We start from the raw sequence: 144,179 nt of genomic DNA on the forward strand, positions 1-144,179 counted from the left end.
TCTCTCAGTCTCCCCTTGAGCACGGGCGCATCGCCAGCGGGCACCCAACTGCGCCAGGCTTAGGAAGAAAACCGTTTACGGGACCGTGAAACCTCCCCTTTCCAGCAGTCCCAAGCAGGGAGTGGGAAAACCAGTTCTGATGGAATGCAAATGAGGAAATTGATATAAACGAGACATTTTTCATCCCCAGGCGCGAGCCACGTCCTTAACTCATCCAAGCGCTGCTGTTCAGATCCGCTTCATTCGGGCCGTTTTACGAGGCTCTGCCGGGAATAAAGGTTTAGGGCCAATTAAGAAATCCCGATCCCATCACATTGCTGAATGCTGTCAGAGGGGCTGACGCATGTCGAGTGTGATGGAAACGGAAGGCGTGATTGCATTTTGGCAGGGCAGCCATTGTAAATTGAAATAAGAAAGCCTGCAAGATTTTGTTTTCTTTTCTGACATGCCAGGCACCAAACGGCACGATGTGCAGGGCCAACGGGAGATCTGCTGGTGCGAAAGGCCGCTGCAGGATGAATAAAGAGCTTCTTTCAAGGTGAGGAGAGTCAGTGGGAGGCAGAATTTTTCTTAACACTGGTCCTTCACAGAGTCTCCCTAACCCATGATACCTCGTCCAAATTTGCAACACTTGATGCAGGGATACATTAGGTTAACGCTGGCAGTCCCTGGGTGGCTATTAGCCCACTAAATCATCACTGCCCCGTGCCAATGTCCTGCCTTCATTCGCACAGAGCGGCTTCTGTTAGGGGTGCTAAAAGAGTTAGTTAAAGCACTATGACCTTAATATTGAAGGAGATTCTATGAACTCGGCAGGAGAAATGTACAAACCTACACATTTACAAAATCGACTACATTTCTTAGTTTTTAAGACTTTTAGCACATTAAAGCACAACATGCTGTCAGCATGCTAAAACTCTCTCAAAGAAGTTGGATCTCTTAATTTATCTTTTTTTAAAGCACCACAGTTAAAAAATATTACAGTACTCCACAATAAGTATGGCCCTCTCTTTAAGGGCAAGTGTGAGAGTGTGTCATGCTAGTTGATTATGTAAATGTATTTTTACGCTTTTATTTTTAATGCAATCTTAAGTGCTGGGTTTTCAGTGGCAGCTGGTTGTGACTTCTGATGATTTAAACTGGTTTGCTAGTTAAATAAGTTTAAAAATTACAAACCCATCAGTAATGTTTTGCTATGCATGCCATAATTTTCAAGTGTTTATGAATTTATTCCATTCCTTGAATATTTTCCAGTTATTCTTGCAAATGTACTATTTATGAAATCTTGATTTTGTTTTTGGGGTTTGCTAGAATATGTTGTCATGCTTTATTGTTAAAAAAAATGAATTATTTTACACATATTTTACATTATTACAGCACCTCTCTCCCCAGTCTGGCTCGAACACGGCAATTTTGTTGAAGACCCTCCTTCCGAAATACGAAATGTGCTGTGATTGGTTAGCTGGCCCAGTGTGTTGTGACTGGCACCGGTTAGCAAATGTTCGGGTCAAGTCCTGCCCCTCCACAACTGCGAGTTCTTCTGTAGTGTAAATATTAGGCATGGCGTCAATTTCAAAACAATTCGAGCCCGATTCAGACCCTGACAATGTTAACAAACAAGAGGATCCAGAACGGACGATCCTCTTAACGATCCTCTCCTCAGAACGGTTCTAATACATTATAGATACCATGTTATCTAACATTTAATCATGATATTTGTCGGAAAACTAAGGTAATACAAACAGTAATCGATCAAAAAACCATGGTTATTTTCCTAAGGAGTGGTGAACCGTCCTTCAAGAGCGGGAGCTTACAAAAGCAACACAAAACAAGCTGTTCTCCATAAAATGTGCAGCGCACAGATAAACGTTAGGGTTATAATGTTTAGGAACAGGGTTTAAAACCCTTAGGAAGGTCAAACAAATGAGTTTTGGAAATGGGGTGGAAAAAACAGCGCCACTGTCTTCTCTAATGAAGCTCAAGCAGGCCTCGTCCCCTTTTTTGCATATTCCGTGGGAGGAGATTATTTAAATGAGTAACATCATGACTTCATAAGATCCGTAAAAATCAAGGAGTCGCTCGTTGTAGTTATTGGATAGCGGATTCTGTAAAATAAAATATCTCCCATTGGAGTGGACTTTGAGCTTTGTAACCTTGCAGATCTTTTTTTTTATGCTCAAACAGCAACATTACACACTAACTAAAGTTGAAAAAATGAAAAAGCATAATAGGATCCCTTTAAGATAAAAATGTGCACTGAAATGTGAAAAATATACTAAAATACATATAGATACATTTTGAAATGTTATAAATGCAAATATAAAATTATAAATTTAAATTAATAAAATGTATACTGTTTTGGGGACAGTGACAATCTAGACAGGAAAAAAAATCTTACAGTTGAGCCCTCTATTAAATTAAATAATATAAAAATCATAAAGTAGTTGACCTCACAAATCAATTAGTCGGTTATCGGACAACTAGCTGAGCTGACCATCTTGTAGATAGTATAAACTCTAATGCAACAAATCTCCTGGTGAAGAATGAAGAATTATTGTTATGCAGAACAACATTAGATCAACATTTGTTCACTGGATTCGAACAGATAACAGGACAGCTGAGGACTATGTAAAAGGTTTCACAAAATTCCAAACAAAAGTCCTGTTTGTGAAGCTTAAGTTGTGTGTTCTGACATACCATTTGCTGCAACCCCAGCAGAACTTGCTGGAGAAAACTCCTCAGATATCCGAGGTGTCTGCATGTGTCCAGAAGGGCAGAACGTGACATAGCCGTGCCCCAGCTCACTGCTTTGGCCATCCAGAACAGCACATCTGTCTCAGAAACAGCAGCCATCCTCTGAAGTCTGCAGAAACACACACACAATAAATGCAACTATTCCTTGAAAGGCCAGCAGATCGACATATTTGGGCCATGCAAATTCAAGATGTGTCATGTGTGTTTCTCATTCCAGAAAAAGTAGGAGAGTTAAGTCCATAATAATGATGTCTTTTGTACAGAGTCTGAGATGACAGGGGTTGTAATCAGGAAATGGGGAGTTGAAAATGTGTTACCCAATTGAGGGCTCTTAATTTGTCATCAGCCTGTATTTCATGAGCCGGCCAGTTTGAAAAAGGGGGAAAAAAAGATAAAAGAGGACCTGGGTAGTGCAATAAAGTCTTCGTGGACTTTATTTTAAACTTCTAGAACGCTCTTAACTCAGCACTAAAGTATTTTTGACAAATAAACAAAACGGAACAAGGCTGAAGCCATCAAAGGAGACATATCCTCATCTGTGTCCTGCTGGGAGGCGAGGTTCTCACACCGTGACCACGGTGTAAAAGGGTATAAAAAGCGCTCAAACAGCTTGTGTGTGCAGGAGCAGGAGTTTGTGGGTAATTGTTGTTCTTAGTCTTAATGACAGGTCTGTGAAAGACACAACAAGGGAGTGTTTTTATGATCTGCTCGTAACGGCAGAGTTGTTTAATGTCTTGCCATCACCCCTGCTGGAAAAATCCCTTGGGTGAGACAATGTAAATATATAATTAGCCTTTCTTTCCTTTTTTTCATCAAACCAAACTATGAACAAACGCTCCTTGTTGACTTGTCATCCCCGCACAGCTTTCACCAGTCCTTCGGGGGGACATAGCCGCCTGGCCAATAAACTGCCACAGCCAAGATGGGTGTAATTTCCAACACAGAGTACTGGTAGAGCGTTAGCTGAATTTGTGCAAGTGTAAATAGTTTGGCCTATGTCATGCGCTGGAGAGTGTCAACATTGACGCGTACCAACACATACTAATATCCTGACTGTATGCCAAATACAAAAAAAGCTGTAGTAAAGAAGTGACTGCAAATGTATAATTAGGCTCTTGACAAGCAACAGTCAAGAGCAAATTAAAACAGGTTGGCCTTTTAATTGGTTGACTGGTTCAAACTAAATCTAGATAGAGTTTTTAAAAGACACTTAATATTCAACAATATAGTCAGTTTGACTGAACTGACACTATTGGATAAGAACCAAACTTGAACTAACTCGAGCTGAATAACAACACTACAGTCTTCTGCTTATACCAGGGGTCGGGAACCTTTTTACCAAGAAGAGCCAAAAAAAAAAAAATTTTAGAGAAATTTTTCAAAAGAGCCACAGCAAAATTTACACCTGTTTATTAGAAATATTTGCACATTTTTATGCATTTTAATGTAATAACAACAGCATTAACATACCACTTGCAATGTTAGTAGTTCTGGTAGTTGTATAGAACACCAGTAGGTGGCAAAAATGCAAACTAACGATTACACAATATATACAAAGCACTATATTTTGTTCACTGATATAGTGCTGATTTCTAACACAAAAAAAGAGAAACGGGCAGCATAAACACGCGATTAACAAGAAGTATTGTACCTTATACTTGCAATAATGAGATTTTTGTTGCTGCATCATTTTGCTGAGTGCTTTGAAGTTGGGGTCGGAATGAACGGTAATCGTCGTCTTTTTTTTCTTTTTGCCATCTTGCTCTCGTTGATGATTTTTAATTTAGATAGCTGCTTAACTTGATCTAGACATGATGCAGGCCTAACCAATTAAAATTCAGCTCTCTGAAAGGTAGGCTATACAGGCCAAACACCGCTGTCAATCATATTAAGCTGTAAGTGTCTTACCTAAATATTTTTGAACATATTTAGTAGGGATGCAACAATACAGTTAGTCCACGGTTCAATACATACCTCGGTTTTAAACCACGGTTTTCGGTTCGGTTCTGATGGCTTGTCACATCAGTTTTTTGCTATTCTATTCTTAAGCGACAGGAACAGCAAGAGGTTAAGGAGAAAAAAGACTATTTTTTAATTGCAATTCTCTTTCTTTATTTTACTTAAAATAATTGAAAAACCTTACTTAAACTTAAAACTTTACTTTAAAAAAACCCTTGTACACATTCCTAGTGTATGTATAATATAAAATATATATATGTAAAGATTTACACTGGCAGCTCAGAGATGTACAGCAGCATTTAAGTATGAAATTGAATGAATAAATGTAAAAATAAAACACTACATAGACTTCACTATAAAATATACATTGATTCTTATTAAAGCTACTGTATTAAAGTTTTTCAGTCAAGAGCAGTGAGTGATTTTCTCTTTGTATTTTGTTGTTGTATTAACATTAAATGGACAGTTCACTCAAAAATGAGAAATGAATACAGGTTTGGAACAATATTAGAGTGAGTAAATAATGACATAATTTTAGAGGTGAACTGTCCCTTTAAGGACCGCGTGTTCACTAGGCTGCGCTGCTTTCAATTTGCTTTAAAGACCTGTTTTCAGTCTGCGTGCATCTAATATACAGACACGCGCCGATTTTACTTTCACTGTAGACATAACCGACTGTGTTTATGTAAACATGGTGTGTATTTGACAGCATTAGCGCAGTAAGACGACTTAGTCCAGTAATCACGTGTTTGACAAGCGTTTAGTGCGCGCGTTCGGAAAAGCGCATGTTAAAACCGCGCACACGCCGGCAAGGCTTTAAAACGCATGCAAATAATGAACTTTCGTGATTGTGAATAACTATAGTGTCCCGTGAGTATAACTCTACCACTAATGTGTGATGTGAATGTATGACGCGTTGTTCAGTATATTGGGATGGAGGCAAATGATTGAATTTGTAGAAAAATACTTAATTAAATGCAAAACCGAGAAACCGCAATTCACAGGCGCGTATTGAACCATGAAGGCCGTCGAACGGTACAATATTATATTGAGAATTGTGGCATCCCTAATATTTAATTTAATTTTACATATTCATAATGTTAAATTCTACATTAATCAAGTATGCTAATAGTTTAAAAATAATTATCATCATCCAGGGTGTATTTTTCAGTCAACATTTGAAAACTGGAGAGCCATATAAAATCCGGAAAAGAGCCATATATGGCTCGCGAGCCATAGGTTCCCGACCCCTGGCTTATACTGTAGCTCAATTGAACTCTTTTCATAATTGATTAACTTTATATTTATTGAACTGAACTGAACTGAATCAAAACTTAACTGACTAGAGCTGAATAACGACGCTATTGTCTTCTGTAGAGCTGCTTTACAGGAGAATTTTATGAAGTTTGTGGTATTTTCCAGTTTATTACCGTGAGCCTGCTTTGAAACGATCTGTATTGTATAAAGGACTAAATATATGACTCATATTGGTGGCTTGACTTGACTGATCACTGATCACTGGTCACTGATCAGACAGTTGATCTCTGAGTGAAGCTGTTACTGAAAATGCATTTGTTGTGGTGCTAATGGCTCCGACATTCTCAGCAGGAGGGTGAACAACAGATTAATACACTCTCTACTCAACAATCTGTCATCATCTCAGAGTTTAAGTCATCTTGGAAATCTGAGAGTTCCCAATAATAAACTCTGTCCAGGGCCCGTATATATAAACTTCTCAGAAATGCTCTTAAAAATAGTCTTAAGCTTTGACTTAAGCCGGGTGCTCACTAGTGTTAGGCCGATATATCGGACCGATATTTGCGATTTTTACATGTATCGGCCGATACAAGGCTGCTGCGTTCGCCGATATTTCTTTCAAGAGATTAAGTTAATTGCACCTAAGCATTAAATGACTAGGTTGTAAATAGTTTTAAAAGTATAAAAGTTTTAAGTATAGTACAGTCAGTGTCCACTTTATTAGGATGCTTGCTTGTTGATACTGTGTGCAATAGTGTAATTATTTTATTTATGCTTAAATATTTATTTTCAGAATTTAGTTTCACCACTGAACTCTTTTTTTCTTGTTCTACCTCACCTGTTTTTACTATTTGTTAAATATAGTTTTTTTTAGTTCAATAAATGTTCCTTTTTTAAATTTTAAATTATCATCATGATCATTGTGTCATTTTTATTATGTAAATTGAGGGAGCAAAAGCAGTATCGGCTCCAAATATCGGCTCAAGAAAATCGGCAGCCCGTATCGGTCATCGGCTAAGGCTGATGAAAAAAAAAATCGGTATCGGCACTAAAAAATCCATATCGGTCGATCCCTAGTGCACACATCGTGATTTTGGCCACGATTTGGCTGTCTGAGACAAATTTAGCAAATCCTAAAAGATTCCTCTGATCCTAGGCTAAAATCTGATTCTGAAGTCTTTGATTGTTAGTTTGACATGTTCACCGGCAGCTGATTGATGAAATTCGGGCAGTGTCAGAAGATTTGGCGCACAATCCTGCAGTGTGACTTGTCCTACGACGACCGACAAATTATCTTTGTTTTTTCAAGACAAACTATGACCAAAATGAGCACTAGAGATTTCTTTGTTGCCACCATTTGAATTCCGCGTGTAATGCAGCTCACTGTCACCGAACGAGTCATTGATTGATGATATAAAACAAGTTTTCTTTCGTGCGTCCGTTTTTAGCGTGCCTTGACTATCGTACAATCTGACATTAATGACAACAGTGTGACATGGCTTGCAACGGGTATCATGTTCGTACAGTCAGACAAGGAACAAACGTAAACGTTAACGCAACCACTGACTACCATATTATGTTTTTCCCCTACTATGGGTAGTCAATGGTTGCTCTATCTGCTTGGTTTACAAACATTCTTCAAAATATCTTATTTTGTGTTCCGCAGTTCTTACAGGTTTGGAACAACTCGAGGGTGAGTAAATGATGACAGAATTTTCATTTTTGGGTGAACTATCCCTTTAAGTGTCAAAAAATTCTTAGTAAAAACAAGTAGGTCTAAGAGTAGGAGACTTTCATTAAGAAACTAAAAGCAACTTTCAGTAAAGTCGAAGACTGATTCATAAGTGCTGACTGAGGTGCCACCATAGACTGTAAAAAAATATGGACGTAGTGTCCGTGACGTCACCTATAGGATTCTGATTAACAGTTTTGAAGCGCAAAGTATGGACGAGCTGGCCGTTGCCATCTTGGCAGCACGTCATCGCGCGTCACTCCCGGATAACAGAAAATGGGCAAAAAGGCGGGATGTGGGCGGAGCTGAAGTGACGCGATGACTAACAGACAGCAGATAAATGGCTATTCACCTGTCACTCGAAGTGGCCATGCCCTTAATTATGCAGAACTGTAATGCTTTATATAATGTAAACGAATGAGTTATAAAAAAATTCACCCTCCTCACAGTTGTCATGAAGGGCAAAATTAGCCGTATAGACCAAAACCACAATTTGTACCAGGCTCTAAACATGTTTTAATCTGCTGTAAAGTTGGACATTTTAACATGGGGCTCAATGAGATTCTGCTCCCTTCTGGAGCCTGTCCCTAGCGGCCAGTCGATGAATTGCAATATATGTCACTTCCGTATTGGCTGGCTTCAAGAGAAACTGCGGGAGGTTGTCGCTTGGGTGCCACTTAAGTGTTGCAAACTAAGGACTACAGTGATGTCAATGTAAAATGGCCGCCCTCAGTGACTGAATCAGCCAATAGTGAGCCTGCAAGGGTGAAGTCATGGCAGCACGACGCCAATACCATTATTTAATTAACGCTGAAATTTTTATTTTTAAATGTATTGCATTGTGCAAAATTATCATGACTTAGTATGGATGCTGTGAGATCCTTTTCTATTGATATACATCTCCTCATTTACAGTTTGAGCTATGATGCAAACACAAGTTCCATCAATGGCTAACTCCAGGGAAGCCCGAAATCCTTATAAAAGTGGCTTGATTTTGCTTCATGTTAGTTGGGAAGTAAATTAACTGACATACAATAGTGGTCAAAAGTGATGCCCGGCCTAGGAAAATGTACATCTTCACCCTTTATTCAAATATTATTAAAAATGTGTTAAAGATAGCAAATTGCGTAGTTGTGGAGTCAAAAGTTTTATTTGTGATAGCACAATGAAACATGCCAAATTTGTACGGACATCATTTTCCAGGCTGTCATACAAAGAAATTATGAACATGCAAAAACAAGAGAGGAACAATTAAATATTAATAACTAATTATGCTGCTGCAGTCAACATTTCTAAAACATGCAGCTGTAGTTTGCCTTTTTTGCCAAACAATTTTGTCAGATAAGTACCTTCACTAAGTCTAGTGTTTTGTTGTTCCCTCATATTTTAAAATATACAAGTATAAAAATATTGTCCTCATATTTTGATGGTTCAAGCTAACTTGTAGGGTCATTTAAAAAAACCTCCAAACATCACTTTTGCCACCACTGTATGTTTGGTGTGGTCAGTGCCACAACAGTGCTACTTAAGACCCTGTAAACTGTGTGTTGTATACCGGTGCACTGCTACACTTTTCATGTTGCCAAAATATGTAATTATTACTTTTTTTTAGAGTATTGATTTGTAGAGTGGGAAAAGTTATAAAATTTCTTACTAGGTCAGTTACAAAAAGAATATATTGACCATCAAGCTTTAAATCATTTTATAAACTCCCTGACCCTGTCACCATTTAACTCCAATACATTATATTTTCATTGGAAAGTGTGTCTCCTCCACTCTGCTGCCATCTTGTTACTCCTAACTCGGTTTGGAAACCTCTCCAGCTCTCTTAAATAATTTAGGAGCTGAGACCTAGTCTTCTTAATACTTAGGAACCTTTATGATTCACACTTATTCTTAAGTCTAGGAATAAGAGTAAAATTCATAGAATTTTGACACACTTGAGACTAAAATTTTACTTATTTAATTTTAACATCCATGGAACCTTTCCACCGCACAAAAGGTTCTTTATAGTAGAAAAACATTCTTTAGTTTATTAAAATTAGTGTGTTCCTCACACTAAGAAAAAAGTGGTTCTTTTAAGAACTGTTAATGGAAATGTTCTTTGGGGAACACAAAATGGATCTTCTATGTCATCACTGTGAAAAAACACTTTTGGAAACTTTATTATAGGCTAAGCAGTGTAGGTGTCGAATCTGTCAACATATTTTATTTGACTAGTGAGTGAGTGAGTTACTTTCCAGCATCCAGTGCGTTGTAGTGGCTAAAGGCTTCAAAGAATTGTAAATACAGAGAGAATGCCGTGACCATGGGCGTCACTAGGCCCTTTTTAGTGGGGCTTCAAAAACCAATCAAATCAGAGTAGGCAGGCTTTATGTACGCACAGAATCTGCTGAGGCTGAGCGTGAATTTTAGCAGCGCGACTCGACGTCATGTGAGAGATATGCAAGTAGCTAAACTAAACATTTCATATTTGACAGCTGCTTCAAGTCAGAAATGTTAAACAAATGACAAAAATATTCAGGCATATTAATAAACTTGTGTCTAATTTCGCCATTTTGTTTTGAAATAGGCCTATATGTAATGTAATTTAATTAACAAACAAGAAATATCAACAAAGTAATATTAGTAATAAATGTGTGCATATTGTAAATTAAAAATTCCATGTGTAGCTCTCAGTAAATTAAAAAGCTCAGCTTTTTTCAGCCTGTATTGGGCATAAGATTAGTAAAGAATGTGCGCATATTGTGAATTAATTTAATAAATGGTTTTCAAGCTATTGTTATCAAATTTTTTGGTGTTCAGAACATCTTAAAATGCAAATGTAGATCACAGAAAAGAAATACATTTTCTTGAGGGGCCATGGCCCCCCCAAACCCCCCTAACCTCACATTTGGGATCTCAGTGATTATAAACCTGCCTACATATGATTAAGGGATGTACAATATGATCATGCAGAATAAGACATTAATATTTGATTTATAGGTATAAGTAATAATAAACAGCCAATAATCCTAATATGCATACTAATAAGCTACTAGTTAATAGTGAGAATTGGACCCTAAACTAAAGTGTTACCATTTTTTTTTTCATACCCTCTCTGGGGGCTGAGCCCCCCTAAAATGAAAATCCTAGAATCGCCCCTGGCCGTGACAGACAATCTGAAAAACCTCCGTGTTTGTAGTCAACAGGATGATCACGAACACAGTGTTTTAGGCCAAACGGAGGGGGGGAAATAAAAAAAACTGGCGTTCGGTCAGTTCCGCCCAACCCCCAGAAGGAAAATGCCGTTGCATACAGGTACAGAAGCTGTTGCCATACTGAACCATTTTAACCATAATGCCATTTAAAGAGTAGACAAAGTACAATACAATTTTTTGTGATAAACATACCCTTACAATAACTGTTCTGTTAATAACCCTCTGGCAATCCGACTGTCCATGGGATGGGCATACAAAAATTCGGAATTATCATCTGTAGTTTTCACCAGCTGACAAATATAAGTGAATTTTTCTGTCCAGGTAACACAGAGAACAAGTAAACACTGTCCCCTTATATATACACTATCGACAATATAACAATACAAAGCAGGTTGAAAATAGGCGAAATTACACTTTAAAGGTGTATTTTGGATGTGTTTTGTTCACTATTCTGAAACACAGTATGAAAAGCCAAACAGGACACAACACAATATACCTCAAAATTGACCTGTGCATGAAAAAACTATGCTTTTGCCTGTAGTGACTTAAGTCTTAATTTGCAGAAAATACTGAGTGTGGGTTTTAAAGTACACAACACCCACAATACACCATAACTGAATAAAAATATAAATATAAACCACAATACATACACTGGGTTTATATGATTGTGTCTGACATGTCAAACTTTCCAGAACTGATACTAATGATTTTGATGAGCTAAGATATCTAGGAAGTAGGCTATGTTTACTGAGCATACGATATTTTACAAGGTTAAGAAAGAGATGGGTAAGTTAGCATTTTTATTTACCTTGGTTTTTTATTGAACATAGTTTATATCATATTTGTCTGTACTCTCACTGACTCCAATATAAGCCGATCAGCGAAAGAACCATTTCACTTTAGTCTGAGTAACGTTACATACACCCCTCCAAACAAAAAAAGATTACAAAAAAGTCATGCATATTTATTAGGTCACGTAACTTAATTGATATTCATGAGCAAACCAAACAGCAAGGTCTGAATTCGCAAATTCGCATCCTGCTTCTGACAATCCTAGATAATCACACACAGTCAGACCAAATGCTTCATTTTAATGTATATAAAGAAATGAAACCCAGATGTTACCTTTAAAATCAGCAGGCTCAAGCGTGTCTATCAGTTGAGGTGACGGCGGATTGCAAATAACTTACTTCTGCTGTCGTGTTTGACAGCACGGTTGTGCAAGTTCTGCGCTCTCTCACAGCTTCCTTGTTTTGCTCAGGCTTTCTGTTAACATACATGTATTGTCATACTTTTCCAATAATCTAAGCTAACTGTATAGAAGATTATTAAATGCAATGTGACATTTTCGCGGAATAAGATGCTGTAAAAAATCTTTCTGAACTTCCCTCTCATACACCTAAACCGGATGTTGTCATCTGCTATTGGCTGCGCGCCTCTAAAAGGGGAGGGGCTACATAGCAGCATGGCCTGAAGCGCGCAAGCAGCAGACATTATTCAGGGAAGTACTGTTTTGTTAAATCACACAAAAATCACACTTTTACAATCTCATTATCTGAACCAACAAATGTGCCAAATGTTTCCACCACATGACTGTCTGATGATATGTGTGATGGAAATTATATTTAATACATTTTGAGACTGTGTTGTATTCATATTTATACATTAGAGACTGCTTTCCTGCTTTTTAGCTCTTCACCAACATAATAAACGTCACACAACTATTCAAATGGTTTATTTTTGTTTCGCACTTTGTATATTATCATACTTTTAAACAACTTTTATTTTACGAATTATCTATTACATTTTTATGATCATTTTCATTGTTTAAGGGTCTGAGATAATTCTTAGTAAAATAGCAATATGTAGTTGTTGTTGTTGCATGGTTAAAAATTTCCGAAACGTTTTAACAAGATAGACCTCTATTTAAAATAAAGGAAATGTTGTATCCTTCTTCAAATTCTCCTGCAGGACTAGTGCAGGACTGTTTTGCATTTGACCATTAGGTGGCAGTGTTTAAAATTGTTTCAACATCTAAAGTACCTCAGGGCTCTGTCCAAATTTAGTTAGATCTCCTGTAAAGTAGTTTAGATATCAGATTAATCCTATTGGCCTGTAAACCCTTATGTATTATTCACCAAATTCTCATATTACTCAGTTGTTTGGAAAATTTTACAAACAAGAACGCATTCCAGATTTGCAACGTAGGCTAATCCATAAAAAAAAAAACATGTTGTCAGGACTTCACAGTTCAGTAAAAGGGACAGATCATAAAAGAGATGTTCAGATACATGATCTGCTGCAGGCTGGACACCAAATGCATGTGTGCAGTCCTATTCAGCATTAAGGTGCATTGCAGGAAAAAATACCACAAGCGTAGTGATGGCAGGTTTATTTATCTATTTTAAGCCTTTAATGGAAACATCTTTTTCCCGCATGTCTTCGAAGGCATGATGGCTTATCAGGGTGCTGTTCTCAGTAATTTTACTGGAATAACACTCTGATTTAACGTCTCTGATGTTAGCAGTTCTGTCTTTAAAAAAATAACAAAGAAATAGGAGGAACTGATGAAGAAGAAATGGTGTCAAAGTAGCAACAATACTACAAAATGATAGTATAAATAGTTAGCTTATAACAAAACCATGAGAGAAATATTCAGGTCACACTAATATTCAGGTATTCATGTCTGTTTTTATGTTGTTGTTGTTGTTGTTGTTGTTGTTGTTGTTGTTTTAACCTTTGTTTGCATTATGATAATGGTAATTTGGGATTAATGTGCTTAATTGTCATGGTTCTAAAATGTTCTTGCCTGATCTATTTGCAGGCAGTTTTTAATGAAAACTCAAAATTACTCTTCTCAGGAAGTCAGGGGAAAAAACACGGGAAACAGAACAACACCTATTGTGTGGTATGTTTACACCACATTGTTTTCAACTGAAAACTGAAAACTTTTTATACATTTTGGCCGTTCATGTACATGACAACAGCGTTTAGGGGCCTGAAAATGCAAGCTTTTCAAAGTGCAAGGTTTTGAAAACAATGCCTTTACCGTCCCAATGTTAACAACAAAAACGTGAATTTGCAAAAAGGATTATGTCATGTGCAGTACGTGTTCCTGCATGCGTAATGCGGGCCCTATCATACACCAGGCACAATGCGACACCAGGCGCAACGTGTGTGCTTTTTGCTAGTTTCATCCCGACGCAGTTATCATTTTCATGCCCAGCACCACATTGTTTAAATAGCAAATGCACTCATGCCCATCTGTTTGCCCATGGGTGTGCTGGTCTGAAAACAATGTGTGTTCAGGTGAATTGTTGGCGAGTTGCTATTTTGAGGCAACTAAAAACACAGTATTTTTTGTGTTATTTAACGGTGTGTTAGTAATATGCGCCTATAGGCAAGTGCACAATTCATGTACACTCTGCTTATTACACACACAGGGACGTGTAGCAGCCAAGTGTGCCACACGAGTCCTGAAAAGTGAAGCCAAAGCATCTCGATCGCCCCTAAGTGACTGGATGCAGTATATAGGTCATAAACCCCGCCCTCTCCATGACAAACTAAACAATCAAGTGCTCATTCTTTAAATAAGTTTAGTTTTAGTTAGTTATTTGATGCTATAAAAACAGGGGTGTGACATCATGATTGACAGTTTCTCTGAGCGAAGTAGTCACCGAGGCAACACACATTTTTCGGGAACTTCGGGGGGAGTTGAGCTTTAACTTTAATTTTAATAACTTTAATTTTTTTTAAATTAATGTTTATTTCACAAAAAGTTGTCATGGGCAGGAGTGTGGGTGGGACCTTGATATCGCGGCTCCACTTTCGGCTCACACTCCAAGTTGCTACTGCGCAGACTCTGATCTTGAAGACCCAAGATGTCAGCACCATATTTGGAAACTGGCAGCTTCACTTACTTCAACGGAAGAGAGTGTATGTGTGTTGTCCATCTTTTTTTACAGTCTATGGTAGCAGCCAAAGACTGTGAAAAAATATGGACGTAGTGTCCGTGATGTCACCTATAGGATTCTGATGAGCAGTTTTGTATGGACGAGATGCCCGTTGCCATCTTGGCAGCGCGTCACACCCGGATAAGAGAAAATGGACAAAAAGGCGGGGTGGGGCGGAGAAGTGACGCGATGACTAACAGACAGCAGATAAATGGCTATCTGTCACTCGAAGTGGCCACGCCCTTAATTATGCAGAACTTTAATGCTTTACATAATGTAAACGAATGAGTTATAAAAAAATTCACCCCCCTCACACTCACAGTTGTCATGAAGGGCAAAATTAGCCGTATAGACAAAAACCACAATTTGTACCAGGCTGTAAACATGTTTTATTCTGCTGTAAAGCTGGGCATTTTAAGATGGGGCTCAATGAGATTCTGCTCCCTTCTGGAGCCCTAGGGGCCAGTTGATGAATTGCAGTATATGTCACTTCCGTATTGGGTCAAGAGAAACTGCGGGAGGTTGCCGCTTGGTAGCAGCACACACAATTTTTTACATATTAAAAATAAAAGCATTCCTCTCTGGAGAAGCGTTCATGTAAATAGCGAACCTGCCATGGTGCAAGCCCAACTGGCTTTTAAAGGGAATGGGAGGTGAGACTCTGATTGGTTTATTACACGTTACACCCAAAACACACCCATGACTCATTTAGAGACTAGGTACAACCCTTTGGGCCATACGCCTGGCGAGCCGACCATTTTTTTCATTGTTAAACTAGCAAAAGTATATTCGGACACGCCCCAAGTGTACCTGCGCTATGTGCTTAAGACCATGCACTCAGATCGTTAAAATAGGTCCCCATGTGTTCGCGAGGTGTTTCTTGACATAGTGACATCGCCAACTACTGGCCTGGCATGCATAAGTCATCTTTTTTATGGTATGTTTACACTACAACGATGTACTAATAACAGACAACAACATTGTCAAAATGTTCCCAGTCCACACCGATCTGAGATAAGGACTATAAAAGCTGTATTATTTCATTCATATATATATATATGTATATATATATATATATATATATATATAATTAATCTTATATTTAAATATACATATTTTATATATAAATATAACATATTTTTCTTAAATATATACATGCAAGTGTGTGTATTTACATACTAATTATACACAGTACACACATATATATTATGAAAACATAAACTTTTATTTTGGATGTAATTAATCGCGATTAATCGATTGCCTGAGACTAGTTTTTTTGTAATCATTCTATTTGACTGTTGAACATGTTTGTTACACAGAAGTCCACATATTTTAGTCCCCTAAAAATTGCCTCCATTGCAAAAGCCAGCAGACATTTGGGCAGTTAGATGATGTTAGGCACACATTTCATTTAGGAGGTGACTGGGCAATCACAATGAAGTACATACTCTGAACCTCATACAATGGGAAGACTGTTTAAGGTCAGCAGAGAGCAGGATCTGGAGGATCTGGAGTCTACCGCATACCAGCAGCGAAAACTCAGGGGTCTGTGAATGCGGCTGTCCCCCTGGAAGCAAAAACAAATGCACGGAGGTCCCAGGCGGTGTAGCTGGTTCTAGGGAACAGCGCTTCCTCAAGGCCACCCCAGCAGATGCAGAGCAGACGGATTACAACAGTTGTTTAAACAGAGGTAATGGTACCACATGTGTGTGTGTGTAGGTATGTTACATGTATGTTGTAATGTAATGTGGAGAAAGCGGGATAGAGAGAAAGACTGTGTGTTTTTGGGAAAGGTTGGTGTGAGGCTATAACTTGGGGAATGTGTTTAAAGTGGGCTAGTGGCTCCAGATTAGAGCTCACCACCCCTGTGGTTTTCTACACACAAACTTGCATGTGTGTGCGTGTGCATGTGTGTGTTTTTCTTAGAGTTGGGTGGTGCCTCTGGCTCACTCACCAAATGGAAAGGCTGCACAGAAAAACCTCTATGCACACTACCAAGTCAAACAAATATTTATTGCAATAATTCATTTTAATCATTCATGTGTGAATGCAATAACACAATTTCATTTTTCTTGGATTAATTATGTTTTTTGTTTTTTATCTTAATGCATCAGTTAATCTGGCCATTGATTCCCTGATAGTGATGCTCTAATTGCAAAGTAGTTGATTTAAAAATTAAATCACATTAATATACATGCTTTTTTGACTGGACACACACACACACAGTCACATATGTTTATTCTCCCGAAAGTAAATTTAGGTCAGTTCGGGCCAGATTCCTTTGGTCATTACATAAAAATACATCTGGTCTGAGCGGAACTTCTTTGGTCATTCAAATAGGAATAAAGAACACAGAAAAATGTGGTTTAATGCCTCGGCTAGAAACCATGTGTGTTTTTCCCTGAGCTCAAAATGGTCGATCATGAGGTGGAGGGATAAGAGAGTTGTTGAATGTGGGGAAAAAAGGAGCCAATGTGAGAAAATAGCAAGGGCGGAGGGGGCTGAAATGATGGAGGGGGTATTGGCAGAAGGCTGCCATGTCCAGCGCTGAGATCACTAAGTGGGTGGTAGGAGCAGAGCTTCCCCTTGGCCAAATCATGAGAAACACTCATATCTTCCAAGCAGTTTGACTGGAGTAGGATATCAACCGCTGAAGCCTGTCTGCGAGCCAGAGACCAAGAACTGCACAGATGGTAGTGCTGACAAATTAGTTCAGTTCAGATCCAGACCAGTTTCATTTCTGTACCTGGCAGTGGGTCTCTTAACCACTTCTTGCCCGACAGGGCTGGAATGATCGTTCTTTCCACTTTTTTTTCCGCTGAATGTTCTGTTTCCAAGCGAGGTCCCAAATCTGGGTTTGTAGTTTTACATGCGATGCGGTTAAATGTTGAATATATGACCGCCTGTACAAAACGGCAGAGTTCCCTCCAATCTCTTTATTTATATTGAATGAAAATGTGCTGGCTGCCTGCATTACTGCCGCCCACATGAACCAGAATCCAAGCCAGCTGGCTTTAGACTGGATCCTAACTCACAGAGAACAGAAGCACACAGACAAGGTGTGGCCAGACCAACCTGCTCTCCTTAGGTTACCGTGCTTTGGATAGAAATGGACATTCTCTGGCCACTAACCTTCTCATTTCCCTAATTTCGATCAAATGCACAGCATATAGCAACAATTGATTGCATCTAGATTGAGATGCATGGTGTGAAATGTGCAATGACTCTTCTCACGTGTTGCCGGGACTCTGAAAGCCCACACCAAGGAACGTGATTTGAACCTCTGGGAGAAAGATTTTTTGAACTATATCTTTATCGTTATCATTATAGTTAACTTCCTTGGTGTGAACATGCACTGTAAACCCTAACGCTCAAAATACTTAATTGGTTTGAGTAGGAAAACCTATTAGGTAAAATTAGTTCCCTTTCGTTCAGTCACTACGACGTAACGTTAGTGACTAACGAATGGGGGTTTCGCTTAGAAGCCTATCAACTTCGAGTTTAGAGAAAACGCCCAATGGCGTGCCAATGCCATGGGGCATGCGGAATTTGCATACGTAACTCCGCCTCACCGCGTGAGTATATAAGGAAGTACGTGACAATATCGCATTATGTTCTGCTTTCGGAGCCAAGAGAACCTACCTCTTCACTCCTACAGCCTTCTGAGACTCTGTCAGCTTCTTTGAGACGAGCAGCTTTCCAGTCGGTGTTGGTGTAACGGCGCGTTCCAGTGATCGCATACTTCCTGCCTGCTGATCTGCGCAGTGGTCCGTTTGACGGCTGGTGTGTGTTTCCCTGGGCGCTTCGGCATCGACTGCAAGGCTTTCCTCTCACAAAAAGAGCTTGCGCGTGGCACGTCTTTTTCAAGACGGCTCGCCCGTGCACTTCCGGGTGCGATCGATTTTCCGCTGCTGTCTATGGACGCATTCACTGCTCGAGCGTGTTTGGGCTTCAGCACGTTCGGGCAGTGTTTGCGGATGTGTCACGTTTCCATTGCGGGGGCGTGACCATTGCGATGTCGTGGTCGAGACTCAATGATCTCCGTGAGGAGAGAGAGTCCCCTCTGCCACACCCCAATCTACCGTCCCCGAGTGAGATGGTACTTTGGCTGGTGGCCAGGGTGACCTGAGGGCGGTGCTGTGGTATTAAGAACCCCGACGTTCATTCCTCGGGCCACGCCCCCCTCTTATACATCGCTCCCGCGAGTGTTGGATTGAATCTACGGCCCGTCTCTGACGCCCCGTTCGTTCAGTTCACGCTCCGGATAGCAGTGAGATGTCGATCGCCGCATCCCAAGGTGGGCTGGAGTCCTTTGGGGATGACGATTTAGGCTGTGCTCCGCCTCCGGGTGTGTCAGCACTGCCTGATCTGACCTAAAGTTGACAGCCATGTTATCTCGGGCAGCCGCGAGTCTCGCGCTGGTGTGGAACTCCGCCCAGTCGCGGGTGCTCGTGGTTGCGCGATTGGTTTTTGGGGGCGGCACCCGACAGCTGTTGGGCCCCGCCCCCAATGCCTTTCGCTCCCGGGGTGCATGAGATCACGCGGTCCCGGAAGTCCCCGTGCTTCCCGCGACCGTTTGGTGGCCTCCTCCGCCTTCTCTGCCCTTGATGGGGCCGCGGCCTAGGGTACACTGGGGCCCCCTCCCCCCCACTGTTGAACTCTCTGTTGCGCACTACGGTGTCCACAGAGGGCTTTGACGTGGCGTGGTGTGGCTGTCCTAAGCACCCTCCCAAAGCCTGTGGGCTCGTCTACTTCGGTGGCGTGGTCCCGCAGAGCTACGGGCAGGCCGCCGCCCCTTTGCACATGCACAAGGGTGGAGCCGACCCAGGGCTCTTCATTGAGCTGCGTGCCGCAACTGACCCCGCCCCCGGGCGGTGAAGGTGGCCACACGCTCCCTGGGTTGGGCGATGTCCACAGCTGTGGTCCGGGAGAACACCTGGCCTTACCTGGTGATGTGGAGGACGTTGAGCGGGCCCGCCTCCTCAACTCACCCATATCCCAGGCTGGCCTCTTCGGCGGCGCGGCTGAGAACTGCGCCCAACAGTTCACGGCCGCCCCAGAGCAGACTGAGGCTGCAACACGTACTGCCCCGGCGGCCAGCTGCTGCACCAGCCGCCGGCTCAGTCGCCTCAGTCTGCTCGCCGCTGAGGGCGCCCTCCCTCTTCCCGCCCAGCCCCAGCAGCAGCCTTCACCTGGGCCGCGCCGTGGAGGTGGTTGAGGATGTCGCCCAGTCCGCTCCCCAGACTGGTTAAACGCCAGGCTGGAGGTGGACAACTCAGAGATGGGTTCCAGTTCTTCCCAGGGGATGGTAGCAGGGCCTCTCCTTCCCCCGGTGGAGGGCCGGGGGAAAATCCGTCCGCTGCTGGCCCCCGGGCTAGCAGCGCTTGGGAAGAACTCATGTTCCTGTCTCTGAGGACCAGAGACCGGTGATGACAGTGCGCGCCACCCTCGGGTCTCGCCACTCGCATCCCTCTCTGTCGCCAGCCCCCTGGCAGAGCAGACCCCAGTGGAACGTGCGTCCTTCCCTGGTCTCCTCTGTCAGGACGCAGCCGTTAACCGTGCCCCGACCCCGGGACGCCCAACAGCCTCCCCTGTCCGGGCCGGTAACGCTGCCTCGCTGCCCCACCCTGGGTACGTCTGCCGTCCGTATGACCCCGTTGGTGCAGTCTCTGGAAGCATGGCTTCAGCTTCCGGGGCTGTCCCGCTGGGTTGCACGGACCATCAGGCTCGGCTACGCGATTCAGTTCGCGCAGGCTCCTCCCCGTTACAGGGGAGTCCGCTATACCTTGACCGGGGCCCATGCCCCCGTCATGCGTGCGGAGATTGCCACTCTACTGGCGAAGGGTGCGATCGAGCCTGTCCCTCCGGCCGAGATGAAGTCGGGGTTCTACAGCCCCTACTTCATTGTACTCAAGAAAACCGGTGGGTTACGACCAATCCTGGACCTTCGCATCTTGAACCGATCCCTTCACCGGCTTCCGTTCAAGATGTTGACTGCGAAACGCCTTTTCGAATGCGTTCGTCCTTACGATTGGTTTGCAGCGATCGACCTGAAGGACGCCTACTTCCATGTCTCCATCCTTCCTCGACACAGACCGTTCCTACGGTTGGCTTTCGAGGGGCGGGCATATCAGTACGCGGTTCTCCCATTCGGGCTATCTCTGTCCCCTCGCGTCTTTACGAAGATTGCCGAGGCAGCCCTTGCGCCCCTTCAGCAGCACGGGGTCCGCATCCTGAACTACCTCGACGACTGGCTCATACTGGGCCACTCTCGAGAGCAGTTGTGCGGACACAGAGATCTGATTCTCCACCACTTAGCCCGTCTGGGCCTTCGGGTCAACTGGGAAAAGAGCAAACTTTGCCCCGTGCAGAGGATCTCTTTTCTCGGTATGGAGATCGACTCGGTCGCCATGTGCGCGCAGCTTACGAGCGAGTGCGCGCAGTCTCTGCTGACTTGCCTCCGTCAAATCGAGAGCAAGAGTGCGGTTCCACTGAAACTATTTCAGAGGCTCCTGGGGCATATGGCATCTGCAGCCGCGGTAACGCCGCTCGGATTGCTTCATATGAGACCGCTTCAGCACTGGCTTCGCGATCGGACTGCTTACAGACGCTCACCCCGTGGTCGAATCTCAGTTTTCTACGGGCCGGTGTGCCCTTAGAACGAGTTTCCAGGCATGTTGTCGTATCGACGGATGCCTCTGCCACGGGCTGGGGTGCCATGTGCAATGGACAAGCAGCCGCGGGCTCCCGGACAGGACCCCAGCGCCTCCTGCATGTCAATTGCCTCGAGTTGCTGGCAGTACGGTTCGCCCTGCACCGCTTCCGAGCGCTGCTGAAGGGTCAACATGTGCTTGTCCGGTCAGACAACACGGCCGTAGTAGCGTACATCAACCACCAGGGCGGTCTACGCTCCCGCCGTATGTCTCAACTCGCCCGCCATCTCGTTTTATGGAGTCAGAAGCGCCTGAGGTCCCTTCGTGCTGTCCATATTCCGGGGGTCCTGAACCACGCAGCCGACGAGCTCTCGCGGTTTCAGCCTCTCCCGGGAGAATGGAGACTCCATCCCCAGTCGGTCCAGCTGATTTGGGAACAGTTCGGCGACGCACAGGTAGATCTGTTTGCCTCCCACGACTCTTCCCACTGCAGCCTGTTCTATTCCCTGACCGAGGGCACGCTCGGCACGGATGCACTGGCGCACAGCTGGCCGCGGGGCCTACCCAAATATGCGTTCCCCCCCAGTCAGCCTACTCGCACAGCTCCATGTGCAAGATCAGGGAGGACAAGGAGCAGGTCCTTTTGGTCGCCCCGTACGGGCACGGCCGGACCTGGTTCCCCGAACTCATTCTCCTTGCGACAGCCCCTCCCTGGCAAATTCCTCTGAGACCGGACCTCCTTACTCAGAGACGGGGCACCCTATGGCACCCGCGTCCCGACCTGTGGAACCTCCACGTGTGGCTCCTGGACGGGACGCGGCAGGTTTGAGTGGCCTGCCACCTACGGTGGTCGCCACCATCACTTCCGCTAGGGCAGAGTCCACTCGGCATGCCTATGCGTTGAAGTGGAACCTCTTCGTCACCTGGTGCTCTTCCCGCCAAGAAGACCCCTGGAAATGCCCGATCGGGTCCGTGCTTGAGTTCTCCGAGGGGGGCTGGAGCATGGGCTGTCTCCCTCCACCCTCAAAGTTTATGTGGCTGCTATATCTGCCCGCCACGATCTCTTGGAGAACAAAAAGGTAAGTCAGCACGACCTGATCATCAGGTTCCTGAGGGGAGCGAGGAGACCGAATCCTCCTCGCTCTCCTCTCGTACCCTCTTGGGACCTCTCAGTAGTTCTAAGTACTCTGCAGAGGCCTCCCTTGAGCCTTTGCGGTCGGTTGATATTAAGTTCCTGTCGATGAAGACGGCTCTGCTGACCGCATTGGTCTCTCTTAAGAGGGTCGGGGACCTGCAGGCTTTTTCGTTTGATGAAGCGTGCCTGGAATTCGGGCCGGCTAACTCTCACGTGATCCTGAGACCCCGGCCTGGATATGTGCCCAAGGTTCCTACCACTCTCTTCAGAGCAGGTAGTGAACCTGCAAGCGCTGCCTTTGGAGGAGGCAGACCCAGCCTTGGCATTGCTCTGTCCAGTACGCGCCCTCCGCGCCTACGTAGACATGACGCAGTGTTCAGGACCTCAGACCAGCTCTTTGTCTGTTATGGTGGAGAGCGGAAGGGAAGTGCTCTCTCAAAGCAAAGGTTGTCTCACTGGATAGTGGACACCGTTGTTTTGGCTTACCAGCAGCAAGGTCGACCATGTCCCCTAGGTGTGAGGGCACACTCCACTCGGAGTGTGGCCTCCTCTTGGGCTCTAGCGCATGGCGCCTCGCTGACAGAAATCTGCAGAGCTGCAGGCTGGGCGACACCCAACTCTTTCGGGTGTCTTCGCTTGCTCGCCACTCCACTCCACGGACTGGATACGTGCGATATTTCCTCAGGTGAGCTCCCCCGAGAGCCCTGAGCTCCTCCAGCACTGCTTACGCCGATACCTGTGTGTCTGCCCTCTAGCGAGCCCAGACCCTCGTCTCCGGCCAGGTGCCCCGTGTGCATGGTTCCCCTCCGGCGACCCCCACACGAGTATTTCACCGTAAGTCTCCGCAGAGAGCGGGTTTCTTCCCTTGGCGTGTCCCCCGCCAACCCTAGGGTTAAAAATCCACCTTCGGCTGGTACCCTAGAGATCTCCATATGCAGCCCCTAGCCGGCTCATATATGTCTCTTAAGTCCTCCCCACGGGTAGGCATTCTTGGCATTCCCTCACTGGGATATGCTTTCCAGTGTACCTTGGTAATCCTGTGATAACTGGGAGTCCTTCGTCCGTACTAGTCTTACGACAGGGTACTCACACTTACGCAGGGCACTGGAAGACAGCTGAGTGGCGGGATTATATTGGGACCCCCATTCGTTAGTCACTAACGTTACGTCGTAGTGACTGAACGAAAGGGAACGTCTCGGTTACGGATGTAACCCTCGTTCCCTGAGGAGGGAACGGAGACGTAACGTCCCCTTGCCACATCAGCTGTGCTACCTGGAACGCAGGAGTTCAGTCTTGGCTCCTCAAGCAGGTAACATAATGCGATATTGCCACGTACTTCCTTATATACTCACGCGGTGAGGCGGAGTTACGTATGCAAATTCCGCATGCCCCATGGCATTGGCACGCCATTGGGCGTTTTCTCTAAACTCGAAGTTGATAGGCTTCTAAGCGAAACCCCCATTCGTTAGTCACTAACGTTACGTCTCCGTTCCCTCCTCAGGGAACGAGGGTTACATCCGTAACCGAGACGTTCAGTTAAATGAACTGTTATGAGTATTTAGAACTTTCTTTTTCTTTTGAGTTCACAGCACTGACATATTTCAAGTAAACTGAACTGTTGCATTGTTTTGAGTTGTATGAACTAATTTCCTTTCACTAACTTAAGTTGGACTGAAACTGGGCTGGGATTTTTTATTTCCCAGCATGCTTTGCCCATGGCACTCGAAAGGGAGAGTAAATGCTAAAATTAAATGTTATATAATGTTTTTTGTGCAAGATTAATGGTATGGGAGATTTAATCGTGATTAATGTTTTAACATGTTTTAAGTTGGTGTACCAATTCAGTAAGTTCTATACCATGCTAGTGTAAACATGTTAGCAAATAGTTTGTTATAGCTAGCAAAATATCTCTTAACTTAAAAAAATGTAACTGATAACCTGACATTTTTTGAGTTAGCCCAACTTTTTCGAGTTTATAGTGTGCCTTTAGAATGATTATATAAACGTTATAGTTATGGTTATCAGTATAATTGTCCTTGGTGTGAATGAGCCTTAACTTCGATGTTAGAATTCTCTCATATTCCAGTGACCATCTCGTATTCCATTAATATTTAGAGAAAAGCATCCATCCAAACACTGATTTGATTAAAATTTGTCTCGACCAATGAAATCAGTTTGGGGTGGAACTATCTGTGTGCTGACTAATGGAAAACTTGGAGATGGTTAATGAAACCTGTTTGAAAACAGTCAATATTTTAGCATAAATTAAAGCCATAAAAAGCCAATTAAAGTGCCGTAAACAGATTCATACCTGTTGCGCGATCGTCTGTGACTTCTTTTATTTAAAAAAAGCATTTTTTCTCTATAAATAGATCAATCCAAAACTAATGTTTAAGAGCAAACATGTTGAAGATTAGCCGATGGGCTGTCGATTCATTAAATGATAAGCTATTTCCTCACAAAAGCCGTTTATTCAGCGTAGTGAAGCCTCTCCTCCATTAACATCCATAAAAAAAAAGAATCTGCCATTTGCCTCGTTCCCTGCGTACCACAGCCTTAGCAGGCATTACACTTTTTCCAGCTAAGGTTGCAGGCTTGCCTTCAAGTAGCTTTGAGGGAAGTCCACACCACAGCTATAATAACGTTTACATCACAGAATAATAATATATCTTTAGAATCCCTTTCAGAGCTATTTTTTTCTAGCTGAAGAACGATAAAACACTGACAAACAAAATACACAAAACTGAAGTGTGCGCTTTTAATAAACAGAATATTATTGTCCATTGCAATGGACACTAGCTAATATAGTTATATCGTTTTTATTCTTGGTGTGAATGGGCCTTTACACATGCAAACGGATGGTTTTCAACTTGTGTGAAGCAGAGCGGTATAATTGTTCTCATAAAGTGAGAAAATGGTGGCGCATTCATGCCGAATATAAAAATATGAGTGCATAATTAATCAACAAGTTTGTGGTTGGCGTAACTTCTATCAACTCTACATATTTATGACCAGTGTTGGGCAGTAACTAGTTAGGCTACTAGTAATGTGTTACAGTATACTATTACCCTGGTAACCAACTAAAATTTAAGTAATAATATTACAGTTACCATCCAAATAAAAGGCTATAGTTACTAGTCACTTTTTTATCACAATCGCTAATGATTTGAAATTCAAAAACTGAATCATCCCCATCAACAATCGTTGTGCGTCTACACACGTGACGTCATCAACGCAGCAAGCTAGCTTTGTCGGAAGATGGAGAAGCCCACATCAAGTTGTTATTTTAACTTTGTAGGGAGAAAGGACGAGACATCATCATCAATGAGACATCACCATCAAATATCAATGTCACATGTAAATTGTGTAGCGGTACTAAGACTTTGTATACTGCGATCTACTCAAGCTCAAATCTCCTTACCAATTTTTTGGGGATGTAATAGAAAAGTAATGTAACTAGTAGTGTAACTAATTACTGCTGGCTGTGAGTAGCCTAATAAGTAAAGTAAAAATATAAAATTTGAAAGGAGTAACTAGTAATGATTAATAGAAAAGGTTTTGAGTAACGAGCCCAACACTGTTTATGACACAAAGCCCCAAAAGTGTGCCATAGATCACAGCAATGTTTCCTGCAAGACTTCTCAGTTACAGCACAAGAAAACAACCATACAGCATGACCTGTGTAGTCCGCCTCACAAATGGCTCTTATGATTCGGTTCTTTAAAACGAGCTGTCACAAATGTAGGAGTTGCTGGTTTGAATTAGCCTGACGAATCCTCCACTGAATGAAATCACCTAATCTGTCAGAGCGGCTACTGAATCAACACATGACTCACTAACCCCATATTCTGTCGTAAGAGCGCGCAATGTGTAGGCTACTATGTTCATCTGATGACAAATTATCATTGGAAGTGAAACAAATGTTTAATGGCTTTAAACACAAAGTAATATCCAAGTTCAGCTTGAAGAGAGCAAAAGCAATTAGACAGTAAAAAATGGTATCAAGAGACTGGAACATCTTTAAGCAGGGAGATGAAAAAACAGATGTCCTGTCTTGCTCAGAATTCATAAATCTTGTGTGGAGGAATCTGCTGTCTGTTTCTGGGGGAGCAATCGACTGCACTCTCCTCATTACTCAATAGTGTATCACGTGGGAAAGGGCTTTGTGTTAAAATCCACGCTCAGTATCCCATGATGAATAAATGGTGCTGGGAGATTGAAGAATGAGAGTCTGCTGTTTTAGCATTCTATTCAGTTCCTGAGGTAGACAATCAAAATCCTGAACATATGTTAATTAATGTCTTAAATTACATATAGCACTGAACAAAATTATAAACGCAACACTTTTGTTTTTGCCCCCATTTTTCATGAGCTGAACTCAAAGATCTAAGACTTTTTCTATGTACACAAAAAGCCTATTTCTCTCAAATATTGTTCACAAATCTGTCTAAATCTGTGTTAGTGAGCACTTCTCCTTTGCTGAGATAATCCATCCACCTCAGGGGTGGCAACCGCACAGGTGTGCCTTAGGCTGGCCTCAATAAAAGGCCACTTTAAAATGTGCAGTTTTATCACACAGCACAATGCCACAGATGTCGCAAGTTTTGAGGAAGAGTGTAATTGGCATGCTGCATTTTGCCCGTGTATTGAATGTTCATTTCTCTACCATAAGCCGTCTCCAAAGGCGTTTCAGAGAATTTTCCAGTACATCCAACCGGCCTCACAACCGCAGACCACGTACAACCGCAGACCACGTGCAATCACATCAGCCCAGAACCTCCACATCCAGCATCCAAGATCGTCTGAGACCAGCCACCCGGGCAGCTGCTGCAACAATCGGTTTACATAACCAAAGAATTTGTGCACAAACTGTCAGAAACCGGCTCAGGGAAGCTCATCTGCATGCTCGTCGTCCTCATCGGGGTCTCGACCTGACTGCAGTTCGTCGTCGTAACCGACTTGAGTTGGCAAATGCTCACGTTCGATGGCGTCTGGCACTTTGGAGAGGTGTTCTCTTCATGGATGAATCACGGTTTTCACTGTACAGGGCAGATGGCAGACAGTGTGTATGGCGTTGTGTGGGTGATCAACGTTGTGGATCGAGTGGCCCATGGTGGTGTTGGGGTAACAGCTTAGGACCCAGGAGTGTAGTGAAAAATGAAGACCAAGAGTCAGGAGTTAGATTAATTAAAGAAAAATTTACTGAAGAATAGTTTGCAGTTTCATCAGCAGAAGCCAGCTTCAAGTCTCACAAGGAGTTCGTAGGCCACGCTCCCTCTAACAGTCTCCCCGCCTCCACCTATCGTACATACAATTTATGAACAGTTATACTGTTTTCAAGGTCTAACCACATCATTACTGCCATATGGAATGATTCTGATTGGCAGAGAAAATGCACAGTCACAGTAAATTTCCACACAAGGATAGATAGCAGAGCATATCACTAAACTAGGTAGGCTAGTTGTCGCCCCATCACTAGAATTAGATCATTGTTGACCTCGGAGGTTGCAGAAAGGCGTCTTCAAGTCTGGTGTCATGTGCAGAAAATGTCCATCTTCAATATTGGGCCTGCACAGATCATGCAACGCACACACACAAAAGCTCCCTAGCATTACAGCTCTCCCAAGGTTGGAGAGTCTTAACTACATATCAGCAAAGCACTTCACCAAAACATGCTGATAGCATGTGGTTTTCTCTCAGTGAGCGAGACAGACAATAGTACAGACCATATTCATCTTGATTCTTTAGGGTTTCAGTAAAAGGAAATATCAAATTAAATTAAAATAAAATAAAATGAAAGACAAATCCATATTTCATCTCTGGAAGCCGGGCTAAATGAGCAATCTCTGTTACTGCATTCCTGTCGAGTTGGAGGTGTGCGATGCCCCCAAAATCCAAACACACGACAACATGTTCTGAAATCAAGTGTTTTCTTGCGAAACATCACACCAGGACAGACCCTCAGTCACCACTCAGAGACCAAATACAAACTTTAGAAAATATAAAGGAAGAAACCTATTGATTAAACAAAATCATAACTGGAAAGAATCACTAAAATCATAATAATTATATAGGAGGATGAATATTGATTGAGGCTTTGATTTTGAATTTAATTAGGATTTATACAATTATATTGAAGCGGTAGTGGATTTCAGAATCCACCTTTCAGTGGTTACGGTATGGGCAGGCGTATGTTATGGACAACAAACACAGGTGCATTTTATTGATGGCATTTTGAATGCATGAGATACCGTGACGACATCCTGAGGCCCATTGTTGTGCCATTCATCCACGACCATCACCTCATGTTGCAGCATGATAATGCACGGCCCCATGTTGCAAGGATCTGTCCACAATTCCTGGAAGCTGAAAACATCCCAGTTCTTGCATGGCTAGCATACTCACCGGACATGTCACCCATTGAGCATGTTTGGGATGCTCTGGATCGGCGTATACGACAGCGTGTTCCAGTTCCGGCCAATATCCAGCAACTTCGAACAGCCATTGAAGAGGAGTGGATCAACATTCCACAAGCCACAATCAACAACCTGATCAACCCAATGTGAAGGAGATGTGGTGCACTGTGTGAGGCAAATGGTGGTCACACCAGATACTGACTGGTTTTCGGAACATTTTAGCATTGTGGTAAGTGGTTAAGAAAAGCTAGACTAATTAGCTAGTTTTCACGATAATGTGCTAAATTTATGATCCTTCACAAAGTGAAGTGCATATAAGATGGTCACTTAGAAAATTGTATGATCATGTGATTCTGGGTGGTGTGTCTTCCAAATACATTTGAACCAGGGGCGTCGTACGATCAGATTTGATCCTTAATTCAGTGTTAAAAAGTGAGGAACAACATGAATTTTCCTGCGGTTATCAAGGTAACATTCAAATTTAAAATTAGTATGCGGTGACATGGACAAACATCCACATAGCCTACTGTATGAGACAATAATATACTGTATACACTTCAGAATGCCCACTTCGAGTACATTGCTCTTTGGAGTGCTCAGGGCACAGGGATGCTCACTTTCAAATGAATTTCACCCTAGATCGGGTTCATGAGAGCTGTGATCTCTAAGCCATGTGTAAATGAGATGGTCTGTGTTCGCATGCTCATGTAATGCCATCATCTGAGCTGAAAATTAAAAAGATGTGGTTGTTGTCTTTGTTGTTAGCTATGGAGTTAATTGCGCTTACATGGCTCTTTGTCCTTCCTGAAAAGATTGTCATTCTCAATGATCAGAGGGGGATTGTAGATGAGGACTAATGGTTAGCACACCAAGATGAATAATGATCATCTGATTTTAATTTATAGCTGCACCAAGGTCTTTATTAGTCTCTAGATTGGGGTTAATATGCATCATATGAGGTTCTTCCTCTTTGCTTTTCTCATACTCTCTTCATTCTTTACATGGGTTACATGCATGCATTAATATAAAATTATTTATTGTATAAAATGCCTGTAAAATCAAACTTCCCCTAGTTTATATCAACTCTCTCTCTCTCTCTCTCTCTCTCTCTCTCTCTCTCTCTCTCTCTCTCTCTCTCTCTCTCTCTCTCTCTCTCATTCCACATGCACTAATATCATACAATTCAGGTTATGTCTTTCAGAAATTGTTTTTGACAGGCCGTCATCATCTTCACAATGACATATTGTCTTTTTTGGTCTTTTAGCTAACTCAGAGCTGTAAAAAAAGTGTGAAAAATCTGTGAAAAAAGCCTAATGTCCTCATATGTAGATCTTCAAACTTTAAAGAGGCAGTTTGGTAAGTCTCCGTGCTCTCTATGTGGTTGGCAGCCTACTAGTGAGAAAGCCTAAGTTTTCATGACTAGAGATGGTCACCTTCTGAACCGCTTTACTGCAATTCCAAACATTTTTCAGCATAGTCCTTTATTGCTTGGTGAGGAAGTAAGGGATTCATTGGGGAAGAAGGGAATGCTCTGTGACCAATCTGAAACAGAGAATGCTTATATACTTGTTTACAAACCAAATATGTTTCTTTATAACCGAGATTCCAAGTGTGACCTTTTCAGCAAAGTTTTAAGGGACAGCCACTCAATAAACACAATTATAATTTTACATTTGCAATGTTTGCCCATGCAAAGCGTACCATCACAACGCTAGTGGTTTTAAAGGCATTGCTACTGTATGTGGTTATTAGAATTTTCTGGGTGGTTAGATCTCGAATGTCATATTGTGGTCCCTAGATATATCGCAGGTCTCTCATGAAAAAACATGTTCTAAGTTCCCATTACGTTATGAAAACATTATTTTTGAATGTTCTCTGAACATATCAGTTTTTTTTTAATCTTTATGTGAACGTTTTTATACTTTATACGTTTAAATACTATGAGTGAATTATATGATAAAATGAATACATTAATATTAATTTTGAGATAAAATAGATAACATAATGTAAAATCAAACAAATAAATTACTATTTAAAAAAAAATCGTGAGCATTAGCAAATGTAATCTAAATGTTAAATGTGGAAATCAGCATGCACAGTTAAATGTGATAAATTATATATATATATATATATATATATATATTTATTTTTTATTTATTTTTTATTTTTTTAAATGCCACCTGTCTTATTGTCTTGCATGTTAAAAACCAATAGAAAAGTAAAAGCACACCTTTCTTCAACAAGCCACATGGTTTGAGTTGTGTTTAATTAATGGCAGAACCTGATTTCACCAAGTTCAACATGTTCCATCTTGGTTGATCCTGGAACAACATTCCAATCAACCAAACCGATTTGAGGGGCAAGTTTACAGTTTATGCCAAGTTTAGGCTTAAAACCAGGGTTAGGTGCTTCTACGTCAGTGTTATTCACTCAGTTATGGATATGGGTTAGGTTTAGGGGTAGGAATAGGATTAGGATTATATTTTTGGACAGGAATGTTACTCCAGGATCAACAAAATATGACGTGCATCATTAGTGACGTTAGAAATGGTCATGCTAAAGTTTAAAAGTTGGGTTAGGAGTTTGTTAACTGTCACGGTTCATAATAATGTCTGAATTGAACCAAATTGAAAGGAGTTGTTTTACACCATCTTGCACTGATCAGTCTTATTATGTCCTATACTTGGGCTAAACATGTCTTTGTGGCTGATTGTGTGTGTGTTGGATGAGGGTGGATTATGGGGGGGTGGAGGGGGGTTAATCAGTGAAGCAGGAGTGTACGCTCTTTGATTAAAGTAAACGTATTGGCCTAACACAAACAAGCATGCAGCGAGAGACTATGCCAAAACACAGATGGACTGACAGAGCAATCAGAGAGAAACGGCTTGCAGTGCAGCTCCTGATTCATGGCTGCACTCTCTCTCTTGAGCTGTGTTGCATGGCACAGTCACACTATATTAGCAAAATCTGAAACAAGTTTCCAAACACTTCAAACAAATAGTTTAACAGTTCAGTGACGAACAGTGCTGGAGAATATAGCCCATCTTGGCACAGAGAAATGTTCTCTTCTTTGAATAAGGCTGGATATAAATGAAATAACTTGTGCTTGTACTTCACTGATGTAATTTATAACTGGGGCTAAGAGATCTAGCAAATATTCTTTATATATTCACAGTGAATTTCCTGGTGATTTAAATCATTTGGCAGTGAATATTGCGATGGTTCAATGCACATTCAATTTGGCCATTACATTTCCGGAGTTTTGCGATCCCCTCCCTGTATTGAGCAAGGAGCTGGTCTCGAGACTTGCATGTAAATGTTAAAGTTTTTACACAAAAATTAAAATTCTTGCATCATTTAATCACTCTCATGTTGTTCGAAACTTGAATGACTTTCTTTCTTCTGTAGAACATAAAAGAAGATATTCTGAGAAATCAGTGTTTTATGTGTATACAGCAAGCGAAATGTTTTTTTGCAAGCAAGCTCTTTATTTTAATATATTCTAGTATGTATTTATTCCTGTGATGGGAAAGCTGAATTTTCAGCACCATTACTCCAGTCTTCAGAGTCACATGATCCTTTAGAAATCAGTCTATTATGCTGATTTGGTGCTCAAGAAACTTAGAATTTTTGAACTTTGATCTTTTTCAGGATACTTTGAATGGAAAGTTCAACAGTAATTATCAGTGTTGGAGAAAGTTACTTTTAAAAGTAAGGCATTACAATATTGCGTTATTTCTTTTAAAAAAAAGTAACTTATTGAGTTACTTAATTACTTTTTATGAAAAGTAATATGTTACTTTTCCTCACCTGGGCTGGGCTTTCTTGTTTTTTAATAAACAAACAATTCTATTTTTTGGCAAATGTAAAAACCCTTAAAGAGAAATGAATAAGCCTCAGGCTGCAGGAAATGCACATTCACACCTGTACAGTAGAGGGAGCAGCTCAAACAAACCTTTCAGCTGTGCTGCCATTCTGGATGGCAGTAGAATAGGACACAGGAGACGAAAGTTCAACACTCTGGCTGCATTCGAAATCGCATACTTCCCTACTATAGTAGGCGGAAAACAGTATGTGAATTCACAGTACTCATAATGTAGGCAAAAAGTAGCTAGATTACCTAATTATATCGGCAAGATTCTGAAGTGTGCATACGATGGACTGTCCCATGAGGCCACGGGAGAGGATTTTTGAATGACAGCGAAGAGACATAACTGATCACAGTTACAGTCACATGTAAGCTAAGGTCACATATAGCCTAGAAATCTAGACACACCCTAGCGTCAGCAAATATAATTTGCAGCCAGGGCATCTAGCAACTCTCCGTTGGCTTGCGAGCGAGAAAAACTAAAATCTAGTCAGGCCAATCACATCGTGTATAGATTCGGTGGGCGGGCTTAACATAATGACGGCAGAGTTGACGCGGTTCAGTGTGCTACTTGTAAACAAAGAAGCTGGCGAACAGCGGTCTTTCGAATCGGCTTTGGCCACGACTCTGGAAGTCATGGAGTTAAGCTTTTCTTTGAGAAAAGAGCAGAACGAGACTGAAGTTTTTCTTAAAAAAGGAAGATGTTCAGGGTTTTGTCAGGCTAGGTAACATGATATTACATAACAGAATTTAGGTCATTATGAGGCCAATGTAGTACAGATTACATTTATACACACATTCATGGGGTACAAAATTGTTCCTTAAATGGTACAATATTATAAGGTACAATTTTGTACCTTGCTTTAAAGGTACAAAAAGGTACCTTTGAGGGTACCACCCCAGTGACGGCCACTTGTACCCTAGAAGGTACAGTTTTGTACTTTTTTCTGACAGTGTACAGAACAGGTTTTATCTGTTTATCTGTTTAAAACTAGAACCTACTCATGAGAGTATGCCATTTCGGCTGTGGCTTCTTCGGCAATAAAAAAAGAGAAAGAAACACAAATATGATGTTTATCAAAAGTAATTTATGCTTAGTATATGGTAACTGGATCCTTGAAGGTCAGCAGCAAAGACATTGCATAATAAAGTGAGATTAAATACATAAAGTATATTTGTGTCATTTTTAATTATTGCAGGGTTACATACATTTACATGTATATTTTTAGTTGTTACCCTTATGTTTTATGGTTGCTGTTCCTTTTGAGTTGCTGTCATAAATGTAATAATTCCTATCACTTTTACTGCATATTTAAGGTGTTGGATTGGGGAGGCACATGCTGATCTCTGCAGATATGCCTGTGCACAACTCAGAAAATGACTTAAAAAATTAAATTAAAAAATGACTAAGACTTTGACTTGCATGTGTTTTCAATTAATTCCTAGGATTCAAAAAGAATTATGTGAGAGTGTTTAACACCCACACTCTGCTCTACATCGCTGACGGAGAACTTAGATGGCAGACCGCTCAGTTGAATCATTCAGAGCTAATGCTGGATATCTGGCACCAATGCACTGTGGGTAAATGTCAGCATGTATATGAGGAACACTGTGGCCTCAGTGTGGTGTGGTCTCTCAGGTCCAAAGTTTTAAACTGATTTCTCAGTAATTACTCTGTTTGCTTTTGGCATGCGATCGTGATGGCCGTTGCTGCTGTTTCCTCGCAGTCATGTCGAGCCAAACCGTTCCACATAACGACAGAAGGACAGCACACAAGCTTTATAAGACAGGAGCATGCTTACACTTCAGGGGCTCTGTGTTTTATAAGTTTGCATTTGGATGATCTTTACATTATGCAATCAAACCAAGATCTGGTATTTGCTCTTCAGCATAGTGAGCGGATTCAAACTATTGAACAAATCAAGCACTTCTAATACACAGTGGCCCCAAAGTGTATTTGGACACTGAAGCCACACTTAAAAATGTATTAAATCTGCAATTAATTTTAACCAACTGGTCCCAAGGTTCTTTTTAGTGGATGAAGTCAGTTCCCCTCAGGTTCACACAGATGTCCTAGCAAAGTTACCACAGGTGTAGTTCATCACATTAACTATAAACATGTTCCACTAACATCTGACATCCAGAAAGTGTCTGAATACTTTGTTTTAAAGGGATAGTTCACCCCAAAAAATGAACATTCTGTCATTTACTTACCCTCATGTCCAGTGTTGCCACAGTTACTTTGAAAAAGTAATCTGATTACTGATTGCTGACTACTCCTTTAAAAAGTAACTTAGTTACTTTACAGATTACATGATTTTAAAAGTAACTAAATTAGATTACAAGTTACTTTTAGTTACATTCAACAGCTGCCGACAACACCCCTGCCGCCTCAAAATAAAAATGACAACCGTTTTTGCCAACACTCACTTTATTGGAAGTGCATTTTTAACAGTAACGTCAACAATGTATCTCCTGGCATTTTAAGTTGAAATAAAAATATATTTCCTGAATAAAAAACATGTTTTAATAAAAAAATGTAATAAAGACAGTCTTTCTTGACTTCACTTAACATAAATACTCTCCCCGAGACACAAGAAGAAAGCAAAAATATATATTTTTACTGAGGAAAATGACAAAAATAGTAACGCACAGTGACTTTAATCTGTAATATACTTAATACTTTTAATAAATTACTTTAATCTGATTACTGGATGGAAATAGTAATGCGTTAGATTACTCGATACTGGAAAAAGTAGTCAGATTATAACGCGTTACTAAGTAATCATCACTGCTCATGTCATTGCAAACCTGTAAGACTACTGTGACAATTATCTCAAAAAAATTTTGTTTTTATTTGCTTTTTTTTGGAAAAAAGTAAAAATTTTCCACAAAATATATTCTTTTGCGTTCCGCTGAATAAAGTCATACATGACATGAGGGTGAATAAATTATGACAGATTTTTAATTAAGTGAACTATGCCTTTTTATTTTAGTTTTGGTTTGATATTTTACTGTAATTTTACTTATATTCTATTAATAGTATTTATTGTAATATTTAGCTTTCATTTGTATATTTTTAGTTTTTAATCTTAAATTTAAGTTTTTTTATTTTGTCATGCGATTGTCATTTTAATTATTTTCTTTTAATATTTCTATATGGCTTTAATTTTTTTTTTTTTTCAGTTTTATTTTATAATTGTATTAGCTTCAGCTTAATTATATCTATAATCTAATTATGTGTATTATTTCAACTTTATTTCAATTACAGAATACTATTTTTTAACAGTTTTAGTTTTAATTAACAACAATGCTAATGCAATGACATTCATGAGGTTTTAAGTGTCCAAATACTTTTGGGGGCCAATGTAGGCACATATAGGGGACAAATTGAAAGTAAATGGAGGTGGAGAGTCACTCCCCCTTGACTCGGTGTGAGCTCCTCAACACCTGTTCCTCATTAGGTCTCTGTCCCTGTGCCAGAATCAATACGGCAGGATGCTAGAAAAAAATCTGACTGCCATTTGTGAATGGACAGAACATTAGCGAATTCCAAATTATTTACAAACACAGGCCTCTCCTCATTACTCTTCCTCCCGTCCGTTCAGTCTTGGGGCCCTCTGCATCTCAAGCTGAAAAAGCAAGTTTTTCCCTCCATCCATCCTAGCCTTGTGAAATCAGATGCCCTAATTTTATTTGGATTAGCAGAATATTGTGTTCACACAACACTTTCAAATACACATGAAAGCATTTAACTTTTTTCCCTAAACCTTCACACTCACGTCTCTCTCCCTCGCCCTTTAGATGACGTATATGTTTCCATAGATTACTGCATATTTGCTGGCAAAGACAGACTAGTTAAACAAAAGAGGGAAGCTTTCTTAGGGAGGGGACATCAGGGCTCCGCGGGGGTTGTAGAAACCTGGGAGAGAAAGGGGAAAAAAATGTTGCGTGGCAATGTAGCGTAAGTTTGTCATCTTTATAATAAACACATCTACATCACAGCAGTGTAAACATGTGGTTGGGATTGGAAAGCGGGGAGAGAGAAAGAGAATCGTTCAAGCGGAGTGAGTTCTGTATAAGCATTACGAGAGATCTTGGCCTTGGCTTGCGCTTCACAATCACCGGGGTAGAAATGTAAATACCGAAATAAATGATGCGAAATGAAATCAAAGTAAACAAAGTAATCATTCACATGCCATCCCCCCAACTGTAGAGCCCCTTTGTATACCTATATGTGCCAAAATAGTTAGCCTTACTTATAACAAAAGTGATGAGGGGTATTTATGCAGCATATTTAAATGAAAACATAAGCTTTGTTCCTAAAACTAAAGAGCTTCGCTGGATACTCCCTTCTAAAACAGCATTCAAAGAGCATACAAATCATATTACAATGGAGAAACTGCTCCAACTGATTCATAATTGTTTGTGAAACTAGCGACTCATAAGAGTCATTTACTCGAGAATTGGACTTCTAGTCAGGCATGTTTTGATTCACTAACCAGCCCATATGAGACTTTTGCTCTCATAGACCCCCTTGGGTGGGGGGTTGTTGGGGGTGGAAATACCGCTGTGCCCAGTAAAATATTACTGATAGATCCTCATTTCATGTTTGTTTTCTATCAGCTGTTTAGAATCAGAAATACTCACTCGTGAATGAATCGCTATTGATCTAACCTTTCAAATGGGTTTGCAAAAAGGTTTGAGATTGAGTTTGTGGTTTGACTCATTTGTTTGGATATAGTACTTAATCGTTTGCAGTGGTTTCTCACACTGTAATTGGATACTTTTTAAGACAGAAAACAAAAATTTAGTTTATATTTACCTACATCCGATTGTATCTGTGAAACCAAGCTCACATAATGTCTTTTGTGTGTCAGAGATGAAACAGCTCTTTATTGTGTGTGCAGCTTGTGAACAAGCAACATTTAAGGAGTATTTAAATATGGGGACATATAACGATAGTCTTTTCTTTCCTATTGTGACTTTTTTCCTTTCCTTCCCTATTATCTGAGTGAAAAGGCTTCTCAAACAAGAAAAAATGTAGGGCGAGAGATTTAATTTTGTGTTTTGTTATTGTTGTGATCTCATGTGAGTGACCCTTGCGCCAGTATGCGTCATCAAAGAAGAGATGTCCATTATGTCCAGGGAAGTAATTTTGATTAAAGAATATGAGGGCACATTCATTTAACAAAATTATGATGTGCACAAATAATTAATTTATAATCAAAACTGCAATATTCCATATGTCATGGTGACCTGAAAGACTAGAATTTTTAGTGAGAACACAGTAGTGAAGTTATTTTAAAACGTAATTTCGGGAAGAGAAGTACGCCCAGCTAATCTTCCAATTAATACCAAGGTATAAAACCTTACCATTCTTACCTCTTCCCATTTTTAGTTCCTGCAGCATCCATCCTCCTCCCCTGCTCCTCCTTTGGTACAATTTTGCCTGTTATAGGGGGGCAATCGGAGCTCAGGTAGAATATCCTCTCCGAGCCCCTCTATAGCAGACAACAAGCCAAATCTGTTTACCACTTTCACTAAGATTATATGGGCACACAAACTCGTGGACACGCACTAGTTAAGCCCAACTTCGTTTTTTACACACGCGCACAGTCGACATAGCCTTGCAAAGTAGCTTATACTTATTTTGGTTACAAAAATATGGCGGTGAACGTAGCCAATATATGCTGCACGATACTGGAAAAAACTAACATTGCGATATTTTGTTTTTCTTCAATATATAGGCCTAATGCGATATAAAAACATTTTCACTCGATGATTTGAATAGCTCTATTTGAAAATAATTAATCATTCTAGAATAATTGGGATGATTTTGCATCTGCATAGAAAATAATAAACAATTTACAAGCACAGATAAATACAATAGAAGAAAGAGTTTAAATAAGCAGTGCTTTATGTTTTTCAGGTAAATCTAACAGTATTCAGCTACAGAAATTAATTAATTAATACAATGTTGTTAAAGCTACAAAAGTCATTTACTCTTTCTCTTTTGTTGTTTGATCACCATTGGTGACACAAACAGCTGGGTACATTAGGTCCATTTAAGACGAATGCACGGACCTAATTTTCCATTTTCACACCATTTTGTGTCTCAATTGTTTACAACACATAACCAACTGTTTATGAGGATACTCGATGAGACGGGCATTTTTGTCTCCAAAAACAGCGTGCAAGTTCTCTTGCGCTTGATGCATGACTCGACTCAAAAACACATGCAAATGATAAACTTTCACTCTGATGATTAAACTTTGCAATTAATCCACAAATCACATGCGTTTTGAACTGGGGTGCAGCTGGACCGTAAGGATCACAGATCAACTACGATCCCTAAACTTGACATTGCACGTCTTGCAATGTGACCATGCGCTATAGGCATGTGCCGGTATCAAATTTTCATGTTGCGATTAATTGCTGAAGCTTTTATCACGGTATACGGTATTATCACGATATTGAAATTTGTTGCAAAAAAAGTGTTGTCATACTATAACAGGTTTAATAACTTTCTTATAACTAAAAGAACCAAACATTTAAATACAATAAAGCACTGTAAAATCCAACAGTTGTTCTTACTAAGACTTTTTTAGTAAACTTTACTTAATGTCCAATAATTTGTTGACCTTACTTGAAACAAGTAAGTAATCTGAACTATTAGCATGCTATGCCTTCGTTACTTAGAAAACTCAAGTAAACATTACTTGACTGGTTTGAGTACGATTTTGACAAAGCAAAAAAACAAGCGGGTGGACGGGTGGACGGGTGGACGGGCGGACGGGCGGACGGACGGGCAAAGTGTTTTTTTTGAGGCGGGGCAATTTTTTCTAGACTTATCACTCATTTCCTCCACTTCTCACCATAATTGTGATTAGTGTTCCCTTTGGTTGGACACTTGGAACTTCATTCATATTATAGTAATTAACTTCCTATTAATGCAGCAATGCAACAAGAAATTGATTTCAAAACAAGGAAAGTAATATATATATATGTAATATTTGTCCATTAATGATATAGAACATAACTATTTTTCATGTCAAATAATGACCTTTTAACATTTTTTTTGCTAATATTTATGGCATAACCGTTTAATTGAGTTGATATAATCCCTCTATGTTTGTCACAATATCATTTGACCATGCTCGAGTGTGTCACACACACACTTCAACATTCAGCATGCAAAACACAACAATGGTAACAAGGATTTTTTTTATTTATTTTTTTATTTTTTATTATTAATACGACCTTTACTATTTTACTTGCTGTCATTATTGGGGTTATACTGACAAAAGACAAATAGTAAAATAAAGGCAAAAATAGTAAAACGAAGCAATTAATTTATTCATGCCACAATGCACTCTGGGAGTACACTTCCTCAGATCCCAGATAGAATTAAGTTGACAAAACTTAAACGGTTTAAGTAAGAACAACTTAATGCAATTAGGTAATGCTTATTTAATTGAATTAAGGCAAAAAGTTTGCACAATTTAATTAAGTAAACCGAACTAATTAGTTTTTACAGTGAAAGCAATACACAAAAATGTATAAAGTAAACAAATATTTAAAACAGATTAAAGTGCAAAAGAATTATAAAGAACAACACTTTACAATAAGGTCTCACTAGTTAATGCATTAACATCAACAAAGAGCGAATAACTACATTTTTTACAGTTGTTCTTTGATAATGTTAGTTATAAAAGCAACTAGTCAGTGTTAGCTGACTAACACTGTCCATTAAATAATACAGTTACAACTTTTGATATTAATAATGTGTTATTAAATGCTGAAATTTACATTTAACTAAGATTAATACACGTTTTAGAAGTATTTTTCATTGTCAGTTTGTTAATGAATGAACATGTAATTTAGTCCAGATTAAAATATAAAATGTTTAAATTTGAAAATGAATAGACTTAAGTCTTTAAGTATGAAGTATTTGGTTATGTGATGAGCACCATAGCGAATACAGAAAACTGTTTTGTTTATGAGGATTACCGGGGAAACGGCTGCATTTCTGCTGTTCCGTCAGCGCCCTCTGCTGTCAGAGAGTGAATGTGCATTTCATTCAGGGCATGTCCTTCACTCATTCCACCATGTGCTCGGCTCATGCACGTTGGGTTTTGTTTACATCAGTGCACATTCCTCTTTGACATATTGTTCATTTTAAATGGATGATGGGTAAAGTATTCTTAAAATGCATTCTAAAAATCTGAATTATTCGTTAGAAATAATTATTCACGGTATTTTGAAGTGCCCATGATAACAATTTTGTGCTTGTTCATTATTGCGGTAGCCAATATCGTATTACCGTTTACTGGCACATGTCTACCATGCGCATATCGCGATCTCGATGCTAAAACGATATATCATGTAGCCCTAGCACAGTAGCTGACACGCCTACTCTTCTGATGACGAAATTCTCACTTGCACGAAAAAAGTGAAGTATACTTTGGCCTTTATACTACAAAAACGGCATAGAATAGTGCACAAGTATGCAAATTAGGACACAAAAAGTTTTGCATTGTATTTTCTTTTTTTATTCACTAAAATTTACCGACTTATATGAGTCATTTGCTCTAGGATTGGTTATCACTGGCCATGCTGGATGTTTTGATTCACTAAAGAAAATCAGTCCATAAGATGAGCATTTTTGCTCGGAAATATGACTTCATGGTTTGCGCTGTGTTTTTGATTCAGATTTTACAAGTCACACTGTATGCTCTAGGACCTGTATGCTCTGTATGCTTGAAATCAGACTTCACTGTAAGCACTGTATTCTTAGGAATAAGGGCTCATCATCAAGAGTCATTTGCTTAAGACTTCCCTGTTTGCAGTGTATTTCACGGCAAATGGTAATAGACAGGGAACACTTTTTTTTTTCCGAATGGTATTCCGTCCACATTAGATTTGTTAACTGAACATTCAAAATCATAATTTTTTCTTTTTAAACGGAACTGGTTAGTCACCAACTGCAGGCGGTCGATCCTTTTCCTATTTAGCACCTAAACTCTGGAACAGTCTTCCTAGCATTGTACGGGAAGCAGACACACTCTGTCAGTTTAAATCTAGACTAAAAACACATCTCTTTACTATGGCATACATATAAAACACTTTTTCAATGAAATGATTGTTAGGCTGCATTAACTAGGTCAGCCGGAACCGGGAACACTTCCCATAACACCTGATGTACTCGTGACATCATCAGAAGAATGGCATCTACGCTAATGATAGTCTCTCTGTTTTATCCCGAGGTTTACTGCAGTCAGCCGGATCTGGGCCATATCCAGATCAGATGGTGGACCTGCGCCCAGACATGACCAACGCATGACCCTGAAGTGTCTGCAGAGACCGTGTCAATTAGACTCCCCCTGACATTGCCTCGTCGACACGGCATCCTCAATAAACCCGTCTCCGGCGTGATGACTCCGATTGTTCGAATATTACAATTTAATAATTGTTAAATCGATATGTCATCCTCAATAAACCCGTCTCCGGCGTGTTGCCTCCAATCCTTCAAATATTGCACTTTAATAATTATTTAATCAACACATCATCCTCAATAAACCCGTCTCCGGCTTACTGCCTCTGATCTTTCAAATATTCCGATCTATTATGACCTCTGACCTGTAAAGTTGCCAGAATAATAATCATACGCTGTTTGTTAATTGGCCAGAGGAGAACTGGCACTCCGACTGAGCCTGGTTTCTCCCAAGGTTTATTTTTCTCCATGAGGTCACCTGATGGGGTTTTGGTTTCCTTGCCACTGTTGCCTCGGGCTTGGCTTGCTCAGTTGGGGACACTAAATTTCACTAAATGTTTCTTAATTTTTTCAACCAAATATCCAAATAAATCTACTTATTAAACTAAATTAACCATATAAACTAAATTACTGATCTAATTACTGATCTAAAACCCACACTGTCACTGTATGATAATTGAAATGAACTGATGACATCACCGTTTTCTCCAGAATGGATATAGAGCTGAATAAAATTCTGTTGCATTATTTTGCTGTTTAACACTAAAAAGCTGCTTTAAAAAAACAATCTGCATTGTTAAAAGCGCTATATAAATAAAGATGACTTGACTTGACCATGAAATCTAAATGGACTATTTTTGTTTAGTTTTTTTTGGTGGAATATTGCAGTATTTATTATTAATCATTTATGCGATACACATCATTATTATAATTTTTTAATTCATGTGCCTTGGTAATCTTTAATCAAAATCACTCCCCCTTCCTCTCGCAATGACATCTCTTCTCTGATGAGGTGTTTAATGACATGAAGGTCGGGACAACCTGTCACTCACATGAGATCACTGCAATAGCAAACCACAACCATCCAACAATCCAATTAATTCCCCATGGAAAAAACAAAGTTCCGCCTTACATGTTTTCTTGTTTGAGAAGCAGTTTATGTCACAATAGGGAAGAAAAGACTATCGCAACTTCAGTTTCATGCTGACTTTAACCCGTTTCCAAACACTAGCCTTGAGATGCTGAAATGCTTCAGTAAATGTCTGTTATCACTGATTTTACTACCACATGGTCCATATGTGTTGGTCATAGTTATCACACATGGCTGCTGAAACAAATGAATGCATTTTAATCGCCACCAGCATACATCATTAGACATTACAATGGCTGTTTTGTCCTTCACCCCTGCCAGTTTTTCTTTGAGTCTAGCTGATTTTTTGAGGATATACTGTATGTTATTCCATCACTCTCTGGCACTGGATAACTGCACTTAAGCCTCCAAGCTGTGTTAGACTTGACTTTGCTCCGGGCTGATGGCAGCAGTCGCTGAAACGTAACGCTCCTCTGGGTGTTACCATTGAAATGTCAGCCTGCCATTGCTGATCACTTGTTCAACAGCTTCCAACAGTGGAAAATAAACACCTTTTTTCTTTTTCTTCTTCTACTGTCTGATTTTTTTTGCCTTGTTTTTTTGGGGTGGGAGGGGTGATGAGATGTGTGATTTCAGGGCCTCTGAATTCCTCCATTAATGACTCCCAGCTTTCCAGCTCCGAGAGGCTGGAGAGAGGGACTGCAGCTCTGATACTGATAGACCTGCTAAATGCTTCTCACACACAAACACAGACACTCTGCCGGGGTGGAGAACCAATATGGAGGTCATCTTGGCACAGCTTGCTGATTGTAACATTTCTACTCATTCAATATGCTTTTAAGAAATAAAGAGTACTTTTGAAAGATATAATTTTTTAAAATGATGTACACTCACATGAGATGATTCCAGTCACAACAGTGGCCAAATAAAGGCTGTTTAATTTCACCTTTATTTAGGTATACAAGTTCAACATAGTCTCTCCTTCCCTATTGTGATGTATATCAGTGTGAAACGGGAAAGACGAGAACGGAAGCACTGAGAGTATGCAGCGGGGCTTTTAAAACTACACAAGTGGCGGCGTTGCAAATAGAAATGGGAGAAATGCCACTGGACATAAGAAGGACGCAGTTGATAGCTAACTATTGGGCTAATTTGCAAGGATACAATGATGGTCACCCTACAAAAGGGGTGTTAGAAGAGTGTTGGGAATATGGAAAATTTAAAAAAGATAACTTTGGACGAATAGGAAATGAAATAGTAAAAGTGATTGGGGTGCAAGATATGAAGATTAGCCCAAGAAGCAAACATTGATTTGGTTGGTTTAGCGTCTATATAATGGAGAAATATAAAGATGTTATGCAGATTTATACTGATGGAACAAAACAAAAACAAAAAACAGAGACAGGAGTGACAGGATTTGGTGTGGTAATTCCAAAGAAGGGAAAATAAATTAATAGAAGAATTTCAAATAATCTAGGAGTATATAGAGATGGTAGCAAGTCTGATTGCTTTGAGATGGGTGCAAAAATAGACAAAGTTGTCATTTGTTCAGACTCTTCATCAGCCCTGGTAAGCTTAAGGTAATTTCGGTCCAAAAGTTGACAAGATTTATTATTTGAAGTACTTCAATCTGTAACAAGGATAATAAAACAAGGAGGCCAAGTTAAATTCTTGTGGGTACCAGGCAGCGCACATGGGATTGAAGGGAAATTAAGGTGTCGATGAGGTGGCAATAAAGGCATTAATGAAAACTAATGTTGAGATGCAAATACTAATTATAAGAGATTAAATGCATAATCTGGGAAAAAAATTAAACAAATGTGGCAAGATAGGCGGGATGGAGAGGAGAAGGGGAGACATTTATGTTATATCCAAAAGAACATCAAAGTAAACAGAGTAGGCAGTAGAGATAGAAGAGAGGAAGTAGTATTGACAAGGTTAAGTTTGGGACATTGTGCTTTAAAGAAATCATTAAAAATGGTAGGGAAGCATCAATACTGAAAAATAACCTTAATAAAGTTAGGAGGACAAGAGTTCAATTTAAAGGCAGTGCTGGAGATGAGAATGAGAATGGAGACAGAGAACTGATAAACTTTTTGAGGGAAACAGAGCTTTTTCACAGGATATGATGGGGCATTTTTTTTCTCTCTCCCTCCATTATCCTCTTCCCTCACCAAAGGGAAGTTAGACTGTAAACCTGAAATATGATTCACACTCCGGAGTAGATGATGACAGTAATGCACCAAAAGCTGGATGCCAACCGATGTTAAAAATAGAAGAAGAAGAAGAAGACTGGAACGGGAACAAGAAAAAATGTAGGGTGGGACTTAATTCTGTCCTTCGGTGTGGTGCAGGTATGACATCACTTTGTAGGCCAAAACGCCGGAAGCAAGTTAGCATTTTAGCCCTTCTGGTTCTCTCGTAGCGAAGTCGATGTTTTTTTTTTATATGGGATTTTGGTTAAATGGCTGAAATGAGCTTGTGTTCACCACAAACCTTAAGACACTTTCACGTTTTATTCTATGACATAAAATACATCAGTATTACCCCACTCGTGATTTTTTGAAGCTGTTACGTGTCTTGAAAAAGGCGGTTGCTAATAAGTGGCTAAATGGGACTACAGAGGCTGTCGAGGAGAGACGTCATGCTCCGAACAGTTAAGCATAATTATGCTCATAAAAGAGTATAACCAAAAGAGTTGTCGGAAGCTTAGTGATGGTGACGTTGAATTTGTGGAACCATGGTGTAGTTCGTTTATAGCTTACCTTTAGCATTTTACTACTGGCGACTGCATTTAGAATTTAAAAATACCCTTTAAAAAAAATATTTCAATATAACATTAATACGACAGTAATTTAAACATAGCCTTTGTAAAAAATATATATAAAGCAAAACCTTAAATGTGCCAAAAAAAAGTAAACGACTAGTATTTTCCAAGTTGTCTAGCAGCAGCGCTAACGTTTAATCGACTAGTCTCGCACATCCCTAGCTCAGTGTCACACATTGTAGATGAAAACAGAAATAGGCTCATAGCTGATAATGCAGAGAAGCTTCTTTTCATCAAAAAGAACCTGGCTCTCACTTTTCCAAAAAAGGCTGTATGGCTATGTTAACATATAATCATTTCAGTTGTTCTGCTATGTTGTTTGGTACTGAAATCCACTGAATGTGTTACAGGTAACATTTATGTGAAATGGGCAGCAGTGCCATGTTTGTTTAGGAAAACACCAAGTTGAATGTTAAAACGTCAGGAACTGAATCAATTTGTATACTTACTTTGTTATAGTCAGAAAGTGAAAAACATCTGATGAAAATAAAACTTTGTTAGAAGAACTGTAATGGTATTAAGGGGTTAGTTCACCCAAAAATGAAAATTCTGTCATTAATTACTTACCCTCATGTCGTTGGACACCCGTAAGACCTCCGTTCATATTCGGAACACAAATGAAGATATTTTAGTTGAAATCTGATGGCTGAGAAAGGCTTCAGACAGGCCTCCATTGGCATTCAGTACATTGACACTTCCAAGATCCATGAAAGGCACTTAAAACGTCGTTACAAAGTCTATCTCACCACAGTGGCTCTACAATAATTTTACGATGCGACGACAATAGTTTTTGTGCGCAAAAAAAAATCTAAATAACACCTTTAACCAACTTGTTCTCGACTTCCGTGTGTGCCTCCACGACGCATGCGCGAGAATATGACGTAGCGCCGGCGTTCGGGAATCCATGAAATACACACTTTAACCCCATTTTGAGAACTACGCTGAGACCTAAAGCACGATCAATGTAGAATCCAACAGCTTAGACACGCGCGTCTTCCTCTGCTCGTAAACAAATCGCTTCTGGGTCATATGTCCGAACGCCGGATCTGCGTCATATTCTCGCGCATGCGTCGTGGAGGCACACACGGAAGACAAGAACAAGTTGGTTAAAGGTGTTATTTTGATTTTTTTTTTGCGCACAAAAACTATTGTCGTCGCATCGTAAAATTATTGTAGAGCCACTGTGGTGAGATAGACTTTGTAACGACGTTTTAAGTGCCTTTCATGGATCTTGGAAGTGTCAATGTACTGAATGCCAATGGAGGCCTATCTGAAGCCTTTCTCAGCCATCAGCTTTCAACTAAAATATCTTCATTTGTGTTCCGAATATGAACGGAGGTCTTACGGGTGTCCAACGACATGAGGGTGAGTAATTAATGACAGAATTTTCATTTTTGGGTGAACTAACCCTTTAAGTACTCGTATCGGTACTCGGTATCGGCAAGTACCCGAATGTAAGTACTTGGTCTGAAAAAAAGTGGTATCGGTGAATCCGTAAAATATACTATAATATATAATAAGTAATCTTGTATTCCTCCAAATACCACCTATAGTGAAGGTCTCTTACACTAAAACAGTCATTCAGTTTTTCTCTAGTTTCTGAAAAGTTTCTCTAGTTCTCTGTCAATGCGCTCCTTGCATGTGGAATGAATATGTTGCTAAAGGGTTGCAGGTTTGCTGTCAGGTATAGTTTGAGATGTGGATTTACCTCATATTGTGACATAGGCTAAAGACATTTTTGGGCCTCACAATAACCCTATGTGGGTGCTCAGCTTTTTCTGTCGTTTGGCCAAAATCTCATGTTATAAAAGATGAAGAGCTATGCACAATCTATTTAGGACAGAATTAGCTTTGACTCGACGACAAATGCCAGACTAAGACACTCTTCTCTGTTCCTCATATACACAAAGCATTAGCCTCAGCGAAAATATAACGAAGATACAAGGTTTCTGCCCGATATTTTACGTTTTAACTTCAGATAGTAAATGTCTTGCAGTGATTTACCTTTAGAGTGAAATTAGAATTAAAAAAAATATTATCCCTCCCTATCCCCCGCCCCATAAATCTAGGCCTGAATGTGCCCCATTCCTTCAATAACCTCTTTACAAAAATCAGATGATGTCACAAGGTCCTAGAGTTCATAATGAGCCATTTTTGCAGTTTAGTGTCAATAAAAAAGTTGGTAACACTTTACATTAAAAGGGTTCGTAGAGGTGTTTTTAAATAACTAATAACTCATTTACAAATGCATTATAAATCGTTGATAAGCAGTTATAGCTGCATGAATAAAAGGGTGACTTTAATGCAGTACCTGCCAAATAGTGAGCCATTTTTAACTCAATCTATTCATTCACACTTGTTTAACTCAACCATTTATTGATGAGTTACAATCATTAATAACCTGTGAAAGTAAACCCTAATGTAAAGTGAAAACATGTGAACCATTTATTAATGAGTAACATGATTCACATGTGTTCACTTAACATTAAGGTTCACTTTCACAGGTTATTAATGTTTGTAACTCATCAATAAATGGTTCACATGTTTACACTAAGGTTCACAAGTCACTAATATTGGAATTAAAATATTCATTATTAATATCTCATCAAGTTATTGTGCTTGTTTTTTTAAAATAAATAATGTTTGATAGTTTCTTTTTTGTGTGTGAAGTTGATAGGCATAATGAGCTTTTTGTGGAATATCATGGGAGTAACTTTTGGTAAGGACATTTTTTTAAAAGGTGCCAGTCATTGAGATATTAATGAGAAAACCACAAATACTATGATATCTCACTATGATAGTCTATTTTTGCTGCATCATGAAATAAAACAGGAATCTGGTTTTGAGTTAAATAAGTGTGAATAAATACATTTATTAAGCATTTATAACACGAGTTAAAAATGGCTCACTATTTAGCAGGTATTGCGTTTAAAGTCACCCTTTTCATTAATGCAGCTATAACTGCATATCAGTGATTTATAATGCATTTGTAAATGAGTTATTAGTTATTTAAAAACACCTTTATGAACCCTTTACAAAGGGAACCTTAATGTATAGTGTTACCAACTTTTTTATTGACACTAAATGGCTCATTATGAACTCTAGGACCTTGTGACATCATCAGATTTTTTGGGGGACAAAAATTGAAGGATGGGACATTCAGGCCCAGATTTATGGGGCGGGGGATAGGGAGGGATAATATATTTTTTAAATTCTTATTTCACTCTAAAGGTAAATCACTGCAAGACAATTACATTTGTAAATGAGTTATAAGTCATTTAAAAACACCTTTATGAACCCTTTACAAAGGGAACCTTAATATAAAGTGTTACCAAAAAGTTTAATAATTTACAGATTTATTTGAACTGAAAAGCTCGTTTCGCAATAAATGCTAATAAGTCCAGCGCCAAAGTTTGATTGCTGAGCCTAGATCACATCACATGATTAGAACGTTAGTCCCGATTGGCTCATAGGAGACATATAGGTTGTGCTCTTGTTGGCTCTAAAGGCAATTACGCAGACCACAGTGTATTCAAGAGAGCAAGTCGCTGCAGTGTATCAAAGGTTACAGTAGATTGAAACAAGCTTGGCAACTATAGCGTATGAATAATAAATGGCTGCCACCCATGCAGCAGAGTTAGAAGGGGGCAGCCTGAATCAGTTTCCATCACTGTTTTTAAGGCCATATGCCCCTTTTCATTACTTAGAGCATACCAGCTGTATTGTAACTACAACCAATTTCCTTGCAGTCTATAAAACTGTCAATCAGAATCATACAAGAGAGCAGAGCGCAGAGTAGAGTATGACTGCCTGAACGGGGGGAGACTGAATTTGTAGCCAGATGTCAGCAAGTCGAAATCCTGTGCACGAGATAATGTTGTTAGACTTTCGTGACTTTAATGTAAAGTTCAAGCAAATTGATTAGGCCTTTTGATTGTACGTTTGAAATGTGCACAGGCTAGGTCAGGGAACGGCATAACCAACAATGGCTCGGATGACTTGGTTAAATCAATCAGGTTTGTTAGTTTAAGGCCCGTATGTGAGGAAATTCATAATGACTGGGTGTTAGGTGATGAAAATGCTAATGCTCCATGCAACAGTTGACTCGTGAAGGTCACAAGGTTACGCTAAAGAAATAGTCACGGGTGTAGCTACATTTTGAAGATACATTTATTAAATGTATAGCAAAGAGACAAATAAGTTATAATATTTTTATTTGTTAGAAATCTATCAGTGTTTGAACATTATTATTTAGAGAGCTAGTACATTTGTTCTACTTTCATGGCTAGCTTTTCACAAAACCCAAAAACAGTCTTCAGATTGGACTCACTCTCGTCTATATAACACTGTAACAGGGGAACTTTAGTTGTCAGAGAACAAGTTAGCAATGAAAGTGTGCATCTTAATGTCTTCTCAGTTATGTTCTCACAAAAATGGTAGCATTACATATAAACTCTTTAAAAATATACTTCTGTCAAATAACTTGACAACTACTATGTACACTACAAAAATAAATTTTCATATAAATAAATTATATGGCATACATTTATCTTTGTAACTGAAAACGACATACATCCACACCAAAACAAGGAAAAAAATGGCAGTCTGTGTAAAAAAAAAAAAAAAATTTTTTCCTTTTAAATCCTCTAAGAGCTATGATGAATCTGTAAGGTAAATGTTATATACTCTTTTTTTTCCTATTTAACATTAGTAAGCACTTTATACAGATCAAAATCCATTAATGTAACAAAGAAACTGTAATAATAGTGTTTTCCGACAGACGTAAAAATCCCTGCATTGTTAAGAACTGGCATTATGACCATTATTGAACAAAACATCTTATTATACAAAAATATAAATATTGCAAAACAAATGTAAAAAAAAAAAAAGAAAAATAGAATATATATATTTATATATATATATAAACATTACAATAGTTGCCAGCCATGATTTTCTCCCATTTCTGCCAATGTGACATGTAGGAGAACACAAACACAACAAACAAACAACACAGAACAGCTCTCAAAGTCTTTGTCAAGAACAAACATATGTTTTAACAGGAAGTCAATCTGGACGAGGGGGTCGCAGCAAACACACAAACACACTCTTAAAGACACACATGCCAGCTTCAGAGCCATGGAGGAGTGGGGGCTCCACGACCCTTGACCCTTAAAGCACTCGCATGCACCATTTGGCAGTCGAGGGGGAACGTCCAATTAGTGTCACAGCGTTATGTTGTGGATTTTTATGAGGTGAGGTCAGCGCAGAGAACTGCTCGTGCTAAATGAGGGCCAGTAGTTGTGTTTTGTCATTGAGGAGGTCAACGAATTGACCAAAACCATCGTCGTGATCGGCCGTTATGCGACGCACACCTTGAGATTGCTCGTCAGCTTAGCTTATTAAAACAAAAATAAGACAAACAAAAAAGTTGTGTCACCAGAATGAGAGCGGATATTGTTTTAACAGTAATGTTTTAGCTTAAACCACGATCGAACAGAAATAATGCCGTACCGTAAAAACGAAACAAACCAAAAATAAACCGCTACAATGGAAACCCGGAAAAACCGTCACATTACATTACTTTAGTAACGCAAAGTTGGAGTCACGAGCAAATTTAGGGTGGCCGCAAATGACCGTTTTACAGTAAATAACTGGAATATGAAGATACAAGAGACCAGAGAGAGTTCCAGTACAGAGGACAGAAAAACAGAGGCACAGTCACTCAACAATCACTCGTTTCCTTCTTCATTTCTGCTCAGCTAAATTCTCACGCATAGCGTGTTTCATTGATAAACAGTATTTGTTCGTTTTTTTTCCAACTACCACAGGTTTGTGATAAGCAAATTAACATTAAAAAGCATAAACTCTAACTCTTCAATATACACAAAACGCAACCATCCGCACGCACGCACGCTTAAACATCTGATGCTTCCAACTGGATATTAATGTGAAGTTCTACATGCTCTAGCATATGTCTGAACAAATATAATTTCCCTGAATGTGTCCTCTGAAAGTGTAAGTATCTGTGCAGTTTTGTACTGGTGTTCTGAACAGAAGTGTACCGTAAGTGCAATGGAACTGCCACAAAATCGTTCAACATATTATGTTAGGTCACTTAGTGTTTGTTCTTGTTAGTCGATATGCATCTGAGGGGTCTAGGGGGCTGACGTGGACCAAAATATTCATACATGCCACCATACAACAACACACACTATACGTTTTTAAACTCTCACACGCTCAGTTCTATAAAATTAGAGAAAATAATTGCATAGCATTATACAAACATTACAACAATATCATAAGCAGCAACGACTGTATGCTGAAATGTTTGTCAAGAATGAAGTTTCCTTATGGCACAGATACCCAAATGATGGGTGGGCACTTGGAACACACAAGTCTGACGACCCCGGTCAAATTATAGCTACTCTCATTCATTATTTACATTTGTGTACACATAAATACTTAAAAATATCTAACAATAATACACCAGGGTTATACAGTAACAGAGTCAAGCACCGAAATGGCGCCGCTGGTCAAAGTGTCCCCACCATGCAGCACCATATTTCTGCCACGCTGGCAGATAGATGTCCCATCTTTGGCTGTTTGAGCTTCAAAATTCAACCACTGTGAAGACAAAGTGGTGAAAAAACAGGGTTAATAGTGGTTCAAAATTGATTATAATTCATTCATAATAACAGATGAGATGGCTGATTAGAATCAGATTAGCAATATTTGAATCAGACATAATTGAATCAGATTAGCAATCGTTTTATTAGGACTGTTCTATTATAAACAATTATGTGCTAAAAAATAAGTCATGCAATTATATATGTAATTTCATTAACGAAAACAGGAAATATTTTAATGTTTTAATTTAATTTAATGTAGTCCCTTATGCTCAAGACTACATTTATTTGATAAAAAATACAGGTAAACAGTAATATTGTGAAAATATTATTACAATTTAAAATAACTTTTCTATTTGAATATATGATGTTAAAGCTGAATTTTCAGCATCATTACTCTGATTTCTGAAGGATCATGTGACACTGAAGACTATTCTAATATGCTAATTTGGTGCTCAAGAAACATTTATCATCATCATCAATGTTGAAAACAGCTGTGCTGCTTAATATCTCTCGAATGCTTATGATATATGGTCTAATCTGCTAAATGCAACTATAAGGCAAGAAGATATTTAAATATAAACATTAACATCATGGCTTTCAGTAAAGTTGCTTTTTTTTTTAAACAATGTGCATTTTGAAATGTGATATACAAATAGAAATATTTTTGTTGAAACCGTGATTTTTTTCAGGATTCGTTGATGAATAGAAAGATCAAAAGAACAGTATTCATTAATTTCTTTCTTTCTATTTTTAATTTACTGACACCCAACTTTACAATAAAGGTATAATGTATGATTTTATATTATGGATTTGAATTACATTTATTTTTAAATAAATATGAATTTAAATATTAATTCATACATTATCAATACCAATATCATAATAAACGGACAGCCCTATTTATTCATAGAGTGCATACAACTGCTGATTTGATGTGGACTGTTTTACTTGAATTCAGCTCCCAGACTAACCTCAGCTGGAGGGTCTTGTGTGGCAGACATCGGGAGTGTCATATTCTAGATCCTGCAGCTCCATGCCCTCCGCTTTTGAGCTGTCGTTGCTCTCGTCAAAGGGCACATGAGGGTCGGAGAAGTGAGGGTCAGTGTAGACATCTTCTGAAGTGTGATAGCTGTCAGTGGAGGGGTAGGACGGGTAGGCAGGGCTCTGGCCGGGCACCCCCGAATGAACGGCAACCGTCACTGAGGCGGAGGCTGTCACCGTTGTGATGGGCTGACAGTAGGCAGGGCCTGTGGACGGATGGGAAGGGTGAGAGTGGAGGTTGTGGGAACGGGGACGATGGGCCCCTGAACGTTCCCGGTGGTTGGGGCCCGAATGGCCACCTGGCTCAGTAGCGGTTTCAAAAGCATCCATGCGCGGCCTGTGAGGGGGTGGCGGGTGTCCGCTCCCAAAGTCCCTCTTAGGGTCCCTGCTACAGTATCGCTTTGACGACTGAGGTCCTGCATCCTGAGAACTGGGCAGATGGGTAGACCTGTAAAGCCGCTGTGGTTGCTGCTGTCTAGATTCATCCTGAGGAAAACATTGCAACAACGTTATTTTATTGTTTTTATGTCAAATATATAGAGATATAAACGCTCTACTCACTGAGTGAGAAGGAAACATTGGCAGTTCAACTTGACGACTGCCTTGTCGTCCCCCTGTGGCGATCTGCACTTCTTCCAGTCTGGCTGATCGCCCCCTGTTGGGCTGGAGGTCATATTGCTGAAGCTCTTGGCTAATGCCAGACACAGTAGTGTTGGAACCGTATTCTGAGTCTGAGGAGTCTGAACCTGCTCCAGGGGTTGTGTGACTGGGTCGCATAGTAAAGCGGACCACCTGTGGGGGAGGCTCTGGAGACGGGGTGGGCAGCCGGCTTCGTCCGTCCACTGGAGTTACCTGAAAGTGTATTGGGCATAAAAATAAAAATCTAAACTTCTAAAATTTGCAAATGTTTGTGATATTTCAAAGATTTAACATCACACAGTCTTGAATATTTACAGTGGATCTGAAAAATATTTGAATAGTTTAGCCACGCTTAAAAATGCTGACATTAAGACTGATAACAGAACTAAACTAAAAATCCAGCATTTTTGATCATACAAGTGAATTTAGGCATCAAAACAATGTAGAGTATAAGAAGATTACATTAAACACTGTTTTTACAACATTAGTGTTTTTAAAAATGGATGAAATAATAGTCAGAAAAATATATATATTTTTAAATGGAACAGTTGAACCTTTAGACAAAATAAAAAAACCTTTGAATGTGTGTTTTTTGATACATCAGGCTTTTTTAGCTCATATGGTATGATTTAGAAGTATATGGAGCTCATACTTTTTATTCAAAAGCTCAAACTGAGCTAAAATATGCAATTTGGTGCAGTTGCTGATATTTATATGGCCAAAAAGTATGACATCCTGATAGCTTGTAATGTAAGTCAATTTTATGATCAAAGCTCATTCATTTTTATTGTGGGGGGCAAAACATATTGCAATGCAATACATATTTGATATTTGATACATTTTAACATGATTTTTCTAAACACTTCAGACCTGTATATGCTCAAATATTACTAACAGTATAAACGTTATTATTAGAAGCTAATTTAAAAGTTAATCTTTAATCAGTGAAGATTTCACAGCAAAAAGACATGCATCACGACCTGAAGTGAAATGCTTTTAGAATTATACGAAAAGGCCTTTTATTAGAGGGCTTGGAAATCTGCATATCAAATATGATAGAGATGTGAGCATTATAATGACAGCAAAAGTAATCTAAATGTATAATATTGTTAACAAAATATTTTGGTCACTCTTTCAGAAAAAGCTAAACGGAGTATAGCTTTGCATAATGGTATGTGAAGGCGTTATGCGGGATAACTTAACGGGAGCAATCCTCTTACCTCAGGATAAGGGCCAAAGTAGGACAATAAGACTGGGAGCAGCACCAGCCCATTCAGGACCCCTAATACTGTTAGGATGGCCAAAACAGCAAAGAAATACCTGTAAATACACAGCAAAAAAAAAACAGTGTCATTAGAATAAAAAGGAACTTTACTGCTATGATTCAAGCACAGGGCAAAAGTCACATTCTAACAGACATTCGCACACAAAAAGACTTTAGTCGGGTTTGGTTTTAAACAAAATTACCTTGTGCCAGAGAAAGTCTCCAAAGAGGTCTTTTAGAAAGCAGCACAGAGAAGCAGAGGACATAATTAGTTGGTTAATTCAAAAGCACGGAAAATAGGGAAGGAAAAAGTTTTTTTTCTCTTTTTTCTAGGGGTGAGTGGAGTACAAGCAAACACAGGGAAAAGCAAAACGGGAAGGAATGTGGAGTACAGGCTTGCGAGAGAAGAGAGGAAAAGCACAAAGGGACAGGGGCCTCTCTCGCTCTTTAAAAAAAGAACGCAGAAGCAAACAAATGAAGTGAACGGTATAGAATTTAAACAATTTAGTCTAGGAGGAAGAGACGAGAGGAATGACTACAGGCCCCTCTTGCCTGGCCTCAAGCACATTCACTTTTCCCTCTCTTTCTTTCTCTATCACTCTTTCTATGCTAAGCCCCTGTGAAATTTCCCTGCCTTTTACAATCCCCTGCTCTAATTAAATCTCTAGAGTATCAGGTAAGACCCCCCAATCTCCTCGACAAATCCCTCCCTCCTGTCCTTCTTCTCTCCCTCGCTCTTTCTCTCTTCTTCATTATGGCCAGCTTTCCCTCCTTCGCTACTCCAGCAATGCATCTGTGTAAATTGCAGCGGCTCAAATTGCAGCTGCCATCTTGTACTTTAAAGAAATACTGGGACAAGAGGACACATACTTTTTTCCTTCATATTTTCTTTATAATTTTTTTCTTTCTCCCTTATATATCCAAATAAATGATTTTTTTTTTTTTTAAATATTACCATTACTAAATGTATGGACCAAATTTCTTTTAATAAAAACAAATATATATATATATATATATACACAGTGAGGAAAATAAGTATTTGAACACACTGCTATTTTGCAAGTTCTCCCACTTAGAAATCATGGAGGGGTCTGAAATTGTCATCGTAGGTGCATGTCCACTGTGAGAGACATAATCTTTAAAAAAAAATCCAGAAATCACAATATATGATTTTTTAAATATTTATTTGTATGATACAGCTGCAAATAAGTATTTGAACACCTGTCTATCTGCTAGAATTCTGACCCTCAAAGACCTGTTATGCTGCCTTCACGTGCTATCGGAACTATCGTAAATACGAGTTTCCTAGGTAAAAATTGCACATGAACGCCCTCTGATGGAAATAATTTTGATACCCCAATTCCCGAGATGGGCGTGTCATAAGCTTTAAACATGGTGGCGGGGAGAACTAGACTGCTGTGGCAGGTGTGGTTTTATTGTTTTTTTCCCAAAACAGCTAGGTTGTCTTGTCTTGAAATTAATGTAGTACATATTTACATGTAAAAGTAATCATATGAAGCGTATTGTATGTTTGGTACACAGCGAAAATATCCTGCATTCGACTGAAATTACAGAATCAACAGAAAGCGGACTATCTGGAATGTTTATATGGTTGTGGGTGCATGGGACACTACATATGATGTTGGTTTTTAAGAAGATTTTCCCAATAAATAGGCAAGAATAACCTGGTGTCCACCATGATTCCTGTTCACTCCGACAACAAAGCACTTGAATGCAACAAGCTCGTAATCACGACTTCTAAAGTGGGAAATAGGAAATTTCCGATAGCACGTGAAGGCAGCATTAGTCTGCCTTTAAAATGTCCACCTCCACTCCATTTATTATCCTAAATTAGATGCACCTGTTTGAGGTCGTTAGCTGCATAAAGACACCTGTCCACCCCATACAATCAGTAAGAATCCAACTACTAACATGGCCAAGACCAAAGAGCTGTCAAAAGACACTAGAGACAAAATTGTACACCTCCACAAGGCTGGAAAGGGCTACGGGGAAATTGCCAAGCAGCTTGGTGAAAATAAGTCCACTGTTGGAACAATCATTAGAAAATGGAAGAAGCTAAACATGACTGTCAATCTCCCTCGGACTGGGGCTCCATGCAAGATCTCACCTCGTGGGGTCTCAATGATCCTAAGAAAGGTGAGAAATCAGCCCAGAACTACACGGGAGGAGCTGGTCAATGACCTGAAAAGAGCTGGGACCACCGTTTCCAAGGTTACTGTTGGTAATACACTAAGACGTCATGGTTTGAAATCATGCATGGCACGGAAGGTTCCCCTGCTTAAACCAGCACATGTCCAGGCCCGTCTTAAGTTTGCCAATGACCATTTGGATGATCCAGAGGAATCATGGGAGAAAGTCATGTGGTCAGATGAGACCAAAATATAACTTTTTGGTCATAATTCCACTAAACGTGTTTTGAGGAAGAAGAATGATGAGTACCATCTCAAGAACACCATCCCTACTGTAAAGCATGGGGGTGGTAGCATCATGCTTTGGGGGTGTTTTTCTGCACATGGGACAGGGCGACTGCACTGTATTAAGGAGAGGATGACCGGGGCCATGTATTGCGAGATTTTGGGGAACAACATCCTTCCCTCAGTTAGAGCATTGAAGATGGGTCGAGGCTGGGTCTTCCAACATGACAATGACCCGAAGCACACAGCCAGGATAACCAAGGAGTGGCTCTGTAAGAAGCATATCAAGGTTCTGCCGTGGCCTAGCCAGTCTCCAGACCTAAACCCAATAGAGAATCTTTTGAGGGAGCTCAAACTCCGTGTTTCTCAGCGACAGGCCAGAAACCTGACTGATCTAGAGAAGATCTGTGTGGAGGAGTGGGCAAAAATCCCTCCTGCAGTGTGTGCAAACCTGGTGAAGAAATACAGGAAACGTTTGACCTCTGTAATTGCAAACAAAGGCTACTGTACCAAATATTAACATTGATTTTCTCAGGTGTTCAAATACTTATTTGCAGCTGTATCATACAAATAAATAGTTAAAAAAATCATTCATTGCGATTTCTGGATTTTTTTTTTTTAGATTATGTCTCACAGTGGACATGCACCTACTATGACAATTTCAGACCCCTCCATGATTTCTAAGTGGGAGAACTTGCAAAATAGTTATATATATATATATATATATATATATATATATATATAAAATAGTTATATATATATATATATATATATATATATATATATATATATATATATATATATATATATATATATATATATATATATATATATATATATATATATATATATATATATATATATATATATATATATATATATATATATATATATATATATATATATATATATATATATATAAAATAGGTATATATATATATATATATATATATATATATATATATATATATATATATCAGCAAGTTTACTTACTTTCCAGTAAATGATCTAAACAGTTTTGTGAGAGAACAATTGCTCTTTTCATAACATATATTGAATATATATAAAAATTCTAGATGAAAGAAAAATGATAATATATATATATATATATATATATATATATATATATAAAAAAATTAGAAATAAATAAATAAAATAAATATATTTAAAAAAATTATTATATAACTTAACTTGTTAACTTTTCTCATCATAAATGTATTCTCTGAAAACCAATTTGACTATCTTAGTACATAACTTCAAATAAATTCATCTTATTAGAATGTACGGATATTTTTACTGGAAAACCATTTTTTTTGCAGTGATATCAAAGGCACTGCAAGAATGAAATATGCATTCAAACCATACTTTATACTGTAAGGAATATATGAATGCATGTGTGGGAGAGACAGTGGGTACATTAGTAAACACCCGCCAGCTGGTATGCAGCACAGCTGCGCCTCAGACTAAACTCACAGACACATTTATAACTGATGCTGCTCTTGCTCAGCCTCCCCAGGTTTACAAGCAGCTCCTCAGACTCAAACAATGTCCTCTAATGGCCGCACAAGGTGGGCATCTCACTAGAGAACCACAGTCCTGGGTGTCTCTCTAGGCACACTCACTTCATCTATGTCCTTTGGGAGGTTTCGTAGGCCTGGTTCAAGGGAAGAGCTATTACAGTGTTTAACCAAGCAGACGCCACTTGTTTGGGGAGAGAATGGAGAGAGAAGCCAGCCTGGTATTATTTAGGCTTATGTTTGAAACAAACAACAAATTTTTTGGATCTTTAGACTATGACTATGTCTGTATTTCATCAAGTAAGGCTCCTTGAATTGCACTTTTGGGTTTGTATTCGGCTCTCACTCTACCACACGAAAGGCAGAACTCACAAGCAGAGAGATCAAACAGATCAATAGCTACAACTCAACAGACTATGAAAAATGAACATTGTCTTGGTCGAACTGCTCGGAAAGTCGCAGACTCCAAACTAAACGTTCTTATTGACGAGTGATTTACGCCGGTGTGCTTTTCCACGGATGAGAGCAATTCCTTCAGACTGGCTGAAGCAACAAAAGAGTTTTATGTTCTTCAACTTTGAACTTTGAGACGTTGCGTGAAGTGTCCATGAACCAAGAGCTGTTCTCGAAAGCCACTTCTCCCTAGCGAAACCTCTCTGAGCAACACGTCCAATCTGTTTGGACTCAAAACATTAGCGGACCTGACATAGCAAAGTCAGGGAAACATTTATTCCTGCAAGGCTATAAAAATACAGCCTGCATTTTTGTTTTTTTCCATATCTTCGGAGGCCAGGGGGTTTTGTTTGATGAAAAAACAGTAGTTGCGTTTCAATGGGAGCCCATGAGAGGGACTGGGGCCCAATGTGGTCTGCGGAGAGAGTGTGTGATTGCTCTGAACTTGTGTGTGTATTATTTTTCTGGCATGCTACTTTAGATCCAGAGTGATTTGAGGGTGGAGGGCTGTGGTGGTTTTCCAGTCCTCTAATAAGAATGAGCTACTGCAGACATTTGTTCTTTCCCTCCCGTAGAAACAGCCGAGATACTCACAGTACCATTCAAACACCCATGACTCAGTTTGATATAAGTGTGATTTGAATTTCAGCACAATGATAGTCTCGATACCACTCCAAGAAACAATAAATTTCCGTATGTGTTTGGACTCATCTGAGGACGGGAAGGACATAAAACATAAACCAAATGCAAAGTTACTGATTTAGATCCTCTAAGTAGCAGTGTGTGTCACTCCTCATTTCCACTCCTCGACTAGCTGCAAAATAACCCCCGGGCTTTCTCGGCACTCAGCTTGTAAATGTCTTTGCGGGGCCGTAGAAAAAAAAAAAGAAAAAGATTACAGAAAACACAGGAGAGCCTCAAGCTCCGTGAAGACAGACAGGAAAGATACGTGCTCATGTAGAACGTGAAGGGAGGTTGGGTTAAGACTGAGAAGAGAGTTAGGAAAACATTTACACTGTGTCCTAACCAGGCGCGATGTGACAAAAGCGACAAGTGATAAAAGCGATCTTTTCTATGTTAATCGGTTTCTGTCAAACCAGCTCTGATGAGCAAAGAGCACATTTTGTAATTCACTTGGTTTCTATGTTTATACTTAAAGGGGTGGTAAAACACGATTTCACTTTTCTAACTTTAGCTAGTGTGTAATGTTGCTGTTTGAGCATAAACAATATCTGCTAAGTTACAACGTTCAAAGTTTAAAGCAAAGGGAGATATTTGCCTTTAAAGAAATAAATTTCTAAGGACTACAGCAAACGGCCGGTAGAGACTACTAGACATTCCTCCAGGGTTGCTGACATCACCAGTCCCAATATTTACATAAACCCCTCCTCCGAGAATATTAAATAAGGGGGGGCGAGGCCATTTTGTATTGCTGTGGAGAAGAGTTGTTGTGGTATAGTTAGTAGGCTGGAGTGTTGTTGCCGCAATGCCGACGAAACGCTGTTATTTTCATCCGGGTTGCAGGTCCACTTTGTTCAGCCTTCCTAGAGACGGGGGTGGGCTGCAGTGTGTTTAACATACAACATGTTATATGCATGTGTGTATGAGACAGAGGGGAACACGGTCACATTTGACAAATGACCATGCTGTTTGGCTCTGCAAACCAGTTTGTTAAATGCTCATTCATACTTAACGTTATCCGACAAACACCTAACATTCCAAACTTTTTTTAAAATCTCAACAGCGAACTTGGAATTAGTGTAAATTATTAGTTGATTAGAGCTTTTATGTATTGCTTATCTACATGCTTGTTTATCTACGGGCATGCTAAACATGTTTCTGTGTTTGATTTGGCTACTATAGTAAAGCCAATGTTTAGTGTTCATTTGGGTTAATAGTTCTTGCGACAGATATTTGGCTATAATCGTTCTAAAAATACAAAAGTAACAGTGCCATTCAGTAGTGATCACTACAGATCCGCAGTCTTTACTCTTGAGGACTGAACAGGTTCTGCTCGATCATCTTCACTAAAATTGTCTGGGTCCGATTCGGGCTCAAATTGGTATGGTTTTATTGACGCCATTGTTTCTAATACTTCCAAAGCACAGTCTACCGGTAAAGGTAAGGGGCGTGACGTTTCCGAAAAACGTGCACTAGGCGGTTAGCGAATCACAACACACTGGGCCAGCTAACCAATCTGAGCCCATTGCGTATTTTTGAGGGACCGGCTTCATAGAACCCGAAAACCATCAGACCGTTTTTACAAGGAGGGACAGAGCAGTGTAGAATAAAGGTAAAATATATAAAAAATAATGCAATTTTTTAAAAACGAAGCATGAACGCATGTTACAGTGCACCCCACAAACACAATCAAGCCTTCGAAAGAATGTGTTTTACCAGCCCTTTAAATATTTTGAGCCAGATAGCTGTGCCCACACAGGAAATTAATTTGACTCATGAATATTTAAGTGTTTGTTCACCTAAAAAAAAAAAGAAAATTCTGTCATCAATTACCCACACTTGTGTCATGAACTAAACTAAACTATCTGTTTAAACAGCGATGCCATCTTATAAAGCATCCCAGACGCCATGACAATACAAGGTATATGTTTTTTCGTTTTGATTAACCATAATTTTGTTTTCAGTGGGGATAGAAAATTAGCTTGTTGCCGGAATTGTCACACCTCGCCTAGTTAGGACACATCATTGGAGACAGATACAGCACAAAATGACATTATATTTGCCAAGCATTACCTCACGAGAAAGAAAAATTACCATCAAGTTGAAAAGAAAAATGAAGCAAAAATTTGGCCTAAACCACTCAATTTATCTGGATTAGTTTTACAATCTTTGTATGAACTTTGACTAAGTGGTAGTTTCGTGGACTGTCAATGGAGGTACAGAAATCTCGCAGATTTCATTTAAAATATCTTAATTTGTGTTTCGAAGACGAACGGAAGTCTTACAGGTTTGAAACGACATGAGGGTGAGTAAATTATGACAATTGTTTAATTTTTGGGTGAACTAACCCTTTACTCTGATTAACACCGCTATCCGATCTTAAAGTACATTAAATATATTACAATCTCTGCAGCAGAAAGAAAAATCGAAATACATGTCTGCAGTCTTTACCTGACTATGAAGTCAAACTCTGACCCTGCCAGCATCAAGACTCCTAACAGGGTGGAAAACGCTCCATCCAGCACTGGGGCAAACATGTGCTCAAGCGCTAGAACGGCTCGTTTGTTCCTGTCCCCGATAGCTGTGAGGAACGCCTGAGAAGAAAACATGACAAATATGATCAATATGAATCACCCAGACCAATAAATAACTCGCTATATATAGCCGCAATTGTGAGATAAAAAGATGCAATTACGAGAAATAGTGGCAATTATGACCAGCACACAAACTCACCAGTGCCACGTGGACGGTGAACTCCACACCGATGCCCACAGAAGCGATGAGGATGACGACGGGCACAGCACTGAGCTTGATGCCGATCAATCCCATCATGCCGAACAGCTCCACCGTCATCAAAGACAGCACCAACACCTGTTGGAGAGGACCGGCAAACATAAATCCATCGTTTTAGCTCTTTCCTAAAACACAGGGAGCCATACTTTACATAGATTAAAGTAAAGTAAAGTACGGCTCGGGTTAGATGGGTCAGCTTAGATAAAGCGCTGTGGAATGTGGGAAAATATCTGCTCTTCAGACGGGCTCTTTTGCAACGCTTTCATATGGAGCTGAACTCGGGCTATGAACTGGTGAAGTAAATGCCATAATCAGCTGATGAGTCTTGGGTTACTGGGGGGCCCAGCTGCCTTTGAAGAGGGATGAAGAGGACAGAAAGAGGGCCAACGGAGGGGAGTTTGGGAATTGGAAGGGCTGGCAAATGAAAGGGGGTAGGTTGTTGAGCATTGCGGAAGTTGGGACGTATGGAGTTTAAGGGGGCCGCTGGTGGTCTGGGACAAAAGCGCAATGGTAAAAGCTGGAGCAGGGCTATAACTTTTCCTTTCAAGTGTCCAGTAAAGCAAAAGGATGAGGCCGCTATCCTGTCAGACAGAGTTAGATCAGTCAGATGGCTTAAACACTGCCCCTACTAAAACAGAAACCATCAAAAAGAGGCTGACAGAGTGTGGGAAAGAAAGTTAGGCCACACAGATGATATAAATGTTACATACGCGCATATTTCATCAGGAGCAGCAGGTCTATTTTATATGCGGAGTGATATAGTTGCTGTGGTAACCTCTCATTTCCCCATTTATTTTAGAGAAATGTCTGAAAAAGCCTCATGTAGACTAAACAAACTGGCTCTGACAGTACAAGATAAACACAAAGCGCAAGGCTGTAAAAACACGGCTTCTCTTCAGCTATTCCTGCCTGCCCTCCCCTGTCTTGCTCTAAATTGTGCACATTTAATTACTTCCAATCTTCACGGTCTCTCACAGAATAAACAAGAGTATTTTGTGAAAGCTCGTTTCCACCTCAGAATAAAAAAATAAAGGTAATTGTAAAAATAACTTTTCATGAGATATAAAGTTTGCAATTGCAAAAAATAGACTCAATTTGGAGACAAACTCAACCAGAAGGAATATGTGCAATAGTGTTTTAAAGTGGTATTATGAGAAAATATTAGCAATTTTGAAATATAAAGCTGCAGTTAGGATATATAAATGTGATCGTTAGAAATAGTCACAATTTCAATAAATATCAACAATATTTTCTAATATTTTTAATAGATCTGTGCCAAAACTACATCGAGTCTGACATCTCTAAAAAAAAAAAAAAAAATTCTGGATACATTAATTAATTTTTTCGGTATGTAAACCATTAAAAAAAAAAACGATAATTGTAGTGGATATTTCAGAGCATGAAGGAGTTCATAGAAATGTTTCATGCCAAAAATTCAGACTTGGTTTGTACAGGCCTTGAATGTACATACACAGATAGAGCCAAGTCTGTGATGGATGACAAAACCCTGACACATCTTAAAGAGAAACTCACTATGATTCCCGCAGTCCAGGGGTTGAGCAGGAAGACGGCGCACACTAGAAAGGTGCAGGCCAGCACGACGCTGATGGACAGCAGGAGCCAGTGACGCAGGCCTACGTACTGCTCCCAGAAGAGGAAGGGGTAGCCGTTGGGGTAGCTGGGCAGGCCCTGGCGGCTGTAGTTGTTGCAAATGGCGCGGACACTCTCGATGGCCTCCACGAACTGTGGCGTCTCACGAAGCCCGTTGAGGTAGAAGGGAAACTGTGCATATTCAATGGGCTCAGCAGCAGGAACTGCAGAAATAAAGACAAAGATGTCCAAACAAATGAGATAATTATTAGTAAATATTACTTTTACAACAAGGCACATGATCTGTCACTCTTTGAGAGTCGTAGATAGCATAAAGGACGTCTAGGGTTCTCAAAGTGACAGACTGCACCTATTAAACATGTCGATTTATTTACCGCCCCAGGAGGAAAAGAGGGCTAAATTACCAGCTATCAAATCTCGACATGCAGCCAAGTGTCAATCCTGACGATGATCTGCTGTAATTATGTTGTCAAAAATCTGCTCTGAAATATCCCACCGCTCCTCTCCGGAACGAACACACACATATGACCATCAAACGTTTGAGTATTGCCAAATTCATGCTGACAGTTATCACCTGTCATCAAAGCTTGTGTGCACTGCAGGGCTTTCAGCAGCAGGCCTGGAATGAGTCATCACTCCGGCTACTGGACTTGGATAAGCGGCAGTCTTAAAACCACAAATAAAATCAGAAGAATGTGACCCAGAATGACTAGCGCTCCGGAGGTGTGTGTGAGAGCATCTGTGAAGGGCGTGTGGGTGGAAGGGAGGGAATATCAGAGTGTGTGTTCCAGTGCCTGAAGGGGTCAGGCAGGACCACTTGCTAAACATGCTTTTGCCCCGTTATAATCTCCACTATAAATTTCCATCAAGACGGGAGTTGGACGTCTGCCAGCCTGCTGTGGGGGCTCCGACTCGGAGAGGCCGTTTCAGCTTGTTATCCAGTCACATTTCCCCCGAGCGCCCACTGTGTACTGCACACACAATGTACACAAGCTCACGCAGCCCGGTGCCGCTGTTAACTTTAAAAATACGAGTACAGTTTGAATAAACCCACTTTCGCTGTCTGAACTTCATAAACGATACACAAGTCATTCCGTTTTGGAAAAGCTCAGTTGACCATTATCAACCAGACGTCAAAACTTCATATGTAACAGGATACGTTAAATCATATACTCCAAGTCTTACTACAAACAATACAATGCATGTTTCAAATGTATTGATTTATTTTAAACATGCACCGATGGATTGTTTCTGATTATTTTGATTTATTTATTTATAATTGAATTAAATTAAAATAAGACAAATCAATCAGAAACAACTCATCACTGCATGTTTAAAAAATAAAATAAAAATGATTCTTATTTGGTAAGCTGAGAAATAAAAAAAAACAATCCTATAAATATGTCCAGTCCTATATTTTATTTTTGAATATCCTGAATATCAAATAGGTAACATTACTGACGTAAAATGTGTTGTAAATCATTTAACACAAAATATGTATATCCTACCAAATAAAACCTGAATAAAGGAAAATCCAGCACATAAATTGAATTATCCGTTACATCGGTTACATCGACTAATTGTAATGTTTTTGGCCCCTTGGAATGCTGATAAATGAATCAGAAAGAACTCACTGTTGAGTCTGCTGACAGGAATGTGATCTGTCCTGTCGTGGAGCCACTCAGGAGGGTGTGGACGGATGTTGGCCTGGGATGCTGCGTAGGCCACCGGGTCATTGCTCGCCCAGGCAGATAAATAAATATAGAAGGTGTTTGGGTTGATGATTCCATCGGCACCCACCAACCGCTGTCTGGTTAGCTGGTGATAAAAAAGAAAAAGAAAAAAAAGAAAATGTAAAATTAGAAACATGGTTTGTCTGCTAACATTAACTAGTTCTAGAAATATCCAATGCATGTACTATATAACTGAGCATTGTGAATGCCCACAAGCACTGCAGTAATCTCTACTTCTCACCTAGCTACCTCCTGTGAAGGCAAAGTCATTACGGCATCACACTCAATGCCATACATGCTTCTCGAGAAAATAAATCTACAGTCTCCCAGTCAGGAGTCGGGGGTCAGTGTGTATGTGTGTGTTTGTGTGTTTGGGGGGGGGTCTGGGTGTGTGGTAGAAATGAGAGTGAGTGAGAGAAAAATTGCTTGAGTTAGTGTAACAATAAAAAAATTGGCCGGAGTCCCTGAGCGCGTCTGTGTGCAGTTAACCTTGCTGTTAACACTGGAGGAAATGCCACCCAGCAAATGGAGGAGAGCTATAAAAATAACACAACATCTGTACAAATGTTGCAAACACTTGCTTCTCCTGACCCCTATGGATACCCACAATGCCCGGCGCCACAGACGGCTCCTACCATGAAGGCAAAATAGGGTTTTTGATAGCACAATGAGCTAAAGTCCTATTCAACACAAGTAAAAAAAAATTCAAATAAAAATCTTGACATTAAATTAAAAATTAATAAATAAATGAGGGGGAAAATCTTGTTTTAACTGTACTGATATCCAGGGAAGGATTGTGGATGCTCTCATTCTACAACAGTCCGTTTAGAAATCAGTACTGCAAGAATCAAAGGGGCTAGATTACATACTGGAGTGATATGTTCATTTGTGATAATTTACTGCCATGGTTTGTACGGTTGCTTCAAGCTATTTTAAGGCATGAAGAAATTATTTTAACAGGAAAATCTTTTTTTAAAATGTCATTTTGATGATCACAGATGAGTTTTAAGGGATACAATTGACTACAGGGGTATACTTCATTTTCCGCGCTTCACTCCATCTTGTGCACAGTTGAGTGAGCAAGCCTTTCAAAGTATACTCCTCTGGCTGAGCGCAGAAAAGCCAAAGTATATTCAAGTCTTCTTGCACTTGAATGGACAATTTCATACAAAATGATGTTAAAAAGCCTGTCATGGTGAATAGTAAACATAGTCGGTTAAGCCTTAAGTGAACGTAACCAGTTGAGAAATAAAACGCATGTGTAACAGTCATAGACTAAAAAAAGTTGAACGACGCACCTTCATTCTCTACCATAAATATGTGTAGTCAATTTACTTTCGCCCATCTAAGGACGCCAAGTAATGCAGTGATTTGTACTCATGTCACCGCCGAGTTGTGATTTTTGGATCACTTAAGGTGTGGTTATGAGTCATTTGGTTGACTGTTTACTCATCTTTAATAGTGTTTGAAATGTATATTTTATATAATATTTACTCATTTGCACTGTTCCTGCATTCCATGTAAAAGTATGAGTAATACGGGTTGTAATTTATCAAAAATCACAAACACACAAAAAAAAACACAAAAAATATATATTGTAGATGAGGGGGAAAATGTTTAGAAAAAAATTAAATGTAATTTAATTACAAAAAAAATCTAAAATAAAAATAGCAGATTAGTAGGAAAAATTGAGATATAGGAATTTCAATTTCCATAAATAAAATAAAGTTTATTTTGTATTGATTTTGTTTAATATATATTTTACAATTAATAAACATAATACAAAAAATATAATAACACATTTACTCTCAGATGAAGGAAAAATAACGGAAGTCCTCAAGGAAAACCTAGTACAAGTTTTAAGGTAACCAAGAGACAGGCAGCATGTGATTCCCGCCTCTGTATACACTGAAAGGTGACATGGCAGCACTTCCAAGGGAAGGGAATAAGCAAGAGGCGGGAGAGAAAAAAAGTGGACTTGGATTCCAAAGATCTGGATTGCATTAAGCAGCAGGATGCGCAACAACTGTATGTCTTCAAGCTGTCACGGGAAGCACACAGTGCAAAGCTGGCGGCCTCCTGGCCCACTGCCGCCCCTCTTCCCTCACAGGCAGAGGAAATGACATCACAGGGCCGCACACAAACACAGATCTGCTGGCTTTTCGTTCCCATTCAGCTGGCAATGGTTCAGCACAATAAATGACCACTTGAAAATAACAAAAATGCAAATCAATTCTGGTCTTATGTGTGCATTGCCAATTACCCGACAAGACGACACACTCTCAAACACACACACACACACACACACTCTCTCGCAGCCGTCTACTCGAAACCTCCCCACCCTCTAGTCCCTCTGGCATGTGGTATGCTTTGTATTTTTCATATTTTTGCTCTCCTTTTCTCTGACATTTCATGCTGGGTAGCAACTGGAAACTGTTAATGTGTTAACCTGTTATATTTTTTTGCCGGTGTGTGTGTGTGTGTGCAGTAGTTTCTTTCTTGACAAGGCCCCTCAGAAGGAGCACTGAAAAGGTTGTATAGGCTGAGCTTTAGGCCTGCAGCAAGAAACTGGAACAAATGGTTTAAATGAAGACTTAATTGCTTTTTCAGAGGCAAGTTGCGGCCCCATCGAGAGCTTTAAATTCCTGTGCTTGGTAAAGCAATCAGAGGGAGAAAGAGAGAAAGAGAATGAGGACAGACACAGACAGACATTCAGAAGCCAGGTGTGGTTCCTATGCGTGGTTATAAACCCTGACACTGATGCTAAACACATATCTAGCCAAGCACCCTTCCGTCATCTCTAGAATTACACACACAATCAGAGATTCACATAAACATGTTGATCAAGTCAACCAAGAAGTAACAGAAAAGGCTAGGCCGGTGTACTGTATCAACATACTTCTATTGGGATGACAGCTGTTTAATAATAAATAATGATAATAGTAATACTATAATAAGATGGATGGATGGATGGATGGATGGATGGATGGACGGACATTTGATATATGACAATAATAAATGATAATGTCATAAACATTATATGTAATATTAGGATACTGCTAAAAATAAGAACAATATTTCCTTCTCAAAGAGTTCAGCAGTTAGTAATATATCATTTTTAATATCAATTGAACAAATATTAAACATTCAGTATTGAATGAACACAAATAAATTAAATAAATAAGTCACCAAGCCCGCTTATTTGGTAAGACGGTAAAAAAATGTAGGTTGTGAAGTCTGTTGGGTGACCTGCATAATACGTTTCTTAGTAAACAGTAATGTGCTCTTCAATAAAGGTGGATAATCTGGATATATGTGACATTTTATTTGTGGATACACCACCTCAGGGAGACTGGCTCCATTACCTCTCTGAGAATCATGGGATTCAATCTATAAAAACAGGAGTTGCATTGAAATGCATCTGATCTTTCTCAAGTTGATTTCTTACCAGGTTGAGGTTGACTGGCTTCTCCCTGCGGCCGGTCTGTACCAGGAGTTTGTAGGCCAGGACACCACCGTCAGAGCCATTCCTGTAGTTCCCCTGAGTGATCCTACCGGCCTGCCAGTCCTTATCGAATGCCTCCTGCAGACCTGCCGGGACACACACATTATTTTGTGGATCTTGTTCAATAGGTTATACTGTACATAAATCATGTTAACCTCTCCTCTCAGTCATCCCTCAACCCCTTGTTCTCTCTCTCCCCTCAACGCCAGTGGTCCGCTTCTAGGGCACTTTGTTTTCTCTCTCCCTCGCTTCACTGTCTGTGACCAATTTGTCGAGCCATTTCAAACCACAATATTAAAGACAGCTCTCTCCACCATCTCTGGAGCGGTCTTTACTGAAGCCTATACGCACATACATACACCAAAGTGAACGCACACAGAGACGCTGCCACTGCACCGAACAAAAACATGTTCTAATGAGATCGCTGAAAGGATGAAACAAAAGAAAGTAAATGAAAAACGCCAATGATGTTTGAGGTTCTGGTTGGCCGAGCTGACAGCGACAAAGCAAGTCTGTGCATGCCACCCAAACTCTGTCTGGACAGAAGTTGTTTGGAAACAGGCATGCCTTTTAAAAGAGGCGCTATGAGAGAGAAAGTGGGCAAAACAAGGTTTGCTTTTGAATTTGACCCGCCCGGGATTAGATACGGCATTCCGAGCGCTCGACACATGGATTTCATGGAAAGAAGCCACTGTGGAGGAGGCCACAATGAGAAAGTTATTGTAGGGACATGCCCTTTATCTCCCGATCTTGTTTTTAAGTCTCACCTTCACTGCATTTCTCATAGAGTGGAGTCTTTTTCACGGTTTTGCTCTGTTTTTAATCTCTCAATTTAAATCTCATTCTCGGATCATAATCCGCTTTAAGAAATTAAATGTGTTAAAGATTTGGAGGGTTAGCAGCGTGATAAACAGTTTGTGAGAAACAGATGATCTGATCATGGTAAAAGTCTCTAATGAAGCAAGGTGCTCTCTGAAAAGCAAGACAGTCCCTAAAAATTAAGCAGTTTGTGAAACTCAAATGTTTTAGAGAAAAGAAAATTGTTGAACAAAAAGATGTTGGAGATTTTTCTCCCCTTTTTAAAAATACACTACTATTTAAAAGTTTGGGGTCTGTAAAAATGTTTTAATATATTTGATAGAAGTCTCCTTTGCTCACAAAGGCTGCACTATTATGAAATATTACAATTTACAATAACCGTTTTCTATTTTAATTTATTTTTGTGATGGCAAAGCTATATTTTCCTTTTTTTGGCCAGAAATCATTCTAATATGATAATTTCTTTTTACCATCAATGTTGAAAACAGTTGTGCCTAACATTTCTGTGGAATCCGTAAAGCAATATTTCAGGATTCTTTGATGAATAGAAAGTTAAAAAGCATTTATTTGAAATAAAAATATTTTGTAATAATTTTTTTAATCTTTAGGGATCAATTTAATTTTAATGCGCCTTGCTGAATAAGAGTATTAAATTCTTCTTAAAAAAACAACAACAATATCTTAATGACCTCAAACTTTTGAATGGCAGTGTCCATCTAACAAAATGTATTGAGGTTTGGCCTCTACCAATGGTTTCTGATGCCAGGCTGATCGATTACGCATCTGAGTGTATTACCTTGCAGCCAGTCTCTGAAGTAATGCAGCCACATGAGTGGGAGCTGGCCGTTCTCCTCCCGCAGGACGTACTTCACAGTGCCGAAGCGTTGGTGCAGCTCATAAAGCTGAGGCTGGATCTGTGCGTAGTCCGCTCTCTGGGTCACCACATACATGTTGTAGAAGGAAAAGTAACGGAATTGGGCACGGATGAAGTCGTATTCGCCCGTCTCCCTAGGCACAATGTCAGTCAACTCTAAACCGTCCCGGACGCGGGTGGTGCCGTACAGACTGACCCCGAGAAGTGCCAAGAAGAGCAAAATTACCACCACCTGATAGGAAACACACACAAAAAGAGAGATATGAGTCAGAGTTTGGCTATATCTGAAGCTACTGCTGTTTTAGTTTCTTATGACGAAGTTCTGCCCTGTTTGAGGTGTTTGTGGTTTTCAGAAGGCCCTGACTCACAAAATAACACTTACAAAACATAACTCCAGGAGATTAGCTCATTGCTGGCATTTGTAATCCCACTTCTAATCGGATGAAGTGCAAGGTGGGAAAAAAAGCATTTTACCCTCACCTTTGTTGTAGGCTGCAGCAAAAACGGTGCATAATGATTCTCAGCAAATGATGCAAACGTCCATCGAGAACACGGTGGCTCCAGACAGCGTAAACTCGACTCCCCATATTGAGATAGCAAGTCTCGTGTGGAGCTAGCGCCATCAGGACTCTGGCAGGACGCTGTATCAGAGGCCGCTCCTGGCCCTGCGCTGCTGTTGTTGCGGTTGTTGTTGTTATTGTTGTTGCGGTTGGGGTTGGGGTTGGGATTGGGATTGGGGGCAAAGGGTTGGACGGAGATGTGAGAATGTGGCTCGGCCGTGGTGTAGTAGGCCTGTGTTCTGGGGTCGTACTCGGTGCGCAGCTGTACCGTGGACTGCATGGTGATTTGGGTGTGCTGGGCGAAGCTGTGGCTGCTGTATGAGGGCGGAGGGCTGTAGCAGCTCGAGTCAGCGGAGGAGTCGGCATACGCTGCCTGCGGCTCCAAATGGATCACCCGGTTAGCACAAGGGCTAAAGGAGAGAGGGAGAATGACAGCATTTCAGTAACACAAAAGCACCATGTAACGGTCGATTCTGTGTGGCATTTCCTGCAATATCAATTTAAATATCAACAACACAGGAAATTATACAGAGCTGGATAAAGTTGACATGTATAGATTAACATTCACCACAAAGTTTAAAAAGGTAGGGCTCTTAATCATTCTTCCTTCTAAGATACCTCGATTGGTCCAAATTGTAATTCAGCATCATTCATATCCTTAATGGAGAATCCAATCCCATCATTTCTGCAACAAGCTCAGATGTGCTATATCCAAATTCGCCTACTTACACTATGCACTGACATTCTTTACTCTTTTTGCGAAGAAAAAGTTGATTATTTTGAGTGTTTTGCAGAAGAGCTTGTATCTTCTCCATGATTTTCTATATGAATGGAGAGATGAGCTTGTGAAAGCAACTCATTACTCTTGAGCGCTAATGCAAATGCATGTTAATGTGACCGCAATCAGCTTTCCAGTCGAGAGAAGTTAAAGCCGAGAGGCGAGTGAGTGCTGGTGACTAGAAAGCAATCATTTCAACCATGGTGAAAGTTTAAGCATCAGGTTTAATTTCCTGCAGGAGCTTGGGGGCATGACTACGAAGGTAAAGTATGTGCATATAGCGGACTCGTTTACTCTCTCTCATCAGACATCAAGAATGTTGCATAAAGCAGGAGAGGCAACGGCATGTCTTATTTAAAGGCCCGGGGCCACAGACAGAGATAAACATCAACACACGCACAAATGCACAAAGTATGGATGTTAGGACAGGTTGACGCTTAATTGTGTTGTTTATACTGCACTAAGTGTCATAAGTCATTGTATATTTTATCTGAATTCATTTGTTTAGAATATTTACAAAACCACATCAGAGACCCTAGTGTGTCCGTCTGTGTCTGCCTGTTTCACTAATGTTGAAAACGATTATGCTGATTAACATTTTTGTGGAAACCATGATACATATACATCTTCTTCCAGGATTCTTTGATGAATAGAAATAGAAGTCTTTTGTAATGTTATAAATGTTTTTAATGTCAATTTTGATCAATTTAAAGCATCCCCGCTCTATATAAATGTATTGATTTCTTTCAAAAAATGTACTGACTTTAAACTTTTGAATGGTAGTGATCTTTACTTGCCTAAATTAAATTTAAAAGCCTGAATAAAATCTGTTCATCATAAAGAGCGATCGTGTCTCTTCAGAAAATTTGGACTAAATTCATACTGTATGTATTCGTTTTACGATCTCTTTATTAACTTTAGAGTGGTAAAAGCGTGGACTGTCAATGGAGGGATTGTGTTTTGAAGAGGAGCGAAAGTCTTACGGGTTTGGAACAACATGAGGGTGAGTAAATGATGACAATTTTCATTTTTGGGTGAACTAACCCTTTAAGGTCATCGTAAGAACAAAAAAGATTTATTTATAAAGCAAAAATGGAAATTATGTTTAAGTATGTTTGTTTACTTGGGGACAAAACCCCACAATTTAGCTAACTCTATTTGGGGACATCCTTCAAAAAGACAAAAATGCTTAAATTATGTTTTTCTCCTATAATCCAAAAGTGTTTTTTTATATTAAGGGTAGAGTTAAGCTAAGTTTGTATTAGCTTTGAAAACAACAGCAGTTTATGATGAGCCTTGTGTACACTACCTGACAAAGCAGCAGAAAATGTCAAAGCGGCGGTCCTCTCGGCGGTACAGGTCCATGCTGAGGATGGCAGGAAAGATCAGCAGCACCATAGCGAAGTTAAACACCACGACCACTGCCGCCTGAGAGAAAAGGAGATGTTTGTATTAAGCACATACTCACATTCTCACAAAATATTCACATACAGCAACACCCGCACATCTGCAGAGGGTCTATGCCAAAACCACAATGATCCCAACAAATTCAATTTTAAGACAATTATCCTCTTCAGAACAGATGAATGACAAACAACCCTTGCCATTCCAAAATTGAATTTGGGCTCATCCAGCTTGAGTGAAACACACTTAAATTTCTAAATGAAAATCACATTGCTATCAAACTCATAAATTCAACTCAATACACTCCCATTTGAAGAACTGACTATGAATTAAAACATAAGTGGTTCGTGTCCAAACCCGGGAAAAAGACTTTCTCAGAGTTCAGCTAGATGTGGCTCTTCTGACCTTGGGAAACAGCCACTTTCTTTCAGAGCCGGTATATCACATGGTTACTAAAAAGACTCCACCAGGGCCAAGAACTCTTTACCAGCATGGGGGAACGAGCGAGTGATTTTAAACATTTAATCCTGATTAATTCGGCTGAAGCTCACAAAATAACTAGTGAGAAGAGAGAGTGGATGAAGAAAAGCAACATGACAATGAGAGAGTCAGAAAACGAGGGAGAGAGAGGGCAGATCGAAGCATGCATGCCCTAGTTAGGGTGTATTTTTTTATGGGTGGAGGTTGGAGCCATGTCAGACTGCCAGACCACCCAGAGAGCAGCTCAGCCTGACAGAGCCAAGACACAATAAGACAGAGAGTCTCATAGATACAAAATACAGTGACTCCAAAAAGTATTTGGACACACTTGTCACTGCATTTACACAACAAAATATCACATCTATCACCCCTAGAGAGGAACAGAGAGAAAACTGATGAGAGAATGTGTGAGAGTGATTCTAGAGTGAGATCTGTTAGGCTTGACATGTGCGGCCGCTTTTGGGCTGCCAAAAAAAGATAGAAAGAGAGGGAGAAGCCAAAGGAACAGTGCTAAACAGAGACCGAAGAATCGAAAACATAACCTGAACCATAACAAGATATTAAGACAGAGAAATAATGTTTCAATTCATCACGAAGCAGCAATTGCAACCCATTCTGTAATGTTATTACACAAAAATAGTAAATGTGGCGATTTATATTTTAATGAAAAAATATAGACAACCGTTTTTTCCCCTTTGGAATAATGTGCACCAGTGATTTGTTAAAACTTGGGGAAAGAAGCCAATAATTTGATCAAAAATACAGTAAAACAGTAACATTGTGAAATACACAGTCTATGATTGGATCATTATTGCATTGATTATTATGTTTCTAGCGTGTTTGGCAACAGTTCAAGATCTTTACCAAAAACTGATGCACCTCTTGATGGAAATAAATGATGTGATGTTATTTCCATCAAGATGAGCATACATTTTTGGTCAAGATCTTGTATTGAAAATGCAAGAGTCCAGCACTCTGTAAAGTCTCCTCCAGCACACCCCAAAGACTTTCAATGAATTTAAGGCCAATTCATGTGTGAAAATGATTCTTCTTGCTCCCTCCCAACCATTCTTTCACAGTTTGAGCCTGATGAATCTTGACACGGTTATCCTGAAATAAGGCCATGATGTGTCTTCCTGCATGGTTGTTTAAGAAATGAAAAGCTACACAATCCATCAATTAGGGTTCAAAGAACTGTTGTCAAACATATAACATGCTAGAAACACAATAACCACTGCAACAATCATCCAATCATAGATTCTTTAGCATTTGCTTATTTAAATCCAAAGAGCAACTTTTTTGGGCCAGGCAGTGTATTATAATTTAAAATATTTTTTTTCATTTTACAATAACTCATTTATCAAAGATTAATCTTCAGCATCATTACTCCAGTCTTTAGTGTCAAATAATCCTTCAGAAATCATTCTAATATGCTGATTAGATGCTCAAAAGACATTTATTAATATCAATGTTGAAAACAGTTGTGTTGCTTTTTATTTTTTTATGAATAAAAAGTTCAATCTGCGGTAACATATTTCTTTACTGTCAATGTATATCAATTTAATGAATCCTTGCTGAATAAGAGTTTATGTTGACTTTAAAGACATTTTTCAGGAAGGGACATTGACATTCTTTAGCATTTAATTGGACAAAAATCTGTGTAGTGCTAGCCTAGAAATCTAGACGCACCCTAGCGGCAGAAAATTTGTTTTGCCGCGAGTGTAGTCTAGCAACTCTCGGTAGACCTGAGAGCTGGAAAAACCAAACTCTGGTCAGGCCAATCACAGCATGTGTAGAGTCGGTGGGCGGGCTTAACATAATGACGGCATGTCACGGCAGAGTCTGCGTGCTACTCGTAAACAAAGAAGCTGACAAACAGCAGTCTTTTGAATCGGCTTTGGCCGCGACTCTGGAAAACTTGGAGTTAAGCTTTTCTTTGCGAAAAGAACAAAGAACGGCACTGAAGTCATTCTTAAGAAAAGAAGATGCGAAAGTCTATCAACTAACGTTAGCTTGGCTTCACCTTCTTCTTTGCTCTGGTTGGTTGTGGCGTTCATGGTGCTATCCAATTGCGTGCAGAGGGAATTTGAAAGACAACCATTTATCCCGCCCCTCGGATTGAGCCCTGTCAATGGTGAGTTTCCAGACCCAACCTCTTGATGTGGGTCTGGCTTGTCAGGCTAGTGTAGTGCAGGATGAGTCATAAATATTTTTGGTGCATTTTCTTATAATAGAAAGCCTACAAATTGTGTATAAGTAAATATTGACAGGAACAAGATTATCTAAAAGGATTGAGATGCATATGGCAAAAAACAAAAAACAAAACAAAATCAATTCTTTAGTAATTTACATGCATTTTCCCAAAAGTGGACAAGTTGAGCCAAAAATTTTGACCAGTAAGTTGAAGTAAAAACATTTGGACACAAACGATCAAGTAAACACATTTGTACAGAAAATCTGAAGTAAATATTTGGACACAAAATCTTTAAAAAGACTACAGCTAAAAAAAGAGTGTTATTGCAGGAAATAATGTTTCAAAAGCAGTATCTCTTAGCCGTGAGAGAGTGTGTGTATGTATGTGTATGTATGTGTTGGGGTGTGCGTGTGGGTGTGTGTGTTCACAGCGGTTTTGAAGATGAGTGTTTTCAGGCACCGTTGAACAGGTGCCAGTTGGAGTGTGCTGCAGTGAAAAACAGCGTGTGTCTGACAGATGTGTGTGAGACATCAATCCACACATCCTAATACTAGATCTACAGCACCGTATGAGTGTGTCTGTACGAGTTTAGGCGTGAGCCACGTCTTGTGTGTGGTCGACAGGCTCATCCCGCACTTCATATTCTGAAAATATGTAATCTTCGAACAGACACAAACACAATATGACATAGTCTACACTTGCAGATATACAAGCAAGGCAATGGTGTATTTCTGATTTAGGATCAAAGGATCCCGCAAAGGGGGAGGCTGTCTGTAGGGTTTAGGCTGAGATTTGTGTGAGCGTGTTTGTTAAACAGAACAAGGCATCAGAGTGTAAATCTCTGCGTCTGTCTCTGTGCAGCTGTGCTGGTTATGTGGATGATGGCGAGGTTACTTCACCTAAAGTTCAAGGGTTAAGCAGCTCAAGCATTGAATCAGTGTGAGTTTTTCATGAGGCTTCAGACGTCCAATAGGGAAAATCTTTAAATTGAATTTAGTAAGACTGACTAAGTAGGTTCAAATGTAGGAAGATTCAGATTTCATAGACCATTTAAAGGGATACTTCACCCAAAAATAAACTCCTGTCATATTTTTATAACAAACCCATAATAGTTGCTTTTTTTTCCAAAAATCAACCATGCAAAAACATATATAAATGGTCCATATGACTCATGTTCTATATTCAAAGGTCTTCTGAAGCCATACGATAGCTTTGTGTGAGAAAAGACAAAAATGTAAGTCATAATTGACTGAAAAATCTCCATTCATGAGTAGTGAATCATGAACAAATCTTTCAAAATGATTCATTCAGGAATTGGACATCAATACTTGTCACTCAAACATGCTAAAGAGCGCTAGAGAGGATTATGGTCTTATTGTGTATGATTTGTTATAGGAACCACTTTTATTACACTTCAAAAGGCCCGTTCACACCAAGACGAATGTTTGGTGAAAAAAAAAAATAGACAAATCGCATACAAACACTGAACATTTGTGTTGGTGTGAACAGGCCATAAAGGTGCTTTTGAGTTCTTTTTTGAAGTTTGAAACCTCCAGTCCACAGTCTTCAGAATATCTCATTTTCTTTCCCCACAAAAGAAAAAAAAGTTATAGGTTTGGAACGACATGAGGGTAAGTAAATGATGACAGAATTTTCATTCGACAGTCTCTTTATCCTGATTTAAGTCAGGAACAGGTTGTGGGCAGATCTCCTGCTCAGCCTCTTTGCAATGTCACTTCCACAGCCTTGCGGTCATAAATAAACCGCAGATGTGTGGAACAACAATCCGTGCGACCCACCCCCCACTCCCAGATTGAGTTACATGCCCACAATCTGCACACTTAGGGGGCCGCACCACTAATCACACCCCGTGGGGGGGTTATGGGCCACGCCAGCTCTCTCAACCTGTCACACGCTTGGTTTGATGAATGAAATCAATAAAAGTCGTGTGGAGAAATCTGGAGTCAATGAAGGTATGGAACACACGCATATACACAAAGAAAGAGCAGGTATGGACGTTGGAAATTTCAGCAAACATCCATTGGTTATATAAACAAAAACATGATTGCTATAGACAAGCAATTTGAACTGCATTTCTGTTCAAGATGATGGGGTGAAAAAAACACACACAAACCTGTAAGGAGAAGGCTCGGAGTGCTGGGATTGGAATAAGGGCGGCCATGAAAAATGCTGTGACATTACTGATGGAGGTCAAGGCCACACTAGCCCCAGTCCTCTTCAGACATTCACCAGTGCGGTCCTGAGGGGAAAAGACAGAAACAAACAAAGATCAAATCCACAGCAAGCATTTTAGTCTTCCCCCTGGAGTCCACTTATGTTAGTCAAGGTTTCTTGCACCAAAAAGTGTTGTATATTAGCTTTTCATGTCCATTTTACAACTTCTCTCAGACCCTGAGAATTAAACTGGCTGTTTTTGTTACTGTACCTCAGACTACAGTACATAAATTACCTCTGTTATGATTAGCATGTGAAATGAGTAACAATGTCATTACCAAGTTGCTGAATATGCAATAATATGTAAACATGGGGAGTATTATGTTAATGTGTGCACCGTTTTGACATTAATACCATGGCGAGTACTGTTTTAGCAGCTAGTCTTCGGTTTCGATTGGAAGATGATTGACATCTGGCTTGTGATAACATTGCAATTCTTTATGTTTAGTGTATATCGATTAAAAATTGTGATATATTGCAAACTTTTAGACACTTATTTTACTTTTATCTAAATGTGGTGCTTTGAGCAATTTTATTCTCATCTCGACTGAGTTTGGATTTTTGTAGAATAGATATTTCAGTGTAACTAAAAATGACAAAACTGATGGCTACACTATTTTAAGGTGTCATTGTTACAGTATCTTTATATATTTAAGTACTGATTAATAATAATTAACTACAAGTACTTAGTATAGGGTTAGGATTAGGTTAAGGGTTAGGTGCATGTAACTATGCATAATTTACTGTTATTAATATGGTAAGAACATGTAACATATGTAAAAAGGACACTGTAAAATAAAGTGTTACCAAACTGATTAATTTACATTTTTTATCTATTTACTTTATTTATTATTTATTCAATCTAATAAGTTATATACCCCAAATATGGGGGTACCTGCAGCTCTAGATATTCTGAGTATATTACACTGTACTCGTAGACAAAAAGATTGAATTAATAAAAATTAAGTTATTAGTAATATCTGGTCATATGATATAATAAAAATTGTTTTAATGTTTAGTGTAACCTTATTCAGAACTGTGATATACTGTGAACTTTTACTCACTTATTTCTTTTTCATCTGAACGTGGTGTTTTGAATAATTATTTTCTCAGCTCGATAGAGTTTAAATTTCAGTAGAATAGAAATAATTGAATTTAACTGATCACTGATTTATTAATTTATGCACTGACAGACACATTATGACTTAAAGTGTAACTTGCCCTGCTATTATGTGGATTTTTTGGAGAGAAGAAAAAAGCAAACACAGATTCATTTCCCTCCCTTCTCCTTATCCCTCACTCACACAGAAATCTTTTCCATCAATATCATTTTAAACAAAGCAGCCCAGGGTGCAGAAACATGATTGGCTCGCTGTCTTGTTAGGATAAGCTCTCTATCCCCGTTTCAAAGCCATTCAGGGTGCGAGACGCAAATGAAACAGTTCAAAACCCCACCTCCGTGCACACAGAGTTAGAGATGAGGAGAAGGAAAGAAAGAGGGAAAGTTTTTTTTTGTGGTGTCTGAGGACGTGCAGGACCACACACAGAGAGCTTTAAGACAGGAGGGCTCTGCACTCTCTCTCCTCCCACAGGGGAACTGTTTACTTTCCACACAAAAGTGTCGCTGCACGCTGTGCAATCTCACATAAACACAAGCAAATACATGCCTGAACTTAGTCGTCTGCATTAGAATCATCTAAATCACCTCTCATACACCACCATGCGTATACGCACATGAAAGCTAAACAAAGATAACCCTGACAGATATATCAACGAAAACATATACACAAATTAACTAAAAAAAACAGATCACATAAACATAAGATTGCCATTGTCCAATCGCGTTTTGCAGGCAAAACTAACAACTCAAATCCTTAACATGTGTACTAGTAATGGCTATACAGAAACTGATTAATGATTCACAAAAAAAAGTATCGTGGCAGTACCATGGAAAAGTGATTATATCAGATGATAATACCATGGTATTTTGATATAATAAAAAGACCAAAAGTATGTGTAAGAGCATGAAGTATAAAAAGACTGCAGTATGCCAGCATAGACCAAATCATGAACAATTGACTCTTATGATCTGGTTCTTTTAAGAAATCATTCAAAAATACTTTTAATTAGTTTAATGAATCCTTTACTGAATTAACTCAATATGTCAAGTTAACATTATTATTAGTAAGTGTGCAATCATAGGTTTTGCACACTTAAGATTTGTAAAAAGGAAATTGGTATCATTACCTATACATTATAGTAATGATATATATGTAAACTGGCATCTACTGACACACTTCAGCAAAAGATATAAATAATAAAAAAAAATTGGGTGAAAATACTAACCTGCCTAAGACTTTTGCACAGTAATATATAACTATGTATATATACACTCACACGGTTAAAAAAATACACACATATTTTACATAATATACCATATTATTGTATGATGTAATATATTATAATACAATTTGAATTGAATAATTATATCAGATTTTATAAATATTATATGAATATTTATATTTATATGAAAATAAATACATATTAATATTTATTACATGGTATTTATTTGTTACTTCGAAGTATGTTATAGAATTCAATAGAATTGAATGGCAGCATCTCCCAAAAAAACAAACCAAAAAAACGGTAGTACCATGGTACTTTTTGTTTTTTTTAATCCATGTTGTGTGGAAGAAACTTCTTTAGTCCCACATTGTTCAGTGGCCTTCAGCAGATCAAAGTGTGCTAGTGTTTTTGAAGTTACATCACAGGCCGGGGCAGGTACACACACATTCCTTGCTGTAAGTGATAACATGAGGGTACACTCTGATATACCCCCTTCTGATAACATACAAGCTCCCTCATTTCTGAACTGACTGCCTTTGTCTTGACACTATCTTTGGATGTGTAGTCACTCTGTGTTTTCTGAGGGTCTGAAAACTGTTATTGTTTAGTAGTATTCCCTGTTTTTCAGGACGTGTGGAATGAGATAACACACCTCGAATGGAATCCTCTTGTTCTGGCCAGTCTCGCTGAAAGCATGAGCCAGAAGAAAGACATCGTCCACCCCTACACCAAGGGCCAGGAACGGCAACACCTTTACGCACATGAAAACAGAAAAGCATGCTATATGTAAAGTACACAGTAGGTCCTGTAACATCTTAGGGTCGGTTCACACAGAAAGTGTTTTTAACAGCATAAGTGGAACCAAAAAATGTCAAGGTCTAAATATGCATATTTTAACTTGAGCACCGCATTTTTCGAATGCCGTGCAAAAGATGTGAGTGCAATGGTTAAAGATCGCGTTTACATTGAAAAAGTAGCACAGTGAAACGGATGCATTTTGTGTGAACAGCCCCTTGGATTACTCATGTTCATGCGATGTACCTGTGTGGTAGCGGCGTTAAAGGAGATGCCCAAAAGCGAGCAGAGTCCTAGTCCGGCGGCGACAGAAAGAGTGACCAGCAACACTCCGGCCAGCCCGACCGCCCCCTGAGACTTGGCGCAGTCCCACCGCAGCATGGTCAGACACGCATAGGCAAGCTGCACACAGATAACACAGCTATAGCGTTAATCTGACATTATCACATTACCGCAGCGCCGTTCTCATGAGTGCGGTCATGGCACAGCAGGGTCAGGCATGCACTGGCAAGCTGCATGTAACATAACACTAGGCCTATACACACACACACACACACGTCAGAATTTTCAACATGAAAAAACATTCATGACAAGATTTTAAAATGAAAAAATATGTCTTAATATATCGTTATGATCAGTCGATCATTTGATTCTTAAGCTAGGAAGAATCTTTTTTTGACTTTTGACACTTGCTTGTAGAGGAGAGAGAGAGATGGACAGAAAATTATATAAGAGCAGTGTCTGTAAATGCATGAGCAGTAATCTGCTTGGCAATGGCGTCGACCAGTTGACTAATTGTTTTTTTTAAATAATTCCTGCACAATTTCTCCTTGTTTCATGCTCATCTGACCACGGACTGTACAAATTTCTTTGTGGGCCTTTACATTAAATCAACTTGATGGAGTTGCAACATAATGGAAAAATAATACAGGGGTCTCAAGATGCATTTTTATAAGCTGGACTATTTTTTATTTGATCCACCTTGTGAAAAAGATGTCTTAGCAAATTCATGACTATGTTTCTTAATAGATTAAATGTACACTTCATCAAAAGTTTTACTTAAATCATTGTTTTAATAATCTTTGGCCGTGCTTTAAAGTACACTTAATTTGATGTGTTGATCATACTAAAGCACATGTTAAGTACTTAATTGTAATTTTAACTGCAGTGCGTCATTTAATTACATTTGAAGTTAATATACCTTTAATGTACTAAATTGCAACTTCATTCTTGCATGTATATTTAAAGAAATGACATACAAATTTCAATAGAACTGACAGTAAAGTACATTTTAGTTTAACATAAATATACCACATCATTTCTTTTAAAACTATATTATTTCTGTAATAAGCACTCTTTTTGATCATATGCTAAATTGTACTTTTATTTCACAAGGGACAGAGACTTAAAAACACCACACTTTTGGCAGAATGTTCAAAGAACAGTGCAAGTGAATGCTTGTCTGAAAGTGAATGGCTATAGCAGCAGTGATTAGAAGGGGATGAAATTAATAAATCCAACTTTTGCAAGAGGGTTTTACCCTATAAACAAATCTAACAGATGCATACTGTTAGCATGCTAATCAAACCACTGTCTTTCTAAGATTTGTTGAGATTTTTTCTTTTCCTGAAATAATTTTTTTTTATTTTCCTGTTATTTAGTCACTCCAGTTTTGGTGTGAATGGACCTTAAAATGATGTTAACATCGAAATTAGGCATATTACACGTCTATACAAATACTCGGTTGAGTCCTTAGGTTAAAATGTGTAAAGCAGACTGTAGTGAATGAGGTTGTGCTTTAACCTGAACATAAAAGGAGAGGAAGTCTAGATAAAACTAAAGCTCTTCAGACAGAACTGGAGATGTGTGAGTGAGTTTACCATTAGGAGGTAGCCACTGGCAATACGGATCACACTGACATCAGAGAAGGACTTAAGGATGTCTTCCAGGGTGGTGGTGGTGAATGTGAGAACTTTCTGAGACGAGTTTACAGATACACTCTGCTGGACGGCCTGAGGACACACAGGACAGAAAAAATCATTTCAATGTCGTTTGCCTTCAATTCATTTACACCCTCTCTATCATTTACTCACTGCTCATTTTTTCTTTGTTTTGCATTTTCCCTGTGGCAAATGACGCTAATTAAATAACGTGGAAATCACAGTTCCACAAATGTTTCAACAGCACAATTATCCAAGAAATGAATATCACGGCCCCACCCCCTAAAACCACACACACCCACATCCACAAGCACACACATGTTCAGCCCTGCACACACACACACACACTAAAAGGAAACCCTATGCCAAGCGAAGGTCAGGGCTGACAAAACAGAGACCAGATGATGTCACACACAAGCCACCAATGGGACGGCAGCTGTGAAAGAGATTGTGCGCTGAGCGGGTTAATGTGTTCCAGACGGTCCTGTCAAGCACACACACACACACACACAGATACCACACACATGCTAAAACACACACACACAGACACACAAGTGCTGGGGCCACCATACCAAGAGGGGTTGATTCTGCAATGGACACCCACACTAGCAAAAACTGGCTGTGTTGTAATAAAGTCCTCCCATATAAAATGAGCAAATCTCTTATTAAAGCATGCTAAAATTATTTGTAAACATTAGTTAATGCATTAGGTATCATGAACTAACAATGACAGCATTCAATGTTGCATGATGTTCATTTTAACAAGTTCATATTTGGACAAGTGGAAAGTAAACAAATTACAAGCTGTTAATAACTAGTTGCCTAAAATATTATTTATTACAAAGTAGGGCCGTCAATAGATTACAATTGTACAATGCTTAGTGACACAATAAGTATGCGACTAATCATACAAAAAGGGTGTAATTAATCATGATTAATCGCAAACTTATCGTGAAATTAAGCATACATCATTTATCCTGTTTTATTCTGTCATCATTTGCTAAATCCAGCAAAGTAAACTTGTGATTCTCACAAGCTTTTTTTTTTTTCAAGGTAAATTTAGGTGTCTTTCCAAAAGACACTTGAAGACACCAAAAGGAAACCTAATAACCAAATGATATATATTACACATTCATTTATGCACACGGGAAAAAAACCCCACTGCGGAACAAAACTTTTCAGAATTCACAATGTACAGTGTGAGTATAGTGCAACGGCAAAGAGCTTTTTAGAGCTTGTTTACATTTTAGACATGTCAAATTGCGATACTAAACAGGACCACATGGAGATAAACTTTTATATGATTTATATGTAAAATGTAAACATTGACATTATGCAGTTTTAATAAATGCTGTAAAATGGTTTTGCCAGTTCATGGCATCTAACACATTAATGTTAACAAATTAACCCATATTTATATTTTCTGTAAAAATGTTAACGTTCATTTATACATATACTACTGTTCATTTGTCAATTCATGTTTGTTTATAATACATTAATTTGCATTATTAATAAATCTTGACAAAAAGATTGCTCATTGTTAGTTCATGACACCTAGGGCCAGATTTACTAAACAGGGCAAATTAGCGTGAGAGCGCAATTCCATAAATGCGCAGATGGGAGTGGACAGTTCTACGTTCTACCGACGACGCGCAAATTAATGAACACAGATGCAGGCAGAACTTTTCATAATGACCAGCGCAATCTACCTGTTAGCGTCTGGTTTAAGACGTGGGCGGTAAATAATGGCGCAAACACCAGTAAATTGACGCTGGTGCAAACTGTTAGTAAATCTGGCCTCTAATGCATTAACTAAACGTAAACAAATTCAAGCTTGATGAAAAGTGTTGATTTCTAAAGCAGACAGGACTGAAATACCTCTAAAAAATGTTCAATGCCATAACATAACACATCAAATGCATGTGAAGGTTTTAGTGTGCACATTTCTACAGTGTCCCATCGTGACCTTTCCTGACCTTACAGATGTGCCCCGTTTTTCCAAGTTCACACTTAACCTGAGCGTTTAAAGTATGAAGAAGGAAAAAAGGAAGTCTATGCCTTTGAAGGACTGCACTTAAACAGCTGGGTCCTAACCTCAAGAGACAAAGCGCCTCTGGAATGTATGCATTACTTATGACTAAAGATGAATGCCTTCACACTGCATGAGCGCATGTATGTGAGTGTATGTTCCAGGAAACACAAAGTAGGACTGTAGGAATAAATCGCCAAGGGCCCCCTAAACGGTTCATAACAAGATACAGTTTTAGGTAAAGTAAAACCTGATGAAAGAATGAATTACTAAAAAATACTACAGCAGAAACATTCACTGTAAATGTCTCCACTGAAGTAGACTGGACATCGACAGAGCATCTTTACATCCTTTCCGCGAGATGCTCCGCAGTGAGAAACGTGCATGTACCTCAGAGTATCTCCTCTGCCAGGCCTCTAGTATGGCAGCTGCTTTGTCCTCATTCCAGTTGATGTGCGAGACTTCATCGTAACCCTTCAAGTGCTCATACATCTGCTTTGGGGTCATGAGTTGGAACATGGTCTGAAGAGCCTGTGCACTTTTGAGGAAGAGTGAAGAGAGAACAAAATGTTAAATGAGCTAAATGTAAGTTGTGGTGACACTAAACAGTCAGCACACAACTTTGAAGTGCGTTATCTTCGGTGCAACGTGTGGCCCAATGTCCAAACAAAGGTGTTGTTCTTTCCAAACAGTTGAATGATTGGAGAATCATTCTGAATTAAACCCAAGACCCCTTGGTCTGAATCAGCTAATTTCCTCACTGAATCAACTCGAATGACTCACTCACTCAATGAAACACAGATTATAATGTGCGACTCGAAGCGATTCAAAATGTACTTTTTGAAAGCAATATCAAAATTGCTAAAAAGGTTTTGTTGTTATAAATGTTTTAGTGAAAAAATAAGTTGGCTTTAACGTTATTGGTTATTGTTGGGGGGGGGGGGGGGGTGATAACGGCTGCTCTTGCTAAAAAAAAAAAAACAAACAGTCTTGAACCTTGTATCTTAGGGATAAAAAACTATGAAAAGAAGCACTACCATATAAATACAGCGGTCTATCACTTTGCTCCACAGACGAGCTCAGCCTTCTCCAACTTTAGAGTACAGACTCCCTCAAGTGGACTGTCAACCTGCTATTGTTCAATGAACACTTCTTGAAAGAAAAAACCCTTGACTTTGTCTTTTCAGAAAACCGCAAGGGAGTGAAAAGTTTCCTAGAAATCGTAGTGGACAATTCCAGAGCCACTTGAGAATATTTTCCGCCACCACCACTGTTGCGAATTAACATTTTTGAGACTTAAGACAACGTTCTTTCAAAATGTGAATGCTGAATTCTGTCCCCACTCAAGCCTAAAGAGTTCTGGGGGGAAAAAATGTTTCACTCTTGGAGTAAAAGGTGTGGGCTTCCTTCAGTCTGTGGGAATGAATACTAATATGCAGTTTACTAATGATTACAATCTGCCAAGAAACAAAAACAAACCTCATACTGTACATGTGAGTGTGACACTGATCTTTTTTCCACTGCTATGTAAGGCCCAAAAATGGCCTCAAATTGTACTGCTAACAAATTTAAAGACATACTTTAGACCCTTCCTTTTTTCCTTTTGCACACCTTCGATGGTTTTTCACAATCGTTTATCATCTTTACAATTAAAATACATTAATTTCTCTGAATGCCATCAGTGTTTAAATCCCAAAGTGGTCTCTTACCTCAGAAGTTTGCCGCTGTCGTTCTTCTTGGTCCCACCTACGATAAGCTCCTCCTGCCAGTGCATGTACTTTTTGGAAAGCCCATAGCAGCCACCAGTCAGCACATGAGCCACGTCAAAAGGCTTAAGATGACGACAGATCATAAATCAGAGACAAGCTTAAGATGCAAAACAACTTTGCTTTTATTATGAATCTTTAGCTATCACTGGGGAAAACTGAAACAGGCATCCAACAAATTTTCAGCTATTGCTCTATGTCATCCCTTGTATGCTGAACTCACCCGTGTCATGTTCTTGTTGGGAGCTGACAATGGGCACTCAGGGTCTGCGGGATTCAGGCAGGGGCGGTCCAAGTAACCATGGCCCACGCCTGCTTTGATCAGCATCTCCTCCCAGCTGTCCACCGAATGCTTCAGCATCTTCAGCTCAGCAATGAATCCCATCGGATCAAAGTTGGTCCAATGCACTGGGGGCTTGCCACTGTGTGGAAAAAAAGAAACCATTTTATTGATGTGGACATTACAGCCTTAAAGTGTGTTAGATGAAGTACAACGAAATTGAATAGCAGGGTTACACATTAACTCCCAGTTAACATAACACAAACACAGAGTACCAGAGCTAACATGAACACAGAGTACGCATGACATGCTTTATCTACTCCCAAATTTCGTAAGATGATTGTTGAAAAACTGACATTGAGCTGCCACATTTCAAAAGATAACCTGTCTTTAAAATGTGGCACTCATTGCGGTAAGATTTGTGTTCACCGAGGTTGCATGTATTTGATGAAAAATACACTAAACTCAGCAACATTGTGAAATATTTTTACCATTTAAAATAAGTTTTCTATTTTAATATATTTTAAAATGTCAATCATTCTAATATGCTGATTTGGTGCTCAATAACTATCACTGTTATTTTTTTGTAACATTATAAATGTCTTTACTCTGACCTTTGAATGAGTTCTTGCTAAATAAAGTGGTAAGACTATTTTAATGTGTCCATTTTACAGTGTAATTGCACTTCTTTATTGTACTGAGTAATATTAATTAAGTACATGTACTTACTATAGGGTTAGGGTAATATTAGGGTTTGGTTTAGAGTTGGTTGCATTTAATTATGCCTAATTTATAGTTATTACTATAGTAAACACATGTAGCATGTGTAACAAGGACACATTCAAATAAAGTGTTACCAATAAAGTATTAATTTCTTAAAAAACAGTGCATGTTGAAGCATGGAGCCCTGCTTAAGGGATGTTGGACGTGCTTAAAGTGGTACGGCATAACTATGAGGAGCGGAAGAAGGGTGACTGGATGGAATTCCGAAGGCTTAGGGATTGATGGACGCCGCACGTCACAGCGGTGGCAGCACCAATGTAGTTGGGATTGGATTTCAGCCTGCCTCCATAATAACAGCTTTGAGAAAATGGAATCAATCCGCTCATCTGATCTTTATCCCCTCTAATTATACTGCCGTGCCGGGTGATCCCGCTCAGGGCCTGGCATCTCCCCACAACTAACAGCCCAACGCAGCAGTTTCGCAAACCTCCCATACTTTGCTTGCCATCTCGTCTCAGTTGGTTTTTTTCAACACCCTCTTTCTCTTGCTGTGTCTTCACCCGGTCTCCCGTCCCGCCCGTACGTTTGACTCTATCCTCAGACGGCCTTCCTCGGACCGAGTTCACCCTCCCACTTTCCATCACCCATGCACTTCCACCGCTCCGCTGACTGACTCTCTAAGCCTCCCTCTGTCAAACCAGCACCGCCTTTCTGTCCCTGCACCATCTTTCTCTCATTTCTCCCTCTTGCTTTCATTCTCTTTCCTTTTTTCTGTATGTGTTTCCTTCTGCTCGCCCCTCTGTCTTTCTCTTCTGGCAGGCCTGCAGTGGTTCAGACCACATTGTATGTGCCTAACCAGGCTTGAGTCATTATTCCAAGTCCCCCAACCAGAACACAGTAAAATCCTTATTTACATCCATGATGGAGGGAAAGGGGGAGGAGGGCAGAAAAACTTTTGCAGACTTGGTGGTTGTCTACTGAGTGTAACTGTTGCAAGGAGCCATTAGCAGCAGAAGTGCGAGGCCTCAAGCGGTTCAACATCACAATGAAGGCCTTCAGAAAACACCATTGGAGACTGTGAAGCACCACTTAGGGCTGTCATTCGATTAAAATATAGTGATTCATCTTTTTTTTTTTATATATTCTTTATGCAACATCACTATTTACTCGTCAAAACACAGATTATATCATTCAAACCAACTCAAAATCACAAAACTTAATTCAATAATACAATTTTTAAAAAATATTTCCTGCACTTCATGGACTTAATCTTACAAGCATACATTTTTTTTGACACTTCCATGGTCTGCGCATTAGTTTTCCGCTGGTGTTTGCATTAACACTTCTAGAAATTATGGCATTTAACTCATAGGTGATATCTGACTTGAGCTTCACTGACTATTACATTTCACCTTACAAAGAGTGCAAATAACTCTACTCGCATTAAACATCCTGCTTAGGTTTGATATATAACTAAATTACCCATAAAGAGGTAATTTATCAAATAAACATAGCAAAAACCACTTTTAACCACCACTCTTGGTTGGATTGGAAAACTCTTTCCTTGAAATTTGTTTATTGGTTTTCAACATGGCTCTATTCACAGGAAGGACATGTCAGCGAAGTGTTTACTGTATGAAAATGGCCTTTTTGGCAAATCAACTTGTTTTCAAGAGTCAGATGGGACAGAGTCAAATATTACAAGCTCCAAGGAAATAGAAAAATGTGTGTGAAACTTACGGGAGGTAGACCGTTCCTGAATGTAGCTTAGCACCTTCCCAGAAGCAGTCCAGAGGAGTGATGATCAGACATGGGTACAGATTCTCTATAATCTGAAAAGGTAGATGTGCTATTACTGTCACACGCCTTTAGGTCCTCCTCTGATGTGTACATATTTCTACTAAAATGTCATTTTAAAAACGCTATTCTTCCTTACCTGGTCCACATAATGGGTTTCTGTAACAAGTTCTCCTGATTTGTAGCATAAATGTTCCAAGTTCCATTGCCTGAAAATCCAACGGTGGAAATTAGATATACTGTGTACTACTATGAATGGAAGTAAAAAGAAAATTTGAAAAAAGTATGATCATTTAAAGAACTTTATACACATAGGAAAATATACACTTTCAAAATTATTAACCTAAAATAAAAAATGTCCATGGACATATTGTTTCTCTACAGAGGCTGTTGTGCCATTACCTGTTGTACATGTAAACGTGCACTCTGCTGGCCATAATGGCGGAGTCGAGGTGCTGCTTCAGCGCCTCTACGGTCAGAATGTTAGCACCTTCCTGTCGTGGCGTCTGTATCATGAGCTGAGGACTAAACATGGCCTCCTCTCCGATCTTCTGCCGCGTGTACTTGAGTTCCTGATTCACCCTGCCACCCACTAGGAAATGAAAAAAGTGATGGAAAAGAAGGCTTTTTTTAGATGAGGCTCTACAACCTTTTTATACTTTTATTTATAAGTCTAGGAGCATGAAATGTTGCTTCGAATTCTCACAGCTCAATGCGTCAGAAACTAATTAGATAGTGTTGTATGCTGCTTTGTTGTTGTTGTAATTTTTGCACATTTCTGTCCAAAATTGACCAAAATGATCAAACCTCCACAATTCACCCTTCGCCAGGAGTTTGATTGACAGGCGACCTGACCAATCGTAATTCGCCATCCGCCATTTTTGTCCCACAAAGCAGTCAAGAGAGTTCGTAGATTAACATCGGTTGACTTGAACTTAAAAAACATTCCTTTATGTTTATTTGATACTATAAATTAACTAGAAGGAAGAGATGATCGGTTCATGAGCAGCTTTAACTGAGGCACTACAGTCAACACACATTAAAGAGCCACAAACGGTATTTATTGTTTACATTTCTTTAAAAAAAAAAAGATTTTATATATATTTTAGAGTTGAGACTCAGTTTCATATTAAAAGCAACCTGCTCTGTCCCTTCTGTCAGTGTCCTCTTTGCACTGCGATGTGTTTTTCACTGCGTGAGAACATGATGTGTGGTGTGAGCGCCATGGCTTGTCAGACATAGCAACAGTAACTAAAGGGTCTTTGCGAACGGTCAATTGGTCCTAATTACATAATTTATTAGTGAATTAGTATTTTTTTTTTATTCTTTTAACTATGAAACAACAATTACATATGAATATTTAACTTATTTAATTCATTTCAATATTCATTATAAAATTCAGTTCAATATTTAGATTATTTAATTAAAATTTAAATATATTTTATGTTAAACATGACAATATAATGATGCGGAGTTGAGTGGGGGATTTAGATGCTAATTTGGATGTTTGTTTCTTTCAGCGAAACAATCAAACGGATTAAATCCATTAAAAACACTGACTCAGAGTCATTTGTTTATGACACTAATTGGACAGTAGGTTTGTTTTTGAATGTACCCAGCAAAGACAACAACAAAAAAATATGTTTTCTTTGCATTATTTCACAGTACAGTCTTTTTAACCCATCACACTCAATTTATCAAGCTGACAAGTCAAATGTGGCACAGAACAATGTTTAAAATTGAAATGTATTCATTTCTTTACTCGTTTATGAACTTTATATTAACATCAACAAGCAGTTGAAAAACCCAACAGAAACTGAGAAGCATGATAAAAAGTCACTTAGCATTCTTCAGTGACAAACAATCATAACTTTCACTGCCGTCACACAGGGTCAAGCACAGTCTCACTGTAATCAATCATATCCTCCAGCCTCGATGAAAGGAAAAGCGAACACATGTACAGGCTCCCATCTGTCCTGTTAACTTGACTTCAAAATGCCTTTCAGTACACCCTTTAGCACCTGCAGTCTTCTTCACAGCCTTCAAATCCAGGCTTATGAATTATGAGTGTGTGCGCAAGTGCTTTTGCATGCGCACACGTGTGTGTAAGCGCCATTGGCTTCTTTATTGCATTGGGGCAGTGGAGTCGTTGTGTGGCACACCTAAGCTCCACACAGGAACAGCGAGCCCTCACAGCTACAAAAGCAGCCTTTCAAAGCGTCTTGCTGAACACCGTCCAAGTCCTCCTCTCAAAGCTGTCGATTCTTCACGCGCTCTCTAACTGACCTCCGAAAATAGAAGACTTCTCCATTTCCAGGATCACGCACCCTAGAGAAGCAGGCAACACCGTTCACAAGGACTTCACAGTTACTCTGAACCAGGTAATAATACGGTCTCAGACAGGTAATCTGTCAATTCCTCATAACGTATTCAAGCAAATCATGCATTTCAGAAAGCAGGTTATGATTCTGAAGCTCTTCTGAGATGTTGGGAGAAGGGTTCATTTGTGGTCAACTTCCATACTTTGAAGTACTGAAGGTAAGCGTTTAAAAGCAGGCGTTTATTGGCGGATCCGTCCATCAGCGGATATATTAGGGATCTGCTGATAGACGCCTGCTTGCAAACGTTCACGCGTGTATCTGTAAGTTTTTGTTTTTGAAGCGTTGATCATTGTAGCCAATCACAGACATATATGTTAAGCATGTGAACACAACGGCCAATCAGAGGCGTTTAAGAATCCGTTCAACAGTGCTCAAAATGCTATAGGGAAATGCTTGTAGTTGTATCGTCACACTTTTAAAATTTCAGTACCGACTTGGTTTCCGAAGTCGGTACTTTTGATAACATTACTTGACATGCGTTGTTGCCATATCGTTACCTTCAAATGTGCGTACGATTAAAATGGACATGGTAGCAAATAATAAAGAGGTCAACATTTGTTTACACTAATTTAACACAACACTAATTTAACTAACTAGCTGAGCAAAATTCCCCCCAAACTGTTGACACACCCTGAGAGTAGTTCAACGGACCATAAAAGATGCAAATTTATAATAAATTAATTCTATTGTCAGCACTGTTTTTAAAAGAAAAAAACAAATCTTCAAATAATTTTATATTTTAAAACTAAAATACCATTATTAAATGTTATTCTCAGTTAAGATGCCAATTTAATTTGCTTCAGTTCAATGACAATATAAAAGTCAAATAACATGTCTTTCACACAGCATAAATGGGTGTCTACACAAGAAAATATATAGCTACCATTATACTTTTAGCCCGTGTTTACACCGGACACGAGTGGCACGATGCGTCACGACAAAGGACAATATAGCGATGTTGTCTACACTAGATGTGGCGCGACGACAAACCCCGACAGTAAACTGATGCCTCGTTCTATTCAAGACATACTGACATGAAGGAAAAATGCTTTGAAACGGTCGCTTTGACGCATCCAGTGTAGACAGCGTCTAGCTGTTGCGGTGCACCCGTCAACAGTCGCGTCAGGTGTAGACACGGTGTAAGAAGTGGGTCCCTTGCATAATATTTGAGGGCCCTTGGCATCAAAAGGTTTGAAAACCCCTGGGATAGTGTACGCTTTGAGCGTTTAAAGTTCAAATACACAACAAAGCTAGAGTATAAGGATATTGAGGTACATCCTCAATTTTTTATCGTGGGCAGCAGTGGCTCAGTGGTTCATGTAGGTTGTCTACAAACCGGAAGGTTGGTGGTTCAATCCCCGGTTGACACCTAACCAAGTGTCGAGGTGTCCATGAGCAAGACACCTAACCCCAGCTGCTCCCGACGAGCTGGATGGTGCCTTGCATGGCTGACACCGCCGTTGGTGTATGAATGGATGAATGTGAGGCAATGTAAAGCGCTTTGGATGGCCATGGGTCTGTTGAAAGCGCTATATAAATGCAGTCCATTTACCATAAAAATATTCTGGACAACCCAACAAAAAATGGATTGCTTGACCCTGAACTACAAGAAGCCACTTTTAGAGTGCATTTGCACTTTTGCACCACATAAATAAGCTAGTTATATCAGGGTTTTTCCTGCATTGAAAATATTTGGGCAGCTGCAAAAATTAATCTTTGTCCCAACAAAGATTTGTTCAAACATTTAATGCGATGATACTTGCTGTTCTGCAATAACGGTACCCACTGATAGCCGGCTGCTTTATAACACTCAGTGTTTGTGTTAGCACTTTGTGAAAAGCGTGAATGGTTTCTATTTACAACGTGTTTTTGCAGCGTTGAGCTTTGTAGCCAATCACAGACATATCTGTTGAACATGTGAACACCAATGGCTAATCACATGCATCTAATTTAGTCAGAATCCGCTCAACACTGTTCTGCATGCTCGTGAATCCTTTCATTACAGGTAGGCTAAAACTTATAAACGCGATATCAATAAGAGATTTCATTTCACAGCATAGGTAGCTTAATTGATAATAGCGTAAGTTTTTGCCAAAGAGTAGCTTTGTGTACCTCGTGTTATAATTGACAGCTTCAGTGATTATAATGGCAGCGATGTGTGCCATGCACCTGCGCGCCACACCAGTCTCGAGTCCCACAGAGAAGCTTTGGAAGGATAAAAGTAAAAGGAATGACGACAGAGAGGACCAGGCCAGGGGCCTGTACCATGATGGTAGTTTAAACTCAGGTTACAGGATTAGTTTTGAGTTGACAAAACCAAACCAATCTATTCAGGCTTTGTTGGTCCCATGATGCTGCTCATCAGCTTTCTCTGTCAACTCAGGCTTTGATCCTGAGTTTAGGAGTTTAGCTATGACATCAGTAGTGAACAGCCAATCACATGCTGTGGATCATTGAAACTGAGATTCACTTCTCTCTTCTGCAGAATATTACATGCTTGAAAAATATTAAGAATTTAAAACAAATGTATACAGCAAGGAAAAAAGAGCTGTCCATGAAAGAGGACAACTTAAAGAAAAATCTTATGTCAATGCAAGTAAAAGTTATGAAGTTAGTTTAGTTGATACATAGAGAGAACTCAACATTTAAGCTCACATGTTGTCTTTATTTATTGATTTTAAAGCTTATTTGTATGACCTTTATATAGGCTATTTATATTAATTTTAACAAAGTGCCTATTAATGATAGATTAACATTTGTAATTGATTAAGGGGTATAATAATTACATAAATTATATCTAAATCATTCAAAAGTATTATTATTATAAATAAGCATTGTTAAAAGTCAGACACTTTAGTCTTTAAAACACATTTGCCATGTAGTGTCCTTTAATTTGGAGTAGAAACAGGGGGAGTGACTTTATTGCATCAGAGGTGTGTCACTTTACTCACAGCTGATTGGTCCAATTTCAGTTTGAGATCTCTAATTCAGAACATAACCTGCCCTGGAGCAGGTTAGCCGTGGAGTGCAAGTTACTATGGAGATGAGCACTGCTAAAAGCCAAACCACTTTAATGGTACCTAAAACCCAGGATTGGCACAAACTAAGCTTAAACATATCTGGTTAGCCAGATAAACCGGCTTCATGGTATAGGCCCCTGGACTTTATGTTGTTGTTTTATTATGTTAATATGCAGTAGTTGTATTTGGGGCTGCCGCTTTATTTCCATTTGTTTTTTTTATGTTTATTTTATTATTAAAGTTACGCTGAACGACCGTCCGAATGTTCCCGCCTCCTTATTCCCTGAACTTTAAACTTTATTACAGCTATCATGTATATTTTTTCACGCTGCTAACTACACATTGCAAAGATTCTGGATTGACAGCCATATGTAAATTTACGGTTGAATCTGATATAGTATGTCAAATGATCTGTTCATGAAGTCTTGGGGTGTAAATGCACAATAATAGACCTATTTCATGAATATTTCATTATACGATAATATTACGAACTGTTTCTTTCCATTTATGTAATTGGATTATTTTGGATTTAATTGTCAGTACTGGGCTCGCAGTTCACATGAGATGAGTACTTTGTACTGTGTGTGTGTGGATGGCTGTGTTCATCCGCCATCACCAAAGACCATTTTTAACCCCTGGAAAAACCCTGGACATGGACAAAGAAAAATGAAGTCAGAATCACATGTTAGTGATTACCAATGTTTTTCTTCAGGAGTTACATTAGCAGGTTTTAAACCAAGTCCTCTCCCATCTAGTTGTGTGTGGCAACAAGACTTAGGCTCTTCGCAATTTCTCCACACTCCAAACATATGTGAGAATGTCTAAGCAGCATAAGCAAGCATAAACAACAAAAAAATAAAACAAATTGGCAACAAATTCATGTTTTTGTTACTGCTTTTTTCCCCTCAAAACCACTAAAACGTAAAAAATACAGAAACATCTATCTTGCCTGGTAACTTTTTTTCCCTGATAACCTAATTTTTCTCATTAACCTACTCCAGCTCTGGGGGAAGGGCTGTGTAAAGCAATCTGTAACAACTTATAAACTATAATCCAATTTAACAATGGTTTTCAATTCACGAGACAGACATACGTTGAATATTTTCAAACCATTGTAATTGTATTAAAGTTCAAAATAACCATGCTTTTTTTCTGAGGGGAGACCACCCTGCCAGTGAAAAAGGCTGAGAAGGAGGGAAATGTCTAGAAGCATTCATTAGAAAGCAATGAATTTCTTTTTTCCTGGGCCCAAACGTACATCTGATCTTGTTTTGGGGCATGTTTATAATATCCCTTATTAATTGCAGCTTCAAGCGAGCCTGAGCTTTACTTCAACATGATTATTGGGACCAGGTTGATTATATCCCAAACAAGCTTAGCATGTGCCTGATTTTGAGGTCCTGGGAACACCAACATGTTTTGGGGATGAAACAACCTCAGACGTCAGCTTTCAATCAGAAAAGTCTCCACTCTGGATTACCATGAACTGGGTCACCTTCAAGTCATGAATGGCTCCTCTGATGTACATCCTACAGCGGTTACAGGAAGGAACTATAACAATGCATGTCGCTCACTTCACAGAGAAAGACATCAATATTGCTGGAAACGTCATATTATGACCTGAACTCTGGAGAATTCAACACCCCTCCAGAGACGCACAGGTTCTGGGGTCACAAATGGCCTTGCCTCAGGTGTGAAATTAACACCAAAAGAAAACGTGAACGAGAAAGAATGACAGAGAACAAGAGGTGAATTCATTTAAAAATGACTGCAGGTGTGTTTTAAGGTCTTTTAAAAATCAGCACGATTGTCTAATCCTGTGGATCAAATCTTGAGAAAAAAAAGGCCATGAACAGCATCGACATGGACAGGTGTAGATATATTCCTGGGAGATTATGGGCTTTTTCACACCTGGCTCGTTTGGAGCATTTGTTTAGATACTGTGTTTAGGTATCGTATCAGTGTTTCGTCTAGACGGATTCGCCATTTTAGGAGCTTGAAACCGGTATTTTTTTAAACCGGGTCCCAGAGTGGATAAATCTGAAACAGACACCCTTGCGTTTTCGTGTGTACAGCCAATCGTTATATATTGTGAAACGGTCATCAGACCACGTCCAGCACGGTAAAGACTAGAAGGGACACAGCTACAGCCACTGGACATGCGCACATCAATATTGCATCATTTAATTACTGTATTTGCATCATTGTGAGGGTAGGTTTAGGGTTGGGATAGGTGTAGGCGTTAATAAAACAATCTGGTAAGTAGCAAATATATTTATTGTTATTTTATCGTGAGATTTTGCCTCATTTCCGACCGTTACTGTACCCCTTCTAGCCACAACTCTTCTCCGTTTTTAAAGTATTTCTATGGCAGAATTACAGCGCCACATACTTGTCTAGAATGTGTACTACATCGTTTTAAGTCGGTTTCAGTGGTTTCATGTGTAAGCAAATATTTCTTGAGACGAGGGAAAAAAAGATTGGATAGGGAAAGCTCTGGCTTCGTGTGGATGTGGCCTTAGTTTGGTTAGTTTAGGCATAGATGAACATGGCAATCAGGCTTGGATCGCTCCGTGATTGCCTGAACAAGGTTTGGATTTATCATTTGGATTTAGATTTATCAGTTATCGGCTTTCAAGTAAAAGGAATTATCACTTATCGGTATCGGACAAAATTTTCATATCGGTGCATCCCTAATTTTTATAATTAATAATAATTACTATTATAGTTGTTGTAGGGATGTGCGGTATACCGGTACTGGGAAAATACCGGTATATATTTTATTTAAAACGGTACAATATCGATTATGGTACAATAATGATTTTGCTAATTTCGGTATGCTGCTTTTCCGAAGTTCACCGTTAGGTGGTAGTGCGCTACCCAAACTGACGTGAAACCGGCAAATGTGGCAACATAGAACAAAATGAATACAGCAGTTGAATCTCACTCAACATGCCCAAAAAACTATTTAATAAAGAGAGGAGTAGACATGAAATTTGGAATTACTTTGCTTAAAAAACCATCAAACCTTGCCAAGCATCTGTCACTTGCCCATCCTGACTTGCACCAGACATTAAGAGATCGACAGGTGAGTGCATAATTCAAAAGATCTAATTTAGACATTTATTTCCTTTTAACACTGAGCGACGCACATACAAGATCGTATCGTTTAAATATAACGAAATCTCCAGTGTTCGATTTCAACCAGTGATGTTTAGATAATCATAATATTTGCACGCATACTCTTGCACTATTTACATTCGCGAAAGACATAACCAACTGTGTTTATGTGACTACTCACTAAAGATGGAAATTATTTTACATAATTTTGTGTGTATTTGACTAAGGAAAAACAACTTAATTTGGAATGCGCAAGCTCTTTAGGCTTGTGTGCGTTTGTTGTTGGTATGAGCGCAAAGAAAACTCTCTAAGAGCTCCCATCCCATGTATTATGTCGATGTCTTTTGAAGACAGGAGCTATTTACTAATTTTGAGAGCTAGGGAAGGGAGTATTGCTGAAATTACTTCTAACAAGAACATTTCCAAATGCCTGATTTGATGTGATAATCTTTGTTGATTCATTTAATATTAAACATTTGCAGTAATTTCCCACATCATAAAGCCTAAACTTGCGAGAGTGAGTAAAATTATGCGCAATACCCGCGCCGAAATTCAGACCCTGTATAGTATCGATTTAATGTTGGTACTTCGGTATAAGATTGTGGTACCATACCGAAGCCAAAATTGTGGTATCGAGCCATCCCTAAGTTGTTGTTAATATTATCATCATCGTGAATTTGAAATAATAATAATAATAATAAAAATATAATACAAGCGATTTTTAAAAATTATCTCTATGAAAATAGGAACCAGCTATGTCTATCTGATGAAATGTTCCCCCAAAAAAGATGTAATAAAAGTAGTTTATTATTTGTATACATAATGAAGCAAAAAAGACATGAAAACATTAAAGCTAGGGTGTGCAGTTTCGTAATGGCTAGCAATAGCAAGCTAGCTTTGAAAGCATTAGATACCACCCTCCCTTCAGAGCGCTCTGCAAAGCCACGCCTCCTCCAAAACACATGAGGAGGACTGCAAAGGCTGCAAAGCATCCCGACAGACGGCGTTAAAATGACCTCATGTCTCAAAGCACATAACATTACAATAATATTGAACGCAAACAACTTAGAGAGCTCTTACTTGTACAACCTGACTGATGCAGATTAATTTCGCCATTGATAGTGTTGCCACAGAAAATGCATAAATCCGAGTCCGAGGACGTGAACAGGTCCGAGTAGAATGACACGGGTTGCCATCTCATAATAACGGTAATTACAACATGGCATGAATTGCTATACTTTAACCAGATATTAAATACACTAAAATGTGCAGCAGCTGAGACAACTATAAACAAAACAGATAATCACTTTTGCTAACTAATATGTAGCTACTATAGACAGCAGAAAGTACTTTAGGCTATATGTAAAATCAAAACCATCTATATTCGTCTAACCCACAGGTATGTAAAGGGTGCAGCAGGGCAGGCAGTGAATCTGGTGTGCATGTCAGTGTGTGTTGGTGCCTCCACTGGGCCCATTCAGTTTGTTGCATAACATTAACCCTTGAACCTCCCTTTCACGAACAGGGGGAGCTGCCATTGGAAGGACTCTCCCATTGCCCCGAGTTTTCAAGCGGCGCATTACTATTCTCGCCATTCAGCTGCAGAGTAGCTTTTGAGTGGCCCGTTTTGAAGGGGTGTGAGGGGCTTGGTACAAAAGAAACATACCACCCACACCCCTCCCTCCACCACAGCCAAAACCACTGCACCCAACCCCTTCAAGATCATGACATAACTCCACACTACTGCAAGCTCCCCTACCGCCCACCACTTCATCCCACCGACTACGCCAATCACGCGGCTGGAGGGCCGGGAGGAACGGTTGCTGGGGTCGCTGCATGATGGGATGGTGTGGCGTATGGCAGCTTTTTTAGATTTGGGGGGGGGGGGGGTGCTGTGTGTGGCAATGCCGGCACAGGGAGGCACTTTTTATGACTGTGTTGCGGGCGGGATTAGCTGGATTAGACTCCAACTCAGAGAGACCCCCTGTGGTCGCAAGGAAGTTTCTGCACAGGGTCATAGCGGCATGAACTCTCTCCCTCGCACAACCCGCAAGAATCCAGGCACCACAAACAGCCCTGTCAACGACACACCGCTGTCGACATGCCACTGACTGCTGAGCTTACATCTAAACCAGAAAGCTGCCTTGAAAGGATTGATTACATTTCGTTTGGCCGAAGAAAAATAATTTTCCCGTTTCTACAAGTCAATCTTAACACCAATACAAATAGGTAGCATATCCGCGAATGGAGCAAAGCCCTGTAGTGGCTCCATACATTGACCTTCACCATGCACTTATCCGCCTTTCACAGAGGAGATACGAGGGGTGGGAAAGAGGGAGAGTGAAAGTGAGAGAAAAAGGAAAAAGTGAGGGAGAGAGAGTCCCTGACCCGCAGCTGTAGCACAATGCCCCCAAGCAGCCTGTTCGACCCCTGACACAAATTTTACACCGCAGCTGCCATTTACTCCACACCGCATTACCATATGTATGGCCAGCTCTCCTCTAATTATGCTAATCACCTGTCCAGATCTGCTCCACGAAAAATGGATGTATTTAGCAGTCCGCTGCCTACAAATACAGCTTACTGCAATCCAGAGATGTACATTCAGAGGGGCCTGAATGGGCAGATTTTTCCACGTTGCTGGCTTCATTCAAGCCCCTTGCCTTAAGAAAAAAACTATTCAAATGAACTGGATCGCACTGCAACAAAAAGCATTGGGAAAAGTGTGTGTGAGGGTTTGTGCACACTCGAGGTTCGGGGGGGGGGGGTCAGTGTGCTCACCTACCCAAACATTCGGTGAGCTCCAGCAAAATAAGATATCACTGGGACATTCCAGTTAGTCAGGGTTTTAAAATAAAAAATATTGCTTATTATTACATGACTCTCTGGAAGACTGGTGTCTGATTGGCTGATTACAGGTGTCTGCAGTCAAAAATTGATAGCTAAGTTAGCTAATATAATAATTTCAACTCAAATCAATAATAGTATAATAAAATGCAAAAAGCTGCCACAGATGTAATCCTACAATGGTTTTAAATTCACATGCAAAACAATTTCATCAACCTAAAAACACTCAAACACTCAACTTGGTTGCCAATAAAACAAAATAGCGAACATTTCTTGCTTCTTTAAAAGGCATGTTTTAAGTTTCAATCTTCACTACAAGTTTACAAAACCGTTGCCAAAGAACTGGAAAGAAAACTGGTCTAGATGTAGGCTAAACTTTGAAGCATCTAATGAAGCAATAACCGAAGCAGCAGATTGTAGAAAAATGGCCGTTCTAACCAAAACACAAATAACGCTTGAGCTACTATGCTCCCCTCCCCCCCTCACTCTCTTTCGCTGAACTCCTCCGCCCTCGGCCACAGAGAGAGGGAGGGTGGAGAGGGGGAGGGCCAGACCACCCGGCATCCATGGCAGGACTCAGTGTTTACATTGCTGCGCTTCACTCTGTAATACATCTGGCATCCCAGGGATGGACTCCCAAGTGAAGGGGGAGGAGGGGGGTGTCAGTGTGAGGAGCGGAGAACGGGGGGGACTGAAGTGCAGTGAAAGCTTTCGGAAGAAAAGAGAGGGGAAGGGGAGTAGGAGAGAGTGAGTGAGAGTGAGCGAAAGAGAGCATGAGCCTTTTCCGTCATTTTGGTGTCTCTGTTTTTTGAATAACACGGAGTGGAGGTATGCAGAATATAAACACAGGAATTGGAGGGCTGTCAGGATGCCGGTTGTGGATGGGAGTTGCTCCATTTGTATCTGTCTTCCACACACTTGCGTCAGTTTTAAAACTGTTGAGGCTGCCGCTGAAGAAATCATGATTTATAGACAGTGTAAAATACGAAAATCAAAAGTACGTTAGGGAACTGAAAAGTATTAAACAAACTGTTTTAAACTTTGTCATGTACCTTGTCCTGCACCATTTGTGTTACAGACATGAATGTCACCTCAAATTGAGCAGAAAGTTTAGAAGAGGTGTACTTTTATATTTAGATTATAGGTGATCGGCTTTCAATTGGTGGAGAAAACAGGCAAAAATCCCATGGTTACAATTGAGAAAGGGCCTGAGCCACAGTCAAGTGCAAAAATACGTTAATCAGATATATGTTAGAAAACGTACTACATTTTAAACTGCTTTATCAGGCAAGTTATCCTGCACTGTGTAAAACTGTATGGATAGTTTAAAAGACAATGCTGTTTTACTCGTCTAAGCAATCTCAGTTACATTTAGGGCTTTGCAACTAACGATTATTTTGCTAATCGATTAGTTGGCCGATTATTTTTGCAGTTAATCGATTAATCTGATAAAAGCCCTTTTATTGACAAAACACACTATTCCACATCCTGCCCAATGCTGTCCTTCAAACAAACGTGTCAGCTGACTGCAATGAAAACATACAGTATGGTAGTGGTAGTGAATCAATCATTATATAAATTAACCATGGTTTTACAATTAACAAAACAAACAAAAATAATTAATAATAATAAATAAAATACAGGGTTATTGTAGTTATTCAATGGTAACCACAAATTAACCATTTTTTTGCTTCAAATCCATAGTTTAACTATTTGTGTGGTTATACAAATGTTATCAATACGCCAAAAAACATGGTTTTACTACAATAAAACCATGGTTAGTTTTTGTAAGGGTATGTTTGTGCTATACATTATGTGCAAAAAAGTTACTAAGCAAAAGGAGATTAAATCCCTACATTAAAATGATATTAAAGAAACCAAAAACACAAACTCCGAGTTAGTAGATAAGAGGAATGTTCTGCAGGAACACACACGCCATGGATAAAGTAACCTGTTACTGTTATTTCTTTATCCTGTAAATAGGCTACAAGAAACGTCTTACATTTATATTCAATTGCACGCTGTGATCCCTTTACAGTTACTACTCTCATAAAATACTTGAATTACATGTTGACTTTTAAACCTAAATTTAGCATCCAACAGCAGATATTTCAGCTAAATGAATGTTTTTGCACTGAATATGAATCGTCTCCTTATCGACTGCGTTCTGCCTGTGCATCGGCGCTCGTTCAGTGAAGTTTGAAGTTTAACAGAATGTTAGGACGCGCTTTAATGCAAAATGGAAATACTCAGGTGAATTAGTAGTAGCATTTACAGATGAGGATATAACTGCTGTTCTCTATATAGATCAGTGGACATAACCTGTAAAATGAACGTTTTGCGCTGAGGACGCAGACGCACACACACATCTGTCAAAGCGCATGACAGGGTATGTTAAACGCTAATGCATTCACTATTGAGGCTTAAAATAAAGATTTCATAAGTTTTGGGCAATTGGATCATGTACCTTTCCTGCATCAGCTCACTCTGTTTCCACTCCACTATTTCTAGATGCATTTTGTCCATACAAATGCTGTAATTTGGCATGGCTGATGGTAGCTTACCGTGCACAGAGGGCAGACCCGACTAATTGATAATGAGAATCGTTGTCGATGATTTTCATTATTGATTATTATCGATTTTATCGACTAGTTTAGGGCTGTAATCAACCAAAGAAAATCTTGGTCGACTGAAGCCCTGAAATTTTCGACTAAAAATCGACTAAAATTACGTTAGGAAAAAAAACGTTAAATGAATAAGCTGCGCACTGTGCGCAGTACTTGGTAGCCTTGTTGTCTACCTAAATTAATTATAAATAAACATAAAAAACTAGTAGGCTATTTGCAGTATATTAAATAGTTTTTGAGCTGATTATTTTGCTCTGAAATGAGTCTGACACACAAGTCTGTCGGCTCTGACAGCGTCGCATCAAGTGCCCCTTTACAATATCATAGACTATGACTTCCGAAAATATAGTACTGTGGCGCTGACGCTGTTTATTCTCCATTATAAATAGGCTTACTTGATTCACGTGCTGTTGGGGGGAGGTGTCCGGGAGGGAAATAGAGAAGGGGGGCGGAACGCTTAAAAAGAGTGAGTTGAGTGGCGGCGAGGAGTTAGTCTTGATCTCTCTAGCGTTTTGTTGTTTTTGGAAAGTTAAGACACCTCCTGATACCCGTGTTTTAGGTTGTACACGTTCAGGAAATAAAACACAGCCCGTTGGGTGTTTGAATACCGGATTCTAGTCTCCTGTCTGCTTCTCTGGGAAGTGCACAACGTCACAGTACTATGTGTTGTCAACTAGATATCATCACAAGAACTTTTGAGGAATATGCAACATAATTTAGACAATTGTTTTTGTCATATGTATTATAATAACTGACAGACACTCATTTCAGCCGCTCTGTGCAGCTCGAACAGGAGCTGAGCTCAGCTTCGCGGCTGAGACACGAATAGACTATTAACTTAAAGCTTTTACTCTTAAACACAAAAGGCACGTCCACTTTAATAATTAAGGAATTTATTAAACAAGCCAGATCAAGAGCAGAAAAAACGCTCACAATTAAATAAATAATATACAAGAAAACTAGCCTTCTTCAATCTGTCTCTCTTCTCCAGTGGGTTGGGCTAATCCAAAAGAAGTGAAAACAATGGGGGTGTTCTGAAGACAGACTGTTACCTTTGGAACAGGGCTGCTCTGAAAACACCCCCATTAGCAATTAGTGCTTTCCACCTGATCAAATGAACGCGGCGCGGCAAAACTGATGAAATGAATGAACGCAGCAAAACTAATGAAATGAACGTGGCTCGGCAAAACTGATGAATTGAATGCGGCAAAACTGACAGTACAGATCCACTTATAGCGCGGTGTTGTGATGCTTCCCCTCATGTATATTTTGATGGGCGTTCCTCAAGTTTACCGCTATGGGTGTGCGTTTGAGCCAGCGGGGAATGAAAAACAAAGGACCCGCGAGAGACTTCTCTTCTCCAGTGGGTTGGGCTAATCCAAAAGACGTAAAAACAATGGGGGTGTTCTGAAGGCAGACTGTTACCTGTGAAACAGGGGTGCTCTCAAAACACCCCCATTAGCAATTAGTGCTTTTCACCTGATGAAATGAACGCGGCGCGGCAAAACTGATTAAATGAACGCAGCAAAACTAATGAAATGAACGCGGCAAAAAATCGACCAATCTGAATTTTGGTCGAGCCAGAACGTATCGACTAATAATCGACTAATCGACTGGGAGATTACAGCCCTAGACTAGTTGTTGCAGCCCTAGTTACATTTGAGAAAGGAACCATTTCTACGGACCAGAATTTCGCAATACCCACTAGGGATGTGCGAGACTATTCGACTAGTCGATTAAACAAGGCAGGTTCAGAGAAATATCCACTTGGAAGCAGTGTTAATTTCGTTGATGAATAATTTGTCATCATTTTCGTCAACTACCTTTTTTCACTGACGAAAACGAGACGATAACTAAATAAAAACTAGTGTTGGATGACAAAAACTATGACGAAAATCAACTGTCATTTTCATCAAGAAATAAAAACGAGACAAAAAAGTTAGGGAGCGACGATTAGGGAAGAGATCCAGTCAGAACTGATATCCTGTGTAACAGATGCGCACATTGGATTTGAACGTGCTAACCGCTGGAAAACACGGCGCAGTTGCGCGCTCTACAGGCTCACGCATCCCCAATACAGCGCTTCAGAGCGGCTCACAATCAATGAATAGCGCACATTTATGCCAGGCAATTGTTTATGAACTAATGCAGATGAATAATGACAATGTTTACTTTACGATGTTTATATAGTAATATGTTTTAGACGGTTGTAACAACATATTTTATCTCCTGAACTTGAATGAGCTCCTGCTGCAACTGCAATAGTAAGCCACAGACATTTCAAAATAAGAGTCAATGTGCATTTCGAGCTTGTTTGTAATTAAAAGTCACTCATTATATATTTGTTTTTGGTTACACAATAAACTGTATTTAATTGAATTCCCATTTAATTCATAGTCAGGAGGAAAAGACCAGTATTTGACACATATTCAATAAAGTATCAAAGTATCAGGGTTATAATAGTTAACTAAAACCATTTAAAAAAATCTTCATTACTTGAAATTAAATAAATGTTAACTGAAATTAAAAAAATAAATAAACTTATTTGAAGCTTTAGCTTAACCAAAGCTTTAGCTTTTATACAAAGTTATAAAAACTATATAGATGTTTTTAAAAAACAAACAAAAAAGTGAATTGAGCTCCGTTTCGTGTATTTTTACTGTCAAAAACGAAATGTCAAAATGTAAGTTCAAGTGACAGTCGGTTATGTAATGCTTAAATGCTTAATGTATTACAATTTAACTAAACTCATTAGATTTTAGGAGACTAAATCTACTGTAGTTTTAGTCAACTAAAACTAGACTAAAACTAAAAACAATTCAGGTGACTAAAATATGACTAAAACTAAATGGCATTTTAGTCAAAAGACTGACTAAAACTAAATCAAAATTTGCTGTCAAAATTAACACTGCTTGGAAGAGGAGCAAGGTGAGCAAAGTCAAGATTTTCCTACGATTTTGCCGCCCGTCAAGAGTAAACCGTGGTAACGATCAACAATACCTTAACGTACTGACTTATATGTGGACAAACCTTTTATTCGGGGGGGGGGATCGGTTTATAATAGGCTGTTAAGTTTTAACTTATTGGTCCTGCACTGCCAATTCATTCAGCTAATTCAAATAATTATGTCTGAAATGGCTAACGTTGCTTAAGTAAACACTTAAGTTTAATATACAATGATCAGAATGCAAGGAAAGCATATCACATGAATCTGACCTTTTTTAGCAGCATTCAATATAGGATTTGTCTATATAGATTAAGCAGTCTATTTCAAATAGATCGCGTATTAGAATGTCTCCGGGGGGCGGGGGGAGGTTTAGGCCCCGATCAGACAGAACGCGTGTTTTCAGGTTTGAAAACGCGAGGCGCACCGCACTGCCTTTTTTGGTTGACGCTTTTTATAGCAGTGCGCTGCGTTTTTTGTTTTTTTTATGTTTCTAGGCAACCCCCGAATTAGCTGTGCTGTCAGTCTAATCAAGATAACCGTCACCAAAACGGAAGGCCCGCCTCTCCATTCATTAGATTGGACAATGGGGGGAAAATGCGATGACGTTGGGCGCTTTTCTGCTCAGAGTTTTTTTTTTTTTTTCAACTTCATGCGCTCAGAGCGCTCTTTCAAAAACGTGAGGCGCAGCAGGCGGTTAAAACCCGGGGAGCAAAAGCAGCGCGCATAACGCTCTCTGCCAACAGAAATCTATTCAAAAAGGGTGCCTTACTGCAAAAGCGCGTTCTGTCCTTAAGACTAGTTGTTACAAAATTAGTTGTTATGTTTTCACACCTGAAAGTCCGCACCAAGGTCCGAACCGAAGTTCATGTTTTGATACTTTTTATATATTTGGTTAGTTTTGGTTTGGTTTCACATTGCAATTATGTGAGCGGACTAAAGAACTTTACATGACGCACTTGCGTCCACTCGTCATATGTGGGCGGCATCTGGACATTGATTGGTTTGTAAACGGACATGCGTCTGACGTCAGCGTCTTTGACAAGTTGTTGAATGAACGGACGCATAATCGTTGCCACTATTGAACAGTGCGCATTGCTTGACTATTTTTTTATTCGTTACGTTTAAAAGTGGACATTTCAAGCTTTATATACACATATTTCTCATGTTTGTGAGACGAGTAGCTGCTGAGTTTGGGTTTATTTGAGACCCGCTTCAGTTCATGTGCAAAGCTCGCTCCCGTGATTATTGTCTGCTATTTGCTTCTTATTTATTAAATCCAGGCAATTATCTGATTAAACGTTAATTAAAATTAAGATACAATCTATACAAAACGAAATTCCCATTAAAGAAATGCTTTCTAAGCAAAAACATACAAAATTTCGTTCAAAATTATTTCTGACTTTCTGTCTACAGACATATTGCGCATATTTTCACTTTTCATAATCAATGTAGCCTAGATTGAATTTAAAAATAACGTTATAATATTTAAACATAAACAGGAACTTCCTGTAAATGGTCTGAAAGTCCGAACCATACAGAAAATGCTTTCACACTAGAAACGAACTGAACCTTTGTTCAGTTTGATCCAGACCGAGACTACCTCTTTTCGTCGGACCAAATTTCGTCTGTTTGGTCCGGACCGTGGTACGGGGGAGGTTTCACACCTGCAATTTTGATTCGGACCAAACTGAAAAGTCAGAAAATCCGGACCAAACAAGGTAGGTGTGAAAACGCCCTACGTGTACAGTATACTGGAGTATATTGGATCTGTGTAGTCAGTCTTAAAGCTACACTGTGTAACTTTTTTAGTCTATTCTAAGCTAAAAACACTTAGTTCTTTCAAAAATATATGTGCTCATTAATGTATATTTACTTCTTTCAAGTAATAAAGTATTCTCGTAAGTTTATAATATGCCATTGAAAATACATAAGGTAATGGGATCTAACGGTGGTCGCCATGTTGCCCCTCCATCTTGAAAGTACATTAGCCAAAGAGGGACATACCCGTAAATTCAAGCTTCGCCTTTGGCGTTTTAACCGGTTTTAACACTTGATGGCACTGTACAAAATTCTCTGCCTCGCGCATATGCGCGTCAACTTGTTCAGACTTGTCTGGTGCATGTGCAGAGAGTTTTCATCTCAGCAGCTCCAGTAACAGAGTTATATGGAGTTTTCCTGGCTTGTTTATTCCTCAAAAGTCTGTTTTTCCTTGTGTGGTATTTCTGTGCGTTAATAACTCCGTAAGTAATAATAGTTATTGTCATTGTAGATGTGTTTCAGAGTGTGTCATCACGTAATTCAGTTGATGTCACCTCAGAAGTATTTTTGTGTCAACATACAATAGCATAATGCTCACCTATTTTGTTATCAACAATGTTTATTCGTTTATAGAAAATATTTGCTTGTAATGTATGTTGATGGAAATATGCATCAGGTCTGATCGGCATATTAACAATTGTTATACAGAGCGCACTGCAGTGCTAACGTTAAAGCGGCGCACACACTTTTGTAACCGGACACCGCTTGTTAGCAGCTGCAGCTGCAGCTCCGCTCCTTTTAATGCAGCTGCATTTAGCGCCTATAAATGGTACAATAAGCTCTGGTTTACGGTTACATTATACAAATGTAACTTATAAGTATACCGGTAGTTATACAGTTCTTAACTGTGTATGTATATTTACCATCCTTATTTGTTCTCTCACAGAAACCACATTTATGTACATATCCACGCAAACCTGTTTATGCCTTGCAATTGGATGACTGAATAAACATTACTATCATCAAAGTTCACTCTGGATTAGCTGCAGTTCTTTCTAGCCGAATAATTAGGCCAGTTGAGTTCCAACCATCCCACTGCGCACAGAATATCCCACAGGCACCTTGTCGAATGTGGACGAGGTCGAGCTGGAATTCATGTTAATCTTGGTCTAAATCGGCCACCGTAGGAGTTAAAACGAAATCGGAATTGAGAGGAACAGAAACTAAAATTCACTGGATGGTCATATACCTTTTCACCACTAGATGGGGGAAAATATCACACAGTGTAGCTTTAAAGTAATAGCATCCAAATTTTCCTGCAGTCATTAATAATGTTAATCAAACAACAAAAAAAGAGAGAAAAATCACTCACTGCTCTGGGCTGAATCACTTTTGTAACTTTAATAAGAATTTACACCGTGAAGACTATGCAGTTTTGCATACATTCGAAATACAAGTTATGTAGTATTTCTTACTTCTACGTTTTTCAGGTTGGTCTATTTCATTTGTCTTTGTTCTATTGTACTTTGCTTTCCTATATGCTTAAGTAATTTCTTAGTTTTTTTCTTTAACACAGTTTACTTGTGATCAGTAAGCTTGAGAGTTCTAGTATTCGTTTTTTGTGATGGTATCAACATTTTTATATCATAAAAAACCTTATTTAAAGCAAAAATAACTACACTACGATATCGTTATCATGAAATAAAATTACTGATATTATATTGTGATATAATATTTTGGTCATATCGCCCACCCTTAGTGCTCCCCATACATCCCAGTTCACAGTTCAGCCATGTGTGTCCAAGCCTTCCCCAGCACATCTAAACAGGGAGAATTCCACTAGATCCCGATCACTTCACCACAATGCGGGAAGGCCACATTCTTCAGCTACTTCCTTCATAGTAAAAGAGAATTTCTTCCTTACATGCACCGCAGGTTATATACTCCTCCACATTGCTAACTCTTAATCGACCGCATGTTTTCACTGGAAAACCCAGGGCGATTTGTCAATATGTCCACACCTGTTGAATGTAAAGGCATTCTCATCCAAGGAAAGGACTTCAGAAGTAAACATCTGTAAAGAGCAGAATGAAATGGCTCTACTCATAAAATGATGAAAAACTTGATAAAGTTAACATAAAACTCAAATTTGCACAAAAAGGCTGAGAGGCCAACAAAAACATCAAGCAAGAATGAAATGTCTTTCATAATACCCAGATTTACTGCACATTGATCACAGATCTAATAAATTCACACTGCCCCCTGCTGGGTGTATAAAAACATCTTGCTGGTTAAATTAATCATCAAATGCCTTTAAATCGATCAAGCTCCTCTTCCACAGGAGGGCTAGCGTAGTAAACCTTCTCTCATCATCATTGGCGTTAGCTGGAACCCCTCACTCTGCACCCGGGTCATGTAGCCAGGATCAGATGAGCTTTTAAATAGCGGAGTCTCCACTCGATGACCTCAGGTCCTAAGGGACACAGCCTTGTGGCCCCGAGCCTCATGCTACTCCTCCTACCCCCCGCACAAGAAAATGGGACAACCCAAACCCTGATATTTCAATGATTTCACTGCAAGAGCGGTCCTTCTCAAAAGCGGCCAGGTGGGGAAGGCGTACAGGAAGGCGAATGTTTACGTGAAACTGTTTTAATTAAAATCAGGCGGTGCTGGTATTTTCTTTTAAAAACTTGGAGCCCGTGATTTTGAAAAGCAAAAGATGAACTTTTTTTTTTCAAATATTCATTTTAAAACATTAAAAAAATTCTGAATAATAAGAGCAATGTTGCTTAAAAAGCCATTATTTTGAGTTTATATACACATACATAGAAATATATACACACACACGCACACACACGCCTAAATATTTATTTATCGTTTCTCTTTCTGCACAAAATCTGACTGAAGTCGACTGCTAGAGGTCCACAAGTCTCCACAACTTCAAACATTAGAGTCCAAAACATTAAAGCTAGATTCATATCAGATCAGTGAGAGGATACAGCCAGTGAATCGAAAAGCTATGACACCATTATCTACATCAATCATGTAACACTGAAAATCTGTAGAGCAACCAAACAAATTATAATGGTTGGAGCGTAACAGTCCTCAATGGCAAGTGATGAAAGCCAACATGAGATCACACTGAATCCCATTCAAGCTGAACTTAAGGGAGAGTAGGAGACACAGCTTCAACGAAGGGTCATTTGGAGGTCGCTAGCAAAAGACTGTTCCAAACGAAACATAAACATGCATCCTAATGGACGCTGGGCCGACATCTCCCAGCGCAGAACCTGGCCAACCAGAACTAATCTATCCCTCAGCTGTGGAGTTTAATCTAAACAAACAGGTCTCAATGTTACTGCATCTGGAAGCTGTCATGTGCTTCGACACGGGAACAACTGAGGTGTGAGTGAGTGCGTGTCCAGCAACCGACTGTCATACTCCATCTGCAAACCTCCTGCACTTATTGGAAAGGAAATGTGGAAGTGAGCAACAAAGATAAAACTGCAGAGAGGATAAAGCTCCGAGTTAGCAAGGTGAATTTGAATTATAATTCAAACGAGTTATAATCCCACGCATAAACTAGACGGTAAACTAAGTATGGCTGCAATGTGACAGATTGCATCCTTTGGACAATGTACAAGGGAAACAGGTTACAATGTCCAAAGCCATGTAATTTCACCTTTTAAAAATAAAAAATTCTATGTAATCCTTCAATGAACAGGAACATAAATATACCTAAAACATATACATATACATACAAAATCAGTCATTATTATTTATTATTCATTATCATTATTTTTTGTATAACAGCCTGGCCAAAAATTATATCCACACAATTTGGCATGTCTCACAAATAAAACAATTAACTCAAAAGCACAACTACGCAATAAGCTTACAAAATCTTTGACAATTTTTAAATAATATTGGAATACAAGCTTGAAAATGTCAATTTTTCTTGGCCGGTCATCACATTTGGAGTTGGACACTACTACTTTTTTGCCATTTTTGGTTATAATTTAGTCATGAAGTGGCAAACAGTCTTACAAGTGTTGCAAATCCAAGGGAGACAGTGCCCCCTTCAAGAGAATTGATAAAAGAAATTTGACAGTATTAAAACAAGTCATATTATACTAAATATGTGATCAATTAGTGTAAAAATCACTCATTTCTATAAAGTAATATTGTTTCACGAGGGCTAATTGGAAAATATAGGCAAAAAGTCACATGAAAGGACCTAGTGTATCTTACTATGATCGGCCAATTATCGTGACAATGGCCCACCTATAATGATAGGAACAGGTCTGCAAATAGGACTGAACTGGTCAAAATGGTGTAACTAATTACAGAATAAACAGCTCACCCACTCAGACATCACTACTTTCGACATGAAATGGCTTGAAACAATGATCTACAACTAAATAAAACATAAAAATGCTTAATGCAAAGATTGTTCATATAAATACACAAATATTATTAGCAGCTTAGTGTAAGGTAAACAGTGTTTCGTGTTTACACAGTGTTCAGTATAAAGGCACATCAAGTGGAAATGTAACAGGAATTGCAATGGCACTAAAGAAAACAGAAGACACTGAGAGAGGTACCCGTCTCATTTCATAAATCTACCACAAACCACTGACTTTAATATCAGTCCTGGATAGACAGACCATGGCGTGTACAGTCCAAAAACACACTAAAAGCCAACTTGCCCAATTAAAGTAACTTAATATAAAAATAATGGCTGTAAAATCAATGATAAGGTAAGCTCTTATATCATATGTGGTCATATCAAAGGTTCTTTAAACTGCAGGAATGTAGATCAAAGCAGAAAGGCCTATTTGCCCCTCCCCCCTTCAAAAAAATCACCACCCACAGTACGGCCCCAACATCTCACAATTGACTTATTCATAAAATAAAACAACTCTCTTTCAAACTTCCTTCAAACCGCCTATGAGCTGTAGTGTGTGTCGGGTCTGAGTGCACGTTTCTGCCTGTAGTTCGCTCGGTTCCTGCTGAAACTCTGAGACAAATCTTTTTGGAAAGTTGAACGCTGTCCAAAACAGGACCACACACAGGCTCTGTGAGCAGCGCGGATCAGATTCAACTGCTGGAGGCAGACACACACACACTTACTCGCACACACTCACAAAATGGCGGCTATTTGTGTTAAAAACACTCACATTGCTCTCTAAATCAAATATCCAATGATGTATAGAACTTGGAAACGCTCGGCGGGCACGCGCGCTATGATGTTCCATAAACAAACAGCGTTTGTGCGCGCAAGGCAAATTCGAAGCGAAAAACACTCTTCACGTTTAATCTGGATTTCAGCCAGACTTCAATACAATAAACAATTCCTTCAGCTTACATGACAGACCCCCCACCCCACACCACACCTATTGCTCCAGGTCTGCCTTTAGATTACACTTGAGGGGAAAACGTAAGACTTAAAGTACAAGGAAAACCGCTTCTTACCTTCTACCCAGAGTTTCTCCACGTCCGTCTCCAGATTAGCTGCCCTTAGGCCAACAGCAAAAGCTCCGAATATTAAAAGGCCCACAACTAAAAACTTTCCGCAGTTCTTTTGTATGTAACAGCCAAGTTTAAACAAAAGTCTTTGAAACTTTGCTCTCAACCACAGCGGTGCTTTCCTCCCAGTCGCCTTCCCCTACAAGACAAGAGAGATCAAATATTAAACTCTCATCACCTTGTTAAAAAGATAAACTAAATTCCGTCGATACATATTCACAGTTTTTCGATTAAATGCAGTAAATGAACTAAATTGGCACTTAGAGGGCTTAAATAAGTGTAGTACCAGGAATAACACTTTCTTTTAAAGTAATTACTTGAAAGAAATGTATTAAACAATTAAAGTTATGTATGTATAACACCATACCACCTTGACACTTTCAAGCAGTTTCTATGGCAAGCCAGTTTAACAAGTATCCCTTAAAATTATTCTATTTTAATGTTGCAATCACTTGCTTTTACTACTAGTTACTATTATTACAAGTAAATAATACAGAAGGGACTAGTATCTTTTTCAGTGTCACAAGAAATAACTAATTATTAGATACTAGTAATACTAGATACTTATTAATTTACAACTAGTCACTATTCCAATAACTGTTCTGTAGTTACTGGTGGGGAATTAAGTCTCTTATGTTGTTCAGGCATCAACTTCAGACTAGTATTTATTCCAGATTTACTTGTAATTATTCATTTGGTTATGATACATATTCTTTAGATACTTCTACCAGTTACAGTTTTCCTTGTACTAATTAAACAAACTCTATAACCCATTTATTAACAGTAGCTGCATCTAATTTCGAAGACTGCGTCCTCCGGAGGTCGCATTTGAAAGCTGCATGTCATAGAGGGCGGTCTCATTTAAGAAAAGTGACCGTTAGATTGCAAAATAAGAAAGAAATGACACTATTTTACACTATCTAACAAGGAATAACAGTCCATTTTATTACGATTACTTTTCTTAATCAAGACATCCTTGATGATGTATGTAGCCTTCAAATGCGACCTCCGGAGGATGCAGCCTCCGAAATAAGACGCAGCCAGTGTGCATTCAAGTTGCCTCTAGAATCATTCCTTATCTTACCAGCAGCCATTATGACTGGTCATTACATTTCAAAAGTAAAAAAGTATTTTAATGTTATAAGAATTATATAGATTCAGGTGTTTTAAGTGTTAGAATACCTGGTACATACCACAAAAGCTGGTACATACCACATTGATAGTTTATATTTGAACATACAGATCTGCGAAGAATTTAATGGCAAATATTCAATTTGCTACCAGTAACACAAAATAGTTATTTGTCATTATTGGGGTCATGAATAAGAACTATTATCCAAGACATTGTTATAATTACTAATATAACTGAAAAGGGTGGCTTCCTAAACATAATTATACAATAATAATTAAACAATAATACTAGTAACAAAAACATAATTACTACTTGGTTCTAATGAATAAATGTTAAAACAGCTTGCCATACTACATGTACTATTATCTCGGCATTCAAAGAGCATAATTCAAACGAGTTATAGTCCCACGCATAAACTAGACGGTAAACTAAGTATGGCTGCAATGTGACAGATTGCATCCTTTGGACAATGTACAAGGGAAACAGGTTACAATGTCCAAAGCCATGTAATTTCGGAGATGCACGTGGGTCGCATAGCTGAGGGGACGCGATGTGATGTGATTTGGGAAGTGCTGCAGCCATCACAGAGGGAGTTACGACAATATTTGTGAACGGAAGAGGGCAGCCACATGGATCGTGCCTGAGCAGTGCGGGACGAAAACTACTCCCCGCGTAGATCCTATCTGATGGGGCTTCAATCAGTCGGTTAGGGCCAACATCGCTAACTAAACTCAAGACCCTTCGCTTCACTTTCAGAGCTCAGCTTCGCGTCTGACAGTTATGTGTATCGGGACAGATGGACATAACGGTGAACAAATGCAGCGAGTCGCTCGAGCGGCTACAGGTTGCTTCACGCATAGACACCCCCATCGGCGCCGTGGCTATCCCGTTACCTAGCGACTTCACTAAAGTGGAGCACTTTGTCAAGAGATTCCCAACAAAGTCCAAATGCAAACATAAAAGCACCTCTGATATTTGCTCCAATGCAAAGGCAGCATCGCAATAGCTCGGTCGCTGCAAATACTCCAAATCCGCCGCGGCGGTCCGATAGTTGCCCCTATTTCTCCGTGTTAACCTCGGCCGATCGGGGTCTCTGTTTTCCTGCTCGGAGGAGACATTAACAGCCGAGGCCATGTTGCAAAGTCTGCGCCGAACGTCTCGTTATCCGCGCTAGTGTATTTCCCCGCGAGCGTTTAGTGATATCCGAAGAAAACCAAGTTTGTCTCTCGTTGATCCCAGATCCGCGAAGCACTTCATACTCCTGTTTGAGACGGCGAGTCAGAGTCTGCGCCTTCCATTCCAACATTTCGCGAGTCTGGAGGTCTCCAACAATTCCCCACTTTCACGCCGTCCGCTGGAAAGTTCGCGATATCAGCAGGCGAAGTGGATGCTGTGGAAACGTCGATCCCTCGGTGGCTGAAGCATTCTGTGATCTATGTGGTCCGTCCTCAGGCCGCGCGACAAGGCGATCTCTGAGAGATTCAATAGATGTGAAAAAAGATCACTCTCCATTCGGAGAAGGGGAGGAGGGCGTGGCAAAAACCACTCGAAATCCCGCCTCCGGGGCTGTCAGATGGCCGGGGTTCCTGGGCTCTGATTGGTTCCAGAAGGGCAAAAATTACTCAGCAAACACGACTATTATTAGCTGCTTAGCAACAGCTCACCAAAGTAGAGAGACCACCCAAGCCGCGAGCCCTCGTGTGTGCATCTCAAACTTCAGGGGAGTCTTAAAGAAGCATAGTCCACTTTCTGCAGGATCCGAAGAGCGGGGTCCAACTCGAGCCTCGGCGTCCAAACACACGAAGAGAACACCTTTCTTTCTTTCTTTCTTTCTTTCTTTCTTTCTTTCTTTCTTTCTTTCTTTCTTTCTTTCTTTCTTTCTTTCTTTCTTTCTTTCTTTCTTTCTTTCTTTCTTTCTTTCTTTCTTTCTTTCTTTCTTTCTTTCTTTCTTTCTTTCTTTCTTTCTTTCTTATTGTTTGTCTCCCTTCTGTTTTTCTTTCTTTTTTTCGTATTGTTTGCTTTTCCTTCCTTTCTTTCTTTGTTTCTTTGTTTGTTTGTTTCTTTCTTTCTTTCTTTCTTTCTTTCTTTCTTTCTTTCTTTCTTTCTTTCTTTCTTTCTTTCTTTCTTTCTTTCTTTCTTTCTTATTGTTTGCTTGTCCTTTCTTTCTTTCTTTCTTTCTTATTGTTTGTCTCCCTTCTGTTTTTCTTTCTTTTTTCGTATTGTTTGCTTTTTCTTTCTTTCTTTCTTTCTTTCTTTCTTTCTTTCTTTCTTTCTTTCTTTCTTTCTTTCTTTCTTTCTTTCTTTCTTTCTTTCTTATTATTTGTTTGTCTCCCGTCTTTCTTTCTTTCTTTCTTTCTTTTTCTTATTGTTTGTTTGTCTCTTTCTTTATTGTCTTTCCTTCATATTGTTTGTTTGTATTCATTATTTTTTATTTCTTTATTTTTCTTAATTTCTGTCTTTGTTTGGTTTTCTTGATTCTTTCTTGTTGATTCATTTTCTGTAAGTTGTAGTTGTAAGTATAGTAGCGTCAGTTTTAGGTTACAGGGCAAAGGAAAAATGCAATTAATGATGGTTGTCTTTTATAGTGCACATGGGTTATACAGTTTTGAACAAGTTTGTGCCAAAACATGCAGTTCCTTGTCTTGTTGCCCTTTTTTCATCAAGAATTGTGCAAACATTACATAGGTTTTATATTATGCGTATCACACATCCAAAAATAGTTTATGACTATTGAGAATTAAAAATCTGTCTTGTACCACAGTGATGCTCTGCAATACATCATGATAGTTTTCCTTCTCATAATTGAATATATTATAAACATGAAGCACATTATTCAACGCAAAATAATACAAATATATGCAGCTATATAGCACCATATAAACACTGAATGGTGCTTGGAGTGGTGATGTCATCAGATTTGTAGACTATGGGAGGAAAGCCTTGACATTAGTACGAAAATTAGATACATCGTTATAAAGAATCCATTTCCTATCCCACCCCACCATCAGGAAATTATTACAGCCATATTATTTTCCTCCAGAAAAAAACTGGACCATTAGTCATTAACTTCCTCTGCTGGATTGTCTGAGCTATATGATCTGTCTTGAGCACTGTTTCACTCAATCTCCCCTAACAGTTCTTTAGTTTGCCATGGTTCCCACTACAGTGATGTACCCATGACTTTTCCCATGTTTACTCTATAGCACAAGGTTGTGCTCAATCACACAGATGTGTTTGACAGCTCTGAGCACTTCTCTGCCAGTGTTTACACTCTCCAATTTCCTCTGCGATTGTGTGGCTCTTGTATAATCAGTGTGACACTAGAGAAAGGAGAGCACTTCATAAAAACTGCCTATTTACCTTTGCGTGGAGGCTGGATGTTTTCATGGTGGAAATGTTTTATACTGCAGTTTTTGAGATTCAAAAGTAATAATATTCATTCATTCATTCATTCATTCATTCATTCATTCATTCATTCATTCATTCATTCATTCATTCATTCAGTCATCCCGTAAGGATACATTTTCTAAAAAGGTGCTGTCTATCCATCCATCCATCCATCCATCATCTATCTATCGATCGATCGATCGATCGATCGATCGATCGATCGATCGATCTATCTATCTATCTATCTATCTATCTATCTATCTATCTATCTATCTATCTATCTATCTATCTATCTATCTATCTATCTATCTATCTATCTATCTATCTATCTATCTATCTATCTATCTATCTATCTATCTATCTATCTATCTATCTATCTATCTATCTATCTATCTATCTATCTATCTATCTATCTATCTATCTATCTATCTATCTATCTATCTATCTATCTATCTATCTATCTATCCAATATTTCTAATCCATCCAACCATTATTTCTAATCCATCCGTTCATTCATTCATTCATTCATTCATTCATTCATTCATTCATTCATTCATTCATTCATTCATTCATTCATTCATTCATTCATCCACCCATTCATTCATCCATCCATCCATCCATCCATCCATCCACTATTTCTAATCTATCCATCCAATATTTCTAATCCATCCATCCAATATTTCTAATCTATCCATCCATCTATCCATCCATCCAATATATCTAATCTATCCGTCCGTCCGTCTGACCGTCCATCCATCCATCCATCCATCCATGCATCCAATATTTGTAATCCATCCATCCATCCCCATATAAAGATATATTTTCTAAAAAGGTGCTAACTTTCTATCTATCTATCTATCTATCTATCTATCTATCTATCTATCTATCTATCTATCTATCTATCTATCTATCTATCTATCTATCTATCTATCTATCTATCTATCTATCTATCTATCTATCTATCTATCTATCTATCTATCTATCTATCTATCTATCTATCTATCTATCTATCTATCTATCTATCTATCTATCTATCTATCTATCTATCTATCTATCTATCTATCTATCTATCTATCTATCTATCTATCTATCTATCTATCTATCTATCTATCTATCCAATATTTCTATGTTGCAGGTCTGAATGACAGGAAAGGATGCATATTTACAAATGACATGAAGTTGACCAGACAAAACATGAAATATTTTGTGTTCATATTGTCTGCAATGAAATACAAGTCAAAGTAAATTTAGAAATCACTTCTTCTTTTTTTTCCATACTGTCCCAACTTTTTCTGATTTGGGGTTGTATATACATACATACATATTTTTCTAAAAAGGTACACACATCATCAAAGCAGTTTTCTGACTTTCTATTTTGTTTGTATATGTGCAAATCCCTGCAGAGTGGTTGGTTCTCCAATGCCCAGATCCTGATCTATGCTTAGCCTAGAGTCTTAGCAATCATCATTTTCAGGCTTAAGTTTGGACCCTTCCCAAAAAATTATTAAAAAAAATTCTGAAGTATGCACTGATTTTGTGTTTTGTTTTCATTTCATCGCCATAGAAATCTACCATGCACCCTTTCTGTTCCACCACTGTCCTCAGCAGTTTACAGAAATTTAACACTCCTGTGAATGTGAGATTGGTTTTATCCAAGTATCTACAAAAAAAGAGAAAGATTCCATTCTCATTAGCAAGATGTGAGCAGCTCCCCAGTGTCCCAGCACACAAAAGGCCATGCATTTATTAACTAATTACACAATATAATTTCTATACCTCATGAGAGGTCCTTGGAAATCATGGTTGTCTTGCTTCACAGCTGTGTGATGTTTTTCCTGCTCTACAGACTCTCAAATACTGTCCATAAGGACAAAACATATTAAAACTTGATTTTCTTCGGTAGTCAAATTCATTTACATAATATTCACTCTTAAAAAAAAAGGTTTTCAAAGCAATGCCATAGAAGAACCCTTTTTGGTTCCCCAAAGAACCGTTCAGTGATCAGTTTTAATAATCATGAACATTTTAATAACCTATTACTATTGAGAACCTTTTGTGCAATGGAAAGGATCCATGGATGTTAAAGGTTCTTCATGGAACCATAGATGCCAATGAAACCTCTATTTTTAAGTGTTGGACAGTAAAATCTGGCTAAAGATCTAGCAAAGACTATTAAGCTTGTTATAATTGATCAATCAGCAGTAAAATACTGCGGGTGTTTTCCGGCGAAAGCAAAATACTCTCCAAAAACAGAGTCATTTTGGAGTGAATTATATGATGACGTGGCTCTCCACAAGTACCTACAGCTTGTGTGCAACTCTGTGGCTCCGAGCCCTGAAGGACCCTCTGTTCCTTGAGGCATTTTCAGATTGGCAATTATAAAGTAAACACAGCTGGCTGCAATATATATGAATTCATTGGCTGCATCATGATTATTTAGGCAAAAAAGTATTACATATACAAAGCTCTCCAGCTGATTGAGCTTCTCAGCGGCATACTGTCTTTATAAAGAATCCTTTATTTATTGAGAAATGGTCAATGTCGAATCTGTGCAGACAGGTTTGTATTGCAGTCTCTTGACAGAGATCTTTTCCTAACTAATTGTATTATTCTAAACTAAATCTCGCTGTCCGGACGCTGCCAATATTACATATACTGATGTGACATCATTTATGGTTATAATATGCCCGCCAGCACCAAAAATTTAAGACGTGCAACTTGAAAGAGAGCTGTGTGTGCGCATCATTGGCATTTATGAGTGTATGAGAATACATCAATGTCCTCATGTTAAATCAAATCTGATGTTTTCAGGCTCTGACATATTATTCATCATGTTTACTATTGCTTTTGACACATGACAGAGAGACATCTGTAGTCATTTACCATAGGCCATGCTTGGATTATACACTGGGACAAAGCAAAAATACAGCACTCCATTAGTTCTTTAGATGTCTTTGCTATGTGAACTCTATTCCTATCCCTTCATCACACCGTTTCATAAAACGTCAAGTATACAATGCAAACCTCTCCCATTGGCTTTTCAAATGTGTGGCGTTTATACACAAAAGCATTTTTTGAGGTCCAATCAATGCCTGCTTTGTAGATTTACTGCCTTCTTTCTTCAGCGAATCGCTGGTGACTCTGAGAGCCTGTTAGCACTTATGAAATAATTTGGGGAAAACACATCATTTACTGATCGAGTGATTGGGTGAGAGAAGGGAAGAGGTGTGGTGCAGATGTTGAGGTCCAGTTGCAGGTCTGCAGGGACCATGAACCTGCAGGGTGATATTTTGACGGAGATTTCTGACAATAAGACCATGCTATTACATATCAGACAGTATGTGTGATATGTAATGTGTGTTCTTTTAGCCAAAGCCTATTCATTTTCAGACTAAAAGATGAATGCAGAAAGACATGGGGTAGGCTAAGTGTTGAAAGTATGTGTGGTGTGACTAAATATCTACCGATTTCCTCTTTCTTTCTTTTATTAATAAACTGTACTCACACCAAAAGTCAGCATAAAGTGATTTGCAGAATGTCAACGTGCCATAACAAGGAAGGCAGATGAATGAGCTTGTGTCCTGGGGGATCGTATAGATATTGTTTTCATCCACATTTATGCACCATCAGTTAGAAAAATAAATAGTGGTTTGCAGTATAACATTAGATTTTTTTGTTAATTGCATGATATAGATTAATTTTATTGCAAAACTCTGTTTCCATAATTTCTTGCACGTTTGTTTCAAACCTGTATGGCTTTCTTACAGTATTTCAAGCTTCAAAAAGGACACAAAAACATGTATGCTGTCATAAAAGTCATCCATTGCAAGTCTTTTGATGGCAAATAATAGGTTATGTAAGGAACAAAACAAAATGTAGTCATTATTCACGATAGTCGTCACTTTCTGTGAGTCTACCAGTCAAAACACTGCAACCAGATTGAGCCGCTGCGTTCAAATTGGAATACTCGACCTGCTCCAAGCAGGATTTGCTCCAGTATGGGTTTCTATGCGTGCTAACAAGGATGCTAAAGTGAGATTCACCCGCACAGCTCTTACTGGCCTACATCCGTTACACTCATCCCCTTAAACCTCACTCCCATCCGGGTCACGGCACCAAATGTAACCTGTCCTACTCAACCCGCTCCATGCAGGATTCAAACCGGGGGCTCCAGCGTGAGTCTCCATGCGCACTAACAAGGATGCTAAAGTGAGATTCACCCGCACAGCTCTTACTGGCCTACGTCCGTTACACTCACCCCCCTAAACCTCACTCCCATCCGGGTCACGGCACCAAATGTAATCTGTCCTACTCAACCCGCTCCATGCAGGATTCAAACCGGGGGCTCCAGCGTGAGTCTCCATGCGCACTAACAAGGATGCTAAAGTGAGATTCACCCGCACAGCTCTTACTGGCCTACGTCCGTTACACTCACCCCCCTAAACCTCACTCCCATCCGGGTCACGGCACCAAATGTAATCTGTCCTACTCAACCCGCTCCATGCAGGATTCAAACCGGGGGCTCCAGCGTGAGTCTCCATGCGCACTAACAAGGATGCTAAAGTGAGATTCACCCGCACAGCTCTTACTGGCCTACGTCCGTTACACTCATCCCCCTAAACCTCACTCCCATCCGGGTCACGGTACCAAATGTAACCGGTCCTACTCAAGCTGCTCCGAGTGGGATTCGAACCAGGGTCTCTGGCATGGGAATGGGATGCAGGCGCGCTAACACGAATGCCGCTAACATCAGTCACTAGCATCAGTTGCTAGCGTGCCTCTTGAGACCAGGGGAGTGAGGTTTACACGCACAGCTCTTACTGGTCTACGTCTGTTACACTTGCTATACAGTATGTGATTTGAGATCACAGCAATAGCAAACCATGATGATCCAAGACAATCAATTCCCAAAATGTTTTCTTTTTCGAGAAGCCATTTCATTTGGATACGTCACAATAGGGAAGAAAAGACTGTCATGTTTCCGATGGCCGGTGCGACGGCAAGTCACTTTTTTTGCAGTGTACTTTCTCTTAAAAAAATACACTAAAATACAGCAAGGTTCTTAAACTCTAGCTACTTCTAGAACATGAAGAACAAAGTAATGCGCATCAGGTGTGTTTTGCTTTTTAATGTTTTTAATTAATTTATGTAAACTTGTATAACATGTAACCCATGTAAACACTGTAAACTTTATCGTTACATATTATATTGTTATTTTATAATGCTATTATATTTCTTTTTTTTTTATTTGTGTGTAAATAGAAAAGCCTGACAAAATCACTGCTAGGCTAAATACTTAAGTATCGTGGTATTCTGCCATGTTTCACACTGACACGCACCCAACTCGTAAAGATCGGAGCTTAAAGAAAATCCCAAGCTTCCCACTCGTTTTTACGACATCGTGGTGGCTCATGTGCGTTCAACTCAATACGATTCTGACATGACTTGAATGCACCGTATATCGCAACTTAGGTTTCATGCTGACTTTAAGTCAACCTTGAGAAGTATAGGGAAAATCATTTTTCTGCTTTAAACCGGTCCACTTGAGAAATTTTGAGATCAATATGCTGATGGGGAAAAAAATCCTGCAAGCAGGTTTGTAGAGATTATTTTGCGATGTCTTGCTGTTTGGCGTAAATTCGGTAGCATAAGAACATGAGACGAATGTGCTAGAGTTAGCAGCTATGATTAAAGCTATTTGCTTGCCTCAATCTCCATTTTTATGCAAGCAGCACATAGAGAGTCTTGCCTTTGGATGAGAGTGAGTAAATGATGACAGATTCATTTATTTTTTTACTATGAACTGTCCCAAGTCAGACCAAACTTTATAGTTTCTTTGAATGTCACTAACTCTCACATTTCCTAAGCATTGTCATTCACGTGATTCCCTGGTATTGGGAGTAGCTCATTCTTTACCTCTGCTGTCATTTCTTATCTTTGTGGGAGTGAGATGTGAGAAAATCTGATTGGTCTTTTTGGCTTAGCAGGTAAATTAAGTGCAGCAGATGAACATCTCCTTTAAATACTAATGAATGAATCTTGAAAACTGAACAGAAATGGGAATACTTTTCTTCTCAAACTATCTTTAAAATCTTTTAAATCAACTCCAGGTGTTAATCATATACAAGCATACTGACGATAACGAGCAATAAGACAGCTCAGAATGAATGAACTTCTTTTCATGTGTCTCAGACCGGGTTTATCTCCAGTGTGGCGTGCAGGACTGACACAGATTCAGTGGAACACCTGGAAAGCTTCACTGACGTATACCTTTTGTCTTTTGGTCAGATAGCTTACACAGCGAGGGCCAGTGCCAGAACTTGTTTGTATTATGAAAGTGATTATTCCTAACTGTCAAACACAGCATTCAAGAAGACGTATGGCCACATGTGCTGCAGGGGTGTTTGCACGTGGCAGCGACTGAGGGGAAAATCTTGGGAAAATAAACACTTCATACATTTGTATTTGTTAAGCAGATGCCTGTCTTCTTTCAATTTGTAAGCACAATGAAAATCCTGATCGGGCCCCACAAAAAGAGCACTGGCACCAAGTTTGCAAGACTTCTGAGGTTTTTGATAGATAGTTCAAGTTTATATATTACATTTATAATTGCTTTAGTTTGTAATTGGTCTCATAAGAATTATGTCCCTGACAGGTTTAAAACTCTGAATGACAGTTTCAAGAGTAGATTGCATTTTTTATCACAGCTCAGTTATTTGTCTGAGTGCAGTCAGTTTTACACAACCAAGAGTCACCCTCGTTTAGTGTGTCTCTTCTTATGTGTTTAGTTCACGTCTGTAGCAAGCAGGTCTTTCCTGAAGTTGTGAAGATTGTTACTGACAGGCAGTTTATACAAACACAACTCAGAATTACAGTCAGACTCTCTTGATTAACACAGACATGATCCAAGTGTGTGTTTGTGTGCGTTTGTATATCATACTGTATATCCAGTTTAAATGCAACCTTTTTATGGCATGGGTCTAGTCTCAAGAGTCAGAAGTTTAATATAGCACCATTTAACTAACAGTGTTTACTAAGTTCTATACTCATTAAAGGGATAATTCGCCTAAAAATGTCATCATTTAGAATTCTTTCAGTAACCTAGAAATGCAAACAGGTTTGGAACGACATGAGGGTGAGTTAATGATGACAGAATGTTCTATAATTTGAAATATGTTTTATCATTTGAAAAATGCATATGTGATTCGTACTAGTTAAAAAGCCTCAAAACCTCAAATATTTCCCCCAAATCATTTCTTATGTTCAAAGCTAGACATGTCTGTGTTTGCATCGACATTTAACACAATGGAGACACGTGGTTTCTCTGGTAAAGACGAACATTCCTTTTATTGTGCTGGACTTTTTTCCTCTCTTGGAACCCAGGAGGAGCGCAAGCTCCCCGGAACAAGCCTGGGAGGTATAAGACCACACACCAAGCAGTATTTAGTTTACCGCTCATAGGCAGAACGCCGCTGCGCTCAGCTTGCTATCTGGTATCAGTGCTTAAACATGACCTGAAACATGAAATGAACTTCTGAAAGTCAGTATCAATGTAGGCCTATAATATTTGTTGCTTTATGACCACCCACATGAGTGTATTTATGTAGCCGCAGGTCACTGACGCTCCCTTCAGTTGCGTTCATCATTGTGTGTAACCATAATGCCAGTCACTGTGTGACTGTATTAGAGTTTCACTGTTTCAGTTGGGTCACATGAAGGCGACTCTTTTAGATGTGGTGAACTGTAGTACAGTCAGTGTGAACAACACAAAGAGGACACAGTTGATTGCTTGTTGTTTGCATTCCCCCTAGTGGCCAAACAAGATAAGAAAATAAGGATAAATTCTGTCTCATCCGTCCACCTTATCTTCAGTGCAGCTATCAATCAAATGTTTTGGATCATTTAGATTAGAAGGTTTGTAGTCTTTTGTTGCAACTGAGATACACACACATACATGTATTTATTTAAGAACTTTTTGCATGTATATACTGTATATTTATTTATCTATCTAATTTATACATATAAATATGTTATGTATAAATATAAACATTTTACTTAAATATATACATGCATGTGCGTATATATACATAATAAGTATACACAGTACACACACATATATTATGTAAACACAAACTTTTATTTTGGATGCAATTAATAACTTTACACATAGTAACAATTCTATTGTATAGAAGTGTTTCTATTGCATGTATGTAAATATATATATATATATATATATATATATATATATATATATATATATATATATATATATATATATATATATATATATATATATATATATATATATATATATATATATATATATATATATATATATATATATATATATATATATATATATATATATATATATATATATATATATAATGACAGGGTTATTACACTGGTATTACACTATTACAGTGTAAACATGGTTAATGAGGACATTTCCTAAAAACATAAACATGTTTTATTACAAATGTAAAAATGCAGTTTTCTGTTTAGGGGAAGGGTTAGTGTATAATGGGATAGAATATACAGTTTGTATAAAAATCATTACGTCTATAGTATGTCCTTATAATGATAGGTGCACTTCCCTCATATTATGTATGCCCTTGCCTCATACATTTATTTAAATTATTTAAAAAAAACATTGTCATTGTACACATTTACATTGTTTGCAGCTGGTGCTTATCATTTCATATTTTTTCCCAAAATTGTTTAATCATAGGCTGCGTAAGAAAAGGATTTATTTGAAAATGGGCCACACACAAAGAAAGAAGAAGACAGAGAGAGAGAGAGAGAGAGAGAGAGAGAGAGAGAGAGAGAGAGAGAGAGAGAGAGAGAGAGAGAGAGAGAGAGAGAGAGAGAGAGAGAGAGAGAGAGAATCATACCGTGAGTTACAAACAATTCCCTTATGTGGCAATAGTGTGAGAATCGGCTCTGAGAGGTCACTGAGGACGGTTATGTGTAGTGTGGTCTGATGCCAGCGACTCTCTTAATACATTTCATGAACATGTCTAGAATCTACATCGTCACAGCACACCTGGATGTTTCTCTAACTATGGACACTGAAGTCCCTGTGGGCTTTAAACTTAAGAAGTTAAACTGCACTCTTAAGAAAAAAGGTTCTAAACAGTACCAAATTAGGCTTACCTTGTAACGATAGCAGAACCCTTTTTATAAGGTTCCATAAAGAACCATGCTTTAAAAAGTGCTATATAGGACCATAATGGTGTTATAACTAACCTTTTAAATAATAGTTTATTTAATTTATAGTAATATATTAGTATTAGTATATTCATGTTAGTAATATTAGCATTTTTATATATTGTTTATTAATATTGTTTTTTTAGTCCTCTATCTTATAATATCTTGTTGCCTCCTTTTGGATTTACATAAAATAATCCCCAGCATGTTGTGTCAATTAGGTACCTTTATTTTTTATTGACATGGAGCATGATATAGATGTAATGAAGACCAAGTTCCAGTGAAATATTTTCACAATCCTTTATATGATGTCTTTACGTCCATCTTTATGTGTATATTCTGAGTGGCAGTTTCTCTCTGCAGATGATGAAGTTATGGTATGTGACAGCATCTGAAATACACAATTTAGTTTAAAGTTACAGTTTGTCTGTACATTTGAATATTAAAAAAACAAGTATGTTTATGAAGGCCAAAATTAACAAAAATAAACAATATGTGAGCCCTTTACTGTGTAGTCATTGGATAGCTTTATTGTTTTTTGTGACTGGGCATAAAGTAATAATTTTTAAAAAATCTAACACAATGGATCATAGATTCAATATCTCTGTTACGGAGAAGAGAAGATAAGTATCCTTAACTGAACAGAGCTGCTCACACACGTTCTGTTAAAAAAAAGAGAAAAATAGCCTACACGATTGGTAGGAAACCAGTTACAATATAAAAGTTAAAATGTATAGATATTTCAAGAAATAAATAATTTACCTGTTAGAGTATGTTGAAAATCTGTAGTTGTAGCTGAGCTCCAGAAAATCAGTAATGAGGTGGCTTTGACAGTAACAGATTTGAAAAACAAAAAGGCGGGAATAAAGAACCCTAAACTCTAACACAAAGAACCATTTCAGCATATAAAGGACGATACAGTTCTAAATAGAACTGTTACCACATGTAAAGAACCTTTAAGGAACCATCTTTTTTTAGAGTGTAGCCACTGGTTGATTTTTGAAACATCATGAGCATTTCTACCACATAGTACGGAGCCCGTCATGATGGAAAAAATGGGGGGGATGTTTCAATGATTTTTGTGTTCTCGCAAAAGTTTTGCTTTCGCCCAAGAAACTTTGCATGTTTCTCGGGGCCGGGGGAATGCACAATACATACACATTTTGCAAGAGAATGTAAAAGCTTTTATTTTAAAATATTTTTCCTCCCATCCTATATTTTTTCTAACTATGTCCCTTTAGGGGATCGTTAGTAATAAGGTCGTTTACAAGGTCAAATATTTTTCAGAATGTAATCGTTTCAAAACATTCTGTGGTGGAAATTACCACAAATAAAATGGCCAACTCCTTTGTCTTGCATATTGGCTAATTTCATATGTACCTGTCATGTGTATGTTCTGTTTTTGATTCAGTTTTCATTGTGTTCTGTTTCTGTTTGCAGTAAGTTTGTTAATTCATATTCCCCCTGCTTGTTTGTGTCCTAGGACTAGTTTGATTTGACTATTCTGTTCAGGTGTGTCTCATTAATTAAGTCGACAGCTCCTTTGTTTACCCTCATGTATTTAACGCTGCGTTCCAGGCAGAGATTTGAGCCCGTAAGTTACAACTTCAAATCACGACTCACGACTTTGTAGCGTTCCAGGTAAAGTCACGCCAAACTGCCTGAGCCCAAGGAATTGTGGCAGCTAGATGTAAACAAAGCATGGCCGACCGTACGTGGCTTGTGCTCATTTACAATCACTTCTATCGCTAAAGGTGCTTACTCCTTGCTTATTTGAGGGAAACGGAGGAGAAAAAAACGGCACATACGGCAAGAGAAGCTGTTATACTGTTTATTTTGCGTTATTTGTATATTTGTTTCATAAACACCGCATCTGTAGGGGCTGTCATAGTTGTTTCGCGGGCTATGTGACGTCAGAGCTCGTAACTGGGAGTACATCGATCTAGTACGAGTTCACGGGTGGGAAGTCACGGGTTTGACTGCTTTGAAGGTCGGGAAAACACGGATTACGGGTTGCCTGGAATGCGGCATAAGCCCTCAGTTTCTTTCTGTTCCTTGTCTTGCATTGTTGTTGTTTTACCTCAGTGTTATTCTCTGGTTCATTGTTTTTCTTGGATAAAAAACATAAATAATTTTGAGTATCTCCTTCTTACTAGTGTCAAATGTGCTTTTTAGTTATCATATACCTAGTCCTTTTTTTGTTTAGTCAAGATTTAGTTTTCGCTAATGAAAACTTAGTTATTGTTAGTGCATTGATAATCCAGATTATTTTGCTCAATTTTAATCTGTTGTCATTTGAGAAATGTATTTATTGTTGCACTTTGACCGATAAGCACAATTCAAGAGAATGTCGACCCATATGCATGGTTTGTTTTACCTCATCTATGATTTATTAATTAGGCTATATGCTATTTATCATAGGCCTAATAGAAAAATTAACTTTTCAACAAATGTAAAACAGTTAAATTCCACATTACTTTCATGTTTTTCAATTAAAACAACAGCAAAAAAAAAGACTGTATTATTATCACACATCGAGCGATCCATGCTTGGATTTATTACAGTTCATCATCAAGGTTTGATGGCAGATTTAGGCGCACAAACAGCACAAGCGGCTTTTAAGTCGTGACAGAACACAGACCGACTGAATGACACTTTAATTTAAGCAGAAAATCTCAAATGGAGATGCTGAAATGCAGCTTACTTGTTTATTGTTGTTTTCCGATCATCTGCGCGTGAGAGAGAGAACTCGCGTGAACCTGGTTGCCAGATTGCAACACCAGATATGTGTTCTTTTAACAGGAAAGCGCTGATTGGGTGATTTAAATGATTGTAATCTGGCAACCGCAAGCATGAACGCTTCTCTTTTCCCCCGACAAAAACAGAGAGGGATTTTTATTTTTTTTAACTACATTTTAGTCTAGTCGATATTGCATGTTGCATGTTGATATAGTCCCAGATATCGTTTAAGTACGTTTGTGTCATCTCGACTTCGTCTCGTCTTAGTCATGGAAAAAAAGATTGTCAATTAACATTTTTTGTCATATTTTCGTTAGCGAAATTAGTCTGTTCCAGTGAGAGAAATTCCTGAGCCTGTTCCAGTGTGTGAAATTCCTGAGTCTGTTCAAGTGAGAGAAATTCCTGAGCCTGTTCCAGTGTGTGAAATTCCTGAGTCTGTTCAAGTGAGAGAAATTCCTGAGCCTGTTCCAGTGTGTGAAATTCCTGAGTCTGTTTCAGTGAGAAAAATTCCTGAGTCTGTTCCAGTGTGTGAAATTCCAGAGTCTGTTCCAGTGTGTGAAATTCCTGAGTCTATTCCAGTGAGAGAAATGCTGGGGTCTGTTCCAGTGTGTGAAATTCCGGAACCTGTTCCAGTGTGTGAAATTTCTGAGCCTGTTCCAGTGTGTAAAATTCCTGAGCCTGTTCCAGTGTGAAAAATTACTGAGTCTGTAATTTTTGTAGCAGACTTCATTAATTATGTTCTCCTTCTAAATGATTCTGATTTCTGTGTTGATGCTGTCGATGAAGACAGTTCAAGTCTGCATCTTCCAGTCCATCCCTAGCCTGGGAAAAACCAGACAACTTCCGGCAAATTTAGATTTGGTCTGCAAGTAGTCTGGCAAAGAGCCCATTCAAACCCATTTCTAATCCCTCGAAATCGAGGCACCAATCAGAAACGTTGGGGCAGGCTTTACACGATGACGACAGCGCAGCGACGGTGAATCAGATTCTGTACACTACAAAGATGGATGCAGCCGTGGAACATCACTTGTTCGAAATCAGCTATCGCGGCTGTTATAAGCGATTTAAACTTTTCCTTTCCGTTAAAACCCGAGCAAAGAACAACACTCGAAGCCTTCATATCTAAAAAAGATGTTATAGCTGTCTTACCGACTGGATTCGGCAAAAGTCTGATATACCAGCTTGCTTGTCTTAGCGAGAGCCCTCTGGTAGTGTTAATGTTTCACAAATTATAGTTTTAAGTCCTTTTCAGGCGAGAATGTAGTTGTTTAAAGCTCAAATCTGTGATTTATTTATAAAGAGAGCGCCTTTTTGAAAATTTGATCTGCCGTTTTCGGAGTTGTGAGCTCCAGTGGATCAGCGGCGCTCAATCGCTCAACCCCACCGAGAGGCGCCTTTCCTCGGCCAGTCCTTCGGCCGCCTGCCGCTGGCTCTGATGTGAAGATATGATTCGTCTTGTGTATATCTAACGGCTGATCTTTGCTCTCATTAATCTATAATTTGTTCACTGATAGATCGTTTTGTCTGAGGGCAAAGTGAAGTTTCATAACTTTATATTTGTAAGCTATTAAACTTTACCGTTGTAGTCTCCTAGCAATGACTTTCTTTGACTGAATTGCTTTATGTATTGTATAGCTTCTTATACCTTTAACTTATACTTTTATAATGGATATTGATCACGCATTAAACCAACATTTAACAAAAAGAGACTGGGTTTTGTTTTATGTCATATCTCATTTTATTACAGTGATAATCATAGCCTATATTATGCACACATATTACATGTTTTTATTTTTGAATGTAAACGAAAAGAGGCTGGGTTTTTTTAATATTTCGTTTTGTTATATACATGCATTGAAGATAATATGCATTGCCTGCACTACATTTGTGTGGCTATAATATGTTTCATATTTAAAATATCATTATTTTGTTTTATTGTAGCCTAAAATATACAAATATATACTGAGTGATCCTGTCAAGAACGCTGCTTGTCCATTATCAGAGTCTGTCACAGGTTCAGGGTGTGACACCGGCTCTTCCTGTTGTTTGTCCTGTCATTTTTCTGCAGTTCATGATTGGATTATCAGTTTGATCACGGGCTGATCTCCCGCACCTGTCGCTCGTTCCCTTTACCCTTTATATGCCCAGCTGTGTCTACCTCTTGTTGTCAGTTGATCACTTCATGTCGCGTGAATGTTACGTGTCTGCTCTGCATTTCTGCTCTGTGTTTTACCTGTTTGGTTTTGTACCCAGGACCCGTAGACGAGGAGTTTTCAGCAAGCCGTATTCCCTTGCTGGGCTTGGTCTCGTCTTCTGCTGGGTCAACCTGTCCCCCGTTCTCTTGGTGGTCTCTCCAGCCTGTGTGTCTGCTGTAGAGTGTGCAGATACAGCGGGAGCCACCAAACAGTTCCGTAGACTGTCACCTCCTCACTTTGTTTGACTGTTCACGTTGTTTATTCCCCGAATAAACCACTTCCTTGTTCACTGCACTTTGAGTCCTCCTTTAATCCACAGTCCCGTCAGAATCAACTGACCATGATGGACTCAGCGGGCGAACTAGAGTTGCGACGAGCTATTGCTCAACAGGGCATTCTGCTAGGAAGGCAGCAGGAGGAGTTGTCCGCTTCTCGTCATGCCATGACGGAGATGTCAGGCCAGCTAGCCGAGATTACCCAGCGACTTGAACAGTTACAGCCACACCCTGCCGTGGTTCCCACACCGAGTCAACCTGACACTGAGAGAGTGAACGGCCGCCAGTCTGAACCTCGTCTGAATCCACCAGCTCCATATTCCGGTGAGCCCAACTCATGTCGTTCGTTCCTATCACAGTGCTTGTTGACTTTTTCACTACAGCCATCCTGCTTCACGACAGAGAGATCTAAGGTAGCCTTCGTGATCATGCACCTGACTTGGCTTGCGAGAGAGTGGAGAACGGCTATGTGGGACAATGAGCATGATTGCTGCGGTACATTCGAGGACTTCTCAGCGGAGCTGCGCAAGGTGTTTGACCGTTCAGCACTGGGCACCGAGGCGGCACGTGCATTGTCGCTATTACAGCAGGGTGCCCGGTCCGTGTCAGAATACACGATCGAGTTCCGTACCCTCGCGGCATCCTGTGGTTGGAACGCAAAGGCTCAGTGGGACCATTTTCTCCATGGCTTAGCTGAGCACATTAAGGATGAGATTTACTCACTGGAGTTACCCCCTTCCCTTGACGGTCTCGTGGACCTCGCTATCCGGGTGGATAACCGGATTTCCCTTCGTTCCCAGCATCGAGGGGCGGGGCTCCCTCACAGATCCGTCAGCAATGCACAGAGCACGGGGAAGGCTACATCACAGCAGTTCGGCCCATTTGATGAGGAACCCATGTAGATCGGGAGAACTCATCTGACTGTCACTGAACGACAGCATCGCCTCACCAACAACTTGTGCCTCTACTGTGGAGAGGCAGGGCACATGGCGGCGGTTTGTCCCTTAAAGGGGCGACGCGCATCCTTCAGAGGACGACGCACGGCAGTAGCGTTACGAACACGCTACTGCCATCTGGTGGTCGTTCCACACTCCCGGCTTTACTGCAGTTCGGGGGAGCGGCTCATCGGGTGTCAGCTTTAATTGATTCTGGGGCAGAGGGTGATTTCATGGATATTACACTGGCTGAGCACTTGGGCATTTCTAGCTCTCGTTTGGCTGAGCCGATTTCAACCAGAACACTTTGTGGCACACCCCTCACAAGAATTACTCACTCCACATGACTTGTTGGCCTCACCATCTCTGGGAATCATTCGGAGGAGATTCGCTTCCTATTGATTCGTTCTCCCTCTGCTCCAGTGGTTTTGGGGCACACATGGTTGACTAAGCATAACCCTCACATTGACTGGGCTCAAAGTTCCATATTGGCGTGGAGCCCATTCTGTTCGTCTCAGTGTTTGGTGTCTGCTTCTTCCCCCTTAATGTCTGTTTCTGCGTTACAGGAGGAACCGGTGAGCCTGGCGGATGTACCAGAGGCTTACCATGACTTAAGAGCGGTGTCCAGTAAGTCCCGAGCTTTATCTATCTCTCCGCACCGCCCGTACGACTGTGCGATAGAGTTTCACGCACGGTCGGTTCCGTTCCAGGGTTTCGTTCTGTCGCCCGAGGGCATCCGAATGGATCCTGGGAAGGTAAAAGCGGTTGCTGATTGGCCTACCCCAGATAGTCATAAGGCGGTCCAGCGATTTCTGGGGTTCGCCAATTTTTACCGTCGATTCATTCGGAACTTTAGCCTGGTCGCCCTACCACTGACGAATCTCACCTCCACACGAATTCGTTTCTGTTGGTCAACGCAGGCTCAGGAGGCATTTGAGAAACTTAAGAGTCGCTTTGTTTCGGCTCCAATTCTTACCAATCCAGACCCGTCTCGTCAATTCATTGTGGAGGTGGATGCGTCAGAGGTGGGAGTGGGAGTGATTTTGTCTCAGAGGTCACCTTCGGACGACAGAATACACCCATGCGCGTTCTTTTCTCATCGTCTCACTCCTTCGGAACGGAATTACGACATTGGGAATAGGGAGTTACTGGCTGTTAAGTTGGCATTGGAGGAGTGGCGTCACTGGTTCGAGGGTGCGGGGTCTCCATTCTTAGTTTGGACCGATCACAAGAATTTAGAATATATTCAGTCCGCGAAGAGGCTAAATTCTCGGCAGGCTTGCTGGGCACTATTCTTCGGCCGGTTTGATTTTAACATCTCACATCGCCCCGGAAGTAAGAACGGTAAGCCCGATGCGCTCTCACAGATTTTTGAGGCTGAGGCTAGTCCCACTTCCCTGGTGACCATCGTGGCCCCCAGCCAGGTGGTCGCGGCGGTTACTTGGGGAGTGGAGTCCAGGGTCCGTGAGGCATTACGCGACGTCACTATTCCTGCGGGGTGCCCAGTGGGTCTGCTGTTCGTGTCGGAGTCGGTCCGAACTGCCGTTCTTCAGTGGGGTCACTCATCCGGTCTAGCTTGCCACCCGGGAGCGGCTCGAACAGGTGCGTTGATCAGGCAGCGGTTCTGGTGGCCTTCGCTGGCGCGGGATACTCGGGAGTTCGTATCGGCTTGTCCGGCGTGTGCGGTGGGTAAGGGCTCTAATCGACCCTCGACAGGGCTACTCCGACCGTTGTCAATCCCTTCGAGACCCTGGTCACACATAGCCATGGACTTTGTCACGGGTCTACCCCCATCCAGTGGCAATACCGTGGTTCTTACGGTGGTGGACAGGTTCTCGAAGGCGGTTCATTTTATTCCCCTCCCCGAAATACCTTCAGCGAGGGAGACAGCGGCCATTGTCTTAGACCACGTTTTTCGCATTCATGGCCTCCCGGTTGACGTGGTTTCTGACAGGGGTCCCCAATTTGTGTCTAAGTTTTGGACAGAGTTCTGTCGACAGCTGGGAGCGACGGCGAGCCTATCCTCCGGTTATCACCCGCAGACGAACGGTCAGGCTGAGCGAGCAAACCAGGACTTAGAGAGAGTCCTGCGCTGTGTGGCGTCGGCAGAGCCGTCGACTTGGAGTTCCAGGTTAACCATGGTCAAGTACGCCCATAACTCACTCCCGGTCTCGTCTACGGTGTTATCACCCTTCCAGTGCTGTTTAGGCTACCAGCCCCCATTATTTTCCTCCCAAGAAGCCGACGCCATTGTTCCATCCGCGCATTCGTTTATTCAGAGGTGCCTTCGTACGTGGAGGCTCGCCAGAGAAGCCCTTTCCCGGACTGGCGAAGGGAACAAGGTGTCGGCGGACCGTCACCGTTCTAAGCCCCCACTTTACGTGTGTGGTCAAAGGGTTTGGTTGTCAGCCCAGGTCATTCCCCTCAAACTTCCCGCACGTAAACTGGGACCCAAATTCATTGGACCGTACATTATAACTAAGGTGCTTAACCCGGTGACGGTTCGACTCAAATTACCCCCCCAATTTAAGAGAATTCACCCGGTGTTTCATGTTTCCAAGGTCAAGCCCGTTATTCGCTCCCCACTTCAGCCCCAGACCTCTGCCCCGCCGCCCCCCAGACTCATCGAGGGGTTGCCTGCGTACACGGTACGATGACGACTGGATGTGAGGCGGAGGGGCAGAGGTCATCAATATCTGGTAGACTGGGAGGGTTATGGTCCGGAGGAGAGATGCTGGATTCCGGCTCGGGACGTGCTGGACCGCGCTCTTATTGACCAATTCCATCGGCGTCAGGGTGAGTCCTCTGGGGACGCCAGGAGGCGTCCCTGAGGGGGGGAGGGGGGGGGGGTGTTCTGTCACAGGTTCAGGGTGTGACACCGGCTCTTCCTGTTGTTTGTCCTGTCATTTTTCTGCAGCTCGTGATTGGATTATCAGTTTGATCACGGGCTGATCTCCTGCACCTGTCGCTCGTTCCCTTTACCCTTTATATGCCCAGCTGTGTCTACCTCTTGTTGTCAGTTGATCACTTCATGTCGCGTGAATGTTACATGTCTGCTCTGCATTTCTGCTCTGTGTTTTACCTGTTTGGTTTTGTACCCAGGACCCGTAGACGAGGAGTTTTCAGCAAGCCATATTCCCTTGCTGGGCTCGGTCTCGTCTTCTGCTGGGTCAACCTGTCCCCCGTTCTCTCGGTGGTCTCTCCAGCCTGTGTGTCTGCTGTAGAGTGCGCAGATACAGCGGGAGCCACCAAACAGTTCCGTAGACTGTCACCTCCTCACTTTGTTTGACTGTTCACGTTGTTTATTCCCCGAATAAACCACTTCCTTGTTCTCTGCACTTTGAGTCCTCCTTTAATCCACAGTCCCGACAGAGTCCTCCCGTCCTTGGGAGTTCGTTTTTCTCCGGAGTCAAACTTGGTAAGTCACGGACGCAAGTCAGAAGTTCGCATACGAAATATGTCATAAAACACCACTCCCTCATTTCATAAAAAAAAAACTTAAACATATTAGTCACACAAATGTGGTTCAGGCAATGCGTAGTTAGGCCTACATTGATTATCTTATATATTTATAATAAAACAAAGTATAAAACACCCTGCCGCTTTTCGTTTACATTTTAAAAATAATTAAACATTAATATGTGGTTTAGATAAGGTGACCAGATTTCTGAAATGGAAACCGGGGACATTTCCTATTTGAGAACACAAGAACGCATATTGAGAGACGGCCAGAGTCTCAGATGTTTCTCCGTCGCTCTGCATACGTCAGCTCCTTCATCGCTCTGATTGGTTTTAGGTCTATCCTATTGCGCCCAGAGGCATTTGAGCGACGCCCGTAGGTGACGCACGCCCCATTTGGAAAGGATTTTTCTATGAAGCTTTGACAGACCATAACTCAGTTACTGCTGAGACTGGTCTGGTTTTAACCAGGCTAGTCCATCCCCGCAAACCAGAGGACTTTCCAGCTTACCCGAGTACAGAGCCCTCCACATGCCCTTCCAGTGCAACCACCCTTGCCAAGAAAATAAAACTAATTTGAAAAATAATTAAACATTAATATGTGGTTTAGGTAAGGTGACCAGATTTCTGAAATGGAAACCGGGGACATTTCCTATTTGAGAACACAAGTACAGACAAGAACGCATAAGGGGAGACGGCCAGAGTCTCAGATGTTTCTCCGTCGCTCTGCATACGTCAGCTCCTTCATCGCTCTGATTGGTTTTAGCGCCCAGAGGCATTTGAGCGACGCCCGTTGGTGACGCACGCCCCTTTGGAAAGGATTTTTCTATGAACCATAACTCAGTTACTGCTGAGACTGGTCTGGTTTTAACCAGGCTAGTCCATCCCCGCAAACCAGAGGACTTTCCAGCTTACCCGAGTACAGAGCCCTCCACATGCCCTTCCAGCGCGACCACCCTTGCCAAGAGTGTCTCTCCCACGGAAGAGCCTGCCAAGGACGGCTGGCTCATCGATTTCGGGCCCGCTCCATGTCTCCTGGATTCCGCTCCAGACTCTCCTGTGCCCGCTCCGGGTTTCCTGGATTCCGCTCCAGACTCTCCTGTGCCCGCTCTGTGTCTCCTGGTATCCGCTCCAGGCTTCCACGAGCCAGCTTCAGCCTTCCACGAGCCCGCTCCAGCCTTCCACGAGCCCGCTCCAGCCTTCCACGAGCCCGCTCCAGCCTTCCACGAGCCCGCTCCAGGCTTCCACGAGCCCGCTCCAGCCTTCCACGAGGTCGCTCCAACCCACGAGGCCACCCCATGCCACGAGTCCTCCACTCCACCCCTGAATTCTCCAAAGAAAATTTTTGGGGGGGCTATGTACCTGTGGGTGGGAAACATGTGGGTGGTACACATGTGGGCGGGGCTCTGATTCCGTCAAGGCGCCCAAAGACTCTGGTTCTGCCTAGGCGTCCAAAGACTCCTGCTCCGCCCAAGGCTCCAGACCCGCCCAGGTCTCCTGCTCCGCCCAATGCTCCAGACCCGCCCAGGTCTCCTGCTTCGCCTGAGGCTCCAGACCCGCCCAGGTCTCCTGCTCCACCCGAGGCTCCCGACCCGCCATGGCCGCCCACGGCTCCACCCTGGAGGCCCCACAGCCAGTCAGACCCCACTTTCTCTGTTACCCTCGTTAGTCTAGTTCTGTTCAGCTGTGTGTAGTTTATGATCATCTGTGTCACCTGTGCCCCTCGTTATTTCATTCATCTGTGTTTGTATATAAGTTCTTCTTGTTCACTCTGTCTTTGTCCGGTCACCGTTATACGATACTGTTATTCCGTTATGTTATACCCGTTATGTGAAGTTCCCGTGATGACGTAATGTTATACAATCCCTGTGTGTGTTTCTGAACCCTGAGTAAACCACGTTTGAGATACTCCTCTGCCTCTCCTTGTATTCCTGCCTGAGCACACCGTAACAGTTCTAGTGTGTGAAATTCCTGAGTCTGTTCCAGTGAGAGAAATTCCTGAGCCCAACCCAGAGAGCATTGCACTGTCCATAATGGCTCTAACATTTATGTATGTCTGGGCCACACACAGATCCAATGTGATTTTATTGTATGATTATGAAATAACATACAATAAAAATATGTAGTTTGACTTTACAGTGTTTTCTTTACACATTGCATGTGTCATATTTAAAGTGCCCCTATTATGATTTTTTGAATATTCCCTTTCATGCAGTGAAAGTAATATAGCTGTTTGTGAATGTAAACATTCTGCAAAGTTGTAAAGTCAAAAGTTATTGTCTCCCAAAAGAAAGAATTGACTCTGAACCGCCTATACGAGACGTTTGTGCTTTGAATTCCACTGTGTGACGGTTCTACGTCAAAAGACATTTGCATAATGCCCGCCTATGTTGCACATTGTCCGCCCACAAACAACTTGACAGCCCTCAAATGTAATTTTACTGACAATTGCTTCTCAAATTTTGGAGTTCAACACGTGGATTCGCAAAACGCTTGCACTTGAAAGATGGGTCAGTACCCAGTTGTTCCTCAGAATCACAACTTGTAAGTATGATTAATTATTGATGTATATTTCATGTATATACTCCCATTATTACTGTCTTACTGAAATACTATGGCAAATCAGCTGTGTGCCCACTATAACCTAAAGCTGTCTATTAATGCAGATTCTTTGTTCTTACTACTTTGAGTAAAGATAAAGGATGGAGCAAGATTTGTTTTGCGAACTTTAATGTTTCATCAGTCATTCAAGTTAGTGCTCATCTAACATATGTGCTGTTATTGAGTTCCCACATGTGCACCACAATAGAAATATACACACATTTCAGATTGTTGATTGACATACACTTGAAGATTTCAAATGCAAAAGCCTCTAAAAGCCACCTCGGTCAAAAATTAGATAATGGTACTGAGTGAAGGCTCTCCGCACATAGTATACGTTCATTAAATACTTTCACTTCAAACCCACTAAATTCCAGCCTCAGCCCATTCAGAAGTACTGGTTCTTAGGTAGAAACCTATACGTTGGAGCCTGACAAAAATGCTAATTTGAAAGAAAAACGTCAGATGGGCTTAGAGGCTTTTGCATCTGAAGTCTTCACTTGTTAATGCTGATGGTGAGGAATTACAGTTGCAACATCTCCTAGTGGACCTCAAACTGAGTAGCTTATCACTGAGAAACGCCCTGCTCAAGTCATCCTTGCGATGGAGGTTCGGTTTGAATAAGTTCTTCCAATGTATTATCATCAGACTCACACTAGGATTGATATGGTAAAATCAACGCCATCATTACTGTCTTTACAGTGTGTACAATTGCTGAGGACTGAGGAAGCCTCCTGAGCTAAAGTTCAGTTATGGTAATGGTCGCTTAGCGAAACACGTGCTGCGTGGTAGACCAATTGTAACAGACCAATCAGAGCAGAGTATCTCATAGAAAGCAGGGATTTAGATAGACTGATTCATTCAACGAGTCGTTTGAGAATCATTGCGGTGATGTGCGATGTATATTATGAGAAAATATATATTTTTGGAAATTAGCAAAAAAAATTGATGAAAGAATGATAAAAAAGTATTATCATATAGAATTAGCCTAATTATATTAGAAAAATAAAAATGTCTGATACGCCCTTTTTTTAAAATGCACTGAAGTACAGCGATTTGTGTGGCCATACTGTACGTGCCAGGGACGTGGACATTGGGTTCTGCTGAGCTGGTACATTTCAGAAAGCCTTTGTTTTTCTGTTCAGCAATGCATCCCTGTTGGTCCGTGGTGGCACACAAAACCCATGCCACCATGCCAGTGTCCAATGGTGGCGGGAGAACGTCTAGCTGCAAGGATGAATAGGCGATTCCTACCAACTGTATCAGAGCACTCCAAAAATGTCAGCACCAGCAGTTTTTTTCACTGGTCTTACGTTTTGTTTGCTTATCAAATCAGTCTCAGACCAGTAAGAGGCCCATCAAGGCTTTTGATGATAGAACAGGGAGAGTTATATTGGATGCTTGATGTGTTTATTGTAGCTCAAGTCAACAAACAAAAGGGCCCTCTATGGGGTCCCGGCATAATGAGCGCCGCTTCAGTTGTAAATATGTTTTTTTTTTCTTCCGTCCAGTCTTTCCATCTCAATGCAGGACAAAAAAGACCAGCCCATCCAATTCAGGTCAGCCTGAATTTGGCGATGTAGCTCACTGAGTTAAATCATTTGTGCCACAAAGCATCAAGAGGATGCCAGCCGATGATGGGAATAACGAGAAATAAATAAATAGTGTATAAAGAAATTCTGTTATTTGCACTCTTTCTACTACTAGTTTCTCTGCCTTTCCATAATAGACCCCACTTCAAGACGATCAGTGTGTGCTTTTCAAGTGTGTGCTTGTGGTTGTATAATTGCCTGTGAGAGAGACAAAGGAAGAGGGATAAAGGGGCTGGATTTAGTTCAAGAAGCTTGGAGAATGTTCAAGTATACATCTACATTGAAACGCATGGCAGCACACTATTTGTCGCTGTCTTGGATGTGGGCAACATCTTTGATAGCAAGTATATACAAAAATAATTTCTAAGTAACTACTGTTGAAATGTGGACAGTTACACTTATATACAAATGAAAAAAAAAAGAAAAATATAGGAAGGAAAAAGAAAGAAAAGAGAAGCCCTTTCCACCCCAAAGGCATTAATATTCTGGGCCATGTGACATTTTAAATGAACAGTGAGAGTAAATAGCTGACAGAATGCGGCACACGTTGCCAAAGCTGGGTCCAAAGAAATCATAAAAGTTCTATGTACTCGTTCCAGAAATCTAGAATTATTTTGCAAGCATTAGGCGCTGGTGAATTCAACCACAAATCAGCCGCTTATGTCTCACTGAGACACGCTGTAGTTTACATGAAAGTTTTAATTGTGTGCATCCTTACAGTTTTAATAGTAAGCAGTCCTAGACTGTCACAGATCGTGACAAATCTGTACAGAAAAGAAGACTGATGCCTTGTGGATGAAGGGCTGGGAAAAGTATTACGGTTCTATCAGACACCTCATTCAGACTGTTTGAAAGATTCAGTGGTGTGTCTGTGATGTTGACCACACAAACAGAGACGTGGGGAAATGACGCAAAACTTCTGGAATCTGCTAGAGACAGACCTCACACACAGCTGAAATTTCCAGCTCGGCAGAAAGGAGATT

The 144,179-nt window shown here is 39.8% G+C and overlaps 2 protein-coding genes across 3 annotated transcripts in view; both read right to left on the reverse strand.

Annotated features, from left to right (window-relative positions):
- Positions 1–12,332, reverse strand: part of fancc (FA complementation group C) — a 39,988-nt gene extending 27,656 nt beyond the window's left edge. The window contains exons 1-2 of one of the 2 annotated variants that reach the window (XM_079827340.1): positions 12,093–12,332; positions 2,698–2,863 (exon numbers count right to left, since the gene is read on the reverse strand). In XM_079827340.1, the coding sequence (XP_079683466.1) occupies positions 2,698–2,853 (156 nt within the window). In that variant the 5' untranslated portion in view covers positions 2,854–2,863; positions 12,093–12,332. Of the gene's footprint in view, positions 1–2,697; positions 2,864–12,027 lie in introns of both variants that reach the window. The other variant, XM_079827339.1, reaches the window with a different exon arrangement.
- A 40,274-nt stretch (positions 12,333–52,606) lies between these two features.
- Positions 52,607–118,286, reverse strand: ptch1 (patched 1). The gene is made up of 24 exons (XM_079827334.1): positions 117,770–118,286; positions 115,618–115,810; positions 91,845–92,034; positions 91,582–91,651; positions 91,386–91,477; positions 88,866–89,064; positions 88,586–88,707; positions 87,267–87,414; positions 84,788–84,919; positions 83,154–83,309; positions 82,765–82,863; positions 79,666–79,791; positions 74,763–74,881; positions 72,596–73,085; positions 72,038–72,347; positions 70,366–70,508; positions 66,819–67,002; positions 65,107–65,387; positions 63,514–63,651; positions 63,232–63,374; positions 55,651–55,750; positions 54,353–54,643; positions 53,722–54,277; positions 52,607–52,745 (listed from the first exon to the last, which is right to left on the reverse strand). Exons 1-23 carry the CDS (start codon positions 117,935–117,937, stop codon positions 53,723–53,725), a joined length of 4,449 nt encoding a protein of 1,482 aa, XP_079683460.1. The 5' UTR covers positions 117,938–118,286; the 3' UTR covers positions 52,607–52,745; position 53,722.
- Between the last annotated feature and the right edge of the window lie 25,893 nt (positions 118,287–144,179).

This window comes from Gobio gobio (genome assembly GCF_949357685.1).
Source record: "Gobio gobio genome assembly, chromosome: 10".
NCBI lineage: Eukaryota > Metazoa > Chordata > Actinopteri > Cypriniformes > Gobionidae > Gobio > Gobio gobio.

Excerpts from the sequence above, each read along its gene's own strand:
- ptch1 (XM_079827334.1), bottom strand. The coding sequence starts at position 117,937 with ATGGCCTCGGCTGTTAATGTCTCCTCCGAGCAGGAAAACAGAGACCCC. Across the intron at positions 74,882-79,665 it reads TCCGAGCCTTCTCCTTACAG|GCGGCAGTGGTCGTGGTGTT; the intron begins GTTTGTGTGTGT and ends CTTTTCTCTCAG. Across the intron at positions 54,644-55,650 it reads ACTTTGGCCCTTATCCTGAG|GTAACTCCAGTGGACGGACG; the intron begins GTAAGAGGATTG and ends ATACACTTTCAG.